The 144,179-nt window shown below is 44.4% G+C and overlaps 2 protein-coding genes across 4 annotated transcripts; one reads left to right on the top strand and one right to left on the bottom strand.

Moving 5' to 3' along the window:
* Positions 1 to 63,133: 63,133 nt before the first annotated feature.
* On the bottom strand, positions 63,134 to 107,258 carry ARMC6 (armadillo repeat containing 6). The gene is made up of 8 exons (XM_073651569.1): positions 107,150 to 107,258; positions 85,735 to 85,894; positions 85,197 to 85,279; positions 81,377 to 81,947; positions 77,277 to 77,422; positions 74,654 to 74,785; positions 72,203 to 72,340; positions 63,134 to 63,605 (listed from the first exon to the last, which is right to left on the bottom strand). The coding sequence occupies exons 1-8, from the start codon at positions 107,252 to 107,254 to the stop codon at positions 63,393 to 63,395; spliced, it is 1,548 nt and encodes a 515-aa protein (XP_073507670.1). The 5' UTR covers positions 107,255 to 107,258; the 3' UTR covers positions 63,134 to 63,392.
* A 166-nt stretch (positions 107,259 to 107,424) lies between these two features.
* SUGP2 (SURP and G-patch domain containing 2) lies at positions 107,425 to 138,494 on the top strand. Of its 3 annotated transcripts, XM_073661025.1 has the most exons (12): positions 107,425 to 107,511; positions 114,021 to 114,145; positions 116,727 to 117,920; positions 118,435 to 118,531; positions 123,866 to 124,326; positions 124,552 to 124,581; positions 132,053 to 132,164; positions 132,757 to 133,106; positions 133,388 to 133,449; positions 135,292 to 135,428; positions 135,968 to 136,092; positions 137,604 to 138,494. In XM_073661025.1, the coding sequence occupies exons 2-11, from the start codon at positions 114,031 to 114,033 to the stop codon at positions 136,086 to 136,088; spliced, it is 2,679 nt and encodes an 892-aa protein (XP_073517126.1). In that variant the 5' UTR covers positions 107,425 to 107,511; positions 114,021 to 114,030; the 3' UTR covers positions 136,089 to 136,092; positions 137,604 to 138,494. The 3 variants fall into 3 exon arrangements, with proteins under 3 accessions (XP_073517126.1, XP_073517131.1, XP_073517132.1); XM_073661030.1 differs by lacking the exon at positions 124,552 to 124,581; XM_073661031.1 differs by lacking the exons at positions 135,292 to 135,428; positions 135,968 to 136,092.
* The last annotated feature ends 5,685 nt before the right edge of the window (positions 138,495 to 144,179 follow it).

Below are 144,179 nucleotides of genomic sequence, written 5' to 3'. Positions count from 1 at the left end.
CCCATGCAGGATGTCACTTCTCCCCCCCATATAATGCCCCATGCAGGATGTCCCTCCCCCGCCCATATAATGCCCCATGCAGGATGTTACTCCCCACCCATATAATGCCCCATGCAGGATATCACTTCTCCCCCCCATATAATGCCCCATGCAGGATGTCACCTCCATATAATGCCCCATGCAGGATGTCACTTCTCCCCCCATATAATGCCCTATGCAGGATGCCCCTTTCCCCTCCATATAATGCCCCATGCAGGATGTCACCCCTCATATAATGCCCCATGCAGGATGTCACTTCTCCCCCCCATATAATGCCCCATGCAGGATGTCCCTTCCCCCCCCCATATAATGCCCCATGCAGGATGTCACTTGTTCCCCCCCATATAATGCCCCATGCAGGATGTCCCTTTCCCCCCCAAATAATGCCCCATGCAGGATGTCACTTGTTCCCCCCCATATAATGCCCCATGCAGGATGTCACCCCCCCTCTTTATAATGCCCCATGCAGGATGTCACCCCCCTCTTTATAATGCCCCATGCAGGATGTCACCCCCCCTCTTTATAATGCCCCATACAGGATGTCATCCCCCCATATAATGTCCCATGCAGGATGTCACCCCCCCCCTCTTTATAATGCCCCATACAGGGAAGTGGAGTGTGTCAACCAGGTTCTGGGCAACTACCTGTAACACTTCGTCAATGCCCACCACAATGATTGGGTGAAGTTACTTCCCTGGGCTGAGTTCTCGTATAACAATCACGTTGGTGAAGCCTCGGGAGAGTCTCCTTTCTACAATGTTTTCAGTCGGCAACCCAAGGTTCCTCTGCCGGTGATGGTTCCTTCTGATGTTCCTGCAGCAGATGTTCTCTCCAAGGATTTTGTAAAGTTGTGGGAGGACACCAAAGCCGCTCTAGAAGCGTCCTCCACCCGTATGAAGAGACATGCGGACAAAAAGCACCAGGATTCTCTTTGCTTCCACCCTGGCGACAAGGTAAGGCTCTCGACCAGGTACATGTTGCTGAAGGTTCCCTCTTACAAGTTGGGTCCTCGTTTTACCGGTCTTCTTGAAGTGTTGAAGCAGATCAACGAGGTCTCCTATAAACTGAAGTTGCGGATTCCGAATACCTTCTACGTATCTCTGCTGAAGCCGGTCATCCTGAGTAGTGTTGAGCCACCCCAGTAGTGTTCGAGTTGGGTTCGAACACCCGTATGTTCGCCGAACTGTTCGTCGAACACCTTCGAACACCGTTAAAACCAATGACAGGCAAACAAAAACACATAGAAACACATAGAAAACACATAGAAAACACTTCAAAGGAGTCCAAAAGCTGACAAATTGCTCAGAAGACACAACTAACACATGGAAAAGTGACAAGTACATATAGTCATGCGAAAAGAAAAGAGGTGGAGGAGTAAAAGGAGGGGGAGACACAGATATAGGCATGTCATGCCCTTCTAAAATCAAGAAAGGCTGGAGTAAAAATCTAAAATCAGCCTACCAACACCCAGACGTCGTGACAAGAAAATGAAAAAAATAAATATCTTTAGGTAGAATGGCGGTTCCATTCAGAACACTTTCCTTACAAGACGTAGTGGTATCCCCGTTGTGAGTTGTGCCAAAAACAGAACCCAATACATTCGGACTAATTCACCATTTGTCATATCCAAGGGGCAGGTCCGTAAACGACAACATCGAAGCGGAACCAAGTACAGTAGTATATACTGTACATCCTTTGACAAGGCAATCAGGCGGATCAAGAAGATGGGAAGGGTCACCCTAATGGCCAAAACAGACATTGATGCGGCGTTCCGGTTACTTACTACCTGTGCCTCCGAATAGTGTCCACCTATTGGGCTGCTTCTGGGAAGGAGCATACTATATAGATCGCTGTTTGCCCATGGGGTGCTCCAGATCCTGCTCACTATTTGAGGCGTTTACTTGCTTCCTCGAATGGGTTGTAATGGACGTTTCTAAGGGGGCACATATTATCCATTACCTCGACAACTTCTTATGCCTGGGCCCAAAAGATTCGCCACAGTGTGAATACACGCGGTAGTCCACCTGTGAGAAGGAGAGAGCTGGAGGGAGAGCGGACACTACAGAGCCGAGGGGTTAGAAGGAGAACGGAAGAAGGAAAGAGGGCGAGGAAGGTAAGGGAGTACAGTGGAAGGCCGACCTGAGCTCCCCCACGTTCCTGCTGGGTGGGGAACAGCCCTGGGAAGAAAAGCCGCTTGCGCATCCCTTTGAGGTTACGGGCGCGAGCAGGCAGAGGGACTACGCTGGAGTGCAAAGCCGACACGGCCAGTCCGTTCCTGCCCGTGCGACCTCCGTGTCTCCGGGTTTGTGCCAGAGCCGCGGTGGATCCTGACGGCCAGCCCCCCTCTCCCAATACTGGTGCCTGTCCGCTGGTGGGTCGAGCCCCCCCGCGGTGTGGGGGATTAACATCTGCAGAAGAAAGACCATCTTCCAGCCAAACTAAGATGTCTACTTCTTTTCGTGGACAATGTGATACAATCCCTTTCTTACGGACACGCCCATCGCTACAAATTCCAGATGAGGCACAAAAACAGCAGGTGCTTCAACGGATATCAAGTGCTCCTTCAAGTGGGCTCTCCTCCACCTCAACTTCAACATCACAAATACTCCAGTCCTCAGAGGTGTCACCCCAATCGCACTTGCTTCCTCACATCTCCCAAGTCTCCAGCTGCCCGTCTGAGTATGGGGTAACACAGATGGTTGAGTCTGCACAGCTGTTTACTCATACTATAGCCTGGGAAACGGAGGTCTGCTCCAGAGCTTCTGTTAATCCAGACGAGGAAATGATCTGCACTGATGCCCAGAATCTTTATGAGTCTGATCCAGGACCAGATGAAGAAGGTTCTGAGCATAATGTAGACCCTCGTTCCCAAACTGCAACTCCTGTTGGTGGAGACAATGATGAAGACGATGATGAGACTCAAATACCTGATTGGAGCGACAACTTGACTTTTCGGTCAGGGCAGGAAGAGGTTGGCTCTGAGGACGACGGGTGTGAGAACACACAGGGTGATGATGATGAGGTTGGAGATCTCACTTACTGTCAACCCACAGTCAGCCAGTCGATGAGGTCAGCAGAGGTGGTGGAGGAGGATGTGACTAGCCCAGGGGATGGGGATGACTCGGTACCCGGACCTTTGCCTGGCCTTTGGGATGTCGCGGTGGTCGGCTCCCGGGCCCGTACCCTGGGGTCACTTTTTAAAAGGGTGGATAATTGTTAATTTTATAAGAGTTCGTGACGCCACCTGTGGTATCTGGTGAGAAGCACCAGCGCTGCAGCAGTCCACTGAGGCCGGTGATAAGGCAGCTCGATGGTATAGCTCCCCACAGGTGGAGCTAGGCCTCAGAAAAGAGTATGCAGGGGGAATGCAGGACAGGCGAGACCCAGCTGGGTCAGAGCAAGAACGGGAAGGGACACGGTAGTCACTTCAGTACCTTTTACTGGTGGAAATTCAGGCACATCCCGGAGCACTGTAGGGTGAAGGGTGCATATCAGGATCCTCCCCAATGAGCGGGTGTAGGGCCTCCTGTTTCTTGCCTCTGCGTAGTAAGTTTCTGACCTGCCTGGAGCTAGGCCTAACTTTGTCTCTGTCCTGCGCTGACTGACCTTGTGGTAGGGCCTTGTCTTGGAGTTCACGCTCCCAGTATGCGGGGCCTAAGCGTCTCCTGGCTCTGTTACGTATCAGCACCTTAGCGATCCTGGGACTTGTAGTTCTCCAGGGATTCCGGTTATGCCTTACTGGGTCATAGAGATCCCGGTAAGCTCGGATCCGGTGTCCGGTAAATGCTTTGGGGTGAGCTGGTTAAGCTCCTCTGCCCCCTATGTACTAACTCTCCACTCGCCTTCGGCCTACTCGGGCCCTCACTAGGCTATACACACTAACGGCAGCTTGCCGCGCTTCACCGATCTTATGGCGCCGGCACACCTTAAACTCTAACTGGGCTCCCTGAATCTAGCTAACAGGAGCCTCGTGCTCCACTGCTGAACTATTAACTGAGTTCTCTAGACTAGACTGAGCTCCACTGCAGACTGACCTCTCTTAGGCTTCTCTACTGCAGGAACTCTTCAGAGGAACTGAACTGCCTAGCTCCACCTTCCCTATTTATATCCCTAACGGGCTCCCTCTGCTGGTCTGAGGTGGAAGGTGGAGATGTGTGAATGTTTATGGGGGCCTCTTGTGGAGGATATCATCAATGCACTCTTCTAGGATCTGTGATACCAACTGCAGCTGGGCGTCACAGATGCTATTGACGATGAGGTTAGGTTGCGCCTTCCTGGACAGAGACGGAGTATTGAAAGCACGTCAACAACTGCATCCTCAACCACAACTCTGCCTCTGACCACAAGTCGTAGTGGCTCTTCAGGTCGCATGGGCTCTAAGCCTTGCATAGCCTGGGCATTTTTTCAGATCGATAAGGATGATCCAACTCGTGTTATCTGGAATATTTGTCACCAAAAGCTAACTAGAGGCCATAAAATCCATAGTTTGAGTACTTCATGCATGAACCGTCACATGGATATGAAGCATAAGTTGCAGTGGGAAGCTCACTGTGCTACAATGCGGCCTAGCGGGCCGGGCCAACCACCGTCTACCCCATCTTGTGCATCCGCGGCCTCTTCATCCTCTGTGACTGGGGGGACAGCAGTCACACATGTTTTTGGACGCAGACCTGCCACTTCTTTACCCGCAACAGCCAGTGTGATTGGCAGGTCATCATTTCATTTGGAAGTGGAAACACCAGCTGGTGTTGAGCGCTATCCGACATCGAGAGCACCACCTTTGGATCAAGGCAACCTAACTTTTCCGCCTGCATCTTCCTCACAGACCGGCAAGTTTGCCGGGGACACCCTACTCAACCCCGTCTAAGCACAACAGCCAGCCCTCGGTCCCTCAGATGTGGACAAGTAAAAGACCATTTCCTCCTAGTCATGACAAAGCTAAGAGGTTGAATTTCACCATCTGCAAGCTGTTGGCTACAGAAATGCTGCCTTTCCGCCTGGTGGACACAGAGGATTTTCGAGACCTTATGTCCGTCGCAGTGCCCCAGTACCAGATGCCCAGTCGGCACTACTTCTCAAAGAAAGGTGTGCCTGCGCTCCACCAGCATGTTGCACACAACATCACCGCTTCTTTGAGAAACTCTGTGTGTGACAGGGTGCATTTCACCACAGACACTTGAGCGAGTAGGCATGGACAGGGGCGTTACATGTCGCTGACTGGGCACTGGCTAACTATGGTGACAGCAGGACAAGGGGCTGCTGTCCAAGTCTTGCCGTCCCCACGAGTTGTACGTCAATCCTCTTTATCTAGAAGTTCCTCCACTGCTTCTGCCTCCTCAACCTCCTCTCGGTCCTCCACCTGCACCCAAAGCCTGTCTGGTAATGCCACCCGCTTTCTAACTGCGCAGAAGGAATCCTGCACACCTCCTTACTATGCTGGCAGCAGGGCTCAACGGCATCAGGCGGTGTTTACTTTGAAATATCTGGGAAATGTGAGTCACACAGCTGAGAAGTTGTGGTCAGCTCTGGAGACCCAGTTTCATGAATGGTTGTCTCCACTGGACCTGCAACCAGGGAAGGCCGTGTGCGACAATGCTGCAAACCTGGGTGCGGCCCTTAGCCGGGGCAATGTCACACACGTGCCTTGTATGGCTCACGTGATGAACCTGGTTGTCCAGCAATTTTTAGCCCACTATCCCGGACTAGATGGCCTTCTGCAGAGGGCACGGTCGCTGTGTGCTCACCTCCGCCGTTCGCATCCCGCAGCTCAACGACTTACATCTCTACAGAAGTCGTTGGGCCTGCCAGTTCACCGACTGAAATGCGATGTGCCGACACGGTGGAATTCAACTCTGTACATGTTGCAGCGACTGTGGCAGCACCGACAAGCCCTGGTGCAATACGTTCTGACGTATAGCCTGGGCCAACGAGATCCAGAGGTGGGGCAAATCACGCTGCAGGAGTGGTCTAAGATCAGGGACCTATGAAGTTGACGCGCCCCCTGGGCCGTGGGGTACCCGGAGCCGTGCCGGTAGACGCTGGGGGTTGTAGGCACTGTGGCGGTGACCCGGTCCGTGACCCAGGGCGGTCAATCCAAGGGTAATTTGTATATATGGGTTTTATAATGTCCGACTTCGCCACCTGTGGAGTGCGGCCAAAGGGACCGCCGCTGCGGAACAGTCCTCTGAAGCTGGTGGTTTTGCAGTAATGGTATTATTACTCCCCACAGGAAGAGTGTAGTTTCAGGGCAGCGTGGGTGGATGATGGTGGTTGTAGTGCAGGGAGTCAGTAATGAACACAGAGTCCGTGTGATGCAGTCCCAAGATCTTTACTCACAGTTGTTGCAGTCCAGATTACAGGTACCAGAGCAATCTCCCCCATCGTGCTGTGCGTACTCAGTGAGGGGCTCAGTCCACCCCCAGATAGCTCCGGAGTACTTAGCAGGACCCCCTTCTGTATGTCCTTTCTCTGGCCTTCTCCCTGCACCTCACACCCAGTGACACTTCTATCCGGTATCCTCGGGCCTTGGCGGGTGACGTGTGTTCCGTCCCCTGGGTCCTATGTTGCTGCCTTCTTAGTGAGACTGGTGTGGACTTTGGCCTGCAGTACATGAAATGCTGCAGCCTCCGGTTTCTAGTTGAGCCTTGCTGTTTCTCCGCTAGTTGAGGGACCGGTTCCCCTTATCTGGCCTGACCCCTATACCTCCTGGTAGCAGCGGGCGTACAGGTGGCCTTCTGCACGGCCCGTACCCCTAAGGTCCCTTCGGTTCCTGGAGCCTTCCTGCTCCCACTCCTCTCTTCTCTCCTTCAGTCCTGGGCCTCCCAGGCTAGGCCCGCCTCCGGAGCAGAGCTCATGCAGAGCCTCTGCTCCTGTCACTTCTCCTCCTCTGACTGGCTTGCTCTTTCTAAGATGGCTTCCTATTTATACTCTCCCTGTCATGTGCTCCCCTAAGCTGCTTTCTCCACCCACACCCACTGCATAGGACCCTCCCGCCAGCTAGGGACCTGGGACTGTGCTCTCCCTTAGGAGCAATCTCGCCCTACCCCCACTGCGGGTATGTGTTGGATGCAGGTCTTAGGGTCCCGAGCCATACTCCTTCCTTACCTGAGGGTGAGATACCACACCTCTGGGTGAGATGCAGTACCTCTGTGGTGACTGAACCCTCAGGGGCGCCACACACCCTTCTGCACAGTTTTGAAATGGCGACGAAGATGTTTAGTGCTGACGCCGATGCCATTATCAGCATGACTATTCCGGTGATTCACATGCTGGACCACACGTTAAACAGAATTCAGAGTCAGGTGGTGGGACAAGAGGAGGTGTAGGAAGTAGAGGAGGAGTTGTATGCGGAAGGGATAACATCTCCAAGGTCCAGACGGTCGGCAGCACCAAGGCGGCAGGCATGGGAGGGTGGGGGAGAGGGATTAACCAGGGCGCATGGTAGCAGACAAACTGTTGAGGAAGGTGCAGGAGCCGAGGAAGAAGTGGAGGACGAACTGACGATGGGCATGTAAGACTCATCAGATGAGGGAGACCTTGATCACATTTCTGTTGTGTGAGGTTGGGGGGAGAGGGCAGAGGAAGGAAGCATGATTCTTACCTCGCTACCAACACAACTAGGACTTGGTCCTCCTGGATGCGCAAGACACATGAGTGCCTTCTTGCTGCACTACCTGCAACATGACCCTTGGATTGTCAGAATTCAAAGTAATCCCGACTACTGGGTTGCCACACTCTTAGATCCCCGGTACAAAAGTAAATTTGCCGAAATAATTCCTGCCATAGAAAGGGATTCACGCATGCAGGAGTATCAGCAGAGGCTGTTGCAGAATCTTACATGTGCTTTTCCACAAAACACCAGTGGTGCACGTAGTGAATCTCACAGTTCTAACTTGCAAACCGTGGGACTGTGAAGTCTTCATCACTCAAACCGTAACAGTAACACAGTATCTGCTGGTAACAGCAATTTTGTGGAATCGTTTCACCACTTTTTTAGACCATCCTTTGTAAGGCCACAGGAGACAAGAAGTCTGACACATAGTCAACGCCTAGAGAGGATGGTGCAGGAGTATCTCCAAGTGAACATCGAAGCCATGACTGTGTCACTGGACCCTTGCTCATTTTGGGATTCCAATCTGGAAAAATGTCCGGAGCTCGCCACTCACGCCTTGGAGATCTTGTCATGCCCTGCAGCCAGCGTTCTCTCTGAATGTGTGTTCAGCGCTGCTGGTGGTGTGCTGACAGATAAGCGCACGCGGCTGTCCACTGAGAATGTAGACAGACTCACGTTCATAAAGATGAACAAATCATGGATCCGCAAGGACTTTTCTACCCCTGTGTCATCCTGGGGAGACTAAAAGCTTGAGGATTTGGTAAAATCACCTCACCAACCTTTTTAAGCAACTCTGGGGCAATTGATGCCACTTAAGTGGTGTCTGTGCCACAATTTTTGGAAAAAATGGAGACTCTTTTTGGAGTCCCCTTGCTGTGTTTTACGTGACGTTGGCATCGTCAATTCCAGGTGTAGTTTCTTTAACTGTAAGAAACTACATACACTATGGCTTTGGTTAACACAGATGGTTGAGTCTGAAGAGCTGTTTACTCAGAGGTCTGCTCCAAAGCTTCAGTATCTGCTAGTCAGCGTAGAATTTTTAACTGCATCTAGCTTAGGCAATACTTTGGGCGCAGTAGCCCAGCTGCGAAGCAAGCTGCACCGCCTGTGTATCTAATAAGAATTTTTAAATGCATCTAGCCTAGGCAGACTGTGGGGACCCCCAACCAAACCCAGACGCTCAGCCCCCCTACCGCCCCCCTTTCCTTGACAATACAATAATGTAACTCTTACAACTGGATGGGTGAGGATCGGTCACAGCTTTATTAACTCTTTATACTCATTCCATTAGAAAGGCATTTTATTTCTAAAATAATTCAGCTTGTTGCAGCATACCCTGGGTCTCCACACCGGCAAGTTGGCCAACAAGTGTAACTCTCCGACATGTCCTTTCTATTTCCAGGCCACGGAGGATCCTGTGTACTCGTATGCAGGACTCTGACCCCCATCCATCACTCTTAACACTTCTTCCACTCCGTCCTGGAGTCCTGACAGGAATATGTCCAGTCCAATATCCATTAAGTGAACACCGTCGGGCCGTATGAGGCCTGCTTTATCTCCTTCCAGTTGTCGGTGTTGTATCACTACACTGCCTCTGTCTCTTCTAAATTTTGCCATCCGAATATTTATTACCCGCCTTGTCCGTTCGATGGCCGTGATGTCTCACGCACCTTGCCATACCGCTATCGGCACAATCTCTGACCATACTATAGTTAGTTTTGTGAAAAATTCTCTGAAGCGCTCAGTGTCTAGTTTCATTATTGCCATTTGTTATGCGCTCTTGTGATGACCTAGATCGTTTCCCCCGGCATGTATAACTAAGATGACTGGACCTCTTGCCTCTCTCCCTACCTTTATTACCTCCATTAGTACCTGTGGCCATAGCAGGCCTCTAATACCTCTCCAGTTGAAATATGTGTTATGAAACTCTAATTTCCTCCCGCCTGAGCGGACTTTCGCCCTTTTTTCTGCCCAATATATATACGAGTGGCCTATCACCCACACTGTTGGCTTAGCGTCACCTGTAAAAGAAACAAACCACGTTAGGATAACAAGTCCGGTCTTATGTATCTCGCCAAACACGTGGATCGCCATCTCCCTATCCTCTGAACTTCCGTTTCTGACAGTCCTGCTCTTGCTGCTTCCGTGGCCGCGCCTATGCGGAATGAGTGTGTCCCGTAATCTTTGGGGTGGTTCCCTGCCGATGTTAGGCATTTATTAAATATAGCTTGGAACTGGTATCTTGATAATGGCGGTCCATCAATGTGTGATAGGAAGAAATTACTTTGTGATCTGATGGTTATATATGTTTTTACTATTGTTACCCGACTCAGTGTACCGTTTGTGGGTTGAAGAAGTACCCAAGTGCCCCTGCCCGCTGGAACCGTTTTCGATTTGCGTATGCGTAGACGTATTGCATTATTGGCTATGACTACGTCCTGGTGTAATAAGCCTCCACTGGTGGTAATTTTGGATTGAGGGACTAATTCGCTTATGCATAGTGCCCTGAAGAAGGCGATCGCAAATGCGGTAGACAGTAGTGTTGCTTCAAATTGTGAGTGTCATGTTAATGGTGTTAGGGATATGATGTGAGAAATCAGTTTTAGTGACACAGGACGGGACGTCTACACTCCTGACTTGGCTGACCCCTTTTCCACCCTTTTATGGATTGTCTGATGATGAATCTCTTTGTCACATCTCCCCAATTCAGTAGTTGGAAGTGAAATGCTACTCCGGTCAGACACCGCTGCGCTGACGCCCCTGATATGCCCTTCATCATTAGCTGGTGGAGAAATTCTATGGTGACTAGTAATCTGGCTTGGTCAACCCGTCTGCCTGCTACTAGTCGTGTCCACTCTTCCCATGCCATACCGTATGCTTGCCATGTCGACGGGGCAACTGACGCTCTGATTAATGGCATCAACTATTCGCCACTAGATCCCATAGGGAGGGTGGACAACTGTTGCCCGATGGGTGGGCGTTGGGGAGGAGCTCTGTGAAAATCTGCCAATTGAATTGTGATAAAGCGTTAGCAGCAGAGTTAGACCCCTCAGCATCGTGGCTAGCGCGGACCCATACATTGTGTTTTAGGCACAGGAATGCTAGCCAGCGTAGTAGGCCTAGAACTGGGAGAGACGATGATGCCATCTTATTAATGCAGTGCGCTAGGCTGATGTTTTTTGTTATGAAGCGTATATTTTTGTTAGCCAGGCGCGTGCCCCATATTTCTATTGCTACCACTATTGGGAAGAAAAATTATTTTCCGGGCTAGATGCAGCTAAAAATTATTATTAATTTCAAAGCTGGTGGAGCTTGGTATAGATGGCCTAATACAATGAGTACCACACACTGCTACAAGCCCAAATATTTTTTCAGAGCTAGATGCAGATAAAAATTATTTTGAATTTGCAACCTGGTGGAGGTTAGTATAGATGGACTAATAGAACAAGTCCCACACACTGCTACAAGCCCAAATATTTTTTCAGAGCTAGATGCAGATAAAAATTATTTTGAATTTGTAACCTGGTGGAGGTTAGTATAGATGGACTAAAAGAACAAGTCCCACACACTGCTACAAGCCCAAATATTTTTTCAGAGCTAGATGCAGATAAAAATGATTTTGAATTTGCAACCTGGTGGAGGTTAGTATAGATGGACTAATAGAACAAGTCCCACACACTGCTACAAGCCCAAATATTTTTTCAGAGCTAGATGCAGATAAAAATTATTTTGAATTTGCAACCTGGTGGAGGTTAGTATAGATGGACTAATAGAACAAGTCCCACACACTGCTACAAGCCCAAATATTTTTTCAGAGCTAGATGCAGATAAAAATTACTTTGAATTTGCAACCTGGTGGAGGTTAGTATAGATGGACTAATAGAACAAGTCCCACACACTGCTACAAGCCCAAATATTTTTTCATAGCTAGATGCAAATAAAAATTATTTTGAATTTGCAACCTGGTGGAGGTTAGTATAGATGGACTAATAGAACAAATCCCACACACTGCTACAAGCCCAAATATTTTTTCAGAGCTAGATGCAGATAAAAATTATTTTGAAATTGCAACCTGGTGGAGGTTAGTATAGATGGACTAATAGAACAAGTCCCACACACTGCTACAAGCCCAAATATTTTTTCAGAGCTAGATGCAGATAAAAATTATTTTGAATTTGCAACCTGGTGGAGGTTAGTATAGATGGACTAATAGAACAAGTCCCACACACTGCTACAAGCCCAAATATTTTTTCAGAGCTAGATGCAGATAAAAATTATTTTGAATTTGCAACCTGGTGGAGGTTAGTATAGATGGACTAATAGAACAAGTCCCACACACTGCTACAAGCCCAAATATTTTTTCAGAGCTAGATGCAGATAAAAATTATTTTGAATTTGCAACCTGGTGGAGGTTAGTATAGATGGACTAATAGAACAAGTCCCACACACTGCTACAAGCCCAAATATTTTTTCAGAGCTAGATGCAGATAAAAATGATTTTGAATTTGCAACCTGGTGGAGGTTAGTATAGATGGACTAATAGAACAAGTCCCACACACTGCTACAAGCCCAAATATTTTTTCAGAGCTAGATGCAGATAAAAATTATTTTGAATTTGCAACCTGGTGGAGGTTAGTATAGATGGACTAATAGAACAAGTCCCACACACTGCTACAAGCCCAAATATTTTTTCAGAGCTAGATGCAGATAAAAATTATTTTGAATTTGCAACCTGGTGGAGGTTAGTATAGATGGACTAATAGAACAAGTCCCACACACTGCTACAAGCCCAAATATTTTTTCAGAGCTAGATGCAGATAAAAATTATTTTGAATTTGCAACCTGGTGGAGGTTAGTGTAACATACCTGGCGGCGTCCTTGCATAGTGGTCCATCTCCCACTGTGCTAGAGCGCGCACTTGATCTCCAGTCCAGACTGCCACTCTGGCTTCTTTCCATGTTGTCTGCTTTGCTTTGCTCTTGCTGTTTAGGGCGACGCCCGCTGAACTTCCTGTTTCTTGTAGCTGCTGCTGACACTCCCCTGATGCGTCCTCAGCCTATTGCTGTCTGTCACCTGGTATTTAACCCAGCTCCTCCTTGGAATCCTTGCCTGAGCATCTTGTTCTGTCAGTTGGCTTCTTGTCACTGATGTGCCAGGTCCTGTCTATGTTTCCTGCCTTGCGGTATCAGTTCCCGTGTCTGAACTGTGTCCTGTCTGTGTACTCTAGCCAGCTGTCTGTCTCCCTTCCTGAGGCTGTATTTCCAGGCCTGTCTGAACACGCTCCTAGCCTGTTCGTCTCGCCCTCTGGGGGCCGCATACCCAGACTCGCTCCTGTATTTGTTGCAGTGCAGTTCCTGTCTGAACTGTCTCCTAGCTTCCTACCTGTTTTGTCTTTATGTCCGTTTGTTCCCTTTTTCTGCAGTGTCTGAACCAGCACTTGGCTTTACCTAGGCTCGTTCCTGCATTTTGTTGCAGTAACTGTTCTTGTCTGAACTGTCTCCTAGCTTCTTACCTGTTTTGTCTTTATGTCTGTTTGTTCCCTTTTTCTGCAGTGTCTGAACTAGCACTTGGCTTTACCTAGGCTCGTTCCTGCATTTTGTTGCAGTAACTGTTCTTGTCTGAACTGTCTCCTAGCTTCTTACCTGTTTTGTCTTTATGTCCGTTTGCTCCCTTTTTCTGTAGAGTCTGAACCTGCACCTAACTTCTACTCGTTGTCATTGTACTTCCGTTTGTGAGTTGGAGTCCTTTTGCTACTTCTTTGCAAGTACCTTGTGTGTATCTGGTTTTGCCTTTCTTTTCCAGTCTGTTCCGTGTGAACAGAGCTCTGTCCCCTTTGCTTTGTCTTTGTTTACCTCTTCGGCGATTTATCTCAGCCCTGTCCACCGCGTCTGCGGTTTCGCTCTGCTCAGCCTTGTCCACCACGTCTGCGGTTTCCCTCTGCTCAGCCCTGTCCACCGCGTCTGCGGTTTCGCTCTGCTCAGCCTTGTCCACCACGTCTGTGGTTTCGCTCTGCTCAGCCTTGTCCACCGCGTCTGCGGTTTCGCTCTGCTCAGCCCTGTCACCGCGTCTGCGGTTTCGCTCTGCTCAGCTTTGTCTACCGCGTCTGCGGTTTCGCTCTGCTCAGCCTTGTCTACCGCGTCTGCGGTTTCGCTCTGCTCAGCCTTGTCTACCGCGTCTGCGGTTTCGCTCTGCTCAGCCTTGTCTACCGCGTCTGCGGTTTCGCTCTGCTCAGCCTTGTCTACTGCGTCTGCGGTTCTGCTCTGCTCTGCTCAGCCTTGTCTACCGCGTCTGTGGTTTCGCTCTGCTCAGCTTTGTCCACCGCGTCTGCGGTTTCGCTCTGCTCAGCCCTGTCTACCGCGGCTGCGGTTTCGCTCTGCTCAGCCCTGTCTACCTCGGCTGCGGTTTCGCTCTGCTCAGCCCTGTCTACCGCGGCTGCGGTTTCGCTCTGCTCAGCTTTGTCCACCGCGTCTGCGGTTTCGCTCTGCTCAGCCCGGTCTACCGCGTCTGCGGTTTCGCTCTGCTCAGCCTTGTCTACCGCACCTGCGGTTTCGCTTTACTCTGATTACCGCATCTGCGGCTCTGAACTCGTCTCCCAGTCTGTACTGGACCCTACTCAGCCTGCGCTCTAGCCTGCCTGTTCCTGTATTCCCCGGTGTGGGTCAACAGCCGTGTCCGGAGTCTGACCTGGAGTAGACCCTGGTCCCTCTGCTCGGTTCCTCCCTGGTGCACTGACGTCGTATGCCGTCGTGCGACCTTGGTCGGATCGAGCAGATACTTAGTTACGCCCCTCCAGGCACTCTCCGGTTCATGGCACAGTGGAACCTCTAAACACGCACACGCCAGTCAGTCCGGGCGTGTGCATTACAGTTAGTATAGATGGACTAATAGAACAAGTCCCACACACTGCTACAAGCCCAAAAATTTTTCAGAGCTAGATGCAGATAAAAATTATTTTGAATTTGAAACCTGGTGGAGGTTAGTATAGATGGACTAATAGAATGATGCTATGCCCAAAAGGTTTTACTTGGCTAGGTGCAGTAAAAAAATTTGTATTCTATACACAGGTGGTGTAGCTTGCAACACAGATAGGCTACTCCACTGACTAAGACACACTGCAAGAGGCCAAAAAGGATTTGCTTAGCTAGATTTAGTCAAATGCTGTGAAAAAAACTTGCACAGCACTGGCACAGACCTGCCTGGCAAACAGTGATAGGAACTGATGTAACCTAGCCCTCAAAAGGACTGCAATTACAATTAGTCTTTACTCCCAACCTATCCATTTAAGAGCACAGACCTGCCTGATAAAAGTCGTAGGAAATGATGTAACCTAGTCCTCAAAAGGACGGCAATCACAACTATTCCCTACTCCCAAGCTATCTGTAGATTTGTGCGAAAATTGGCTTGAAATTAACACTCAAAGTATAGCGCACATAGCAACAGCGGTGCGGTCTAACACGCAGCTGCAGCAGTGAGAAAATGGTGGCTATGTGGAAAATGGCTGGGTCTTATAGGGCAAGGACATGTGACATACACTGCCAATGACACGTGCCCTTGCTTGTGTGAAAAAAAGCAGTTCGCTCCGTGTGTGCGCTGCTGATTGGCTGACAGATTGCACCTCCCCACTGTAAATGCGGGAAAGAGAAAAAAAAATGGAGATCTTCATTATTTATGCAGAGATCCATCCCCTGCCCCTCCCCCCGCCCCGCTGTACACTCAAACTGCGTATTAACATTAATTTTCAGCATTACTGAGAAAAAATCCAGCTATGATTTTGGTGCAAGAACAGTTATCGAACATAACCTCGAACAGACGCATTTTTTACAAATTGTTCGTGTTCGCCGAACGGCTCGAACACAGCCCAAAACAGCTCGAATTTGAGATTGGCGAACAGTTCGAGTCGAACACCGCTCATCTCTAATCCTGAGTTACTTCTTCAAGGATTCTGGCACCACGCCCGTGCCAGTCAACTCAGATGAAGTTTTTGAAGTGGAGAACATCTTGGCCTTGAAGAGGGTGAGAGACAAGATTTTCTTCCTTATTGACTGGAAGGGTTTCGTTCCGGAAGGGAGGTCCTGGGAGCCTAATGAGAACATTCACACTCCGATTCTCCTCCAGAACTTCCTCGATGGCCTGAAGAGGGGGGGGGGGGGCACTGTTAGTGCCATGCTGGATTCCCGCTCTGACAGGCAGGGACTCCGGCGTGTCGGTACACTTACTCGTGCGGCCAGCGCTTTCCCCTCCAGTGCTCTGCCTGCTTTCAACAGGACTTGCGGCCTTGTCCTTAAGGCACGTGCACTCTCCCACCTTCTTAAAGGGCCAGCGTGTGCACTTGCTATTACGTTTCCAGCCAATGGCTGTGGGACATTTCATATACAGTACAGACCAAAAGTTTGGACACATCTTCTCATTTAAAGATTTTTCTGTATTTTCATGACTATGAAAATTGTACATTCACACTGAAGGCATCAAAACTATGAATTAACACATGTGGAATTATATACTTAACAAAAAAGTGTGAAACAATTTAAAATATGTCTTATATTCTAGGTTCTTCAAAGTAGCCACCTTTTGCTTTGATGACTACTTTGCACACTCATGGCATTCTCTTGATGAGCTTCAAAAGGTAGTCACCGGAAATGGATTTCACCTCACAGGTGTGCCCTGTCAGGTTTAATAAGTGGTATTTCTTGCCTTATAAATGGGGTTGGGAGCATCAGTTTTGCTGTGCAGAAGTCTGGTGGATAGACAGCTGATAGTCCTACTGAATAGACTGTTAGAATTTGTATTATGGCAAGAAAAAAGCAGCTAAGTAAATAAAAACGAGTGGTCATCATTACTTTAAGAAATGAAGGTCAGTCAGTGTGAAAAATTGGGCAAACTTTGAAAGTGTCCCCAGTGCAGTTGCAAAAAACATCAAGCGCTACAAAGAAACTGGCTCACATGAGGACCGCCCCAGGAAAGGAAGACCAAGAGTCACCTCTGCTTCTGAGGATAAGTTTATCCGAGTCAGCAGCCTAATAATTCACTGGTTAACAGCAGCTCAGATTAGAGACCAGGTCAATGCCACACGGAGTTCTAGCAGCAGACACATCTCTTCAACAACTGTTAAGAGGAGACTTTGTGCAGCAGGCCTTCAAGGTAAAATAGCTGCTAGGAAACCACTGCTAAGGACAGGCAACAAGCAGACGAGACTTGTTTGGGCTAAAGAACACAAGGAATGGACATTAGACCAGTGGAAATCTGTGCTTTGGTCTGATGAGTCCAAATTTGAGATCTTTGGTTCCAACCACCGTGTCTTTGTGCGACGCAGAAAAGGTGAACGGATGGACTCTACATGCCTGGTTCCCACCGTGAAGCATGGAGGAGGAGGTGTGATGGTGTGGGGGTGCTTTGCTGGTGACACTGTTGGGGATTTATTCAAAATTAAAGGCATACTGAACCAGCATGGCTACCACAGCATCTTGTCGCGGCATGCTATTCCATCCGGTTTGCGTTTAGTTGGACCATCATTTATTTTTCAACAGGACAATGACCCCAAACACACCTCCAGGCTGTGTAAGGGCTATTTGATCAAGAAGGAGAGAGATGGGGTGCTACGCCAGATGACCTGGCCTCCACAGTCACCAGACCTGAACCCAATCGAGATGGTTTGGGGTGAGCTGGACCGCAGAGTGAAGGCAAAAGGGCCAACAAGTGCTAAGCACCTCTGGGAACTCCTTCAAGATTGTTGGAAGACCATTTCCGGTGACTACCTCTTGAAGCTCATCAAGAGAATGCCAAGAGTGTACAAAGCAGTCATCAAGGCAAAACGTGGCTACTTTGAAGAACATAGAATATAAGACATATTTTCAGTTGTTTCACACTTTTTTGTTAAGTATATAATTCCACATGTGTTAATTCATAGTTTTGATGCCTTCAGTGCGAATGTACAATTTTCATAGTCATGAAAATACAGAAAAATCTTTAAATGAGAAGGTGTGTCCAAACTTTTGGTCTGTACTGTATGTTGCTTCCTCCCTGATGGGGAGGTGCCTGACTAACCTTCCTGTTCTACAGTCTATGGGTACTAGTCCACGCTACTACGTCTGACTATCTACCTGCAATCCAGCCTGTCGCACTCCGGTGCAATCCAGCCTGTCGCACTCCGGTGCAACCCAGTCTGCCGCACTCCAGTGCAACCCAACCTGTCGCACTCCGGTGCAACCCAGCTTGCCGCATTCCGGTGCAACCCAGCCTGCCGCACTCCGGTGCTATTTTGCTTGCCGCCCTTGGGAGTCATCCTGTCTGTCCTACTGGGTCAGGCTGCTGGGCGTCCGTTGGTCTGTTCTGGAGCGGCACCTGGCACCTGGCGTTCATCGGGAGCCAAGCCTAACCTCACCAACAGAGGCTCTAGCGAACAGTCAGGTGCTCACTTAGTCTCGCCCCTCCAGGCTCTCCGTGGTCCGTGGCACAGTGGTTCCACAAACCACATTGGCACGTTGCCCCTCGGGAGGGGGCCAGTTGGCTTTGTGTTATAAAAAGTGTGCTGCTTATCTGATGGTTAGTGCTGTGCTCACTTATTACATGTACAGTCATGGCCAAAAGTATTGAGAATGAGACAAATAGTAATTTTTCCAAAGTTTACTGCTTCATTTTTTGTAATGGCAATTTGCATATACTCCTGAATGTCAAAGAGTGATCAGCTTAACAGCAATTACTGTACTTGCAAAGTCAATATTTGCCCAGAAAATGAACTTTAACCCCGAAAACACATTTCAACATCATTGCAGTCCTGCCTTAAAAGGAGCAGCTAACATCGTTTTAGTGATTGATCCATTAACACAGGTGTGGATGTTGATGAGGACAGGGCTGGCGATCAATCAGTCATGATTAAGTAAGAATGACATCACTGGACACTTTAAAAGGAGGCTGGTTCTTGGTATCATTGTTTCTCTTCAGTTAACCATGGTTATCGCTAAAGAAACACCTGCAGCCATCATTGCACTGCACAAAAATGGCCTAACAGGGAAGAGTATCGCAGCTACAAAGATTGCACCTCAGTCAACAATCTATCGCATCATCAAGAACTTCAAGGAGAGAGCTTCCATTGTTGTCAAAAAGGCTCCAGGGCGCCCAAGAAAGACCAGCAAGCGCCAGGACCGTATCTTAAAACTGTTTCAGCTGCGGGATCGGACTACCAGCAGTGCCGAGCTTGCTCAGGAATGGCAGCAGGCTGGTGTAAGTACTTCTGCACGCACTGTGAGGCGGAGACTCTTTGAGCAAGGGCTGGTTTCAAGGAGGGCAGCAAAGAAGCCACTTCTCTCCAGAAAAAACATCAGGGACCGACTGATATTCTGCAAAAGGTACAGGGAGTGGATTGCTGAGGACTGGGGCAAAGTAATTTTCTCTGATGAGTCCCCTTTTCGATTGTTTGGGACATCTGGAAAACAGCTTATTCGGAGAAGAAGAGGTGAGCGCTACCACCAGTCTTGTCTCATGCCAACTGTAAAGCATCCTGAAACCATTCATGTGTGGGGTTGCTTCTCAGCCAAGGGAATCGGCTCACTCACAGTCTTGCCTAAAAATACAGCCATGAATAAAGAATGGTACCAGAATGTCCTCCAAGAGCAACTTCTCCCAACCGTCCAAGAGCAGTTTGGCGCCCAACAATGCCTTTTCCAGCATGATGGAGCAACTTGCCATAAAGCAAAGGTGTTAACTAAATGGCTCATGGAACAAAACATAGAGATTTTGGGTCCATGGCCTGGAAACTCCCCAGATCTTAATCCCATTGAGAACTTGTGGTCAATCATCAAGAGACGGGTGGACAAACAAAAACCAACAAATTCTGGCAAAATGCAAGCATTGATTATGCAAGAATGGACTGCTATCAGTCAGGATTTGGTCCAAAAGTTGATTGAGAGCATGCCAGGGAGAATTACAGAGGTCTTGAAGAAGAAGGGGCAACACTGCAAATATTGACTTGCTGCATTAACTCATTCTAACTGTCAATATAACCTATTGGTACTCATAATATGATTGCAATTATATTTCTGTATGTGATATAAACATCAGACAAACACTAATAAAAACCAGAGGGCAGCAGATCATGTGAAAATATAATTTTGGTGTCATTCTCAAAACTTTTGGCCATGACTGTACAGGTGCTTTTCACAAAATTAGAATATCATCAAAAATGTAATTTATTTCAGCTCTTCAATACAAAAAGTGAAACTCATTATATAAAGTCATTACAAACAGAGTGATCTATTTCAAGTGTTTAATTGTGTTAATGTTGATGATTATGGCTTACAGCCAATGAAAACACAAAAGTCATTATCTCAGTAAATTAGAATAATTAACGAAAAACACCTGCAAAGGCTTCCTAAGCATTTAAAAAGGTCCCTTAGTCTGTTTCAGTCGGCTCCACAATCATGGGGAAGACTTCTGACTTGACAGATGTCCAGAAGGGAGTCATTGACACACTCCACAAGGAAGGTAAGCCACAAAAGGTCATTGCTAAAGAAGCTGACTGTTCACAGAGTGCTGTATCCAAGCATATTAATGGAAAATTGAGTGGAAGGAAAAAGTATGGTAGAAAAAGGTGCACAATAGGGTTGAGCGAGTATGTTCTGTCTGAGTATGCTCGGGCCGAGCTCCGAGTATTTACAGCTGCTCAGTGATATGGTTGAATCGCTCCCGTGTGCATGATTTGCAACTGTTTGACGGCTTTATTACATGTGAGGAATGTGTAAGAAATAGAGCTCGGCCCGAGCATACTCGGCGAAAGGGTTAATAGAACATACTCGCTCAACACTAGTGCACAAGCGACCGGGATAACTGCAGGATTGTTAAGAAAAGGCCATTCAAAAATTTGGGGGAGATTCACAAGGAGTGGACTGCTGCTGGAGTCATTGCTTCAAGAGCCACCACAGACAGACGTATCCAGGACATGGGCTACAAGTGTCACATTCCTTGTGTCAAGCCACTCATGACCAATAGACAATGCCAGAAGCGTCTTACCAGGGCCAAGGAGAGAAAGACCTGGACTGTTGCTCAGTGGTCAAAGGTGTTGTTTTCAGATGAAAGGAAATTTAGCATTTCTTTTGGAAATCAAGGTCCCAGAGTCTGGAGGAAGAGTGGAGAGGCACACAATCCAAGCTGCTTGAGCAGCCTAGTGTGAAGTTTACACAATCAGTGATGGTTTGGGGAGCCATGTCATCTGCTGGTGTATGTCCACTGTGTTTTATCAAGGCCAAAGTCAGCGCAGCCATCTACCAGGAAATTTTAGAGCACTTTATGCTTCCCTCTGCTGACAAGCTTTTTGGAGATGGAAATTTCATTCTCCAGCAGAACTTGGCACCTGTCCACACTGCAAAAAGTACCAATACCTGGTTTAAAAACAACAGTATCACTGTGCTTGATTGGCCAGCAAACTCACCTGACCTTAATCCCCATATCTATGAGGATATGAGAATCTATGGGGTATTGTCAAGAGGAAGATGAGAGACATCAGACCCAACAATGCAGACGAGCTGAAGGGTGCTATCAAAGCAACCTGGGCTTCCATAACACCTCAGCAGTTCCACAGGTTGATCGCCTCCATGCCACGCCGTATTGATGCAGTAATTGCTGCAAAAGGAGCTCCGACCAAATATTGAGTGCATTTACTGAACATACTGTCACAGTTGTGTCAGAAGTAACAGACAGTCACCCTGCAGTTGGTTGCAGGAGATCTCTTTGTTTGGCATTACAGACAACTTCTTAGAAGCTGTATCTCTAGGACCCAGTGGCTACCTTCCTTTGGCTAATTAGTACACTGGCCTGGGTGTATAAATACCTGCTGTGTGCCAGAGAGAGGTGCCAGCCATATACATTACCCCTTGTGAAGGCTTGAGCAAGAGCAATACTTCTTCCTCTCTGGTGATAGAGGATGTGTGCGCATTTGTCTGGAGTCGACTAAAGCTAAGCAATTTTCCCTTGTTTGTCTCTCCTTGTTGTCTTTAGTGTTCAGTGGGGATCGACTAGTGCTTATCCCCTCCCTTCCCTTGCCTGAGTCTTACGCCAGGAAAAGACAAGGCGAGGTACACGTGCGTCGATTGGTTAAGAACCAACATAGGGATGTTAGTGGAGAAAGGTTGACACTAGATAAGCCTAGGAGGTCTCCACTCCCCCCTTTCCCTAGAGTCTGGGCTCCCTTTCCCTCTTCCCTTTGTGTTGCACTTAGTCTTTCCCACACCTTGCGTGACATTATCGCCGGCCAAGCACATTTTGAAAAGGAAAAAAAAAAACTTTTTTTGACACTTTGTTTGTTTTTTTTCTTTGTGTGTTTTTGGGCGTGGACCTTTTTTTTCCTTTTCTCCTTGGTTGGGTTTAGTTGCAGAGCTCGCAGAGCAGTTCCGCTGTCTGTCCCTGTAGGTGAATGACCTCCGCTGTGAGGTTCAGCAGCAGCATCAGCGGCTACATGTCGCCAATGTGGGGTCTCTGCAGGTAGGCCTGTCCAGCCTGAACCCAAGGTTGCCCTCCCGGACAAGTTTTCAGGAGGTAGGGACAAGTTTTTTGTTTCCAAGGAAGCCTGCAAATCGTATTTTAAACTTCATCCTTACTCCTCTGGAAATGAGGAGCAACAGGTTGGATTTGTGATCTCTCTACTGCAGAGATATCCTCAGTCATGGGCGTTTTCTTTACCGCAGGACTCGGTTTGTCTCCAGTCTGTGGAGGGGTTTTTCGGGGCTCTGGCCCTCATCTATGATGACCCTGACCAAGTCACCTTGGCTGAGTCTAGGCTACTCCGCCTTCAGCAAGGGAATCTGTCAGTGGAGACTTACAGTTCGGAATTCCTTAGATGGACAACGGATTCCAAATGGAATGACTCAGCCCTTAGAAGTCCTTGGAGGCTGCAATGTCGTTGGCCATGTGTCTTGATAGACGCCTTCGGGATAGACGAGTGACACAACCTTCTCCAGGGCCTTCTTGTTGGGGCTGTGAACCTCTGCCGGGGGAGCGGTCTGGTCGTGAACCAGTACTTGGGGAGGTGGAGGAACCCGTGCAGTTAGGGGGTGTCTCTGCATCATACATCTCCCCAGAGATTCGCAAGAAAAAAGGCGTATGTTTTTTTTGTGGGGAAAAAGGGACATTTTGTTGAGACCTGTCCTTCAATTCCTAAACAAAAGGAGACTCTATTAACTCTTGGTAGTCTGGAGTTGGATAAACAAGGGGTGCATTTGTTGCCAACCTGCAGTTCCTGCTTTGTCCTGACAGCATAGGCGGTGCTAGAGAGCAAAACGGAGAAAATTTCTGTGTTTGTTGACAGTGGAGCCGGAGTCAGCATGGTTGATGCTGAGTATGTGAAAACTCATGGTCTTGCTTGCTATACTTTAGCTAACCCTATTTCCATCTTTGCCATCGACTCGGCGCCACTTGCACAGAAAGCATTTACTCAGATTATACATAATGTAAAATTCAGGGTGGAGTCAATTCTTTGTGGAATAATCCCTTGCTATGTCCTGGACAATCTTCCCACACCTATTGTTTTGGGTATTCCTTGGCTTGTTAAACATAATCCGTTGGTAGATTGGCAAACCGGGGAGATTATTGAATGGGGAGATTACTGCCATGAGAACTGTTTAGATATTTCCCTTGCTACTGTCTCTATGGAACTATTACCTGCTTTTCTGTCTGGTTTTGAGGACTTTTTTCTGAGAGGGGGTGTCAGGATTTGCCTTTTCATCATGCATATGACTGTCCTATTAACCTGACCCCCGGAGCTAAACTACCGAAGTCCAGACTGTAGTATAATCTCTCTGGCCCTGAGAGACAAGCCATAAAGGATTTCATTGCGGAAAGTCTGGAGAAGGGACATATTAGACCCTCATCTTCTTTGTGAAGAAAAAAGATGGTGGTCTACCCTCCCTGTTTAGATTTCTGGGAAATAAATCAAATTACCATCCGTGATCCACACCCTCTTCCTCTGATTCCTGATTTGTTCAGCCAGGTTATAGGGGCTAAGGTATTCTCCAAGTTGGATTTAAGAGGAGCCTACAATCTGGTTAGAATCAGAGAAGGGGACGAATGGAAAACAGCATTCTATACCCCGGTGTTATGCACACGCCCGGACTGACTGGCGTGTGCGGGTGTTGTGGTTCCACTGGACCATGGACCGGAGAGTGCCTGGAGGGGCGTGACTAAGTATCTGGCCGATCCGACCAAGGTGGCACGACGGCATACGACGCCAGTGCACCAGGGAGAAACCGGGCAGAGGGACCAGGTGCTACTCCAGGTCAAACTCCGGACACGGGGGTTGACCCACACTGGAATTACTGGAACAGGCAGGTTAGGCTGGCACAGACTGGTGGATGTAAGCAAACACGGCAGGTATGCAGAGGGGTGGATACAGGCAAGTATGCAGGCAGGGAGGTACTGGCCGAAAGGACGGGCTGGAGCACAGAAAGGTTAAGACCCAGTACAGACTGGGTCACAGAACCGCAGATGCGGTAGACAACCACAGCAGAGAGGGAACGCCCAAAGCGGTGGGCAAGAACAGAGCAGGACGGGGCTGCAGGAGCAGCGAACACAAGCAGGGCAGGACAGGACTGCCGGAGCAGCGGGCAGAAGCAGGGCAGGACAGGACTGCCGGAGCAGCGGGCAGAAGCAGGGCAGGACAGGACTGCCGGAGCAGCGGGCAGAAGCAGGGCAGGACAGGACTGCCGGAGCAGCAGGCAGAAGCAGGGCAGGACAGGACTGCCGGAGCAGCGGGCAGAAGCAGGGCAGGACAGGACTGCCGGAGCAGCGGGCAGAAGCAGGGCAGGACAGGACTGCCGGAGCAGCGAGCAGAAGCAGGGCAGGACAGGACTGCCGGAGCAGCGGGCAGAAGCAGGGCAGGACAGGACTGCCGGAGCAGCGGGCAGAAGCAGGGCAGGACAGGACTGCCGGAGCAGCGGGCAGAAGCAGGGCAGGACAGGACTGCCGGAGCAGCGGGCAGAAGCAGGGCAGGACAGGACTGCCGGAGCAGCGGGCAGAAGCAGGGCAGGACAGGACTGCCGGAGCAGCGAGCAAGGAGTCAGAGCAGGACGGACAGGGCTCTGTTCACACGGAACAGACAGGAAGGGAAAGGCAGAGCCAGATACCCACAGGGTACTTGCAGTGAAGTAGCGAGGGGACCACAAACTCACAAACGGGAGTACAGAGACAACAAGCAGGAGTTAGGTACGAGTTCAGACTCTGCAGAAAAAGGAAAGGAACGGACATAGAGGCAAAACAGGTAAAGGATAGGAGAGAGTTCAGACTGGAACTGAGTGTACGGAAGAGACCGACACTGCAGCGGGATACAGGAGCGGGTCTGGGAATACGGCCCCCAGAGAGGCGGGACGAACAGGCAAGGAGCGTGTTCAGACAGGACAGACAAGATACAGGAACGGATCTAGGTAATCGGCCCCTAGAAGGCAGGAGGAACAGGCTAGGAGCGTGTTCAGACAGGCCTGGAAATACAGCCTCCAGGAAAGGCAGCAGGCAAGAGTACACAGACAGGACTCAGTTCAGACACGGGAACAGATACTGCAAGACAGGAGAAATAGACAGGACTCAGTTCAGACAGGAACAGATACCGCAAGGCAGGGACACAAACAGGACACTGTTCAGACGGGAACAGATACCGCAAGGCACAGACAGGCAGATCTAGGAATACGGCCCCTAGAAGGCGAAAGAACAGGCAAGAAGCGTGTTCACAAGAACAGACCACAGTTCAGACACAGAACTGGAAAACAGGCAGGAAAACAGGATAGGACCTGGCATGTCAGAGACAAAAAGCCAACTGACAGGGCACAATGCTCAGGCGCCATCTTGAGGAAGAAGGTGGTATAAATACCCAAAGATGGACAGCAATAGGCTGAAGGTGCAACAGGGGTGTGTCCGCAGCAGGTACAAGAAACAGGAAGTTCAGCGGGCGTCGCCCTATGCAGCCAAAACAGACAAACAGACAGCAAGGAGGGAAGCCAGAGAGACATTCTGGACTGGAGATCAAGTGCGCGCTCTTGCACAGTGGGAGATGGACCACCATGCAAGGACGCCGCCAGGTATGTTACAGTACCCCCCCCCCTTACGCCCCCTCTTTTTCAGGCCTGCCAGAATCTTCCGCAGGGAATTCGAGGACCAGTCGTTCACTTCAAGGTGATCACTTCCACTGTCCACAGGAAAAATTGATCTCATCTGGTTAGCTAGGATGCTACCTCCTATCCAGCCATCCCTAGCAACAGACGAAACGGGTGGAGTACCAGGAACAGCACACAAGGAAGTCTCTCTCCACATATTTTCAGGTGGCACCCCAGAGGGTACAGGAGACGACTGGAAGTCCTTCACCGGGTTGGAGGGGGACAGAGACTTGGGGGTAATCTGTGCTTCGAGGTACATCTTGTCAAGCTCACAGGAAGAAATAGACGGGTTATCAGGTACATAATGAGGAAAAGTCACTGTCTCTTTGTTATCTGGTGGTACCCCGGAGAATTCAGGAAACAACTGGAGGTCCTCCGCCGGGTCAGAAGAGTGCAGAGGCTCAGAGAAAACATCTGCTTCAGAGTACACTAGGTCGGACTCACTGGAGGAAGCAGGCGAGGTATCGGGTACCGAGTATAGGAAAGTCTCTGTCCATTCACCACCAGGTGGCACCCCGAAGGGTTCTGGAGACAACTGGAGGTCCTCCGCCTGGTCAGAGGGGTGTAGAGACTCAAGGGTAACCTCTGCTTCAGAGTACACAAGGTCGGACTCACTGGACGAAGCAAGCGAGGTATCAGATCCAGGATATAGGAAAGTCTCTGTCCATTCACCACCAGGTGGCACCCCGAAGGGTTCTGGAGACAACTGGAGGTCCTCCGCCTGGTCGGAGGGGTGTAGAGACTCGGGATTAACCTCTGCTTCGGAGTACACTAGGTTGGACTCACTGGACGAAGCGAGCAAGGTATCAGGTACAGAGTAAAGGAGAGTCTCTGTCCTTTCGCTACCAGGTAGCACCCCGAAGGGTTCTGGAGACAACTGGAGGTCCTGCGCCTGGTCGGAGGGGTGTAGAGACTCGGGAGTAACCTCTGCTTCGGAGTACACTAGGTTGGACTCACTGGACGAAGCGAGCGAGGTATCAGGTACAGAGTAAAGGAGAGTCTCTGTCCTTTCGCTACCAGGTAGCACCCCGAAGGGTTCTGGAGACAACTGGAGGTCCTGCGCCTGGTCGGAGGGGTGTAGAGACTCGGGATTAACCTCTGCTTCGGAGTACACTAGGTTGGACTCACTGGACGAAGCGAGCGAGGTATCAGGTACAGAGTAAAGGAGAGTCTCTGTCCTTTCGCTACCAGGTAGCACCCCGAAGGGTTCTGGAGACAACTGGAGGTCCTCCGCCTGGTCGGAGGGGTGTAGAGACCCGGGGGTAACTACCACTTTGGGGTACCCATTGTCAGGCTCACAGGACGAAGCGGACAAAGTATCGAGTACCGAGTGTAGAGAAGTCTCTCTCCATTTGTCATCGAGTGGTATCCCAGAGGATTCAGGAGGCAACAGGGGGTCCTCCGCCAGGTAGTAGAGGTGCACAGACTCAGAGGTAACCACAGCTTTGGAGCATCCTTGGACATGCACACCGGTTAAAGTGGGTGAAGCATCTGATGCTGGGTGCAGGAAGTTCTCCTGTGTGGAGTCTGGATGGGCAGAAGTCTCTTCGGGCAGGAGAACCGGAGCACTACCCACGCACATTACCCGTTGGGGCTTCTCCGGGATACAGGGAGATGAAGCTTCAGTAGGGACTTCAAGGTTGGGGTCAGGAGGTCTCAGGGAGGACAGACCCTGGCGTGACGGCTTGCCTCTACGTCTAGCACGTCTGGACTGCCTCTTGAGGTTGGGAGAAGTATTCCGGAAAGCGTAGTCACCCTGTGAGGATTCTGGGTGGGCAGTAGTCTCATTGGGCTGGAGGACTATTGCGCTACCCACACACATTACCCATCGGGGCTGCTCCGGGATATTGGGAGGTGAAGCTTCAGCAGGAGCCTCCGGGTTAGGATCATCGAAGACCATTAGAAAGGCCACCAGGAAGGCCATTAGGTCCAGGAGGATCGGATCCCGTGTTTCATATAGGGGGTTGATCCATTCCAAGGCATCACCCGCCAGGTAAGACATAATGAATGCCACCTTAACCCGATCGGTGGGAAAACATAGAGGGTAGAACTTGAAGTGTAGCATGCATTGCTCCACAAATGCACGACTTTGTCTTGGATCCCCATAGTAACGTGGCGGATCCGCAGGAACGAGAGCAGATAGATCCATCTGGACGGGTGCGTAATTCGCCTGGAACTCAGCTGAGAAAAAAAAAAAAGTAAATTTTATTTATTTATTTTTAATGCATGTATTCGCTGGAAAACTTCTCAGAGAGCGAAGGCCGTGGGGCTCAACGGGAACCATGGCCTGAGCATGCTGTTATGCACACGCCCGGACTGACTGGCGTGTGCGGGTGTTGTGGTTCCACTGGACCATGGACCGGAGAGTGCCTGGAGGGGCGTGACTAAGTATCTGGCCGATCCGACCAAGGTGGCACGACGGCATACGACGCCAGTGCACCAGGGAGAAACCGGGCAGAGGGACCAGGTGCTACTCCAGGTCAAACTCCGGACACGGGGGTTGACCCACACTGGAATTACTGGAACAGGCAGGTTAGGCTGGCACAGACTGGTGGATGTAAGCAAACACGGCAGGTATGCAGAGGGGTGGATACAGGCAAGTATGCAGGCAGGGAGGTACTGGCCGAAAGGACGGGCTGGAGCACAGAAAGGTTAAGACCCAGTACAGACTGGGTCACAGAACCGCAGATGCGGTAGACAACCACAGCAGAGAGGGAACGCCCAAAGCGGTGGGCAAGAACAGAGCAGGACGGGGCTGCAGGAGCAGCGAACACAAGCAGGGCAGGACAGGACTGCCGGAGCAGCGGGCAGAAGCAGGGCAGGACAGGACTGCCGGAGCAGCGGGCAGAAGCAGGGCAGGACAGGACTGCCGGAGCAGCGGGCAGAAGCAGGGCAGGACAGGACTGCCGGAGCAGCGGGCAGAAGCAGGGCAGGACAGGACTGCCGGAGCAGCGGGCAGAAGCAGGGCAGGACAGGACTGCCGGAGCAGCGGGCAGAAGCAGGGCAGGACAGGACTGCCGGAGCAGCGAGCAGAAGCAGGGCAGGACAGGACTGCCGGAGCAGCGGGCAGAAGCAGGGCAGGACAGGACTGCCGGAGCAGCGGGCAGAAGCAGGGCAGGACAGGACTGCCGGAGCAGCGGGCAGAAGCAGGGCAGGACAGGACTGCCGGAGCAGCGGGCAGAAGCAGGGCAGGACAGGACTGCCGGAGCAGCGGGCAGAAGCAGGGCAGGACAGGACTGCCGGAGCAGCGGGCAGAAGCAGGGCAGGACAGGACTGCCGGAGCAGCGAGCAGAAGCAGGGCAGGACAGGACTGCCGGAGCAGCGAGCAAGGAGTCAGAGCAGGACGGACAGGGCTCTGTTCACACGGAACAGACAGGAAGGGAAAGGCAGAGCCAGATACCCACAGGGTACTTGCAGTGAAGTAGCGAGGGGACCACAAACTCACAAACGGGAGTACAGAGACAACAAGCAGGAGTTAGGTACGAGTTCAGACTCTGCAGAAAAAGGAAAGGAACGGACATAGAGGCAAAACAGGTAAAGGATAGGAGAGAGTTCAGACTGGAACTGAGTGTACGGAAGAGACCGACACTGCAGCGGGATACAGGAGCGGGTCTGGGAATACGGCCCCCAGAGAGGCGGGACGAACAGGCAAGGAGCGTGTTCAGACAGGACAGACAAGATACAGGAACGGATCTAGGTAATCGGCCCCTAGAAGGCAGGAGGAACAGGCTAGGAGCGTGTTCAGACAGGCCTGGAAATACAGCCTCCAGGAAAGGCAGCAGGCAAGAGTACACAGACAGGACTCAGTTCAGACACGGGAACAGATACTGCAAGACAGGAGAAATAGACAGGACTCAGTTCAGACAGGAACAGATACCGCAAGGCAGGGACACAAACAGGACACTGTTCAGACGGGAACAGATACCGCAAGGCACAGACAGGCAGATCTAGGAATACGGCCCCTAGAAGGCGAAAGAACAGGCAAGAAGCGTGTTCACAAGAACAGACCACAGTTCAGACACAGAACTGGAAAACAGGCAGGAAAACAGGATAGGACCTGGCATGTCAGAGACAAAAAGCCAACTGACAGGGCACAATGCTCAGGCGCCATCTTGAGGAAGAAGGTGGTATAAATACCCAAAGATGGACAGCAATAGGCTGAAGGTGCAACAGGGGCGTGTCCGCAGCAGGTACAAGAAACAGGAAGTTCAGCGGGCGTCGCCCTATGCAGCCAAAACAGACAAACAGACAGCAAGGAGGGAAGCCAGAGAGACATTCTGGACTGGAGATCAAGTGCGCGCTCTTGCACAGTGGGAGATGGACCACCATGCAAGGACGCCGCCAGGTATGTTACACCCGGAAGGACATTTTGAGAGTCTGGTTATGCCTTTTGGTTTGACCAATGCACCTGCGGTATTCCAACATTTCATAAATGTCTATCTGGATGATATTTTGGTTTACGCACCTGATTTGAAGAAACATCGGGGGCATGTTAAGCAGGTGCTCCTGATATTAAAGGATAACAAACTTTATGCCAAACTGGAAAAATGTGTTTTCGCTGTTCAGGAAGTGCAGTTTTTGGGGTACTTGTTGTCATCTTCGGGTTTTCGGAAGGATCCGGAGAAGATCCATGCAGTCCTTGATTGGGAAGGTCCCGAGAACCCGAAGGCTCTACAACGATTTCTGGGCTTTACTAATTTTTACTGGAAATTCATCCAAAATTACTCTGTAATTGTGAAACCCCTTACTGACATGACTAAGAAGGGGGTCTGATTTTTCCAAATTGTCGGATGCCTCCCTCCAGGCTTTCTCTTCCTTAAAGAATAATTTTGTCACTGCACCTATAGTCAGTCAATCCGATGTTTCCCAACCCTTTATTGTGGAGGTTGATGCGTCGGATGTCGGGGTTGGGGCTGTGTTGTCTCAGGGTCCATCCCCTGGTAAATGGAGTCCATGCGCCTTCTTTTCTAAAAAATTGTCATTGGCTGAGAGAAATTATGATGTGGGTAATAGGGAACTTTTGGCGATCAAATTGGCGTTCGAAGAATGGCGACATTGGTTGGAGGGGGCTGTTCATCCTATTACTGTTATTACAGACCATAAGAACCTGTCATATCTCCAGTCAGCTAAACGCCTCAACCCTAGGCAAGCTAGATGTTCCCTGTTTTTTACTAGGTTCAATTTTGTTGTCACTTTCCGTCCAGGGGTCAAAAATGTCAAGGTTGATGCTTTGTCCTGGAGTTTCCCTGGTGGTGGTGACCATGAGAACCCTGCCCCGATATTACAGAAAGTGGTAGTCATTTCGGCACTGTATCCTGAACTGTTGGGTGAGGTGTTGGAAGCTCAGGGGGACGCCCCTGCCTCCTGACCTTCAGGAAGGTTATTTGTACCATCTAATCTGCGCCACAAAGTAATTAAGGAACATCATAACTCTGTGCTTGCTGGGCATCCAGGTGGTAAGGCAACCGCTGACCTCCTCTCTCATCGTTTTTGGTGGCTGGGGTTGCATCGAGATGTGATTGAACACGTAGCTGCTTGTAGTATTTGCACGCATTCTAAGATTTTGCATACCTGTCCATCTGGTACTCTTCTTCCGCTACCTATCCCTAGTAGGCCATGGACACACTTGTCCATGGATTTTAATACTGACCTGGCAAAACAGTGGTGTGACAGAGTCACTGGTATTATACACTACCGTCCAAAAGTTTGGGGTTTCCCAGATAATTTTGTTTTCCATGAAAACTCATACTTTTATTTATCAAATGAGTTGTAAAATGAATAGAAAATATAGTCCAGACAATGACAAGGTTAGAAATAATGATTTTTATTTGAAAGAATAATTTTCTCCTTCAAACTGCTTTCGTCAAAGAATGCTCCCTTTGCAGCAATTACAGCATTGCAGACCTTTGGCATTCTAGCTGTTAATTTGCTGAGGTAATCTTGAGAAATTTCACCCCATGGTTCCTGAAGTCCCTCCCACAAGTTGGATTGGCTTGATGGGCACTTTTTGCATACCATACGGTCAAGCTGCTCCCACAACAGCTCAATGGGGTTGAGATCTGGTGACTGCGCTGGCCACTCCATTACAGATAGAATGCCAGCTGCCTGGTTCTTCCCTAAGTAGTTCATGAATAATTTGGAGGTGTGATTTGGGTCATTGTCCTGTTGTAGGATGAAATTGGCTCCAATCAAGCGCTGTCCACAGGGTATGGCATGGCGTTGCAAAATGGAGTAATAGCCTTCCTTATTCAAAATCCCATTTACCTTGTACAAATCTCCCACTTTACCAGCACAAAAGCAACCCCAGACCATCACATTACCTCCACCATGCTTGACAGATGGCGTCAGGCACTCTTCCAGCATCTTTCCAGTTGTTCTGCGTCTCACAAATCTTCTTCTGTGTGATCCAAACACCTCAAACTTTGATTCGTCTGTCCATAAAACTTTTTTCCAATCTTCCTCTGTCCAATGTCTGTGTTGTTTTGCCCATATTAATCTTTTCCCTTTATTAGCTTTTTCTTTGCCACTTTGCCCTGAAGGCCTGCATCCCAGAGTCACCTCTTCACTGTAGACGTTGACACTGGCGTTTTGCGTGTACTATTTAATGAAGCTGCCAGTTGAGGAGCTGCGAGGCGTCGATTTCTCAAACTGGAGAATCTAATGTACTTGCCTTGTTGCTCAGTTGTGCAGCGGGGCCTCCCACTTCTCTTTCTACTCTGTTTGTGCTCTCCTCTGAAGGGAGCAATACACACCGTTGTAGGAAATCTTCAGTTTCTTGGCAATTTCTCGCATGGAATAGCCTTCATTTCTAAGAACAAGAATAGACTGTCGAGTTTCACATGAAAGTTCTCTTTTTCTGGCCATTTTGAAAGTTTCATACAACAAACAAATGTAATGCTCCAGATTCTCAACTAGCTCAAAGGAAGGTCAATTTTATAGCTTCTCAAATCAGCCAAACCGTTTTCAGCTGGGCTAACATACTTGTGCAAGGGTTTTCTAGGGTTTTCTAAACATCCATTAGCCTTCTTACACAGTTAGCAAACACAATGTACCATTAAAACACTGGAGTGGTGGTTGTTGGAATGTGCCTCTATACACCTATGTAGATATTGCAATAAAAACAAGACGTTTGCAGCTAGAATAGTCATTTACCACATTAACAATGTAGAGAGTGTATTTCTGATTCATTTAATGTTAGCTTCATTGAAAAAAAAATGTGCTTTTCTTTAAAAAATAATGAAATTTCTAAATGACTCCAAACTTTTGAAGGGTAGTGTATACGAGGGGGGGTATGTGTCACTCAGGATGCTCTCCTGTGTGAACTAAGACCTACTGAATTTTTGCCAGCATGTTATATGCTGGAGGTTAACTCTTTTAAAGGGTGTGGTTTTATGGGAATGACATTGGGAGGGAAGTCATTCCCCATACCTCCACCTCAGGGTGTGACTAAACAGGGTTTAAATGTTCAGTCAGTTTGTTTTCCTGGGTAGAGTGTGTGGTCTGGAGATTGAAGTCTCCAGTCTGTGTGTGGCTGACGCCAGAGAGCAACACTGGAGGACTGGTGTTGCTGAAACTTCACAGGACTATCTGCAGCCGGCAAAGGCCTTGCTGACTAGAGGACTCTGTTATATTTCATCTTTTGTTTTTCCGTTAACCCTGAAAGGGACTGTTTATTTTTATGCGACGCTGCTGGAGTTTATGCCGCACAATAAACCCGTAGGAAGTTTACCCAACTCGTGTGTTCTGTGTCTGCCTCCAGAGAGCCGAGCAAGTCGCTTTACCACAGTTGGTGTGAGAGTGCGTGCAAGATTCCAGGAACACGTGTACCTGCCACAGAGACCGGTGGATGTCCTGGGTGAAGGCCGCCAGCCAACCAGAGAAGTCCAGCAGCATGGAGGAGCTCATTAACCCCTTTACAACCCAAGGTGGTTTGCACGTTAATGACCAGGCCAATTTTTACAATTCTGACCACTGTCACTTTATGATGTAATTACTCTGGAACGCTTCAACGGATCCCCCTGATTCTGAAAATATTTTTTCGAGACATATTGTACTTCATGATTGTGGTAAAATTTCTTCAATATCACTTGCGTTTATTTGTGAAAAAAATGGAAATTTGGCGAAAATTTGGAAAATTTTGCAATTTTCAAAATTTAAATTTTTATGTCCTTAAATCAGAGAGATATGTCACACAAGAGAGTTAATAAATAACATTTCCCATATGTCTACTTACATCAGCACAGTTTTGGAACCACATTTTTTTGGAGCTATAAGGGTTAAAATTTGACCAGCGATTTCTCATTTTTCCAAAAAAATTTACAAAACCATTTTTTTAGGGACCACATTACATTTGAAGTCACTTTGAGGGGTCTATATGACAGAAAATACCCAAAAGTGATACCATTCTAAAAACTGCACCCCTTAAGGTGCTCAAAACCACATTCAAGAACTTTATTAACCCTTCAGGTGCTTCACAGGAATTTTTGGAATGTCGAAGAAAAAAATTAACATTTAACTTTTTTTCACAAAAATGTTACTTTAGACCCATTTTTTTTTTTTCAGAGGTAACAGGAAAAAATGGACCCCAAAATTTGTTGTGCAATTTCCCCTGAGCATGCAGATACCCCATACGTGGGGAAAAAACACTGTTTGGGCACACGGCAGGGTTCAGAAGGGAAGGAGCGCCATTTGACATTTTGGTTGTAAAATTAGCTTCAATAATTAGCAGACGCCATGTTGCGTTTGGAGAGCCCCTGATGTGCCTAAACAGTGGAAACCCCCCACAAGTGACACCATTTTGGAAACTAGACCCCTCAGGGAACTTATCTAGATGTGTGGTGAGCACCTTGAACCCCCATTTATATAGTTTTTCTATGTCTTGGCGCTTTTACACAATAGAAAAAAATATTTTTTTGCATCGTTTTATTCTGAGAGCTTTAACTTTTTTATTTTTCGGCTGATGGAGCTGTATGGCGGCTTGATGATTCCCACGTCAGGAAGGCAGTAAGACGGGCCATTCAGAAGATGACCCCTGGGGATGATATAGAAGCATTTCTGACTGTCTTTGAGAGGGTGGCTGATTGGGAGAGACTTCCACCAGAACAGTGGGCAGAGGTTCTGGCGCCTTATTTGTCTGGTGAACCCCAAAAGGCATATTATGACTTGGCACTGCAGGTTGCCAAAGAACACGCCAAGCTAAAGACAGAGATCTTAGCACTGCTGGGAGTGAATATGGCAGTGAGAGCCCAACGAGTCCACCACTGGCCATATCCCAGCGACAAATCCCCTCGCTCACAGATGTTTGACCTACTGCATCTCGTTCAGAAGTGGTTGCAGCCAGAGTTCTCCACTCAAGCCCAAATGGTCGAGCGGGTGGTGATTGTGCACTCCCTTCCCAAGCCAGTACAGACTTGGGTTGCCCAGGGCGATCCCCAGAACGTAGATGAATTCATCGGCCTGGTAGAGAGGTACCAGGTGGTTGAGAAATCCCTCTGGAAACCGGATATAGTCACTTCTCCATACTGGGATACCCAAAAGGGGACGGGTTCACCACGGAAGGGGTCTAGAGCCACCACTGGGGCGAGTCCCACTCCCACTGAAGGTGCCACAAGGACTGTTGCTAAAGATATAGTCTGTTGGCGGTGCCACAACCCTGGACATGTAGCCGCCAGGTATCATATGTCCCCCAAGCCCATGGACTGCAGCCTAGGCAGATGTGTTTTCTATTATGCTTATCCAGCCTGCAGTGTGGACTGTCGACCCGGCGAGGGGCCGCAAGCGTGTGCCGTGTCCATTAATGGGGTAGAGGTGCTTGGACTGTTGGACTCTGTGGGAGTCTGGTGACTTTAATCAGAGCTACCCTTCCCCACCAGTTGATCCCTTCCAAAACTGTGGGCATTCGGTTCATCCATGTGGGCATTCGGTTCATCCTAGTTTGTTTCCAAGTTCTGGAAGGCATTCTGTTCTCGACTGGGGGTGCAGCTGTCCTTTTCCTCTTCCTTCCACCCTCAGTCGAATGGACAGACCGAGCGTGTCAATCATAATTTGGAGACCTACCTCAGGTGTTTCGTCTCCGAAAATCAGGAGCATTGGGCTTACCGCTGGCAGAATTTGCCATTAATAATCATCGTCAAGAATCCACTGCCAGGTCACCGTTCTTCTGTGCATATGGTTATCACCCACAGTTTGGTTCCTTTAGTGGGGGAGGAGCTTCAGGAGTTCCTGAGGAGGAACGGTTTGCTTTGTCGCTCTCCTCTAATTTAAAGATCATGGGAGACAGGTATAAACGTATGGCTGACAGAAAACGCTTGCCAGGTCCGGACCTGAATGTGAATGACTTTGTGTGGTTGGAATATAAGATTGAAAGTTCCGTCTTGGAAGCTGGGACCTAGGTTTATTGGTCCCTATAAAATAACCACCGTCATTAACCCAGCAGCTTTTAGTCTTGAACTTCCTCAGGCCCTTAAGGTCCACAATGTGTTCCACAGGTCCTTTCTCAAGAAGTATGTGGAACCTCTTAAGTAGTGTTGAGCGAGCACTAAAATGCTCGGGAGCCCGAAGCTCGGGCCGAGCTCACTGTGATACTCGGGTGCTCGACCCGAGCAACGAGCCCAATGTTAGTCTATGGGAGACCCGAACATTTTTGCGGCGGCTCCCCCGGCAGTCTGTAGAAAGCCTAAAAAGTGCCCAAAACGATAGTGACAGTGCTCAAATGACACGGGGACAGCATGGGGATCGCCCCTGGAAGCATTTCGGACCCCCAGGTCACTGCTGTCAACAATGTGGTCAGAGGTATTAAGCCACTTTTACAGGCTCACAATAAAACGTTCAAAAACGAAAGTGAAAGTGCTTTCCTGTGAAATATGTTAACCCCTTAACGACCATGGGTCTTTCTGTTTTTGTGTTTTCCTTTTTTGCTCCCCTTCTTCCCAGAGCCAGAACTTTTTTAATTTTCGTTCAGTATGGCCATGTGAGGGCTTATTTTTTGCGGGACGAGTTGTACTTTTAAACACCATCACTGGTTTTACCATATCGTGTGCTGGAAAATGGGAAAAAAATTCCAAGTGCAGTGAAACTGCAAAAAAAATGCAATTCCACAGTTGTTTTTTGTGTCCTTTTTTTACCACGTTCACAGATTGCTAAAACTGACCTGCCATCATTATTTTCCAGGTCGTTACGAGTTCATAGACACCAAACATGTATAGGTTCTTTTTTATTTAAGTGGTGAAAAAAAAATCCAAAGCTTGCTAAAAAAAAAACCCCCAAAAAATGACGCCATTTTCCGAGACCCTTAGCTTCTCCATTTTTCGGGATCTGGGGCCAGGTGAGGGCTTATTTTTTGCGTGCCGGGCTGACGTTTTTATTGATACCATTTTGGGGTAGATCCGATGTTTTGATCGCCCGTTATTGCATTTTATTGCAAAGTTGTAGCGACCTAAAAAACTTAATTCTGGCGTTTAAAATTTTTTTCTCGTTACGCCGTTTACTGATTGTATTAATTCTTCTTTTATATTGATAGATCGGGCGATTCTGAACGCGGCGATACCAAATATGTGTATGTGTTGTTTTTTTTATATGTATATATATTTTATTTTGAATGGGGCGAAAGGGGGGTGACTTAAACTTTTATATATTTTTTAAAAACTTTTTTTTTTACACTTTCTGCTTGCTTCTATAGTCTCCAGAGGAGACTAGAAGCAGCAGTTGTGTGATTGCTTCTACTGCATACAAGCGATGAGCAGATCGCTTGTATGCAGGAGAAATGCTCACTTGCTATGAGCGCTGACCACTAGGTGGCGCTCATAGCAATTGAGACATGACAACCACAGGCGTCTGCTGCAGACCCTGAGTTGTCATGCCCACCCATTGGTGACCCGCGATCACGTGACGGGGTCACTGATGGGCAGGGCTTAGGACTCCCGGAAGCGCGAGTTAAATGCCACTGTCAGAGATTTAACATGTTAACAGCCGCAGGTGGATTGCGATTCCAATAATCAGCTGACATGTGCTCACTTCAGTGCGGGCTCACCGCCGGAGCCCCCGCTGAACCGGCCTTCCCGACCTGGTGCGTACTATTACTGACCAGGTCGGAAAGGGGTTAACGAACATCCTTTCCAGGGTAAAGACTTGTGTATAAGGTAAAATAAATAACCAAAACCAAAAATACTCCTCCACACCTTGGGCTATGTTCACAAGTAGCATTTTTTATGCGTTTTTGCACGTTTGTATTGCTTTCAACCGTGACAAATGCATTCACCGGGAAATGTCATTTAAACATTTTACAACCTTATCTGGCCATGTGCTATGTGACACATGCATACAGTGCTAAAAAGACATGGCAACAGCATGGGGAAGACCCCTGGAAGCATCTCTGACACCCAGGTCACTGCCTAAAAGTGTGCCCATCAGAAGTGATCCTTGCCGCATAAGAAGATGCAGACTTGCAACTATCCCCGTGCAAGTCCTTGTCCCAGGGCAGTGTTCAATTGTACCTCCCCCATAACTTGCAATACAAGCGCAAGTATGCAGCCTGTCACCCACCCACCCCCAGGCTGCAATACCATACTGCTAGCTTGCTTGCACTTGAAATTGGGCCTTTTAGGCCTGTGGAAGTGGAATCTGGCCACCACGTCATGGCTGAGTCGGTAGCCTGGTATTCATACTCAGTCCCCAGCCGCCCGGCGGCCGGGTGTCCACGCTTGGTCCCCAGCCGCCAGGGGGCGGCCGGGTGTCCATACTCAGTCCCCAGCCGCCCCGCGGCCCGGTGCCCACACACAGTCCCCAGCCGCGTGGGGGTGGCCGGGAGTCCATAAACGGTCCCCAGCCGCCCCTATTTGTCCCGGTGCGCCTTATACACAAGCGAGCATACCAAAACATTACCTGTGCCCTCCCCAGTGCATTTAGTGGGAAGGACAGCCTAACCACAAACACGTGGACAAGTGAATGTGGCCAGGAATGGTCCATCTCACTGACGCCTTCACACTGGGTTAATATTGTGGAAGCCGGGACACAGTTGGACACTGGGATGCAACACGTCCTCCAGACATAGAGGATTGCGGGTCCTGGGTCAATCAGGCTTCAACACAAAGTTCAGAAGGTAGACAGCAGCAGTGGTCGGCCTCCTACACAACGAGTAAATTATTCATGATCATGAGGCCATCCACCTCCTTAGCTTTCTGTTCCTTGGAATGCAAGCGCATGTATGTAGTAGCAGCTAGGCCTGAGGTGGTCAGCGTTTTGGCGCATATTCTACCTCCTTCGAGGATTTCTGGATGTTTTCCTGCTACTATCCCAGTTCTATGACTCCAGTTAAAACAAAGCTTCAGGTGATGAATGATGGATGAGGTGGTGGCAAAGGAGAAAGAGCAGGAGGAACAGTGACTATTCACATCAATATCAGGCCAGCCAACCACACATGTCTTGTAGGATATGTTTCTGTACCAAAAGGAGCGGTTTAGCTACACAGTTATAAGGCATACAGTGAATGCAATGCCTACCAAAAATTTCGAGGCACTCCAATGCCCCTTGGAAGTGACATGGAGGTCAGATAGCCTTAACTAAACCGTTTTTTTCAGTTATAGCAACTGGGTCTCCTGTACACTGTTGGCCTAAGCAGGGAATGGAAGGCTTTCCAAAAATTATTAGGCACTGCAATGCCCCTTGAAACAGACGTGGATTACAGCGTATTAAAAACCTTCTACCCATTATTGGGGAGTGGGTCTCCCTTAGTGTTCGCGTATGCATTGAAAAGCAAAAGCTGACAAAAATTAGGAGGAAATGCAATGCCCGTTGCAAGAGTCGTGGAGGTTAGAGGTAATTAAAAACAACATGTCAATGCCCCTTGGAAGAGCTGTGGAGTTCAGAGTGGTTTAACAAGACGGTTTTAATGCTCCTTAGAAGAGACGTGGAGTTCAGAGTGGTTTAACAAGACAGTTTTAATGCCCCTTGGAAGAGATGTGGAGGTCACAGTAGCTTAACAAGATGGTTTTAATGCCCCTTGGAAGAGACGTGGAGTTCAGAGTGGTTTAACAAGACAGTTTTAATGCCCCTTGGAAGAGTAGTGGAGGTTACAGTGGAATAAAAAGACAATATCAATGCCCCGTGGAAGAGACGTGGAGGTCACAGTAGCTTAACAAGACGCTTTTAATGCCCCTTGGAAGAGTGGTGGAGGTCGCAGTGGAATAAAAAGACAATATCAATGCCCCTTGGAAGAGACGTGGAGGTCACAGTAGCTTAACAAGACGCTTTTAATGCCCCTTGGAAGAGTGGTGGAGGTCGCAGTGGAATAAAAAGACAATATTAACGACCCTTGGAAGAGACGTGGAGGTCACAGTAGCTTAACAAGACGATTTTAATGCCCCTTACAAGAGCCATGCAGTACAGCATATTAAAAACATTATTCCCATTATTGGGGAGTGGGTCTCCCATAGTATTTGCCTATGCCTTCCAAGCAAAAGCTTCCAAAAATTAGGACAGAGGAACTTGCAATGCTGGTAACATGAACCACGGTCACCCTGGTGGTATAGTGGTCGTGGAGGCTGAGGATAAGGAGAAGAGCAAAAAACAGCCGAAATGAGGAAGCGTATACCCATGTGTGGGTGTGAAGCGATGCATGGGAATACACCTCCCGAAATAACACAGTGGATTTGACTTTATGTTACTCTGCTGTCATTTGGTGGTGATGAGAAGTCTGGCCCAATCCAGCCCTTGTTCATTTTGATAAGGGTCAGCTTGTCAGCATTGTCAGTTGACAGGCGAGTGCGCTTATCAGTTATAATTCCCCCAGCGGCACTAAAAACACGCTCCGATAACACGCTAGCGGCAGGGCAGGCCAGGACCTCCAAGGCATACAGAGTGAGTTCATTCCAAGTGTCCAGCTTGGATACCCAATAATTAAAAGGCACAGAGGAATCACGGAGGACGCTGGTACTCCCTCACCATCTTTTGAAACTTTCCACTCCTTGTGAGAGTACCCTGCGCCTCAGGGCCTGTAAGCTGGGCTGGTCTCAGAAAACTGTCCTAGAACATTGACAGTGTTCCCCTGCCTCTGCTGGATTGGAGTTGCGTCTCTCTCGCCTGTATGCCTTAGTTGGGCAGCGAACTGTGACCTCTGACGCTACCGTGTTCAGATGGGAATTTTTTTAATAGTTCTGCAGCAAGTGCCTTCTGGTACTGCCCCATTTTTGTAGACCTCTCCAACTCAAGAATAAGAGAGTGAAAGTTCTCCTTGTAGAGGGGGTCTAAAAGTGTCATCAACCAGTAATGACTGTCACCCAACATTTTGACAATGCGAGGGTCACGGTTAAGGCAGCGTAACATAAAGTCAGCCATGGGTGCCAGACTGGTAACGGGCAAGATTTCCGTGTCCTCACCAAGATGACGACTGATAGTGTTGAGCGATCACTAAAATGCTCGGGTGCTCAAAGCTCGGGCCGAGCTTACCGTGATACTCGGGTGCTCGACCCGAGCAACGAGCCCAATGTTAGTCTATGAGAGACCCGAGCATTTTTGCGGCAGCACCCCCGGCAGTCTGTAGAAAGCCTAAATAGTGCCCAAAACGATAGTGACAGTGCTCAAAAGACATGGGGGCAGCACGGGGATCTCCCCTGGAAGCATTTCTGACCCCCAGGTCACTGCTGTCAACAACGTGGTCAGAGGTATTAAGCCACTTTTGCGGGCTCACAATAAAACGTTCAAAAACGAAACTGAAACGGTTTTCCTGTGAAATATGTTAAGGAATTTCCTTTCCAGGGTAAAAACTTGTGTATAAGGTAAAATAAATAACCAAAAACAAAAATACTCCTCCACACCTTGGGCTATGTTCACAAGTAGCATTTTCATGCGTTTTTGCACTTTTGTATTGCTTTCAACCGTGACAAATGCGTTCACCGGGAAATGTCATTTTAACATTTTACAACCTTATCTGGCCATGTGCTGTGTGACACATGCATACAGTGCTGAAAAGACAAGGGATCAGCATGGGGAAGACCCCTGGAAGCATCTCTGACCCCCAGGTCACTGTCTAAAAGTGTGCCCATCAGAAGTAATCCTTGCCGCATCAGAAGATGCAGACTTGCAACTATCCCCGTGCAAGTCCTTGTCCCAGGGCAGTGTTCAATTGTACCTCCCCCATTCCTTGCAATGCAAGCGAAAATATGCAGCCAACCACCCACCAGCAGGCTGCAATACCATACTGCTAGCTTTCACTTGAAATGGGGCCTTTTAGTTTGGAGGAGGCAGAAGCTGGCCACTACCTCATGGCCGCTTCGGCAGCGAGGTATCCATACTCTGTCCCCAGCCGCCCGGCGGCCGGGTGTCCACGCTCGGTCCCCAGCCGCCAGGTGGCGGCCAGGTGTCCATACTCGGTCCCCAGCCGCCCTGATTTCTCCTGTCACCTTCCCCCACACTTTTCTTAGCCTGGCCTGCTTTAGGGCAGCATTGGACGAGCCCACCAGAGAACCAGACTCCTCCGGTGGGCCCTGGCTTCTCCATCAGGGGAGTTGAGAGTGCCTAGGTGAGGAGCATGATGATGATGATAGAAGTTAGCATCTGCTTTGTTTTCTTGGAATGTAAGCGCATGTATGTAGTAGTGGCTAGGCCTGAGGTGGTCCGCGTTTTGGCGCATATCCTACCTCCTCCGAGGATTGCTGGATGTTTTCCTGCTACTATCCCAGTTCTATGACTCCCGTTAAAACAAAGCTTCAGGTGATAAATGATGGATGAGGTGGTTTTAAATACTCGAGGTGACGCTGTGCGGCCAGCCAATCACTGTAATGCCCACAAACAACATGGCTGCGGCATTACAGTGACTGGCTGGCAATCCCTGCATGTTCATTGGCTCTGTAAAGAGCGCCAAACATGCAGGGCGGAGACCCGAGCTCCCGCCCGAGTAACCCGGAAATGCTCGGTGCTCACCGAACATCCCGAGTAGCGTGATGCTCGGGCGAGTACCAAGCAGTGTCGAGCATGTTCGCTCAACACTAGTCCTGATGGATGTGGTTGATTTTTTCAAAGAAATAAGTGGCCAGATCCTCCCCGCTGAGGTTGGTGGTGGGGGCCTGTGCTTTAGGTTTCAGGAGGGAGTTTAAGGTTTCGAAAAGTGGTTTTGGATTGTTGGACATTGAAGTGATGAGGGTGGTGAAGTAGGATTGTTTGGCCAGATGAAGGGCAGAGTTATAGGTTTTGAGCATGAATTTATAGTGGATGAAGTCCTCTGCTAAAAGAGATTTTCTCCACTGACGCACAGCACACCTTGAGCAACGTTGAAGAAAACGTGTTTGCATCGTGTGCCAGGGCTGCCGTTGTCTGTGTCGGATCTTTCTGCGAGTAGAAGGAGCTGCTTCATCTAGGGCACTCTTCAGTGTATTATTGTAGTGTGACAATGCTAAGTCTGGACAGGAGAAGGAGGAGATGGGGGCTAAAGATGTGTGGAGATTGTCCATAAGCTGCTGGGTATTAATGGCACGTGTATTCCTATAAGTGTGGTAAGTGGGGGTGTCCCGGGTGAGGAGACAATTCTTAACAGAGAAGGAAAGAAGGTTGTGGTCCAAGAGTGGGAGAGGGGAGTTGGTAAAGTCATCCAGCAAGCAGAGACTGGAAAAAAACAGGTCCAGAGTATTCCCGTCTTCATAGGTAGGAGAATTAGTAAACTGTGAGAGACAGAATGAAGAGGTTAGAGAAAGTAGATGAGAGGCAGATTGGGAGAGGGGATCATCAATGGGGATGTTAAAGTCGCCCATGATGAGGGTGGGGATGTCACAGGATAGAATGTGAGGAAGCCAGGTGGCAAAGTGATCCAAGAACTGGCAGGAGGAGCCTGGAGGGCGATACACAACTGCCACTCGCAGGGAGAAGGGTTTAAAGAGTCTGATGGTGTGGACTTCAAAGGAAGGAAACATAAGTGAGGGAACCGGGGGGATGATCTGGAAAGCACATTGTGAGGAAAGGAGCAGACCAACACCTCCACCCTGTCTGTTGCCAGGTCTGGCGGTAGGTGAAAATTTCAGCCCACCAAATGAGAGAGCAGCAGCAGCGGTGGTGTCTGGCTGCTGAATCCAGGTTTCTGTGATAGCCAGAAGGTTAAGGGAATTAGAGAGGAAAAAATCATGGATGTAAGTTAGTTTGTTACACACAGATCGTGCGTTCCAGAGAGGACAATGGAAATCGATAGGAGAGGGCATGCACTGAACGTTAATAAGATTAGCAGGGTTTCTATATGCAGCTGGAGGAGAGTGGTGTATGCTAATGGAGGGGGGCCCAGGGTTGGGGGAGATGTCGCCTGCGACTAGTAAAAGGAGAAAGAAGAGAAGGAGCAGGTGGTGCAATGATTTGTATGAACGTTTTGAGTGCTGTATGGAGGTAGAGGATGGTTTGCAGTGCGTGAGGAATGTCAGTAGAGCCTCAGAGTTATACATGGGAGAGGGGAGTGGCTGATATAGCTGTATATAACCAGCTATGGGGGGCTCATACTGTATATAACCAGCTATGGGGGGCTCCTACTGTATATAACCAGCTAAGGGGGACTCATACTGTATATAACCAGCTATGGGAGGCTCACACTGTATGTAACCAGCTATGGGGGGCTCACACTGTATGTAACAAGCTTTTTTTCCATCTACAGATCTGCACCAAAGCACCTGTGTGTTGCTCACATGACCGATCACATGATTTATCAAAGGGGATCATGTGACCTCTCACGTGACACATCAGGTACCCGGGGGGGGGGCCCGCCTTCTGAACTGCCCGGGGCCTTGGCTACTCTTAATCCACTCCTGATTGGAACCATAGGAAGGATGACACTACAGGTAGAGAGGTGACAGTCTTATAGCCCAGCTCGACTACCCACCTCTCCTGAAGACCCTTTCAGCCTTTTGAGACTTGGGTGGAGGACATCAACTCTGAAAACAGGGTCCCACAGCTGCACCCCAACAGTTTGAGCAGCAGTCTTAGAGGAGTCAATGCCCTGAGATCAAAGAGAGAAATAGTACCTCCATTGATTGCTGAGGGTGAATTTATTCTCCAGGGATTAATCCATAGTGGTTCTTGTGGGGGGATGCAGGTCTGGACAGCTGTCATCATCCTATTAGATAAGATAAGAATGGATATACAGTACAGACCAAAAGTTTGGACACACCTTTTCATTTAAAGATTTTTCTGTATTTTCATGACTATAAAAATTGTACATTCACACTGAAGGTATCAAAACTATGAATTAACACATGTGGAATTATATACTTAACAAAAAAGTGTGAAACAACTGAAAATATGTCTTATATTCTAGGTTCTTCAAAGTAGCCACCTTTTGCTTTGATGACTGCTTTGCACACTCTTGGCATCCTCTTGATGAGCTTCAAGAGGTAGTCACCGGAAATGGTTTTCACTTCACAGGTGTGCCCTGTCAGGTTTAATAAGTGGGATTTCTTGCCTTATAAATGGGGTTGGGACCATCAGTTGTGTTGTGCAGAAGTCAGGTGGATACACAGCTGTTAGTCCTACTGAATAGACTGTTAGAATTTGTATTATGGCAAGAAAAAAGCAGCTATGCAAAGAAAAACGAGTGGCCATCATTACTTTAAGAAATGAAGGTCAGTCAGTGCGAAAAATTGGGCAAACTTTGAAAGTGTCCCCAAGTGCAGTTGCAAAAACCATCAAGCGCTACAAAGAAACTGGCTCACACGAGGACTACCCCAGGAAAGGAAGACCAAGAGTCACCTCTGCTTCTGAGGATGTTTATCCGAGTCACCAGCCTCAGAAATCGCAGGTTAACAGCAGCTCAGATTAGAGACCAGGTCAATGCCACACAGAGTTCTAGCAGCAGACACATCTCTACAACAACTGTTAAGAGGAGACTTTGTGCAGCAGGCCTTCATGGTAAAATAGCTGCTAGGAAACCACTGCTAAGGACAGGCAACAAGCAGAAGAGACTTGTTTGGGCTAAAGAACACAAGGAATGGACATTAGACCAGTGGAAATCTGTGCTTTGGTCTGATGAGTCCAAATTTGAGATCTTTGGTTCCAACCACCGTGTCTTTGTGCGATGCAGAAAAGGTGAACGGATGGACTCTACATGCCTGGTTCCCACCGTGAAGCATGGAGGAGGAGGTGTGATGGTGTGGGGGTGCTTTGCTGGTGACACTGTTGGGGATTTATTCAAAATTGAAGGCATACTGAACCAGCATGGCTTCCACAGCATCTAGCAGCGGCATGCTATTCCATCCGGTTTGCGTTTAGTTGGACCATCATTTATTTTTCAACAGGACAATGACCCCAAACACACCTCCAGGCTGTGTCAGGGCTATTTGACCAAGAGGGAAAGTGATGGGGTACTACGCCAGATGACCTGGCCTCCACAGTCACCAGTAAAAATAGTGCACTTTTTTTGCCCTCTTAGTAAAAAAAAGTCTGATTTTGTTTCAGCTGAAGAAACTTATACAGCTTATTTTGACTGGATCCTACAAATAGGGCATAGAGTAAAAAATCCACCAATAATAATAATAATAATAAAAAATGTATACTTTATTAGTAGATGCAAAATAGTCATAGATAAATATAAAATTAGAGATGAAGACTCAGGTATAGTAAAAAATGGGACAAGGTCTGCATACATAGAGTAAGGGAAGGGTCAGTACGGATAAGAATGATAATTGCATATATTAATGTCAGTAAATAAGTACAAGGGAAACTCAAATTAAACCCATAATAATTAGGTAATAAAACATTGTTAAGATCATAAAGTCCATAGTGGATTTAAACAACATCATCCTGCTTACCCACTGTTTCCTGTATTTGGACCTATGAATAAGTGCGCCCAAGTACTTCAGAAATGCGTCAGGTGTTTCCTTTGGTTTTTATGATGATCTTTTAACTAATAAAGGAAGCCATTTATATTACCTGGATGGTTGTGCTGCAATCACCACTTCTTCTACTCTGTATTTGGACCGCATAATCAAGACCCCGACACGAGTTTTACGTGGGCTTCCTTGGGGGGGGGGGGGCATGTTACATTGTGTATTGACTGGTTTAAATGATGTATTCCACAGGTGGAATCAATCTGGCCGCCGGAAGCGGCACATTCGTGTAACTGCTCTCACCCTAAAATGCATCACTTAAGGCAATCAAAGTGACACGGCGGGTCAGGGGGAACTCCTATGACGTCAATAGACCCAAACATGTCATCATTTGATGACATTAGCAATGCGCAGTGCAATGAGCCACGACGCGCATAGGCAGGCGCCATGTTAGTAGAGGGCAAATCGTTCAATGTTGTGGGAAACGAAAATATATATTTATAAAGTGCAACTGCATATAAATGCCATATCAATGAAGAACATGCATACAGTACAGACGACTAAAAGTTTGGACACACCTTCTCATTTAAAGATTTTTCTGCATTTTCATGACTATGAAAATTGTACATTCACACTGAAGGCATCAAAACTATGAATTAACACATGTGGAATTATATACTTAACAAAAAAGTGTGAAACAGCTGAAAATATGTCTTATATTCTAGGTTCTTCAAAGTAGCCACCTTTTGCTTTGATAGGTACCAATAGTACCAATAGGTGCTTCATATCGCTGTCCCTTGACCCACCACGCAATCGGTCTATGCCACGAACACTCAAATCATTAGGCTTGCAGTTGTGGTAGGCCTTAAAATGTCTTGGAATGGTTTTGAGTAAGGTGACGTCATCCACTCCACGTGCCGCCTGGATATTTCTGACGTGTTCACGGGTACGTATGTGTATCTCGCGAGAACGTAAATTAATTTACATGTGCAGGTCATATAGTAAATAATATAAGTAGTGGTACATAAGATGTAATCTGATTTTAAACATCAAAACTGCGTTTTTAAATGGTGACATTAACCCTTTCACCCCAAAGCCTGTTTTCACCTTCCTGACCAATCCAATTTTTACAATTCTGACCACTGTCACTTTATGAGGTAATTACTCTGGAACGCTTCAACGGATCCCCCTGATTCTGAGACTGTTTTTTTCGTGACATATTGTACTTCATGATGGTGGTAAATTTTATTTGATATGACTTGCGTTTATTTGTGAAAAAAATTGGAAATTTGGTAAAAATTGTGACAATTTTGCAATTTTCAAACTTTGAATTTTCATGCCCTTTAATCAGAGAGATATGTCACACAATAGTTAATAAATAACATTTCCCACATGTCTACTTTACATCAGCACAATTTTTACAACAAAATTTACAAAACCATATTTTAGGGACCACATCACATTTGAAGTGACTTTGAGGGGTCTATATGACAAAAAATACCCAAAAGTGACACCATTCTAAAAACTGCATCCTTCAAGGTGCTCAAAACCACATTCAAGAAGTTTATTACCCCTTCAGGTGCTTCACAGTAATTAATGAAATGTGGAAGGAAAAAAAAAAATTTCACAAAAATTTTACTTTAGATCCAATTTTTTTTTTTATTTTCACAAGGGTAACATGAAAAAAATGGAACCCAAAATTTGTTGTGCAATTTCTCTAGAGAACGCAGATACCCCATATGTGGGGGAAAATCACTGTTTGGGTACACAGCAGGGCTCGGAAGGGAAGGAGCGCCATTTGACTATTTGAATGTAAAATTTGCTACCATAATTAGCGGAGGCCATGTCGCGTTTGGAGAGCCACTGATGTGCCTAAATAATGGAAACCCCCCACAAGTGACACCATTCTGGCAACTAGACCCCTCAGGGAACTTGTATATATGTGTAGTGAACACCTTGAACTCCCAGGTGCTTCACAGAAGTTTATAATGTTGAGCCATGAAAAAAAAAAAAAAAAATTAAATTTTTCCCACACAAATGTTTTTTTAGCCCCATATTTTGCATTTTCACAAGGGTAACAGGAAAAAATGCACCATACAATGTGTTGTGCAATTTCTCATGAGTACGCAGATACCCAATATGTGGTGAGCACCTTGAAACCCCAGGTGCTTCACAGAAGTTTATAACGTTGAGCCGTGAAAATGAAAAAAAAAAAAAACATTTTTCCCGCAAGAATATTTTTTTAGCTCCAAAATGTTGCATTTTCACAAGGTTAATAGGAGAAAATGGACCCCAAAATTTGTTGTCCAATAGTTCCTGATTAACCAGATACCCCATATATGTTAGAAAACTAATTTTGAGGCATAGAAAAAAATGAAAGGGAAGAAGCGCCATATTGTATTTCATATATTTGCTAGACTGGTTTGAGCCCCTGAGTTGCCAAATCAGTCGAACACCCAATAAGTGACCCCATTTTACAAACTACACCTCTCATTGAATTCATCTAGGGGATCATATTGACATCACAGGTGTGTCACAGCATTTTACTGTATACCATTGCGCAGTGAATAAAAAATAATAAAATTTTTACTACCAAAATTTTTTTTTTACCCCAGGTTTTACATTTTCACACTGGGAAATGGGTAAAAATGGTACCAAAATTGGTCCCACAATTTCTGCTGAATGTAGAAATACCCTATATGTGGCTGTGCAGTATTGCTTAGCCATACGGAGAGACTCTGTAGGGACGGAGCACTTTTTGCCTCCTGGAGCGCAGATATTCCTAAAATAGTTTGCGGACTCCATATACAGAGCCCTTACTTGCTAGAATAGCAAAATCACCCTCAAGTGACCCCATTTGGGAAATGATACCCCTTTGTGAGTTTATCTACAGGCGTAGTGACGATTTTGACTTAGTGGGTGTTTTCCAGAAACAAGCAGCAGTGAATGTTACTAAGTAAAGAGTACATTGTAGTGACCAGTACGTTGTACCCAGCTCATGCTTCCGGAGACATGCGCACGTAAATTAGGCAGGCTCTCATCACTACAGGAATGCCAAACATGTGGACGCTAACTGTGGTTTAGGCACACTGTAGAGCTCAGAAGGGAGAGGGACATTTGGATTTGGAAGCGCAGAATTTGCTGGATTTCTTTTGGAGGGCGAGGAGTCGTTTCGTTTTTCTAGAGCTTTTGTGCTACCAGTAACGTGGAAGCCCCCTATATTTCCGTTAACAGATGACGGACCTGAGTGGGGACTTGCTTTTTTTGTGAAAGGAGTTGAAGCTTTTATTGGTAACATTTTACATAACATTTGGGTTCACATTTATCCTGCGCTCTACGTTGAGCACTTATATCAAGGTTTCCATCTAAATCTCCAAGTGACGTGATTCAGATGAAACCCCCGAGGGATCCATTCACTATAATGAGGCAGCAGAGTTACTCTGGACTCAGTCTGGCCTCTGATTCAGTGTTATCTTTCTTTTCAGAAGTGCACAAAACTGTGGCTGACGGCACTTTTATGCACGCCTAATAAAAAGACAGACACCGCCGGATCATAGGCCAGATGGCGTCCGCAGTGCCTCCATCTGCCTCATTACAGGGAATCTTCCGCCGGGGTTTCTGTAGGAATCACGTATTTCAGAGATTTACACGGAAACCCCGGTATAAGTGCTCAGTGCAGATAGCAGGATAAATGTGAGCTAAGCCTTACTGCAATCTTTAGGAGGAAGAAAGAACAAATCAAAAGAACGTGAAGAATTAGTTTCATTTATTTTTTACGCCATTCTTCGTGCGGTATAAGTGATTAGGTGACTTTATTATTCGTCGGTGCGATTATAACGATAATGATACGATATTTATATCTGTTTTTTCTGATTGGTAGCAGTCACACACTAAAAGACGCTTTTTATTGTAAAAAGAAGTTTTTGCATATGTTTTTACACAATAAAAACTTTTATAAAAAAAAAAAATATTTTTGCATTGCTTTAAAGTTGTAACTTTATTTTCCGCTGACGGAGCTCTATGGCAGCTTGTTTTTTTGCGGGACAAGATGACGTTTTAGCAATACCATTTTTATTTACATTTGTCTTTTTGATTGCGTTTTATTATACATTTTGTTTGGCAGTATGATAATAAAGCATAGAAAAACAAGGCAAAAAAACGTTCTTTTTTACGGTGTTCACTGAAAGGGTTAACTAGTTGACAGTGTTATAGGTTGTGTCATTCCGAACGCTGCGATACCAAATAGGTGTATATTTATTGGATTAATATCTTCTTTTTTTTTGTTCTTTATTCTGTGATTTTTATTCATATTTTTGTAATTTGTATTTATTTATTTTTTTCTGTTTCACATTGTCCCAGTATGGGACTTCAACTTTCCCTGCTCTGATCGCTGATCTAATACTCTTCAATGGGGAGGAGGCGTCTCAGCTTCAGCTCTCTGAGACGCATCGCGCTGTGCTGATAGGAGCAGACAGGGAGCTCACTCCCTCTGCGATGTCACTGTCACTATTGACAGCAGCATCACAGGGGTTAAATACCCGCGATTGGTGCTAGCACTGATCATGGGCGTTGCTGCGGGGTGTCAGTTGTCACAATGAGCTGACACCCACACTCGATACCGACGGCGCTCAGCGTGAGCATGCGCGATCGCGGCGCCGTAAACATAAGGTGCATGTTGGGAAGGAGTTAAAGAAGACCTGTACATGACTCAACCTGAGCGTTATATCAAAGAGAGTGAAGAGAATCTCTATGGTCTTAAGCAATTGGCAAGGGCATGGAGCATCAAAATGTACAGTCTTTATTGGAAGAAGGATTTAAAAGAGGTCAAGGAGATCCGTCTTTATACACAAAATGTACTGACGGAAAGTGGATGTATATTCTTTTATATGTGGATGATTTGATTATGGTTCATCAAGAGGAAACAAATTGCAAAGATGGCAAATTCTGAATCATCATTTTTAAACTAAAGACCTTGGAAATGTGATATATCTAGGAATCCAGGTCCAAAGAGAAGAAGATGGAAGCTTTGTACTAAACCAATATGCAAAAATCAACTCAATTCTGAATCAGTTTGGAATGTCAGAAGCCAAAAGGTATACAGTGGGGGAAATAAGTATTTGATCTCTTGCTGTTTTTGTAAGTTTGCCCACTGACAAAGACAAGAACAGTCTATAATTTTAACATTGAGAGATAGCATATCCCCAAAAAGAAAAAAAAAAAAAATCAAGAAAATCACATTGTATGAATTAGATACTTATTTCTCACTGCAAAATGCAAATAAATGTATTTGATCCCCTACAAACCATTATGAGTTCTGGCTCCTGCAGACCAGTTAGACGCTCCTAATCAACTCGTTACCTGCATTAAATACAGCTGTCTTACACAGTCACCTGTATAAAAGACTCCTGTCCACGGACTCAATTAATCAGTCAGACTCTAACCTCTACAACATGGGCAAGACCAAAGAGCTTTCTAAGGATGCCAGGGACAAGATCATAGACGTGCACAAAGCTGGAATGGGCTACAAAACCATAAGTAAGACACTGGATGAGAAGGAGACAACTGTTGGTGCAATAGTAAGAAAATGGAAGAAATACAAAATGACTGTCAATCGACATCGATCTGGGGCACCATGCAAAATCTCACCTCATGATCCTTGATCATGAGGAAGGTGAGAGATCAGCCTAAAACTACACGGGGGAAACTTGTTAATGATCTCAAGGCAGCTGGGACCACAGTCACCAAGAAAACCATTGGTAACACATTACGCCTTAAAGGTTTAAAATCCTGCAGTGCCCGCAATGTCCCCCTGCTCAAGAAGGCACATGTGCAGGCCCGTCTGAAGCTTGCCAATGAACACCTGGATGATTCTGTGAGTTATTGGGAGAAGGTGCTGTGGTCAGATGAGACAAAAATTGAGCTCTTTGGCATTAACTCAACTCGCCGTGTTTGGAGGAAGAAGGATGAGCACAACCCTAAGAACATCATCCCAACCGTGAATCATGGTGTGGGAAACATTATACTTTGGGGGTGCTTTTCTGCAAAGGGGTGTGAGGCAGTGACCGGGATCGTATACGAAGGACATTATATATCCCCCAGAATGTGTACAGAGACCTATTAAATCCATTGGGGTGCATTACAGTCACAAACTCACCTGTGGCTGCAATGCAGGAATGAAGGTGAGCAATGACCTGGTCAGACTACCTGGCTAAGGCAGATTAAGTAAAACCGGGCAGGGCCTTCATTTCTTGGAGGAGGTCACAGGAGGCAGTGGGGCGGCCTCCTCCCTCCAACCCGGGTTTTCCAGTGGCTCTTGCCACAGGTCCTTTAAAATCCTGCACTAAGGATTAGTGTTGTTCTATGTTGGAACCTGCTGGGAGCACAGCAGGAAAGCTCAGCAGGATTGAGGGTGGCTGAACCCACGCCTGGGAAGCCTCTGCACCTGTCAGGCTCTGAGCGGCCCGGCGTGGCCGTTGCCCACGGCAACCGTTGTTTAAAGACTTGTGTTAACCCGGCTGCGAACCGAAGGACTGTCCTGTTTACCCATGAGTTGCCGAATAAAGCGGTTTATGTTGGACTTGCTTGGGTCACTGCCTCAGTTACTGCACGGTGTGAACACCGCCGCCTTACAGGGGACATGACGACTGCACGGTACTTAAGGGAAGATGGATGGGGTCATGTATCGCAAGCTTTTGGCCAACAACCTCCTTCCCTCAGTAAGAGCATTTAAGATGGGTCGTGGCTGGGTCTTCCAGCAAGACAATGACCCAAAACATACAGCCAAGGCAACAAAGAAGTGGCTGAAAAAGAAGCACAGTAAGGTAAGAGAGTGGCCTAGCCAGTCTCCAGACCTTAATCCCATAGAAAACTTATGGAGGGAGGTGAAGCTCCGAGTTGCCAAGCGACAGCCTCAAAATCTGAATGATTTAGAGATGATCTGCAAAGAGGAGTGGACCAAATTTCCTCCTGACATGTGCGCAATCCTCATCATCAACTACAAACAACGTCTGACTGCTGTGCTTGCCAACAAGGGTTTTACCACCAAGTATTAAGTGTTGCTTGCCAGAGGGATCAAATACTTATATCTCACTGCAAAATGCAAAAAAAAAAATATTTAAATTTATACAATGTGATTTTCTTGATTTTTTTTTGGATATTCTATCTCTCAATGTTAAAATTAACCTACTCTTAAAATTATAGACTGTTCATGTCTTTGTCAGTGGGCAAACTTACAAAAACAGCAAGGGATCAAATACTTATTGCCCCCACTGTATCAACCCCAATGGAACCATCCTACACAAAGTTGGAAGGAGAAGATGATCTGTTACCTGACAATCAGAAATACATACAGACAGTGGGGGCACTACTATACAGAGCAACTATGACTCGACATGATATCACAGCAACAATTGGCATTCTCTGCAGATATGTGGAAACACAGTGTCAAAAAAGTGTATTGCTGTTAGAGTTCTTCGATATTTGAAAGAGACTCAATACATAAATTTAAAGATATCTACAACAGGAGATCTAAAACTAACAGGGTATGTGGGTGCAGCTTGGGATGGTGACTTTAGTGAACATATATCGACAAGCAGCTATTTGTTCAAGCTTGGACAAAGTTCAATTTCTTGGGTCTAGCAGAATACAGTTGTCTGTAGCCTTGTCATCTACAGAAGCAGAGTATGTGTCTGCAGCCCACGCAAGTCAAGAGGTCATTTGGTTAAATCAATTGTTAGGCGGTCTTGGTAAGCCATCAACTCAACTAACGGTGATTTATGAAGACAACCAAGGATGTATTAAATTTACATGCAGTGAGATCAATGCGAGAACCAAAACACATTGATGTTAAACATGCGTGTGTCACGGGTGTGTCGCCACGAAGATCGTCACGAGTACACAGCCTGACTTCTCGCAGCTGACTTGTTGGTGCTTTGTGTGTTTCGGCAGTGAGGGAGTTAATTCTCTCTCTCTCTGTGCTAGACGAGGTCCAGCCTCGCCCAGCTGCAATCAATACTGCTGTAGTGAGACTCCTTCAAATGCCTGCTGGTCTGTTTGGGAAGTGTCGGTGAAAGCATTTCATTCAGACTAACAGAGCGGATCGTGGTGTTTGGAGTTTCTGAGATAAGTGTATTTGGAGTGTTTTTTCCCTTCCTCGCTTTATCATTTATCTCCTTTCCCGTTGGTGTTCCCTCTGTTGTAGCTGTGTAGTTGTTGTATGCAAGGTGGTTTTGGTTTTTCCCTTGTACTGTCTCGTTCGTCTAAGTACTGTGTGTGGGCATATTATTACTTGTCCCCTTTTGTTGTGATCGGGGTCCTTCTCAGGACTAGATTACTTAGGTGCAGGGATCCTCAGGAGGTAGGGGTTACGCTGGCGGCCTGGACCTCTGTACCTTTAACAGTACCTCCAGGTTGAGGGACTAGTCAGGGCCCCAGCTTAGGGTCAGCTTAGGCCCCCTACCTCCAGTATACAGAGACAGCGTGACATTTTCACCGACCCACTTAGTTTTTCTCCAGCTACCATGGATCCAGTAGCCGGTCTAGCTCGGCAGTTGCAGAGTTTGTCCATGGAGCTGGCGGACGTTAGGTCCAAGGTTTTGCATCCTCCGGAGCAAGCCGGACCAGAACCTAAAGTAGCTCTCCCTGACAGGTTCACTGGGGGGCGGGACAAGTTTTTTGTTTTCCGGGAGGCATGCAAGTTGTACTTTCGGCTGCGGCCTCGGTCATCGGGGAGTGAAGAACAAAGGGTGGGAATTGTCATCTCGCTCCTACAAGGGGACCCACAATCTTGGGCGTTCTCTCTTCCCCCGGGCTCCCCGGCTCTCCAGTCAGTGGATAGGTTTTTCGCTGCTCTGGGACTCGTATATGATGACCCAGATCGGATCTCCCTTGCTGAGTCTAAGTTACGTAGGATCCAGCAGGGAGATCGTCCGGCGGAGGAATTCTGTTCGGAGTTCCGTAGGTGGGCCACGGACACCCAGTGGAATGACCCGGCTCTTAGGAGCCAGTTTTGTCATGGTTTATCCGACAAATTACAGGATGTGTTGGCACAGTATGACTCTCCCGCGTCACTGGAAGCCGCTATGGCCCTTGCTATTCGCGTTGACAGACGGCTTCGGGAGAGGTGCGGGATAACTCTACCCCCTGTGATGACTCCACCTCCTACAAGGTCCCCTCATATGGTGGTTCCCCTGGTCAGTCCAGAGGAGCCTATGCAATTAGGAGGGACATCATTTCGGGGGAGGGGACCGGTGGTGCGCCATAAGACAGGAAGGTGTTTCTTCTGCGGGAGAAAGGGACATTTTATTGGGGGGTGTCCATCCCGTCCCTTGCAGAGTGAAGAGTCGTCGGAAAACTGTTGATCCCAGGTTGTGTGGTGGACGGCAATCTGGGAGTAGGTATTTCGTCCCTAGGTTCGTCTCAGTTTCTCGTACCGGCGGAGGTGGTGGTGGGTACGAGAACTGAGAGGATATCTGTTCTTCTGGATAGTGGGGCCGGGGCTAATCTGGTTGATGCTCGGTTTGCCCGGGTTCAAGGTATGCGATTGAGTGAGTTGGCTAAACCCATCCCCATATTCTCGATCGATGCCAGGCCTCTCGGTCAGGGAAGTTTTTTGCAAGCTGTGCATGACTTAAAACTTCAAGTGGGGGCGATACATAAAGAACTGTTGTCTTGCTACGTGTTGGAGGGTCTTCCCACCCCTATAGTGTTGGGCCTTCCTTGGTTAGCTAAGCATAACCCGGTTATTAATTGGCAAACCAGAGAGATAAGCCAATGGAGTAAATTCTGTAATAAAAACTGCATGAACACGGTCATCGGTGCGGTTACTCCTTGGGTCTTACCTCCATTTCTGGCGGACTTTGAGGATGTATTCTCGGAGAAAGGGTGTCAGGAACTACCTCCTCATCGCGAGTATGACTGTTCTGTAAAACTGCTCCCTGAGGCCAAGTTACCTAAAGCTAGGTTGTATAACCTTTCTGGTCCTGAGAGGCAGGCCATGAAGGATTATATTTCAGAAAGTCTGGCTAAGGGGCATATTAGACCTTCATCTTCACCGGTGGCTGCGGGGTTCTTCTTTGTTAAGAAGAAAGATGGAGGCCTACGCCCTTGCCTGGATTTCCGTGAACTTAATCGGATTACGGTCCGAGATCCGTATCCGCTCCCACTTATTCCCGATCTCTTTAATCAGATCGTGGGCGCCAAATGGTTCTCTAAGTTGGATCTCAGGGGGGCGTACAATCTGATTAGGATGAAGGAGGGGGATGAGTGGAAGACGGCGTTTAACACTCCGGAGGGGCATTATGAGAACCTTGTCATGCCATTCGGTCTGACTAATGCCCCGGCGGTGTTCCAACACTTTGTTAATGACATTTTTCGCCGCCTGGTGGGACAGTTTGTTGTCATATATCTGGATGATATCTTAATTTACTCGCCGGATCTGGTGTCTCATCAGGAGCACGTTAGGCAGGTGTTACAGATCTTGCGGGATAATAAACTGTATGCCAAATGGGAAAAGTGTGTGTTCGCCGTACAGGAACTCCAGTTTTTAGGCTTCCTGGTTTCAGCGTCCGGTTTTCGTATGGACCCTGGGAAAGTGCGGGCAGTTCTTGAGTGGGATCGGCCAGAGAATCTTAAGGCACTACAACGTTTCCTGGGGTTTGCTAATTATTACCGGAAGTTCATTCGTAATTTCTCGTCCATGGTTAAGCCTCTCACAGACATGACTAAAAAGGGGACGGATTTTTCTAGGTGGTCTGACAAGGCTTGTCAAGCATTCTCCTCCTTGAAAAAATGTTTTGCCTCGGCACCCATACTCATTCAACCTGATGCGTCACAGCCATTCATTGTAGAGGTAGACGCTTCCGAGGTAGGGGTGGGAGCAGTATTGTCACAAGGTTCGTCCCCTGGTAAGTGGCATCCGTGCGCCTTTTTCTCTAAAAAATTGTCGTCCGCTGAGAGGAATTACGATGTCGGCAATAGGGAACTCTTGGCCATTAAGTTAGCTTTTGAGGAGTGGCGCCATTTTTTGGAGGGGGCAGTCCATCCGGTCACCGTCATCACCGATCACAAGAACCTGCTATATCTGGAGTCCGCGAAACGTCTGAATCCCAGACAAGCTAGGTGGTCATTGTTTTTTACCAGGTTTAATTTTGTCGTTACATATCGTCCTGGGACAAAAAATGTAAAGGCGGATGCCTTATCTCGTAGTTTCCCTGGGGCCGGGAATACGGACGACCCGATTCCTATCCTTCAGGAGGGGGTGGTGGTTTCGGCAGTATGCTCTGAGCTGGAGGAGGAGGTATTGGAGGCTCAGGGGGACGCCCCTGTTGGACCTCCGGGGAGACTGTTTGTTCCAGATCAGTTGCGACAAAAGGTGATCGAGGCACACCATAACTCAGTTTTTGCAGGACACCCGGGGAGTAGAGCAACTGTGGATCTCCTCTCGCGTCGGTTTTGGTGGCCTAACTTACATAAGGAGGTGGTAACTTTTGTCGCGTCCTGTGGGGTTTGTGCGCGCTCTAAGACCTCACATACCCGTCCGTCTGGGGCCCTCTTACCTTTGAAGATCCCGGAGCGTCCTTGGACTCATCTGTCTATGGACTTTATTACGGACCTCCCTCCGTCTTCGGGTAAAACGGTCATACTCGTTGTAGTGGACAGGTTCAGCAAGATGGCACATTTTATCGCTCTTCCGGCTCTCCCTAATGCTAAAACTCTTGCGCAGGTGTTCATTGGGGAGATTGTGAGGCTTCACGGGGTACCCTCCGAGGTGGTGTCTGATCGGGGGTCTCAGTTTGTGTCCAAGTTCTGGAAGGTGTTTTGTGCACGGCGGGGGATGCATTTGTCATTCTCATCGGCTTTTCATCCTCAGACCAATGGTCAGACGGAACGTATGAACCAGAGCTTGGAGACATATCTCCGGTGTTTTGTGTCAGAGAACCAGGAGGACTGGGCTTCTTTCTTACCTCTGGCAGAGTTTGCTCTTAATAATAGGCGGAGCGAGTCCACTGGTAAGTCCCCGTTTTTTGGGGCATATGGTTTTCACCCCCAGTTTTGTACTTTCAGTAGGGGGGGCTCTTCGGGGATTCCTGAGGAGGAACGATTTTCCTCATCACTCGCTTCAGTATGGAGAGGGGTGCTGAAGAATCTGAATACTATGGGGAACAGATACAAACGTATGGCTGATAGGAGGAGAGTGTCTGGTCCGGACCTAAGTGTGAACGATCGGGTATGGTTGTCTACCAGGAATATTAAACTTAAGGTTCCCTCCTGGAAACTGGGTCCCAGGTTCATCGGGCCGTACAGAATCAGTTCTATTATTAATCCGGTGGCATTCCGTCTTGACCTCCCCCCTACGTTTAAAATTCACAACGTGTTCCACAGATCGTTGCTTAAGAGGTATGTGGCGCCGGTGGTACCGTCACCTTTACCTCCCCCTCCAGTGGTGGTCAATGGTAACTTGGAGTTCCAGGTATCGAGGGTCATCGATTCACGCTTTAATCGCCGGTCCCTTCAGTACCTGGTTCATTGGAAAGGGTATGGTCCTGAGGAGAGGATGTGGGTTCCCGCGTCGGATATTAACGCAGACCGATTAGTTCGGGCCTTCCACACGACGCACCCGGATAAACCTGGCCCTGAGGGTCCGGAGGCCCCTCGTAGAAGGGGGGGTACTGTCACGGGTGTGTCGCCACGAAGATCGTCACGAGTACACAGCCTGACTTCTCGCAGCTGACTTGTTGGTGCTTTGTGTTTTTCGGCAGTGAGGGAGTTAATTCTCTCTCTCTCTGTGCTAGACGAGGTCCAGCCTCGCCCAGCTGCAATCAATACTGCTGTAGTGAGACTCCTTCAAATGCCTGCTGGTCTGTTTGGGAAGTGTCGGTGAAAGCATTTCATTCAGACTAACAGAGCGGATCGTGGTGTTTGGAGTTTCTGAGATAAGTGTATTTGGAGTGTTTTTTCCCTTCCTCGCTTTATCATTTATCTCCTTTCCCGTTGGTGTTCCCTCTGTTGTAGTTGTGTAGTTGTTGTGTGCAAGGTGGTTTTGGTTTTTCCCTTGTACTGTCTCGTTCGTCTAAGTACTGTGTGTGGGCATATTATTACTTGTCCCCTTTTGTTGTGATCGGGGTCCTTCTCAGGACTAGATTACTTAGGTGCAGGGATCCTCAGGAGGTAGGGGTTACGCTGGCGGCCTGGACCTCTGTACCTTTAACAGTACCTCCAGGTTGAGGGACTAGTCAGGGCCCCAGCTTAGGGTCAGCTTAGGCCCCCTACCTCCAGTATACAGAGACAGCGTGATTTGATAGAACGTGGCATAATTGAGTTTGTTTATTGCGAGACTGACCAGATGATAGCCGATGTTATGACAAAGCCACTTCCAAGAGCCAATTCTGAAGAATTCAGAACCACTATGGGACTAACAGAGTAAGTAGTTGTTGAGTGGGGGTGTGGAAATAATTCTTATTATTGTATATATTGCATCGACTACTATTTACTACTGTTAAATACTGCATGGGTTTCTGTCTGTAGCAATAGTGTTATATTCCCAGTGAATCACTGTTAAAACCCCCCCCCAAAAAAACAGTAAGTTCCTGTTCACTGTGTGTGTAGCTGAACCACGTTTTTCACTTTGCAAGCTGACAGACAAGATGCTAAGAGCCTAAGCTATAAGAAATACCAGTTGTAAGCTGTGTTATCTTTGTTCCTGAACAAACATATATTCACTGTTGAACGGCTGGACAGTACAGAGATTAATCCGCTGCCAACAATTTCTATGCGCGAAAAGACTAACACCTCAAGCATAGTTAGAATACACAGAATGAACACTATATCCCATCCAAGGCTTATGTAGCAAATTAATGATTTCCCTGGTCATATGTGTTTCCTGCAGCCCTATAATTGCAGGATAAAGTTTCCGAAGATAAATCAAATATCGCTTGTGTTTTAGAACCTTTAGGCTCCGAATATTCCACGACAGGAATGTTACTGTTAAACCCATTTTCTCACCTTAGAAATTTTTATCAGGATATTAACCAGTACATCAGATAACAGAATGAATTAATAAACCCAGAATTGGAACGTGAGAACACCAAAAGAACCCCTTCCACATCCTACCCCTTCCCCCGCAAAGAAACCCCTCCCCAACTGATGTAACCCTGCTCTTACTCATAAGGGATTGGGCATAAGAACATATAGAACCATCTGATATGCTCTCTTACTGTAATGGAGTGCGACTTTCCCAATTACCGATGCCTCCGGAATAGAGCTCACACACTACTGCAAAGGAAAAATCTAAATCTGCACACAAAATTAACTCATATTTTTAGCACAGAAATTTCTAAATGGATACTGTTCCAATGTGGCAGTAACTTCCCCACTAATGTCCCTCTACATCTTCCCATTTGATGCACATGCGCCATCTTGAGATTCCGTTTGCATCGCACCTTCCTCCTTGCCATTCTTCTTACTGCTGGTCATTTCGCCCCCCTGTCCAGGAGTCTGCTATCTCAACTCACAGTCCTTTTAGCACTGGGGAAGCCTCCCCACCCCGTGGATAGATATTTCCTAGGACCGCTGTAATACAGGAGGTATGTGGCCGTGTAAAAACGGCCCCAAAACTTCCTCTCAGGGGCAAGGTAGAGAGTGACCACCACACACTTACCACAGCCTTCTGCAGACCAGGTAAATGGAAATTGTTCCGTCAATAGCAGTCTACAGTCTTCCGCTCTCTCAAGCAGACGGCTTTTTTCAGACTGGGAACTCTCTGGCTGCAATAACTGGAGACTAGAGGCACCAGGACCTAGCGGTGTCACCTCCGCTTGACAGACCTTCCGGGTGTATAGCAAATTTACAGTCACCGCAGGTGAGCCACAGAACCTGGAACCTCTAGAGTAGCTGTAATCTCGGTGATTTAGGTAGGTCACCTCCTAAAATGGCCACCGTCCTCTCAACAGCGCGTGGCAGGGAGAAAATTTTCAAGAGATGGCAAATTTATTTGCTCCAGCAAATCTCCTCAGTCAATTAAAGTCTCCTCACTCTCAGGTGATCTCCCACAGAGTCCAATTTATGCAGGATTTCTGGCTATTTATAAACAGGATACTAGGAGCGCTGCTCTGATGCAACCTCTCAGCTCCAGAGCATAACCTCGCCCACCCAATAAAGATTATTTTTAATCTTCATGCTGTTTCCAATGGAGTGAAGTGTTGCAGTCCTATTGGTTTCCCACTTTTAGGCTGCGTTCACACATTGCGTATTTTCAAAAAGCGCGTGAAAATACGCAATGTGCTTTGTGTCTGCCAGCAAAGTGAATGGGAAATTCACTTTGCCGTTCAGACACTGTGTGATTTTACGCAGCGGGAAAGCGCAGCTGCGTAAAGAATTGGCATGTCAATTCTTTACGCACCGCGGCCTGCGCTTTCTCTCTATTGTGCCCATTATAAGCGATGGAATTACGCAGCGGTGTTCACACACTGCGTAATTCCATCGCTTTTTTACGGAGGCGCAGGATGGATACTCACCTACCCGATGTCAGCGGAGAGGCGTCCAGTCCGGTCCGCTCCAATCCCGCGCTTCCAGCATCTGCCGGTGAGCCGATCAGCTGTTAGCTAACCGGCTTGTAACCGGACGGTCAGCTGATTACAAGCCGGTCACGTGACAGTCAGCTGATCGCTTCACGGCAGATGCTGCAAGCGCGGGACGGAGCAGACGCGTCTCTCATCCATCGGGCAGGTGAGTATCCATAGTCTGTACATACACTGCTAGGGACACACACACAGGACACAGACACAGACAGTACACACAGGACACACAGACAGACAGTACACATGTCACACTGAAATGAAGTGTGACATTACACATGTCACCCTTCATTTTCACACTGCGTTTTTTGCTGCGCTTTTTTACGCAGTGTGTGAATGGAGGTGCTTTTTTTACCTGCTTAAAAAAAACGCAGGTAAAAAAAGCAGGAAAATACGCAGCGTAAAAAAATGCAGGGAAATACGCAATGTGTGAACGCAGCCTTACACAGGGAAATATGTCCAGTGACACCCTAATGACACTACGTCGGAAAATTGCCCTTTTACCTTTTATGTCCCAGTGCATTTCAGGAGGGATTAGCTTGCTTCTTCAAAAATTTGGAATATCCGCTTAGTTTCCACTCCAAAAACGCAACAAAAAGACTCAGTGCACATACCCTAAGGCAACAATTTCATAGAAAGTATTTGATGCTGAAGATATCATTGAGAAGAAGTTGCTGGCTAGCCGCACATCTGCACTAACATCCGTAGCATAAATTAAAATGCGGTGGGTTTCAAACCCGCCGTTCTTGTCAATTTCCACTGTGGATAGTTTTTTGAAGCACGTGCATGAGATTTGTTAAAAGCTTATGCTCTTTGCTGGCACCGTAAGATGAAAAAAAACAAATAGGATGTGGAAATCTGCTATTGAAACCTGGTATCCTCACAATCGTGTAAGATGCCCGGCAAGGAAAACCTTTAGTTCAGCCTGGTAAATAAAACAATTACGGATCACAAAAGACAAGGCAAACGTAATTGGAATATTTTAATTAGCGTTCTTAGAGCACTAACAGTAATTTCGGGAATAAGCTTGTTTTCTTCCAATCGACAGAAGACTTGATATGACTGGGCTCCTGCATTATCAATGCAGCAATGATAAAATGCAGAAAGGCAATATAAGACAATTGTGTGAACATATTCAATGGGCTAAAAGGAGAATAAAGCAAGATAAATAAATAAGAATTGGTGATCTATTCATAAGGGACACAGAGAACGTATCACAATTGCAGTTTTTTTCATATGGCTAGAAGGTATATCGAGGTTAGTGCACTAAGCTGCCTTTCTGGCCAGTCCATAGTTCTCGTAGGTCTACCTTACAGCCAAGGTCTCGTAGAGCCGCCTTGGCGACATCATCACAGTCCTTGTGGGTGCTGCGGGCTTGAAGAATTAAAGACTCCGCTCCCATTTCCAGAATGGGCTGTGAGAAATCACGAGTACGTGACACCAGGTTCCTGATCACCATGCAGGCTTGTTTCTGAAGTAGACATGAATAGCAGACATTATTAGGACAACTTTACACATTATTATGAATATCGAAATATAACATCATATCGACTTTAGGTACAATATTTGGCACAGATTAAAAATTTAATATTTCTCTAGAAGGGTCTGAGACTTGTATTTATGGTACAGAACACAAAATCCTGTTTATACATAAAGTTAATTATGCGAATTGCCTCTTCAGAGAGGAAGAGGACTAGAACTCTAGCACCACCTATATGAACTAGCAATCCTAAAAGTCAATATCGACCCTTTAACGAGCCTTATCATATGACTTAGGATAAAAACCAAACCAGATATTTGCAGACACTGTGTTTCGGGGAACTGCCCCTCTTCAGAGCAAAGTGTGAGATCTGGTTTGGCTGGGCGAGAGGCGCCTGACCGGGATCCAAGGGGTAACGTTTCTCTTTGCGGAGAGTGACATGTGAAGCCTGACATGCCAAGGTGAAGAGACTTTAAAACAGTTAAATGACACAATTATGGCCACCTGTTACCACTACTAGGGGATATTCCTGCACACTGTTTTATTATTAGGGTCAATGTAATAAACGTATGCAGTAAGTCCCAAGCTTCCCCTGGTGGTCAAACAGACAGAGTTTTAGTATTTCTAGTGAATTTTGGCGTTACCAGAAGAAAATTTTAATTTAGATCAAAAGGGTATTTCCACAATTGAAAGTTTTCCACTATTCATACATTGGGGCAGCACAGCACGATTTTACCAAACCTCATCCGCATACAGGGGGAGAATAATCAAGATAAATGTGCCAGAATTGTGTCACAATTTGTGCCAAGTAACTGTCTTCCATGACTTGCACCATATTGTGTGGCTCAGGCTGCGTGCCCACGTTGCGTATTACAAGCGTATATGCTGCGGAATTTCCGCAGCGTAAACGCTTGTAAAACGCATGTATATCCGCACCCCATGGTCCCCAATGGCATTCCGCAATGTCAATGCCCATGCTGCGGATTTTTCCGCAGCGTATATGCTGCGGTCAAAAATCCGCAGCATGTTCATTAATTTTGCGTTTCCGCATGCGGATGGTACCCAAGTCTGGAGGAGAGGAGACTCTCATCCAGACCTGGGTACCAAAGAACCTGCAAAAAAAAGAATAAAATAAAGTTTATACTTATCTTCTGATGTTTTCCCTCCGTCGCGCTGTTGTGTGAAGGACCTTCGGTGACGTCATTGAGTCATGTGACCCATCACATGACTCAATGACGTCATCGAAGGTCCTGCACACAACAGCGTGAGCCGCTCAAGACTCCGGAAGGGGCAGAGAATGCATCGGTAGGTGAGTATAAACTTTATTTTTTACCATTCTGATTCTTTTTTTTAAACTATTACTTGGTCACACTATATAAATCCATGCCGGTTGCATGGATTTATATAGTGTGAACAAGTTGTCAAGCACTTTTCCAAGTGATGCTTAAATCACTTGGAGAAGTGCTTGATAACCCGCATGCGGAAATGCAAGTGAAGACGCTGCAAAGATGCCTCACAAACGCTTCTACCTGGCGGGAAAACCGCATGTAAAATCCGCATGCGATTTTCCAGCCAGGGAGAAGCGTAAAAAATATGCTTCATTTCCGCAACGTGGGCACATAGCCTAAGGGTATGTGCCCACGATGCAGAAATGAAGCAGAAAATTTCTGCAGCGTTTCTGCATGCTCTTGGCAGTCAAAACCGCTTGCGGATTTTACACGCGTTTTTACATGCGGATTTGACTTGCGTTTTTCAAATGCATTGGGACCTCAAATCCGCATGCAGAAACGCACAAATAATGGACATGCTGCAGATTTTCCGCTGTGTAAAATTCCGCAGCATGGGCACAGAACATGCAGATTATCATTGGGGATCATGGGGCACGGATTACCAAGCGTTTTGCAAGTGTTTACGCTGTGGAAAATCCGCATCAAAAAGGCATAGTGGGCACACAGCCTTAAAGAAACGGTATGGCCTAACTATCGACACTGTGAGACAACATTTCTGGCACAAAGTAATCCAAATTATAGCTGATATAAATGTAAGACTAGACAGTCTAAAGATGCCCCAGATTTATCTAACAGCATGAACCAGTATGCAGAGAAAATACGAAAAGGATTAGTATCGCTACACGTGTGGACGTACCCTAAAAATGGTTTATTTCTACCAGCACTGAATACATTAGATGGCATTCTGAAAGGACAATAAAATAACACCAGGGGACCATCACTTTGTAAGAGAATTTTTTTTTGCTTGTGTCGCCATTTTCCCGAGACCCGTAACACTTTACATTTTCAGGATATAAGGGCTGTATGAGAGCTTATTTTTTGCGCCGAGCTGATGTCTTTTTATGATACCATTTTGATGTACAGTACAGACCAAAAGTTTGGACACACCTTCTCATTTAAAGATTTTTCTGTATTTTCATAACTTTGAAATTTGTACATTCACACTGAAGGCATCAAAACTATGAATCAACACATGTGGAATTATATACTTAACCAAAAAGTGTGAAACAACTGAAAATATGTCTTATATTCTAGGTTATTCAAAGTAGCCACCTTTTGCTTTGATGACTGCTCTGTACACTCTTGCCATTCTCTTGATGAGCTTCAAGAGGTAGTCACCGGAAATGGTTTTCACTTCACAGGTGTGCCCTGTCAGTTTTAATAAGCGGGATTTCTTGCCTTATAAATGGGGTTGGGACCATCAGTTGTGTTGTGCAGAAATCAGGTGGATACAAAGCTGATAGTCCTACTGAATAGACTGTTAGAATTTGTATTATGGCAAGAAAAAAGCAGCTAAGTAAAGAAAAATGAGTGGCCATCATTACTTTAAGAAATGAAGGTCAGTTAGTCTGAAAAATTGGGCAAACCTTGAAAGAGTCTCCAAGTGCAGTTGCAAAAACCATCAAGCGCTACAAAGAAACTGGCTCACATGAGGACCGCCCCAGGAAAGGAAGACCAAGAGTCACCTCTGCTTCTGAGGATAAGTTTATCCGAGTCACCAGACTCGGAAATCGCAGGTTAACAGCAACTCAGATTAGAGAACAGGTCAATGCCACACAGAGTTCTAGCAGCAGACACATCTCTACAACAACTGTTAAGAGGAGACTTTGTGCAGCAGGCCTTCATGGTAAAATAGCTGCTAGGAAACCACTGCTAAGGGCAGGCAACAAGCAGAAGAGACTTGTTTGGGATAAAGAACACAAGGAATGGATATTAGACCAGTGGAAATCTGTGCTTTGGTCTGATGAGTCCAAATTTGAGATCTTTGGTTCCAACTACCGTGTCTTTGTGCGACGCAGAAAAGGTGAACGGATGGACTCTACATGCCTGGTTCCCACCGTGAAGCATGGAGGAAGAGGTCTGATGGTGTGGGGGTGATTTGCTGGTGACACTGTTGGGGATTTATTCAAAATTAAAGGTTTACTGAACCAGCATGGCTACCGCAGCATCTAGCAGCGGCATGCTATTCCATCCGGTTTGTGTTTAGTTGGACCATCATTTATTTTTCAACAGAACAATGACCTCAAACACATCTCCAGGCTGTGTAAGGGCTATTTGACCAAGATGGAGAGTGATGGGGTGCTACGCCAGATGACCTGGCCTTCACAGTCACCAGACCTGAACCCAATCGAGATGGTTTGGGGTGAGCTGGACCGCAGAGTGAAGGCAAAAGGGCCAACAAGTGCTAAGCATCTCTGGGACCTCCTTCAAGATTGTTGGAAGACAATTTCCAGTGATTACCTCTTGAAGCTCATCAAGAGAATGCCAAGAGTGTGCAAAGCAGTCATCAAAGCAAAAGGTGGCTACTTTGAAGAATCTAGAATATAAGACATATTTTCAGTTGTTTGACACTTTTTTGTTAAGTATATGATTCCACATGTGTTAATTCATAGTTTTGATGCCTTCAGTGAGAATGTACAATTTTCATAGTCATGAAAATAGAGAAAAATCTTTAAATGAGAAGGTGAGTCCAAACTTTTGGTCTGTACTGTAGATACGATGCTGCATTTCATTGCAAAGTTGGGCAGCCAAAAAACATAATTGTGTTTTTTTTTTTTATTTTCTCCGTTTTGCCGTTTACCAATCGGATTTACTTTATATCTTGATAGATCAGACGTTTCTGAACGCAGCGATATCAAACATGTATTTTTTATAATTGTTTTATTTTTAATGGTGCAAAGGGGGGTGATTTGAACTTGTGTTTTTCTATTTTTTTCATATTTTTAAAAGGTTTTTCACTTTATACTGTATTTAATAGTCTCCTTAAGGTACTTGAAGCTGCAGTCGTCTGATTGCTTGTGCTATACATAGCAGTGCATGTATAGAGAAAATCACTCTCTCTAAATGCTGGTTTTCAAAGGAGGATCGTAATGACAGGAACAGGGGTCATCAGCAGACCCCCAACACTCATGACAATCCATCGGTTCCTCACAATCACGTCATGGTGGGAGCGTGGAATGGTGCTCTCAATGCGACATGTGTTAAATGCCACTGTCAGAGATTGACCCGCAGCTGTTAAAGGCACATGATGTCAGATTAAATCAGCTATCATCTGCCGAGAAAGATGTGGACTAGGCATGCAAGCTCACATCAAAGGCAGGGACATGACTATGTACATGTATGTCAAAAGTTGTGAAGGGTTTAAAGTCTAAAAGTGTATTATTTCAATGTGTAAAGCATCCTTAGCTACTACACCTAGAGGTTTTAATTAATGCAAAACAATTTAGGTGATGCCTTCCCTTTTAATGGGAGTAACTAAAAAAAATATATCGTATTTTTCGGACTATAAGACGCACTTTTTTCCTCCAAAATTTTGGAGGAAAGTGGGGGGTGCGTCTTATAGTTCGATATACATAAATACTGTGGCTGGTGGGGGAAGCGACAGTGGCGGAGGAGCAGTGCACAGGAGGCAGCAGCCACCTGCTGCAGCCTACACTGTGCCCGCTACTAAAGAAAATGAATATTCACTGCTCCCCACGCCTATGGGCCTGGGGAGCAGTGAATATTAATTTTCCTTAATAACCGGCACACTGTGCCCTCAGCGCGGCTCCTGGTATGTATGGCACCCTTCATCCCTGTATGAATGGCCCCCCTCATCCAGGTATGCATGGCACCCCCTGATCCCAGTCACGCTGCACAGAAAAAAAAAAAAAAAAAAGCTTTCATATTCACCTCCTCTCTCCTCCAGCGCTGTGCCGGAATAGTCACTGCTCCCCACACCGCGGCTCCTGCTGCGCTCGGCTGTCAGCGTGCCCGCTATTAAAGGTCATGAATATTCACCACTCCCATATACACACACACACATTATAATAAATATATATATATACACACATACAGTACAGACCAAAAGTTTGGACACACCTTCTCATTTAAAGATTTTTCTGTATTTTCAGGACTATGAAAATTGTACATTCACACTGAAGGCATCAAAACTATGAATTAACACATGTGGAATTATATACTTAACAAAAAAGTGTGAAACAACTGAAAATAAGGCTTATATTCTAGGTTCTTCAAAGTAGCCACCTTTTGCTTTGATGACTGCTTTGCACACTCTTGGCATTCTCTTGATGAGCTTCAAGAGGTAGTCACCGGAAATGGTTTTCACTTCACAGGTGTGCCCTGTCAGGTTTAATAAGTGGGATTTCTTGCCTTATAAATGGGGTTTGGACCATCAGTTGTGTTGTGCAGAAGTCAGGTGGATACACAGATAGTCCTACTGAACAGACTGTTATTTGTATTATGGCAAGAAAAAAGCAGCTAAGTAAAGAAAAACGAGTGGCCATCATTACTTTAAGAAATGAAGGTCAGTCAGTGCGAAAAATTGGGAAAACTTTGAAAGTGTCCCCAAGTGCAGTTGCAAAAACCATCAAGCGCTACAAAGAAACTGGCTCACATGAGGACCGCCCCAGGAAAGGAAGACCAAGAGTCACCTCTGCTTCTGAGGATAAGTTTATCCGAGTCACCAGCCTCAGAAATCGCAGGTTAACAGCAGCTTAGATTAGAGACCAGGTCAATGCCACACAGAGTTCTAGCAGCAGACACATCTGTTCAACAACTGTTAAGAGGAGACTTTGTGCAGCAGGCCTTCACAGTAAAAATAGCTGCTAGGAAACCACTGCTAAGGACAGGCAACAAGCAGAAGAGACTTGTTTGGGCTAAAGAACACAAGGAATGGACATTAGACCAGTGGAAATCTGTGCTTTTGTCTGATGAGTCCAAATTTGAGATCTTTGGTTCCAACCACCGTGTCTTTGTGCGACGCAGAAAAGGTGAACGGATGGACTCTACATGCCTGGCTCCCACCGTGAAGCATGGAGGAGGAGGTGTGATGGTGTGGGGGTGCTTTGCTGGTGACACTGTTGGGGATTTATTCAAAATTGAAGGCATACTGAACCAGCATGGCTACCACAGCATCTTGCAGCGGCATGCTATTCCATCTGGTTTGCGTTTAGTTGGACTATCATTTATTTTTCAACAGGACAATGACCCCAAACACACCTCCAGGCTGTGTAAGGGCTATTTGACGAAGAAGGAGAGTAATAGGGTGTTACGCCAGATGACCTGGCCTCCACAGTCGCCAGACCTGAACCCAGTCGAGATGGTTTGTGGTGAGCTGGACTGCAGAGTGAAGGCAAAAGGGCCAAAGCATCTCTGGGAACTCCTTCAAGATTGTTGGAAGACCATTTCCGGTGACTACCTCTTGAAGCTCATCAAGAGAATGCCAAAAGTGTGCAAAGCAGTCATCAAAGCAAAAGGTGGCTACTTTGAAGAACCTAGAATATAAGACATATTATCAGTTGTTTCACACTTTTTTGTTAAGTATATAATTCCACATGTCTTAATTCATAGCTTCGATGCCTTCAGTGTGAATGTACAATTTTCATAGTCATGAAAATACAGAAAAAGCTTTAAATGAGGTGTGTCCAAACTTTTGGTCTGTACTGTACATACATACATGTATGTATATTACACACAGTGAAGGAAATAATTATATGATCCCTGGCTGTTTTTGTAAGTTTGCCCACTGACAAAGACATGAACAGTCTATAATTTTAAGGGTAGGTTAATTTTAACATTGAGAGATAGAATATCCCCCCCAAAAAATCAAGAAAATCACATTGTATTAATTACATAAATTTATTTGCATTTTGCAGTGAGATATAAGTATTTGATCCCTCTGGCAAGCAACACTTAATACTTGGTGGTAAAACCCTTGTTGGCAAGCACAGGAGTCAGACGTTTTTTGTAGTTGATAATGAGGTTTGCGCACATGTCAGGAGGAATTTTGGTCCACTCCTCTTTGCAGATCATCTCTAAATCATTCAGATTTTGAGGCTGTCGCTTGGCAACTCGGAGCTTCACTCCCTCCATAAGTTTTCTATGGGATTAAGGTCTGGAGACTGGCTAGGCCACTCCATGACCTTACTGTGCTTCTTTTTGAGCCACTCCTTTGTTGCCTTGGCTGTATGTTTTGGGTCATTGTCTTGCTGGAAGACCCAGCCACGACCCATTTTTAATGTCCTGGCGGAGGGAAGGAGGTTGTCACTCAGGATTTCACAGTACATGGCTCCATCCATTCTCCCATTGATGCGGTGAAGTAGTCCTGTGCCCTTAGAAGAGAAACACCCCCAAAACATAATGTTTCCACCTCCATGCTTGACAGTGGGGACGGTGTTCTTTGGGTCATAGGCAGCATTTCTCTTCCTCCAAACACGATGAGTTGAGTTAATGCCAAAGAGCTCAATTTTGTCTCATCTGATCACAGCATCTTCTCCCAATAACTCACAGAATCATCCAGGTGTTCATTGGCAAACTTCAGACGGGCGTGCACATGTGCCTTCTTGAGCAGGGGGACCTTGCGGGCACTGCAGGATTTTAAACCTTTAAGGCGTAATGTGTTACCAATGGTTTTCTTGGTGACTGTGGTCCCAGCTGCCTTGAGAACATTAACAAGTTCCCAACGTGTAGTTTTAGGCTGATCTCTCACCTTCCTCATGATCAAGGATTCCCCACGAGGTGAGATTTTGCATGGTGCCCCAGATCGATGTCGATTGACAGTCATTTTGTATTTCTTCCATTTTCTTACTATTGCACCAACAGTTGTCTCCTTCTATGATCTTGTCCCTGACATCCTTAGAAAGCTCTTTGGTCTTGTCCATGTTGTAGAGGTTAGAGTCTGACTGATTAATTGAGTCTGTGGACAGGAGTCTTTTATACACGTGAGTATGTAAGACAGCTCTTTAATGCAGGTAACGAGTTGATTAGGAGCGTCTAACTGTTCTGTAGGAGCCAGAACTCATAATGGTTTGTAGGGGATCAAATACTTATTTCTCACTGCAAAATGCAAATAAATTTACCTAATTTATACAATGTGATTTTTTTTTGGATATTCTATTTCTCAATGTTAAAATTAACCTACTCTTAAAATTATAGATTGTTCATGTCTTTATCAGTGGGCAAACTTACAAAAACAGCAAGGGATCAAATACTTATTTCCTTCACTGTATAATATATATATCTCCATCACATATACATATATATATATATTTCTCATGTATGAGTTCAGTTCATTGTTACCTGTACACTTGAGTCCTTAGGATGAGCTTTCATTGCTTGTAGGGCAGCCAATGCGCCACCTCCTTCCATAATGACTTTACAGTTTTCTGGCTTACGCAGAGCTAACATAGCAAGTGCAGCACAGCCCTGATCACAGATCTAAGGACACAGAACAGTTTAGATTTTCAGTTTAATGGAAGCTATTTATTGGATGCAGTGCATTTATATGCACTAACGGGGCACACTGAGTGAATAGTTATGTCTATAGCTATAGCACAGTTTCTTAAAAAAAGAACAAATGCGCTTTGCTCACCATACGCGGAGTCTCTGGCACTGTTCCCAGTGTCCAGTATTGGCTGCGGCACTGACAAAACTTTAATAGCAGGGTAGCCAATCAGTGAGCTCGGCGGTTTTGAGGGAGGCATTTCTTCTACACAGGCAAAGCTGCTAAGCTCACTGATTGGCACCGACAGCAGTGCCGCAGCCAATACCAGCCAAAACATGTGAAAATTGTATTTTTATTTTACATTCCATGTTACAAGGCATACGGGGTAAATAGATTTTTTTTTCTCATAAGAATTAGTATACTTTCAATTTAAGCAACAGCTAAATTCACCAGATATCAGATGACAGATGATAATACATTTCTATACAAGCTAAATGCACCTGAATACTTCTGCAATTTACACACACACAACAAAGCAGCACACACGCTCACATTTATTAACCCCTTCCCCCAGCGGACAATTTTCGTTTTTTTGTGCTTTCGCTTGTTCCTTTTTCAAGAGCCATAAAACTTTTTCATTTTTCCTGTCCATAGGTATTGAGGCTTGTTTTTTTGTGGGATAAGTTGTAGTTTTGAATAACACCGCTCATTATATTACATAATGTACTAAAAAAACTGGGGGAAACAAAATAGTTTTTACAGTGTTGATTGTCCAGTATAAATGATCTGACAACATTATTCTCCAGGCCGTATGACTGAAGGGTTGTCAAACTTGCATAGTGGTAAAGAAAATTAGAAAATGTGGACAAAAAAAAATAAATAAATAAAAATTGGTGTTTTTGACATTTTTGGAGATTGGAAACCTTTTTTATTTTTACAATAGAGCTGTGTGCGGGCTTGTTTTTAGCATGGCAAGCTGATATGTTTATTGGTATCATTTTTAGGTACATATGACTTTTGATTGCTTTTTATTATGGAGGTGTTGTGACTAGAAAAACACAATTCTGGCGTTTTGATTTTTTTCTCTTTATGGTGTTGACAGTACCAGTCATTCTCTATGACTAAGGGCACACAGAGCCAGAAAAGCGTCAGAGTGTTTTTCTATCACCAGCATGTGGATTTTAATTTCTTGATACTTATAATAAAATTTGAAGATTTTATCTACATTTTGGATGTGCCGTTCAACGTTACTTTTACTTGGACCATACCAGTTAATAAACTTTATATTTTAGTAGACCAAACTATTATGGATACAGCAATATCAAATATGGCCATTTTTTTTTATTTATTTTTTATTATTTTCGAAAGGGTAAAAAGAAGTGATTTGAAAATTATATTTTTTTATTCGGTAAAGAGGTTTAATGTTTCAAGCATTTTTTTGCTTTGTTCAACAGGGGGGCATGTTGGAGCAGAGCACGCCAATCAAAAGGTGTTGTAAGCTTAGACTAGACAGGCTAAACATGCACCAAATTTATCATCCATCATGAGCCATTGTTATAAATTAGGTGCATTTTTGGACTGTCAAGTCTAAGGGTGCTTTCAGGTTGCGTTTTAAAACACATTCAGTGGCCCCGTCGGGGCTTATGTCCAAAATCTCCTGCAAAACAGGATTCAGGTGTATGCGCCGACGGGGCCATAGACTATAATGGTGCAGACGGAGTCAAAGTGTGCTCTGTCATGCATCATTTTCGACACAGGCTTCTCTCCGCCTGCTGACAGTGACTGGCAAACCCCTGCCTATACGTGCGTTTAGACAGAGACCACCGCAGCGTTTCAGAGTTAAAAATACATAGCTATAATCATACAGCCAGTGGCTGATACATGATGACCACGGTTTGGGCAGCATGTATCACCTGTCAAGTTCCCTTTAAATAAATAAGGAGGTGCAAGTGCGCTGTAGGGCTGCAGTACAAACACATGCGGTACATGCAAACACTAAAACAGCTCTCTACAAGCACAGAATATATCTAGTGCTACACAAATAAAAACAGGAGATTCTTAGTTTACATTTTAATCAAATTGTGTGAGCCCAACTGCCAGGAACAAGGTGACCTTTTTAGGTGGGACTCTAAATTGAGCAGATCCACCTCTCTTTGTATCTAGGCCTCAAATGTACTGGAATAGGATCCAGCTATACTTTGTGATGATCAAAAACACAGTCTTGGAAAGATAGATGGATAGACAGGACTGTACATAAGATTAATAAAACATACAGACTGGATTTAATTAAGTAAAAAAAAAAATACCTGAGCATTGCAGATGTGTCGGGTCATTGCAAGAACAATCAAGTCTGTCCCACCGGAGTTCACAATGGCATCTTTGACATCATCATTCCCTGCAACGGCTCGGACAGCACTCAGGACCTGTTTCACAAGCTCCTTACAAAATCATAGATGAAATTCATGACTATAGGTTACAAAAAAACCTGCAAGATTAGTGATACTACAAGATCAGCTCACATACACAGAATACTTTCAACTTCTGAACCCCATTGATGACTTGTTCGCACATTAGGGCTTAATTGTTTTGTCGCAAAACAATTCAGTGTGTATTTATTATTATAGAGAAAATATGATTACAACAGATCTGTTATCGTAGTCAATATCATTACACCTATTAGTCACCCACATTAGCGGACTAAAACAACAGTTTTCTGGCTCTGCGTACAGCAGATATCACATGTAGGGATGGACAAACCGGTGGAAGTTCGGGTTCTGGTACCAGAATAGTACCCGAACTTCCACCAGAACTCGAACCCCATTGAAAATAATGGAGACCCGAACTTGTAAGAAAAGAAAAAAAATCTCTCTCTCTTCTCCGCGCCACCACAGACTTACCCCAAACACTGCACCCGAGAACTTCAGGAGAAAGTCCATGCTCGGCGTTCAGACCCCAACAGTGACAGTCCCATACAAACGCTGAACATTTCTGTTTCGGGTTCGACCATCTCTAATCATATGTCTCCGACTACACCAAAAATCAGCAGCACTGATCAAGATCATATAGGTCTCCGAAGAACCAGAAAGTGGTTGACTCTCGGTTCTGCTAGGCATTTATTGGTGAATTTTAGTTGGGACAATTGTATCCACCATTTTAGGTCTCAGGGTATCACTGATGTCCATATCGGAATAGGCTTGTTATAATGAAAAGTTATCATTTGGTGCAAGATCCGCACAAAGATCAGTGTGGAGAGTTTAGGCAGCAAGTCCACTACTGGTGAAAATACCCTAGGTCTGAGGGAACTGCGGTTATGCAGCAGCTTATGTCCCTGCGCAACAAAGGACTGAGCAGTTTGAAATTCAACATGCCCAATCCTTCTTCCACCTGAAGGACAGTCAGTGCCTACCATACACATTTGGTTGTAGGCAGATTGTGATATGTATATGAACAACTTAAGAAGATTTACATGTGAAACAATTAGAAAATAGCAAAAGGCAATGGTACTCACCAGCCAAGGTTTCAAGAAAAATGCACACCAGGACACGGCCGGCCCCCTTTTGTTAGAAGGAGGTAACACAGGGGCAGAATGCTGATGAACAATCACTCTCACCCACTCTCACTGGAGGAGCAATTGCCTAGCACTAAAGCTGCACACAGATGAAACTTGCAGTAGGGTGCAATTCACACACTCGCGGCACCGTGCCTAGTCAGCATCCTGTTACACGCCCCTACTATTCGATTAGGCGGGATGCCCGGCACCCTATCCGTGCATCGCAGAGGTGCGAAGCCCCAACTCACAAGGTCACCATTACTGGAGCTGGCCGTGCCCTGGCAGATAAAAAGTGCAAAAAATATCATATGAGGTATTAGTTAATATTTTGGCCAAAATACGTAAGCTCGCAACCCATTGTCAAGGGTCCTCACGGGTTTGCGAGTCCCTACTCTAACATTAAAAACAGACAGCATAGCCAGAACAATAAACAGAATTTTTTTAAAAATTCCAAAGTCAAATTAGAAAATAGCAAAAGGCAATGGTATTCACCAGCCAAGGTTTCAAGAAAAATGCACACCAGGACACGGCCGGCCCCCTTTTGTTAGAAGGAGGTAACAGGTGCAGAATGCTGATGAACAATCACCCTCACCCACTCTCACTGGACGGGCGACTGCCTAGTACTAAAGCTGCACACAGATGAAACTTGCAGTAGGGTGCAATTCACACACTCGCGGCACCGTGCCTAGCCAGCATCCTATTACACACCCCTACTATTCGATTAGGCGGGATGCCCGGCACCCTATCCGTGCATCGCAGAGGTTTTTAATGTTAGAGTAGGGACTCGCAAAACCGTGAGGACCCTTGACGATGGGTTGCGAGCTTACGTATTTTGGCCAAAATATTAACCAATACCTCATATGATCTTTTTTGCACTTTTTTATCTGCCAGGGCACGGCCAGGCCCAGTAATGGTGACCTTGTGAGTTGGGGCTTCGCACCTCTGCGATGCACGGATAGGGTGCCGGGCATCCCGCCTAATCGAATAGTAGGAGCGTGTAACAGGATGCTGGCTAGGCACGGTTCCGCGAGTGTGTGAATTGCACCCTACTGCAAGTTTCATCTGTGTGCAGCTTTAGTGCTAAGCAATCGCCCCTCCAGTGAGAGTGGGTGAGGGTGATTGTTCATCAGCATTCTGCCCCTGTGTTACGTCCTTCTAACAAAAGGGGGCCGGCCGTGTCCTGGTGTGCATTTTTCTTGAAACCTTGGCTGGTGAGTACCATTGCCTTTTGCTATTTTCTAATTTGACTATGGAATTTTTTTAAAAATTCTGTTTATTGTTCTGGCTATGCTGTCTGTTTTTAAACAATGTGTAACATGACTATGAATTTAAATAACTTTCTCTATGTAAGCAACTTACATACCAGAAGTGGTTATTACCTGATGGTCGATGCAATCAGCTAACAAGGCAAGCATGAAGTTCAGCCCACCCAGGTCGACCACATCTTGGCAGAACTCATTACGAACACAAAGTCGGGCAACAGTAGAACACAGTTCACTTAAGACTATGCTGTTATCTGTGAAGCCTGGAAGACAAAATCACAATATACGGAGACCACAACTAACACGTATTCAGCTAAAGCTAAACCATACACATTAGATATAAGCAAAATAGGAGGAACCAGCCTTGGGTCTAAAGCCGGCCATAAACATTATACATGAACAAGGAATATCAGATCCTCAAAGAACAAGCAATTAGAGGAAATATGTTTTGACTTGATCATTTAGCTATCTCACAGACATCAGAATTTGGGCTTCACCTGCTACACCATAATATATGTATATACCTGATATCTTATTCATTATTATTCTGTATTATAATAATGACATAGGCATAACAGTTGTCCAGAGAATCCATCTATGCACATGAAGAAACACTTCCTTTGATTGTACCACAGCAGGTCTGGGGTCTTGCCTTCCATTATTCTCCTCTGTTCTGATTTTCTAATGTTCTCCTTCTCTAACCTGTCACCTTTACAATCTCACACCTCAATAGGTAGACCACATCATCCACCTGTACAACCCCTGGCAAAAATTATGGAATCACCGGGCTCGGAGGATGTTCATTCAGTTGTTTAAAAAAAGCAGATCACAGACATGGCACAAAACTAAAGTCATTTCAAATGGCAACTTTAGGGCTTTAAGAAACACTAAAAGAAATCAAGATAAAAAATGTGGTACTCAGTAAGGGTAATTTTTTTCAGACCAAGCAGAGGGAAAAATTATGGAATCACTCAATTCTGAGGAAAAAATTATGGAATCACCTTGTAAATTTTCATTTCCAAAACTAACACCTGCATCAAATTAGATCTGCTCTTTAGTCTGCATCTAAAAAGGAGTGATCACACCTTGGAAAGCTGTTGCACCAAGTGGACTGACATGAATCATGACTCCAACAGGAGAGATGTCAATTGAAACAAAGGAGAGGATTATCAAACTCTTAAAAGAAGGTAAATCATCACGCAATGTTGCAAAAGATGTTGGTTGCTCACAGTTAGCCGAGTCTAAAATCTGGACCAAATACAAACAACATGGGAAGGTTGTTAAAGGCAAACATACTGGTAGACCAAAGAAGACATCAAAGCGTCAAGACTGGAAACTTAAAGCAATATATCTCCAAAACAGGAAATGCACAACAAAACAAATGAGGAACAAATGGGAGGAAACTGGAGTCAATGTCTGTGACCAAACTGTAAGAAACCGCCTAAAGGAAATGGGATTTACATACAGAAAAGCTAAACATAACCCATCATTAACACCTAAACAGAAAAAAACAAGGTTACAATGGGCTAAGGAAAAGCAATAGTGGACTGTGAATGACTGGATGAAAGTCATATTCAGAGATGAATCAAGAATCTGCATTGGGCAAGGTGATGATGCTGGAACTTTTGTTTCGTGCCGTTCCAATGAGATTTATAAATATGACTGCATGAAGAGAACATGCAAATTTCCACAGTCATTGATGATATGGGGCTGCATGTCAGGTAAAGGCACTGGGGAGATGGCTGTCATTACATCTTCAATAAATGTCCAAGTTTACATTGATATTTTGGACTGTTTTCTTATCCCATCAATTGAAAGGATGTTTGGGGATGATGACATCATTTATCAAGATGATAATGCATCCTGCCATAGAGCAAAAACTATGAAAACATTCCTTGAAAGAAGACACATAAGGTCAATGTCATGGCCTGCAAATAGTCTGGATCTCAATCCAATTGAAAATCTTTGGTGGAAGTTGAAGAAAATGGTCCATGACAAGGCTCCAACCTGCAAAGCTGATCTGGCAACAGCAATCAGAGAAAGTTGGAGCCAGACTGATGAAGAGTACTGTTTGTCACTCATTAAGTCCCAGCCTCAGAGACTGCAAGCTGTTATTAAAGCCAGAGGTGGTGCAACAAAATACTAGTGATGTATTGGAGTGTTCTTTTGTGTGTTTGCTTTTCATGATTCCATAATTTCTTACTCAGAATTGAGTGATTCCATAATTTTTCCCTCGGCTTGGTCTGAAAAAAAATTACCCTTACTGAGTACCACATTTTTAATCTTGATTTCTTAGTGTTTCTTCAAGCATTAAAATGTTGCAATTTGAAATGACTTTAGTTTTGTGCCATGTCTGTGATCTGCTTTTTTTAAACAACATTAAACAACTGAATGAACATCCTCCGAGCCCGGTGATTCCATAATTTTTGCCAGGGGTTGTATATACTCTAGGATTTCCAGAAGTCTTGCATTGTACAGGTCTGGTAAAAGTCATTAATTACAATGCTAAAGGTGGTTTTCTTTTACATAAAAGTATTAGCATACAGCTAGAAAAAGCCATCATTTATGATCACTGGGAGGGTGGAAGTCTGACCTCAGCTTTAGTGCTGTGTCTCCTTCTAAACTATCGCTGCAGGAATAAAAAGTAAAGTGAGTAACACTTTATTCTTAGAATCAGTGAGGTCAAAGAGGTCAGACCCCCACCGATAATAAAGTAATGGTGTATACTAGTGAAATTTCTTATAATAGGATTGAGAAAGACCATTAACCATTTTAATGAACGCAGTAATATCAGACCAAGAAGATTTACACCAGCAAGGATCCAGAACACTACAAAGCCTCCTCACCAGAACTACAGAAAAAACGAAAAAAAATTGTAGCAATTAAAGATTTTCTTTTGTGGGGGAGAAAAAAAAATGTTGTTTTCAACAAAAATGTGAAGATTACTAGGCCCTGTTCACAGTTTCTGCAGGGTTTTCGTGGAATTTTGGCCTGAATTATCACTCCAGCAGTTTTTTTATTGTTCCTCTGGAGTGGTGTCACTAAAGTTCCCTTCCCCTAGTATTATACTCACCAGCTGCCATCTTCATCTGCTATCGGCACTAGTCCAGTTGTCTTCTGCATGTTGTGACCTGCTGGATTGCTCCAGTGTTTGCTGGGCGAGACAGAGGTCACTTCTCAATGTAAGTCTATGAGAGTCAGAAAGAGGCCAGAACGAGCTTCTCAGAATTACATCGAGAGCTTCAAAAAAAGAAAAAAATAGGGCCTGCACACCTTTAGTGTTAAATTAATGTTCAGGTGCACAAATATGCTATGTGGCCAATATACAAAAATATACGTACCTGATGAGTACATGCACAAATTGCTGTAAATGTTAAAAACGTAGAGGTACTTGGTTAGCGGTTTTTGATCGAAGAGTGCATAAGTCATCCAACCACGTCAAAGTGTACCTAAATATGGATGGTCCCTAAACACTAATGTCTTAAAGCTTCTGACTGTTATCTCTGACCTTCGGTCAGTCAGAAGATGGCGGCTGGTAAATATTATACTTGGGTTACGGAACTTAGATTAGTGGCACCACTCCAGTGCTAAAATAACAAAAACGCTGGAGTGGTGGTTTAAGAGCGGCATTCAGATGAAACCCCGAGGGGCCGTACACTGCAATAAAACAAGCTAACTCAGTTTGTGGTTTTTATTTCTGAAAGTGTTTGTCCAGATGAGCAAAGGAATGTGGTCTGCTATTTTCTGAAAGTGTTCATCTGTTCAGACAGGGACAGAAAAGTAAACATAAAACTAAGTTCATCTGAACTCCATTCATGCCATTGTACCCTATGGCCTCATTAGAGGGGTTTGCTTAAATTCCATTTTCAGGGTGATTCAGGTGGAACCCCCAAACGCATCGCAAAAACGCACTGTGAACAGGGCCTAATGTGGCTACCATCGCAGATTTAATGCTTTTGGTCACCTAGTTTTACCAGGATTTGAATCTGCATCACAAATCTACAGTGACTCTATTCACGTAACACATCTAAGCACTAATATACAAATTAATAAAAACTTTCCATAAAAAAAAAAGTAACAGATCTTCGCCTTTTGGCTTCAGAAACTTAGCTTTTACTCAAATAAAAAGGGTTCGGCTCGTATTATTTATATATATGAGAAATTACCGCCAAAATCTATCAAAAATGTAATAAAATAAATGTATTTGATGCCAATACCTTTCGCCGCCTCTATCAATAGTTTCAAGCCAGCATTTTCCAAAACAATCATCTTGGCATGGTCATGAGCATGTCCAAATGGAACTCTGATGTCATCATCAAAGGTCATGATCCTCAAGGCAGAGCAAGCTTCACGCACTACATCTGGATCCGTACCATGATGTGATATGGCTTGTGTAAGATGGCGCAAGACTCCTGCCTTTACAAGGTCTTGGCGATTCTGTTCATGCTTTAGGCATACATGGCGAAGAAGTCGAATGGCAAGCAACGTCACTTCAGCATCTTTTGAGTAATTCTGCAGTGCGGAAATTAACAGTTCTTGCCCCACCTTCTCCAGCAAATCAGGCTGCCCATCAGTAAGTGAAGACATGGTATAAAGGGCATTTAAGAGAGTCTCTCTGTCACCTTCACACAGTTTCCATGCTTCCAGCACCACCGGGTAGGCAGACTTCTGTGCTGCAAGATACCGATGGGCCATGCCCAGCTTGCACTGATCACCAAACTGTATAAGAAGCTCAGAGACACTACTAACAGAAGACGTCTCTACAGCTTTTCTCAAGGACTCCAGAGTCTATAAGGAGAAAAGAGCAAAGTGAAAGCACATACTACATGCCTACTTGTACTCAAAACCTAAAAAAAAAACCCATGCAGTTATGTAAAAGATAGTTTTCTGTAGCCACCATTTGGCATTTACAGCATACACTTATTAATGAGGTTGTCCACTACTCTTTCATTGATGACCTTTCTTTAGGATAGATCGGTCGGGGTCCGACACCCGGCGCGCCTGCAGATCAGTTGTTCTCGGCAGTGGCTGGAACTGTTCGATAGCAGAGCTGCCGTGTCTTCTGATAGTGGCCGTGGCTGGGTACTACATATCAGATTCCTATTGATTTATACACAATAATTCCTCGGGGGAGGGACTATTGACACATGCAGGCATATGGCATTTTATGGGTAAGCACATGTCACATTATATTTGATATCTTTATTGTTTCATTCTTAGTCCATTTACATCATTGTACGTCATGGATATCTTAATCAGTTGACCTCCCTTAGTGCTGTTTTTTTTGGCCCCCATTTACTAACATGAATCTTACATTGAGGTCCTCTTTTCTGTGTTTATCTATGGAGTATGACCAATATTCGAATTTATAAATTTACATATGTACAACTATTTTGCTAACCAATTTCTAATGATTTTTTTTTTTTGGTGCCTGTTATGATGTTGCATAATTTGTCTTCATCATTTGACCTACTACATTATTTTCATTGCACTGTTGCCTATTAATTATTTAGATTTTTTTTAAATAAAACGCAATTTAACTAAATAGGTTTTGTTATTACTCTCCATTTGCCTTGGGGTCAATGTACTCCATTTCTTGTTTTTGTATATCACCAATCTTGGGCTGCCGTTTTTATTTACTGTATATACTCCAATATAAGCCGACTTTTTATGCTGAAAAAGCCCCCCCTCGGCGCATATTATATATATATATATATATATATATTATATATATATATATATATATATATATATGTGTATATATGTATATGTATATATATATATATATATATATATATATATATATATATATATATATATATATACACACACATATACATACACACTGTTGGAGTGACGCGGCGGAGGAGCGGGAGCAGGCAGTAGCCGGCTGCTGCAGCTACCACATGTGCCCGCTGCTAAAGAAAATGAATATTCACTCTTCTCCATGCCCATGGTAGTGGAGAGGGGTGAATGTTCTTTTTCTTTAATAGCGCAGTGAGAGTCGCAGCCGCCGGACCCTGCAGCGGCTCAGCGATTCTCTGTGCCCGCTATTAGAGAGAATGATTATTCATTCCTCTCCACTCCCATGGGCGTGGAGAAGAGTGAATATTCATTCTCTTTAGTAGCGGGAACAGAGGATCGCTGCGGCTGAGACTCACACTGCGCTACTAAGGATAATGGCTATTTACTCCTCTCCACTCCCATAGTCTCGGCGTGGAGAGGAGTGAATATCCCCACAGCTCACCTCAGCGTCTGGGGGTGCATGGCAGTGACATCATGTGCTGCTCAGATGCGGAGGTGAGCTGCTGCTGGCAGAACAGGATGCAGCGCTGGAGCTGAGGGGAGGAAGGCGAGTAGCAGTGTTTTTTTTTTCACGTATGCAGTGATGGGGGGGGGGGGGGGTCCATGTATACCAGGATAGGGGGGCCATGCATACCAGGATTGGGGAGGAGGGGTGCCATGCATACCAAGATGGGAAAATTTAACAGTAGCTGCTGCATTCCTCCCCCTAGGCTTATACTCGAGTCAATAAGTTTTCCCAGTTTTTCGTGGTAAAATTCGGTGCCTCAGCTTATATCCGGGTCGGCTTATACTCGAGTATATACAGTAAGTGCAGACAGCTGATTTTTCTAAATATTATCTATTAACGAAAGCACTCAGAAGGGTCCCTAATGTCCCCTAAAAGGGCCAAACTCCACTTCCTAACAAAAGTCGGTCCCACACTTCCAGGATGTGGGATCCCGGCATGTAGAGAAGGATCCCATACCCATCCGTGGCTTATTGCTCTGGGAAAGAGCGCAATCTTGCTTTTTACATTAAACAAGCACTGCCATGTACTTTACCAAATGGTGACCACTGTAATGATGTTACCATTCGGTAACAACTTAAGGCGCTAGGCAGCATTAGTGCAAAGAGCAAGATCTTGCTCTTTCGTTGACAGATGGTTGTGTGATCCTGCTATGCATGCCTGGATCACACAACTCAACCTGGCCCTTTTTTGGGGAACATTAGGAATCCTTCTGTTTTGTTTCCAGATTACATTTAGGAAAATCACCAACTTACTAAATAAAAGGGCAGCCGCAGATTGGCGATGGGAATACCCTTTTAAAGAGTACCTATCTCCAAGATCCTATCCCAATATGTGGTAGGTGTAGTAATAATAATAATAATAATAATATTAGCAAATACCTTCAATTAGAAATGTAGTATAATATTTTTGATTCGCTATGTCTCTTACCTCATGTGCAGGCATTACAGGACCTTAGGTATCCATAGTTACATCCACTGATAAAATGATAGTTCCTTAGCTAGCTGCTAGTGGTCGTAACCATGGATACCTAAGGTCCTGCAATACCTGCACATGAGGTAAGTAGCATAGCGAATTATAAAAACTATACTACATTTCTAATTGGAGGTATTTGCTAATATTATTATTACTCCTACTACATATTGGGATAGGATCTTGGAGATGGGAATACCTCTTTAATGTTATGTTTGAGCAGAAGATTTATGTTATGTTATGTTTGAGCAGAAGATTTTGCAGCATTGTACTGTAGACCTGTTCAGATTATGAAAAAAATGGAGCTGTAACCAAGTAGGGTGATGGTAAATATTGGGGCAGATTTATTAATCCAGTGTAATAAGACAGTATAAAAATGAACCGCATTCATTACACTGGCTCACACTGGATGATAAACTTGGTGCCTCTGTAGAAACGCTTGTCTAACCTTACACCATCTATTGGCTACCTTAGTTTATGAGAATAATTTCCGCCAACACTTTGGTACAATTTTGGAGCACTGTGTTGAAACTTTCTTACCGCTAAGCCACAAACAGTGGTGGGTGAGGAGCAAAAATGATCTAAAACACATTACAAATATGGTGCAAGGCATGTGTGTCAATTTCATATTCTTCTGGATTAATCAGAGCAGAGCAGTGCAATTTGTAGGCTAGGACATTGGCAAGTTTAAGCCCTTAGGCAGAAAATAAATGATAGTAGTATGTTCATATCCATGTTTAAACAGCAATACATACCAACAAGACATCATGGTTTGGAGCAGCCTCACTCTCTTCACTTTGTAGCCGCACAGCCTTGATTATGTTTGTCAAGTCAACTCCTAAATAACCAAAAAGAAGTGGTAGTACCCACAAAAAATATTCAAGAATTGAGTCAGCATCCTTCTTTAGGACCTAGTTCTATTCCTCTGTTATCACTCCTAGAAATATTTGAAGTAATAGTTAACTTGATGCTACAAGTCTCTTGACAAAGAGGTGTGTCGCTCACTGGGTGATCACTGCTGTATAAATGCACCTTAATTAAATGTCTCCAAGTAGCCAAAGCCTCAGAAATAAAGACAAGGGCAGCACATGGACTTACACGCTAGCCCCGTCGTATTTTAGCCTAGTATTACAGTATATTTTACAATCATGGCCCTAGATTTCTCTTTAAGATTGGGCCGTATACCCAACATTGGGTGACACTGTCACTTTAATGGAAAGCTTCAAGCTGAAGCTTAACCGTTTGCCTCCTGGTACCAAATCCCATGTGATCAGCTGTGTGTCAGATCAGTACCTTGTGACTCAAACTGTTGAACTGCTTCATTTAGAGCTTCTTCAGGGTCCATATCAAACTCGGCAATATTTTCTTGTACGACAGCGTCAAAGGTCTCCTGTGATATCCACTTGCAGGCCATTTTGGGAATGCTTTTTGAACGTTCACGTTTTTTGAATCTCTGAAAAAAATGAAAGTGTATTTCACATTCTTAAAGTGAGAAGAAAAAAAGAGGTATGTATACACAAGTGATCACCTTAGTAACGTTTATTATTTCTTAATAAGATAGCAAGTCACTAACAAAGATTAAAAACATTTAAAAAGGTCCAAAAATGGCCAGAATACTAAGCACAAAACACAGACCCAGTCTATCATAGGACTAAAGTCTACCCTAACTGTCTGAATAAATGGCACCAATCTAGTATTCAAAATATATAGAAGTACACAAATATTGAAAATGTGTGGCTGGGAATATTACTCAATACTATTCAATTGAAAAGACCCAGTATGTTAATTACCACTGGGCGCAAAGACAATCTATACACTTATAATGAAAAAAACCTAATATATATATATCAGCCACAAGGATCCCTGATAACAATATGACTAATAGTCTACAATGCAGAAAAAAAGAACAAGACCTGCAAATGCTGTATGCACATGCATGGTTAATAAGTATATCACCAGCACTATCAATATATAAAGGTGTCAGTTACTGAAAGGTCCCAAACAAATGTATAGATGGCAGGAGGGGTATTCCCCAAGCGTATCCCCACCACCGGTGTGGCTTCATCAGGGGCAGATGTAGCAGTATACACTGTGTTCAGAATTATTAGGCAAGTTGTATTTTAGAGGATTATTTTTATTATTGATCAACAACTATGTTCTCAATCAACCCAAAAGACTCATAAATATCCAAGCTTAATATTTTTGGAAGTTGGGGTGGTTTTTTTTTAGATTTGGCTATCTTAGGAGGATATCTGTTTGTGCAGGTAACTATTACTGTGCAGAATTATTAGGCAACATAATAAAAACAAATATAATCCCATCTCACTTGTTTATTTTCACCAGGTAAACCAATATCAGTGCACAAAATTTAGAAATAAACATTTCTGACATGCAAAAACAAAAACCAAAATAATTAGTGATGAATATAGCCACCTTTCTTTATGATGACACTCAACAGCCTTCCATCCAGATTCTGTCAGTTGCTTGATCTGTTTTCAATCAACATTGCGTGCAGCAGCCACCACAGCCTCCCAGACACTGTTCCGAGAGGTGTACTGTTTTCCCTCCCTGTAGATCTCACATTTTATGATGGACCACAGGTTCTCTATGGGGTTCAGATCAGGTGAACAAGGGGGCCATGTCATTATTTTTTCTTCTTTTAGACCTTTACTGGCCAGCCATGCTGTGGAGTAGTTGGATGCATGTGATGGAGCATTGTCCTGCATGAAAATCATGTTTCTCTTGAACGATACAGACTTCTTACAGTACCACTGCTTGAAGAAGTTGTCTTCCAGAAACTGGCAGTAGGTCTGGGAGTTGAGCTTCACTCCATCCTCAACCCGAAAAGGTCCCACAAGTTCATCTTTGATGATACCATCCCATACCAGTACCCCACCTCCACCTTGCTGGCGTCTGAGTCGGAGTGGAGCTCTCTGCCCTTTACTGATCCAGCCTCTGGCCCATCCATCTGGCCCATCCAAGAGTCACTCTCATTTCATCAGTCCATAAAACCTTTGAAAAATCAGTCTTAAGATACTTCTTGGCCCATTCTTGACGTTTTATCTTTTGTTTCTTGTTCAAAGGTGGTCGTTTTTCAGCCTTCCTTACCTTGGCCATGTCCCTGAGTATCGCACACCTTGTGCTTTTTGATACTCCAGTAACGCTGCAGCTCTGAAATATGGCAAAACTGGTGGCGAATGGCATCTTGGCATCTTCACGCTTGATTTTCCTCAATTCATGGGCAGTTATTTTGCGCCTTTCTTGGCCAACACGCTTCTTGCGACCCTGTTGGCTATTTGCCATGAAACGCTTGATTGTTCGGTGATCACGCTTCAAAAGTTTGGAAATTTCAAGACTGCTGAATCCCTCTGCAAGACATCTCACAATTTTGGACTTTTCAGAGCCCGTCAAATCTCTCTTCTGACCCATTTTGCCAAAGGAAAGGAAGTTGCCTAATAATTATGCACACCTTATATAGGGTGTTGATGTCATTAGTCAACACCCCTCCTCATTACAGAGATGCACATCACCAGATTTACTTAATTGGTAGTTGGCTCTCAAGCCTATGCAGCTTGGAGTAGGACAACATGTATAAAAAGTATCATGTGATCAAAATACTCATTTGCCTAATAATTCGGCACACAGTGTAGTTTGAGACTTGTCCACATTATATATATATGCAGTCATTATCTGAAAAATGAAACAGCTGAGAGGACACACAAACACGGAGCTCAATCAAGTCACGCGTCCAAGATCAGGAAGAGAGGTATCAAGAAATTTAAATATGGCGCACGCGTAACACCAGAGTTGCAAGCATACAACAGAGCAAGCGTCCGGACTTCAATAAAAAGGTGACCAACGAAGGACCATGACGCATGCGCAACAGGAATGAGTACAGAGAAAGAACTTTTATTTAAAACAGGATCAGCGAGAGACACTACAAATTCATGCCAATCACATAGATATAGCAAGGGGCTGCGAATGCTTGCAATGCCAAAATGAGCCACCAGAAGTCTTAAATAAACCAGAGAAAGAGAGAGGTATTGTATCCCATGATGGTATATTAATATAGTGGAATAAGTACATCAGAGGTAAGTCCAGCAAACTTAGGAATAGTTTTGATTAAACAAAGCAATTGCCAAAAACCAAATGACAAAAAAAAATAAATAAAAAATGTATATAAGAAAATTAATACAAAAATAAGAATACCCCCCCAAAAAATGTTATAAACACAAACTGTCAAAATTGTTGGTAGCCCTCGTTTAATGAAAGAAAAACTCACAGTAGTCACAGAAATAACTTGAATCTGACAAAAGTAATAATAAATTGAAAATCTATGAAAATGAACAAATGAAAGTTAGACATTGATTTTCAACCCTGCTTCCACAGACTTTAAAAAAAATTTAAACTCATGAAATAAACCTGGACAGAAATGAAGGGGACATGTTAAATCATGTTCTGTCCAGTAATTAGCATCACAGGTGTCTACAATCTTGTAATCAGTTAGTGGGCCTGTATATAGGGCTACAGATACTCACTGTGCCGTTTGGTGACATGGTGTGTACCATACTCAACATGGACCAGAGGAAGAAAAGGAAAGAGTTGTCTCAGGAGATTAGAAAGAAAATTATAGACAAGCATGTTAATGGTAAAAGTTATAAGACCATCTCCGAGCAGCTTGATGTTCCTGTGACTACAGTTGCACATATTAGTCAGAAATTTATGATCCATGGGACTGTAGCCAACCTCCCTGGACATGGCCGCAGGAGGAAAATTGAGGACAAATCAAAGAGACGGATAATACAAATGGTAACAACAGAGCCCAGGATAACTTCTAAAGAGATTAAAAGGTGAACTTCAAGCTCAAGGAACATCAGTGTCAGATCGCACCATCCGTCGTTGTTTGATCCAAAGTGGACTTCATGGGAGACGACCAAGGAGAACACCATTGTTGAAAAAAAAAAACATAAAAAAGCCTGACTGGAATTTGCCAAACTACATGTTGACAAGCCACAAAGCTTCTGGGAGAATGTCCTATGGACAGATGAGACAAAAATGGAAGTTTTTGGCAAGGCACATCAGCTCTATGTTCATAGACGGAAAAATGAAGAATATCAAGAAAAGAACACTGTCCCTACTGTGAAACATGGAGGAGGCTGTTATGTTCTGGGGCTGCTTTGCTGCATCTGGCACAGGGTGTCTAGAATCTGTGCAGGGTACAAAGAAATCTAAAGACTATCAAGGGATTCTAGAGAGAAATGTGCTGCCCAGTGTCAAAAAGCTTGGTCTCAGTCACAGGTCATGGGTCTTGCAACATGATAATGACCCAAAACACACAGCTAAAACACCCAAGAATGGCTAAGAAGTAAAAATTGGACTATTCTGAAGTGGCCTTCTATGAGCCCTGACCTAAATCCTATTGAGCATCTTTGGAAAGAGCTGAAACATACCGTCTGGAAAAGGCAACCTTCACACACGAGACACCTGGAGCAGTTTGCTCATGAGGAGTGGGCCAAAATAGCTGTCGAGAGGTGCAGAAGTCTCATTGACAGTTACAGGAATCGTTTGATTGCAGTGATTGCCTCAAAAGGTTGTTCAACAAAATATTAAGTTAAGAGTACCATAATTTCTGTCCAGGCCTATTTCATGAGTTTAATTTTTTGAAAAATTCTGTGGAAGCAGGGTTGAAAAGCAATGTCTGACTTACATTTGTTCATTTTCATAGATTTTTAATTTATTATTACCTTTGTCAGATTCAAGTTATTTCTGTGACCATTATGGGTTTTGTCTTTCATTAAACGAGGGGTACCAACAATTTTGACCACACACACACACACACACACACATATATACACACACACTGCTCCAAAAAATAAAGGGAACACTTAAACAGAATATAACTCCAAGTAAATCAAACTTCTGTGAAATCAAACTGTCCACTTAGGAAGCAACACTGATTGACAATCAATTTCACATGCTGTTGTGCAATTGGAATAGACAATAGATGGAAATTATTGGCAATTATCAAGACACACTCAATAAAGGAGTGGTTCTGCAGGTGGGGAAGACAGACCACATCTCAGTACCAATGCTTTTTGGCTGATGTTTTGGTCACTTTTGAATGTTGGTTGTGCTTTTACACTCGTGGTAGCATGAGACAGACTCTACAACCCACAGAAGTTTCTCAGGTAGTGCAGCTCATCCAGGATGGCACATCAATGCGAGCTGTGGCAAGGAGGTTTGCTGTGTCTGTCAGCGTAGTGTCCAGAGGCTGGAGGCGCTACCAGGAGACAGGCCAGTACACCAGGAGACGTGGAGAGGGCCATAGGAGGGCAACAACCCAGAAGCAGGACCGCTACCTCCACCTTTGTGCAAGGAGGAACAGGAGGAGCACTGCCAGAGTCCTGCAAAATGACCTCCAGCAGGCCACATATGTGCATGTGTCTGCACAAACGGTTAGAAGCCGACTCCATGAGGGTGGTATGAGGGCCTGACGTCCACAGATGGGGGTTGTGCTCACAGCCCAACACCATGCAGGACGCTTGGCATTTGCCACAGAACACCAGGATTGGCAAAGTCTCCACTGGCGCCCTGTGCTCTTCACAATGAAAGCAGGTTCACACTGAGCACATGTGACAGATGTGACAGAGTCTGCAGACGCCGTGGAGAGCGATCTGCTGCCTGCAACATCCTTCAGCATGACCGGTTTGGCAGTGGGTCAGTAATGATGTGGGATGGCATTTCTTTGAAGGGCCGCACAGCCCTCCATGTGCTCGCCAGAGGTAGCCTGACTGTCATTAGGTACAGAGATGAGATCCTCAGACCTCTTGTGAGACCATATGCTGGTGCAGTTGGCCCTGGGTTCCTCTTAATGCAGGACAATGCCAGACCACATGTGGCTGGAGTGTGTCAGCAGTTCCTGCAAAATGAAGGCATTGAAGCTATGGGCTGGGCCACCCGTTCCCCAGACCTGAATCCGATTGAGCACATCTGGGACATCATGTCTCGCTCCATCCACCAACGTCACGTTGCACCACAGACTGTCCAGGAGTTGGCGGATGCTTTAGTCCAGGTCCAGGTCTGGGAGGAGATCCCACAGGAGATCATCCGCAACCTCATCAGGAGCATGCCCAGGCGTTGTAGGGAGGTCATACAGGCACGTGGAGGCCACACACAATACTGAGCCTCATTTTGACTTGTTTTAAGGACATTACATCAAAGTTGGATCAGCCTGTAGTGTGTTTTTCCACTTTAATTTTGGGGGTGACTCCAAATCCAGGCATCCATTGGTTAATAAATTTGATTTCCATTGATGATTTTTGTGTGATTTTGTTGTCAGCACATTCAACTTTGTACAGAACAAAGGTCCTCCCAGACCTGGACTAAAGCATCCGCCAACCCCTGGACAGTCTGTTGTGCAACGTGACGTTGGTGGATGGAGCGAGACATGATGTCCCAGATGTGCTCAATCGGATTCAGGTCTGGGGAACGGGCGGGCAGGTCCATAGCTTCAATGCCTTCATCTTGCAGGAACTGCTGACACACTCCAGCCACATGAGCTCTGGCATTGTCCTGTATTAGGAGGAACCCAGGGTCAACCGAACCAGCATATGGTCTCACACGCACACGTCACTCAGAGCATAGGGTAGGGAGAAGTAGCAGTCCAACTAGTCTCCTGTGCAGCTTGGACCCCGGCGACTTCTTTCTCTGAAACCTCTCAGCATTTCAGAGTGAAAATCATACAGCCAGTGCCTGATTCATGCAGCAGCATGTATCAGCTGTCAGGTTCTCTTTAACCACTTCGCACCAGAGCCTGTTTTTGCCTTCGTGACCGGGCCAATTTTTTCAATTCTGACCACTGTCACTTTATGAAGTAATTACTCTGGAATGCTTCAACGTATTCCCCTGATTTTGAGATTGTTTTTTCATGACATATTGTACTTCATGATAGTGGTAAAATTTCTTCGATATAACTTGCGTTTATTTGTGAAAATATTGGAAATTTGGCGAAAATTTTGAGCATTTTGCAATTTTCAAACTTTGAATTTTCATGCCCTTAAATCAGAGAGATATGTCACACAAAATAGTTAATAAATAACATTTCCCACATGTCTACTTTACATCAGCACAATTTTGGAACCAAAATTTTTTTTTGTTAGGGAGCTATAAGGGTTAAAAGTTGACCAGTGATTTCTCATTTTTCCAACAAAATTTACAAAAACATTTTTTTAGGGACCACATCATATTTGAAGTCACTTTGAGGGGTCTTTATGACAGAAAATACCCAAAAGTGACACCATTCTAAAAACTGCACCCCTCAAGGTGCTCAAAACCACATTCAAGAACTTTATTAACCCTTCAGGTGCTTCACAGGAATTTTTGGAATGTGGAAGAAAAAAAATGAACATTTAACTTTTTTCACAAAAATGTTACTTTAGACCCAATTTTTTTTATTTTCACAGGGGTAACAGGAAAAAATGGACCCCAAAATAATTTGTGCAATTTCTCTTGAGCGTGCTGATACCCCATATGTGAGGGAAAACCACTGTTTGGGCGCACTGCAGGGTTCGGAAGGGAAGGAGCGCCACTAGACTTTTTGAATGTAAAATTTGTCTGAATAATTAGCAGACGCCATGTTGCGTTTGGAGAGCTCCTGATGTGCCTAAACAGTGGAAACCCCCCACAAGTGACACCATTTTGGAAACTAGACCCCTCAGGGAACTTATCTAGATGTGTGGTGAGCACCTTGAACCCCCAAGGTGCTTCAAAGTAGTTTATAATATTGAGCTGTAAAAATAAAATTTTCACATTTTTCCCACAAAAACGTTTTTCATCCCTTAATTTTGCTTTATCATAAGGGTAATAGGAAAAATTGCACCATGAAATTTGTTGTGCAATGTCTCCTGAACACGCTGATACCCCATATGTGGAGGCAAATTACTGTTTGGGCGCACGACAGCGTTTGAAAGGGAAGGAGCGCCATTTGACTTTTTGAATGTAAAATTTGTTTGAATAATTAGCAGACGCCATGTCGCATTTGGGGAGCCCCTAATGTGCCTAAACAGTGGAAACCCCCCACAAGTGCCACCATTTTGGAAACTAGACCCCTTAGGGAACTTATCTAGATGTGTGGTGAGCACCTTGCACCCCCAGCTGCTTCACAGAAGTTTATAATATTGAGCCGTAAAAATAAAATTTTCACATTTTTTCCCACAAAAAATGTTTTTCATTCCCTAATTTTGTATTATCATAAGGGTAACAGGATAAATTGCACCATGAAATTTGTTGTACAATTTCTCCTGAGTACGCCGATACCCCATATGTGGGGGAAAACCACTGCTTTGGTGTACGGCAGGGTTCGGAAGAGAAAGGAGCGCTATGTTGGCTGGGATAGGCAGCAGACACCATGTCACATTTGAAGAGTCTCTGACATGCCGAAACAGCAGAAACCCCCACAAGTGACCCCATTTTGTAAACTACACCTCTCAAGGAATTCATCTAGGGAAGTAGGGAGCATTTTTTATTTTTTAAATTTATACCATTGGGCAGTGAAAAAAGCATAATTATATTTTTACCACAAAAAAATGTTTTACCCTCAGATTTTACATTTTCACATAGGGCAATGGGTAAAAATGGTGCAGAAATGTGTCACGCAATTTCTTCTAAAAGTGGCAATACCCCATATGTGGCTGTATCGTACCGCTCAGCCATACGGCGAGATCTGGGGGGGACGGAGTGCTATTTGACAATTGGAGAACAAATTATTGTAGAATAGGCATTTGGATTTGGGAGCACAAAATTTTCTGAATTTCTTTTGGGGGGGCAAGGGCCATTTCGCTTTTCCAGAGCCTTTCTGCTACCAGTAACTTGGAAGTCCCTTATATTTTTAACAGATGACGGACCTGAGTGGTGACTAGCTTTTTTTGAGGACTGAGTTGAAGCTTTTATTGGGAACATTTTACGTAACATTTATCCGGCGCTCTAGGCTGAGCACTTACATCGGGGTTTCCATCTAAATTTCCAAGTGATGTAATTCAGATGAAAACCCTGCGGGATCCATTCACTGTAATGAGCAGAGTTACTCTGGACTCCGTCTGGCCTCTGTTTAGCGGTGTCCTTTTTTTCAGAAGTGCACAAAACTGTGGCCAACCGCACTTTTATGCACGCCTAAAACAAATGACACCGTGGGATCACAGGCCAGACGGCATCCACAGTGGCCTATATCTGCCTCATTACAGGGAATCTTCCGTCATGGGTTCCGGTTGAATCACATATTTCAGAGATTTACACGGAAACTCTGGTGTAAGTGCTCAGCGCAGGATAAATGTGAGCAGAGTCTTACTGCGATCTTTGGGAGACATAATAAACAAAATCAGTAGCAGGTGAAGAATTGGTTTTATTTATTTTTTACGCCGTTCCTAGTGTGATATAACTGATTAGATTACTTTATTCTTCGGGTCGGTGCGATTACAGAGATACCAGATTTATATCGGGTTTTTATGACTGACAGCTGTCAGACACTAAAAGACGCTTTTTTTTTGCAAAATCTAGTTTTTGCATCACCATATTTTGAGAGCTATAATTTTTCCATATTTCAGCCGACAGAGTCATGTGTGGCTTGTTTTTTGCGGGACGAGGTGACATTTTTATTGGTACCATTTTTGGGTACGTGACATTTTTTGATCGCTTTCTATTCCGTTTTTTGGGAGGTAAAATTAACAAACACAAACAATTCAGGAATTGTTTTTTTTATGCCGTTCCGCGTGTGGTAAAAGTGATCAGGCAGCGTTATTCTTCGGGTCAGTACGTTTACAGCGATACTACACTTAATGTATTTTTTTTTATGTTTTGCCGCTTTTACACAATAAAACAATTTTATAGAAAAAAATATTTTTTTTGCATTGCTTTATTCTGAGCGCTATAACTTTTTTATTTTTCGGCTGATGGAGCTGTATGGCGGCTTTTTTTTTGCGGAACAAGATGACGTTTTCAGCGGTACCATTTTTATTTCTATTTTGTTTTTTGATCGCATTTTTTTCCACTTTTTGTTTGGCGATATGATGAAAAAGCATATTTTTTTGCTCCGTTTATTTTTATTACGGTGTGCACAGAAGGAGTTAATTAGTGTGACAGTTTTATAGCTCGGGTTGTTTCGGACACGGCGATACCAAATATGTGTACTTTTTTTGGTTTTATAAAAATATACCGATTTATTGGTTTAATATTTTATTTATTTATTTTTATTTCGTGATTTTTTTTTAACAGTTTAAAAACTTTTTATTTTACTTTTTTTTTACATTTTTACTTAGTCCCTGTATGGGACATTAATTTTTATTTTTCTGATCACTGATCTCATGTAATATAATAGACATGTATTACATTACATGAGATCTTCGCTGACTGTTTCACAGTCAGTCTCCTGCCTGGCTTCAGCTGCAGGCTGAGCCAGGCAGGACACCATATATGGCAGATCTGGAGGCGGTCATGTGACCTCCAGCTGCCATAGCAACCCCAGGTCCTGGAAGCTATCAGGGGTCGTCGGAGAGGTAAGTAAGACAACCCCCTCTCCTCCTTCTATCTTCTATATGCCGCGATCACTATAGATCGCGGCATATAGAACATAGCAAAGGGTTAACATCACTGGGACCTCATCCAATCAGGTCCCGATGATGTCCCCTGTCAGAGCTAACGCTCTGCACCGGAATCGCAGCGTTTGCAGGACCCTGGGGGTCCTGAGCGCTGCGAGACCACCCACCGTTTTTAAACGTCGGCGCTGCACAGAGCCCAGCAAGCGCCGACGTTTATCTACAGTGGGCGGTCGGGAACCAGTTAAATTGAAATTTTTTTCATCATTTTTCATATAGCTATATAAAAGAAGCCCTCCTCCCATCAAAGTTTTTATCCTCTTAATAGATTGCATTATTCATATTATATAGCACTGTGTACTTACAATTGCTCATTTTGCCTTTCTACCTGGCTAATTCTTCTGTTTTCCATTAGGTCTATGACATTATGTGATTAAAAACTGACTAGCTGAATCCTTCTAAGCTCTATGTAGAAACAGGAGGTCAATTTTCACTGCATTAGTCATGAGTCACTGCAAAAGTCCCTGGTAGGGGAGGAGGGAGCAGCTGGTTCAGAGGTTGAAGGGGGAATGATAAATGCAGGGACAAGAGACTTCCTGTTTCTACATAGAGTACATAGAGCAAAGAGAAGAATTAGTTGGGTAGAAGGACAAAATGAGCAAATGTAAGTACACAGTGCTATAGAATATGATGACTACAATAAATAAAGAGGAGAAAAACTGTGATGGGCAAAGTGCTTCTTTAACCCCTTAAGCCCCGCGGGTGGTTTGCACGTTAATGACCGGGCCAATTTTTACAATTCTGACCACTGTCACTTTATGAGGTAATTACTCTCGAACGCTTCAACGGATCCCCCTGATTCTGAGATTGTTTTTTCGTGACATATTGTACTTCATGATTGTGGAAAAATTTCTTCGATATCACTTGCGTTTATTTGTGAAAAAAACGGAAATTTGGCGAAAATTTTGAAAATTTTGCAATTTTCAAAATTTGAATTTTTAAGCCCTGAAATCAGAGCGATATGTCACACAAAAGAGTTAATAAATAACATTTCCCACATGTCTACTTTACATCAGCACAATTTTGGAACCAAAATTTTTTTTTGTTAGGGAGCTATAAGGGTTAAAAGTTGACCAGCGATTTCTCATTTTTCCAACAAAATTTACAAAACCATTTTTTTAGGGACCACATCACATTTGAAGTCACTTTGAGAGGTCTTTATGACAGAAAATACCCAAAAGTGACACCATTCTAAAAACTGCACCCCTCAAGGTGCTCAAAACCACATTCAAGAACTTTATTAACCCTTCAGGTGCTTCACAGGAATTTTTTGAATGTGGAAGAAAAAAATGAACATTTAACTTTTTTCACAAAAATGTTAATTTAGACCCAATTTTTTTTATTTTCACAGGGGTAACAAGAAAAAATGGACCCCAAAATTTGATGTGCAATTTCCCCTGGGCACGCAGATACCCAATATTTGGGGAAAAAATACTGTTTGGGCGCACGGCAGGGCTCGGAAGGGAAGGAGCGCTATTTGACTTTTTGATTGTAAAATTTGCTTGAATAATTAGCGGACGCCATGTTGTGTTTGGAGAGCCCATGTGTGCCCAAACTTTGGAGCTCCCCCACAAGTGACCCCATTTTGGAAACTAGACCCCCCAAGGCACCTTTCTAGATGCATAGTGAGCACTTGGAACCCCCAGGTGCTTCACAAATTGATTCGTAACAATGAAAAAGTGAAAAAAAAAACACTTTTTCATTTTTATGAATCAATTTGTGAAGCACCTGAGTGTTCCAAGTGCTCACAATGCATCTAGATAGGTGCCTTGGGGGGTCTAGTTTCCAAAATGGGGTCACTTGTGGGGGAGCTCCAATGTTTGGGCACACAGCGGCTCTCCAAACGCAACATGGTGTCGCTAACAATTTGAGCCGATTTTCCGTTAAATTTGTTAGAGGACACCATGTTGCATTTAGAGAGTCCCTGTGTGCCCAAACATTGGAGCTCCCCCACAAGTGACCCCATTTTGGAAACTAGACCCCCCAAGGCACCTATCTAGATGCATAGTGAGCACTTGGAACCCCCAGGTGCTTCACAAATTGATTCGTAACAATGAAAAAGTGAAAAAAAAAACACTTTTTCATTTGTATGAATCAATTTGTGAAGCACCTGAGGGTTCCAAGTGCTCACTATGCATCTAGATAGGTGCCTTGGGGGGTCTAGTTTCCAAAATGAGGTCACTTGTGGGGGAGCTCCAATATTTGGGCACACAGCGGCTCTCTAAATGCAACATGGTGTCCGCTAACAAATTTAACGCAAAATTGGCTCAAATTGTTAGCGACACCATGTTGCGTTTGGAGAGCTGCTGTGTGCCCAAACATTGGAGCTCCCCCACAAGTGACCCCATTTTGGAAACTAGACCCCCCAAGGCACCTATCTAGATGCATAGTGAGCACTTGGAACCCCCAGGTGCTTCACAAATTGATTCGTAACAATGAAAAAGTGAAAAAAAAAACACTTTTTCATTTTTATGAATCAATTTGTGAAGCACCTGGGGGTTCCAACTGCTCACTATGCATCTAGATAGGTGCCTTGGGGGGTCTAGTTTCCAAAATGGGGTCACTTGTGGGAGAGCTCCAATGTTTGGGCACACAGGGACTCTCTAAATGCAACATGGTATCCGCTAACAAATTGAATGGAAAATCGGCTCAAATTGTTAGCGGACACCACATTGCGTTTGGAGAGCTTCTCTGTGCCCAAACTTTGGAGCTCCCCCACAAGTGACCCCATTTTGGAAACTAGACCCCCCAAGGCACCTTTCTAGATGCATAGTGAGCACTTGGAACCCCCAGGTGCTTCACAAATTGATTCGTAATAATGAAAAAGTGAAAAAAAAAAACACTTTTTCATTTTTACGAATTAATTTGTGAAGCACCTAGGGGTTCCAAGTGCTCACTATGCATCTAGATAGGTGCCTTGGGGGGTCTAGTTTCCAAAATGGGGTCACTTGTGGAGGAGCTCCAATGTTTGGGCACACAGGGACTCTCCAAATGCAACATGATATCCGCTAACAATTTGAGCCGACAATTTGTTAGCGGATATCATGTTGCATTTGGAGAGTCCCTGTGTGCCCAAACATTGGAGCTCCCCCACAAGTGACCCCATTTTGGAAACTAGACCCCCCAAGGCACCTATCTAGATTCATAGTGAGCACTTGGAACCCCAGGTTCTTCACAAATTGATTCATAAAAATGAAAAAGTGTTTTTTTTTTCACTTTTTCATTTTTACGAATCAATTTGTGAAGCACCTGGGGGTTCCAAGTGCTCACTATGCATCTAGAAAGGTGCCTTGGGGGGTCTAGTTTCCAAAATGGGGTCACTTGTGGGGGAGCTCCAAAGTTTGGGCACAGAGGGGCTCTCCAAACGCAATGTGGTGTCCGCTAACAATTTGAGCCGATTTTCCATTCAATTTGTTAGCGGATACCATGTTGCATTTAGAGAGTCCCTGTGTGCCCAAACATTGGAGCTCCCCCACAAGTGACCCCATTTTGGAAACTAGACCCCCCAAGGCACCTATCTAGATTCATAGTGAGCACTTGGAACCCCAGGTGCTTCACAAATTGATTCATAAAAATGAAAAAGTGCTTTATTTTCACTTTTTCATTTTTACGAATCAATTTGTGAAGCACCTGGGGGTTCTAAGTGCTCACTATGCATCTAGATAGGTGCCTTGGGGGGTCTAGTTTCCAAAATGGGGTCACTTGTGGGGGAGCTCCAATGTTTGGACACACAGGGGCTCTCCAAACGCAACATGGCGTCCGCTAACAATTTGAGCCGATTTTCCATTCAATTTGTTAGCGGACACCATGTCGCGTTTGGAGAGCCCGTGATGTGCCTAAACAGTGGAGCTCCCCCACAAGTGTCCCCATTTTGGAAACTATACCCCTCAAAGATTTTATTAAGGTGTATAGTGAACATTTTGAACCCAGAGGTACGGCACATTATTTGTTTACATTAGGTCATCATATTGAATAAGTTTTCATTATTCTTGAGCGCAAGTGCTCGCTACTTGAGTTTGCATCGGGTACTCAGGTATGCACCATGTACAGCGTGTGCTCGAGTGACATGCTCGAGTCCCTGCTCCGCATGTTTCACGGTTATTAGACACCCAAAAAAAAACATGCGGGGATCGCTCGTGCATGGCAGGCAATCCCTATAAAGTTTTTTGGCCGCGAAGCATATGGGGCAGAGACTCGAGCATGTCACTCAAATACCCACGATACTAAATGCATACCAGAGCACCCGATGCAAACTCAAGTAGCGAGCACTTGCTCTCAACACTAGTCGCCATATCGTCATCTTTTTTTCTTACTTTTGAAAAAAATCCCAACCCCAGCCCTAACCCTAGCACAACCCTAGCCCCAGCACAACCCTAGCCCCAGCACAACCCTAGCCCCAGCACAGCCCTAGCCCCAAACCCAGCCCTAACCCTAGCCCAATCCTAACTCAAGAGTTTATTTTTGACGCCGTTCCTTGTGCGGTATAAGTGATTAGACGACTTTATTCTTCGGGTCGGTGTGATTACAGCAATGCCAGAATCATATGGGGTTTTTATGACTGACAGCTGTCACACACTAAAAGACGCATTTTTTGTAAAATCTAGTTTTTGCATCGCCATATTTTGAGAGCTATAATTTTTCCAGATTTTGGCAGACAGTCATGTGACGGCTCGTTTTTTGCGGGATGACTTGACGTTGTTATTGGTGCCATTTTCAGGCACGTGACATTTTTTGATCGCTTTCTATTCCGATTTTTGGGAGGCAGAATAAACAAAAACCAACAATTCAGGAATTGTTTTTTTTTTTTTTTTTTTTATTCTGTTCCGCGTGTGGTAAAATTGATGAGGCAGCTTTACTCTTCGGGTCAGTACGTTTACAGCGGTACCACATTTGTATTATTTTTCTATGTTTTGGCGCTTATACACAATAAAAGCTATTTTATAGAAAAAAATATTTTTTAGTATCGCTTTATTCTGAGAGCTATAACTTTTTTATTTTTCAGCTGATGGAGCTCTATGGCGGCTTGTTTTTTGCGGGACGAGATGACGTTTTCAGCGGTATCATTTTTATTTATATTTGTCTTTTTGATCGCGTGTTATTCCACTTTTTGTTTGGCGGTATGGTGATAAAGCATTGTTTTTTGCTTGTTTTTTTTTTTTTTTTTTTTTACCGTGTTCACTGAAGGGGTTAACTAGTGGGACAGTTTTATAGGTCAGGTTGTTCCGGACGCGGCGATACCAAATATGTGTACTTTTATTGTTTTTTTTAAATTTTTTTTATAATAATATTTATTGATGGGTACATTATATTTTTATTTTTGGTGTATTATTTTTTTTATTTTTTTATAATATTTTTGCACATTTTTTTTTTTTTTTTTTCCCACTTTCACACAGTTTATACACTTTATTACTTTGTCCCACTCTGGGACTTTCACTTTTTTTTTCTGATCGCCTGCATGGCACAGGAATGGAGCACCATCCCTATGCCATGCAAGCTGTCAGAAATGCACAGTGTGAAGATTGCTTGGAGATGCACTGCGCATGTCCAAGCAATCTTCCTGCTCTCTGGTGACCCGGATGTTGTCATGACGACATCGGGTCGTCATGGCAACACCCGGGAAGCCTTTGCAGACTGCGCTGGAAGCCGGAAGAGGAGGTGAGTATCGCCGATCACCTCCCCTTGCCCCCGCAATGCCGCGATCGACTTCGATCGACTTCGATCGCAGCATCGCGGGGGTTAATGTGCTGGGAGCGGTGCGTGACCGCTCCCTGCACATAGTACCGGGTGTCAGCTGTGACAATCAGCTGACACCCGGCGGCGATCGCGCCCGCACAGCCTGTGTGCGGGCGCGATCGCGATGACGTACTAATACGGGTCTGGCTCTTAAGTCCCAGGGCACAGACGCGTATTAGTACGTCAGATGTTATTAAGGGGTTAAAAAAATATATATTTTTTTTAATTTCTTATCAGCATTATCTGAGCATGTCTAATCTAGGCAAAGTTTATTGTGATGGGAGGGGGAGCAGGAGGTCTGTAACGCCAAGTTAGGGTGGGTTTACACTAGCCAACCCAGCCATTAGAAGACCGCTGATCGGCTACATGTCAGATGGTTATTTGACAGCCCTTTACACTTCCATGTGCACAGAACGGTCTGCAGCCTTTAACAATGATGACACTCTGCTCTCCCCTACATCTGCTGGCAGTACTCTCTTGGTATGTCACCCAGATTTCCCTGTGCTGTGGTCTTCCCTAGCTCTGCCTCTCACATTCACTTGGTGTATTCTTCAACTACCCAGTGCTCTAACCCCACTTTTATTTATGACCTCCTTGTTTATTCTGCCATGAACATCCAGCATCTGGCTCAGCCTCAATCAGCTGATCAAGATGAGCACAGACCACTCCCCTCTGCTTCACACCTGAATGCATTCTGTACCAAATGTATTGTGAGTTACTTGTCTGCATAGACTTTAGTCTGCGTCCATCGCCTTAAGTGTAGAAATATGAATTATACCAGAATTGAACCAGAAGGGAACTGAAGGTAACTGGATACTTGGACACTGTAAACAATGTTTCAGTTTGATTTCACTCTCACCCCCTTAATTCTTCACTTTTTACAACTACCCCCTTAATACACTTAGTAAGGAACTGGTCATCTCTCCCTCCATTCTCCCCATCCATCTCACCTCCTTCTCAAAACTATACCTCAACATACAATCCTGTGTCTCCAAACACAGACAGCCATCTCATACCCTCTCTTGCTCCCACCTGTTAACACTTTCCTTGCTCCTCCTCACAGCTGGCAATATCTCTCCAAATCCTGGCCTTTCTCACCACATCCCCACGATCTATCACAAACTCTCGCAACCCTTCTAACCTTATACACATCTGGCCAGCCCCCGCTTCTCCAGTCCCACTTACAGGAGCTCTATGGAACGCTTGCTCCATCTGCAACAAACTTTCCTACATCCATGATCTCTTTATTACTAATAAACTTTCCTTCCTCTGCATCAATGAACCTGGCTCACCCCCTCTGACACAACCTCTCCAGCTGCACTTTCGTATGGTGGATTCCATCTTTCTTACACACCCCACCACATTGGAAAGCATGGTGGAGTTGGCTTTCTCCTGTCAGATAACTGCTCCTTCACCCCAATTCCACTGCCACCCTCCGTTGCCCTCCCTTCTTTGGAGGTGCACTGTGCGCGCATCTACTCCCCCTCCAACTGGCTGTTATTTACCGCCAGGACCAGCCACCACCTTCTTTGACCACTTCACTAGCCTTTCTGCTGACATCCCCACTATCATCATGGGTGACTTCAACATCCCCATTGACACTTCCCTCTCAGCTGTCTCTAAGCTTCTATTCCTCACTTCCTCCTTCGGCCTCACTCAATGGTCTTCCGTAGCCATTCACAAAGATCGCCACACTCTGGGCCTCATCTTCACCCGCCTCTGTTGCCTATCAAACCTCTCTAACTCACCTCTCCCTCTTTCTGACCACAACCTACTTACATTCTCTTCCCTCTCCTCTCCAAGGCCACAATCCGCACTCCAGAAACTTGCACACCCTCGCAGAAATCTTAAACACCTTGATCTACACTCACTCTCTGAATCCCTCCTCCCTCTTACAGACATTAGTAGCTTACACAATGCAGATGCTGCTGGAGCTTTATACAACACCACAACAGCCGCAGCTCTCAATTCGGTCGACCCTCTCACACATACCAAAGCTCGCACAATCACTCCAATGAGCACTTCATTGCATTCAAACAGTCCCTCACGACCTTCAAGTCCACACTCACTGCAGCAAAACAAACATACTTCTCATCTCTCATATCCTCCCTGTCCCACCACCGTAAACAGCTATTCAACACTTTGAATTCTTTCCTCCGTCCCCCAGTGCCTCCTCCCTCTCCTCTCATCTCAGCCGAAGACTTTGCCTCATTCTTCAAACAGAAGATTGACAACATCAGACAAAGCTTTTGCCCAAAGTCCCCACAGCCCCTCCTCATATCTACTCAATCCTCCTCCTCCAAAACCAGCTTCTCCACCATTACGGAAGATCAACTTTCCGCTTTACTCTCCAAATCACACCTCACCACCTCTGAACTTGACCTAATTCCGTCCCACCTCATCCCCAACCTTACCACAGTCTTCATCCCAACCTTAACCCACCTTTTCAACCTGTCACTAACAGCTGGGGTCTTCCCCTCATGCTTCAAACATGCCTCGATCACACCCATCCTCAAAAAGCCCTCCCTTGACCCATCCTCTGTGGACATCTATCACTCCATATCACTTCTCCCCTATGCCTCAAAACTAATGGAACAACATGTCCATTTTTAACTGTCCTCCCAACTCTCCTCCTGCTCCCTCTTTGACTGCTTACAATCTGGCTTCCGACCACACCATTCCACTGAAACCGCCCTGACTAAAATCAACTACTACCTACTAACCGCCAAATCGAAGCGGCACTGCTCTGTCCTCCTCCTCCTGGACCTGTCATCTGCCTTCAAAAGTGGACCATTCCCTCTTACTACAGGTTCTCTTATCTCTCGGCATCACAGATTTGGCTCTATCTTGGATCTCCTCATACCTAACAGACAGGATATTCAGTGTCTCCCACTCACACACCACCTCCTCACCTCAGCCCCTATCTGTCGGTGTCCCCCAAGGTTCAGTCCTAGGGCCCCTGCTCTTCTCCATCTGCACCTTCGGCCTGGGACAGCTCATAGAGTCTCGCGGTTTTCAGTATCACCTCTATGCTGATGACACACAGATCTACCTCTCTGGACCCGACATCACCTCCCTGCTAACCAGAATCCCACAATGTCTGTCCGCTATTTCATCCTGCTAGATTCCTAAAACTTAACATGGATAAAACAGAATTCATCATCTTTTCACCACCTCACTCAACCCCCCCCATCTGACCTATCTATCAAAGTCAATGGCTGCCCACTCTCCCCAGTCCCTCAAGCTCGCAGCCTTGGGGTAACCATGGACTCTGATCTCTCCTTCACCACATATCCAAGCCCTTTCCACTTCCTCCTGACTCCAACTCAAAAATATCTCCCGGATCCGAACATTTCTCAACCACGAATCTGCAAAAACACTAGTGCATGCCCTCACCATCTCCCGCCTCGACTACTGCAACCTCCTGCTCTGTAGTCTCCGTTCTAACACTCTTGCACCCCTCCAATCTATCCTAAACTCTGCTGCCCGACTAATTCACCTGTCCCTCTGCTATTCCCTGGCCTCTCCTTTCTGTCAATCGCTTTACTGGCTCCCCATTACCAAGAGACTCCAGTTAAAAAACCCTAACCTTGGCATACAAAGCCATCCACAACCTGTCTCCTCCATACATCTGTGACCTAGTCTCCCGGTACTTACCTGCACGCAACCTCCGATCCTCACAAGATCTCCTTCTCTACTCCCCTCTTATCTCCTCTTCGCACAATCGCATACAAGATTTCTCCCATGCATCCCCCCCTTCTCTGGAACTCTCTACCCCAACATATCAGACTCTCTCGCCTACCATGGAAACCTTCAAAAGGAACCTGAAGACCTACCTCTTCCGACAAGCCTACAACCTGCAGTAACCCTCGCTCCACCATACCGCTGCATGACCAGCTCTAACCTCACCTACTGTAACCTCACCCATCCCATGTAGATTGTGAGCCCTCGCGAGGAGGGTCCTCTCTCCTCCTGTACCAGTCGCTGACTCGTATTGTTCAAGATTATTGTAATTGTTTTTGCTATGTATACCCCTTTTTCACATGTAAAGCGCAATGTAATAAATGGCGCTATAATAATAATACCTTCCCTTTAAATGTCTCACTTTTAGGATATGCACCATTTCCACACTTTTTGTGCTATTGAAGATGCTCCTCCATATGCTTTGCATACAGCTAATCTTGTGCCGATAGGTGAGAGAAGCTGAGACAAAGCTAAGTGCGGGGAGTGTGGAAACAGCAGGGTCCTACGGGCACGAGCACATGGGAACATTAACTGTCGTCTTAGGCCACGCCCCACTATCAGTATTTAGTCAGTATTTTTTCTCAGGAGTGGGTGATAAATGCAGAATTGGTGACTTGTTTCTATTATACCTTTTCTCTGTTCCTCAACTGGTTTTGGCTCCCACTCCTGAGAAAAAATACTGACCGAATACTGATAGTGGGGCCGTGGCCTTAGCCACATTGTTTTTGAAGCAGAAGATACTTCAGGAAAACACCAGAAGTGTCTTCCTTGGCAGCCCCTGTGACTGCTTAGCCGCCGGCTTCTTTTTTCCATCTTATAAATAACATAGTGGTGGCTTCCAAGTCGTAAGAATAGTCAGGTCACTTCTTTTAGTCACGTCTCAGCTTTCAAAGCCTCAACCAGATAAAAGAAGTTACAAAAGGCGAAACATATGCACAGCAAGTCGTTCTGACATTGTGGTGTATAAGTTCATTCTTTTTGGCGTTTTTTCAGCACTTTTTCAGGCAGGTTCTAGGCAGATTCCACCTGAAAAAGACAGTGTGCACATCCCCCAACAGTGAATACCGTACATTGTACACTGTTAGGGTTCCACATCAGACCCTGACAAATCCTACGTGTCCCGGATAACCCCTTTAAGGTCCATACTGTCGATTTTGCTATGGATCAGACGGCAACCCATGCATCAATAAGGGGAAATCCACAACAATTCGGTCATCAATGTGCAACAGAACTGATGTGCTGGGGACTTACCAGTCTGTGAAATCTCACCCACTTCAATAATCCACTGTGGAATCTCAGGTGAAGACCACATGGAATTGGCCACCATTTCACAGGATGTTCCCATCTGCAGCACAGCTGGCTACACTCTATTGTTCCCTGTTATCTGCCATATCAGACTGACTGTAAATCACTAACAACCTGCCCGCAGGATCCTCATCAGGAACAGCGGCAGAGCCCCCCTCACTGATGCCTCAGCAGGGCACATTGTGTATTGACGCCATTGCCCATTCATTCAGTCACTGATTGCAAGGGATGCAGCCTGCCTGAGCCGTACAGTACCGGATACAGCAAGCCCATGCATGTACCTGTACAATGCCCACCGCTATGAGCACTCTGTATGGCACAGGAGCTCCGTGTGCAGTCTCCAGGGTCCAGGCATAACAGCAACCATGGGCCGGAAGTGACGTCATTGCCAGGCGTTAAACAAGTAACACGTTTTACTGCTTAAACTGTAACTAACTGATGTGTTAAACGTTACGGAGGGAATTTCTTACTCAGAGTCTCATTATTTGGTTTCTTATAAGCACTTTGTAGTGTTTTTACAATCTTGCCCTTAATAAAAATGTCTCTCACTGGACTACGTTCTACGTCATCACGTCAGCGCCAGTTCTACGCGCCAGTGTGCACGAGGAAGTGGTCGTTACGGCAAGGAGTGCGGCGCAGCCAGGTAAGGCTTTGTTGCTAGGCCTCGCATTGTATTGCTGTGTGTTAGGGGGGTTCTCCATAACCCCCTCATGGTCTGACATGCCTTACTTCATGGGTCCTATCACTAGTGTGACCGGCAGAACCCTATGGGTGAAAGCTGCGGCCCACCCTCACCAATTCGCGTTACCTATGCTGATGATGACCACACGGCTTTAACCCTTTACAGGGTGTCCGTCCACATCGCCATCTGTGGTGTTGGCTATTTCTGCCAATAAAAGATCCAGCTGTCAGTGTGTAAATTGATAAAGCAGTGTAGAGTTTAATTCTAAGAAGGCATCGCAGTGCATACCAAGTGTGGGTCTGACTGGGGCATGGGGAACAGAAAAGGGCGTATAGAGAGCCCAAACGGTTGGCGCATTCTAACACTTGGGCATGTTACAGTGTCCCATCCCTTCATTGTGCGCTAAACACCACCCGATATCCTGATTCTTCAGGTCATTATGATTATGACCATAGCAATCTTGCAGAGTTTGGGCTTTTATTTGGCAGTCTCCTATGAAGGATAGCCAGTAGGTAATGGAGTACCAAGATGGAGGCCCCCAGCTGCCATGGCAACCCATCAGCACACCACTGTGGGCAATGGGCATCCAACTGGAAGATTGCCCCTAAAGGCTGCTGTCAGGGACTGGGCATTTTAGTGGTTAAACATTTGCAGTCTTAGTGGAAGTGACTCAGCCCTCTGACCTAATAGTACATCATGGAGCACAGAGGGGTTTTCTTTAATTTTACAAAACTTGGCAGCACTGTAACATAACCATTACTTCTCAGTTGGATATCTCTAAGGCTTTTTGTGCGTTTTGACACTGTTTTTGCTGTGTCAAAAATGCAGCCTCTTACTGCTCCAGCAAAGTGGAGGGGATTTATAGAGATCTCTTGCTCTCTGTGCTTCTTGTTTACTCACCGTAAACTGGACCTGCGGAGCATTTTTCCAATCCGCAGCATGTAAATTTCTCTTGCGGTACGCAGAGTTTACCCATAGACTTGAATTAGATGCGGACATTCCGAAGGTAAAGACGCACGTGTCTTTCTTGCGTTTCCATAGTGAAAACGCATAAAAATGCATGTAATCCGTGTTAATGTATGTCAATAAAGTTTTGTCAAAGCAAAAAAAACCAGGAAGTATCAAACTAGCAGCTGTAGTTACAGCATAACACGCCAAACAGACAAAAACAGCGATAAAAAGAAAAGCTCTCGAAAGCAAAGAAAAAACACAAGTAACCTAATTTAAATAGGTGCAGAAATTCTGCAAGATCAAAAGCTCACCATGGGAGCTTAGTCTCAGGGTATGTCAGAGATTTTGGAGCACAAACTGAGTGGAAACTCTTGAAATCCTCCTCAAAAACTAACAGGACTTGATGTGCATAGACCTTAAAGTATGTGCACACTGCGTCTTTCAGCTGGATTCTGTCAGGAATGAACCTTAAAAAGCTGTCTGTAAGCTCTAAAAGTCATGACCATATGATCTGTAATACGCTGTGTTCAACCTTCTGTAATTACCATTTCAGGCTTCAAAAGTCCGTGACATGGCTAAAACAACTGATCTGACCATTCTTCAGATGGCTTCCTATGGAACCATTAACTTATTTGTAGAATTGAAGAAAAAAAAAAAATATGGCGGCAAACTCACTGTAAAAATAAAAATTGCTTCTGGAAAAACAAAGCTGGCATTTTCCTGTAGCTTAAAAAATGGTGCAGGTATGCTATCTTCTAAAAGACAAGCCTGTGTGCCTGTGCCCCAACACTTCGTTTTGGGTCATTGCTCACTGATTTTGCAGGAGTTACATGATGGCTGCAGCTAGTTATTGTATGGCGCAGTGCTAGTGATCGGCTGCTGCGATCGTGTGAATAAAAGGCAGGATGATATCACTGCAAAATACACTACTCAACAAAGTAAAGGGAACACTCAAATAACACATCCTAGATCTGAATGAATTAAATATTCTCATTGAATACTTTGTTCTTTACAAAGTTGAATGTGCTGACAACAAAATCACCCAAAAATCATCAATGGAAATCAAATTTATTAACCAATGGAGGCCTGGATTTGGAGTCACCCCCAAAATTAAAGTGGAAAAACACACTACAGGTTGATCCAACTTTGGTGTAATGTCCTTAAAACAAGTAAAAATGCGGCTCAGTATTGTGTGTGGCCTCCACGTGCCTGTATGACCTCCCTACAACGCCAGGGCATGCTCCTGATGAGGTTGAGAATGGTCTCCTGTGGGATCTCCTCCCAGACCTGGACTAAAGCATCCTCCAACTCCTGGACAGTCTGTGGTGCAACGTGACGTTGGTGGATGGAGCGAGACATGATGTCCCAGATGTGCTCAATCGGATTCAGGTCTGGGGAACGGGCGGGCCAGCCCATAGCTTCAATGCCTTCATCTTGCAGGAACTGCTGACATACTCCAGCCACATGAGGTCTGGCATTGTCCTGCATTAGGAGGAACCCAGGGCCAACCGAGCCAGCATAAGGTCTCACAAGGGGTCTGAGGATCTCATCTCGGTACCTAATGGCAGTCAGGCAACTTCTGGTGAGCACATGGAGAGCTGTGCGGCCCTCCAAAGAAATGCCACCCCACACCATTACTGACCCACTGCCAAACCTGTCATGCTGAAGGATGTTGCAGGCAGCAGATCGCTCTCCACGGCGTCTCCAGACTCTGTCACGTCTGTCATGTGCTCAGTGTGAACCTGCTTTCATCTGTGAAGAGCACAGGGCGCCAGTGGCAACTTTGCCAATCCTGGTGTTCAGTGGCAAATGCCAAGTGTCCTGCACAGTGTTGGGCTGTGAGTACAATCCCCATCTGTGGACGTCGGGCCCTCATACCACCCTCATGGAGTCGGTTTCTCACCGTTTGTGTAGACACATACACATTTGTGGCCTGCTGGAGGTCATTTTGCAGTGCTCCTCCTGTTCCTCTTTGCACAAAGGCGGAGTTAGCGGTCCTGCTGCTGGGTTGTTGCCCTCCTACGGCCCCCTCTACTTCTCCTGGTGTACTGGCCTGTCTCCTGGTAGCGCCTCCAGCCTCTGGACACTACGCTGACAGACACAGCAAACCTTCTTGCCATAGCTCGCATTGATGTGCCATCCTGGATGAGCTGCACTACCTGAGCAACTTCTGTGGGTTGTAGAGTCCGTCTCATGCTACCACGAGTGTAAGAGCACAACCAACATTCAAAAGTGACCAAAACATCAGCCAAAAAGCATTGGTACTGAGATGTGGTCTGTGGTCCCCACCTGCAGAACCACTCCTTTATTGAGTGTGTCTTGATAATTGCCAATAATTTCCATCTATTGTCTATTCCATTTGCACAACAGCATGTGAAATTGATTGTCAATCAGTGTTGCTTCCTAGGTGGACAGTTTGATTTCACAGAAGTTTGATTTACTTGGAGTTATATTCTGTTTAAGTGTTCCCTTTATTTTTTTGAGCAGTGTAGTTGAGGGTCAAGTTAAGGCTATGTGCCAACAATGCCGAATTGATGCAGATTTTTCCTGAGCGTTTCTGCATCTCTCTGGCAGAAAAAATGATTTTTTTTTTCCTGCCAGGGAGCAGCGTTTTTGCATGCTTTTCCACATGCGTTTTGTCAAGCACTTTTTCCAAGTGAATTTTGAGCATCAGTTGGAAAAGTTGATCACACAATATAAACTGGTATGGATTTATATTGTGTGACCAAGCTATGATGCTGTAAATGCAGCATCAATATTAAAAAAATAAAAATACATTATACTTACCTTCCCGGCGGCCCCCGGTCTCTTTCTCCGGTGTCGTGCTCTGTTCTCGGCATCCTGCGGTGGTGTCATTTAGTCATGTGACAGGTCATGCGACCATCACATGACTAAATGACATCACCGCAGGTCCTTTCAGAACACCACAGGACGCAGAGGACCGAGCACGCCACCGGAGAGCTAAGTATAATGTGTTTGTTTTTTTTATACTAATGGTACCCGGGTCAGATGAGTCTCCTCTTCTCCAGACCCGGGTACCATCCGCGCATTGAACTGCATAACATCCGCATGTATACATGCGGATGTTATGCGGTTCAATGCAAGTCAATTTCGGCGATTTCAGCCCGATTATGCACAAGAAATGGTAATGCTGCGGATTTTTCCGCAATGATAATCCGCAGCAGAAATTTCCGCAGATTATCATTGGGAAACATGGCAGACAACTTAACAAGCGTTTTTATTGCTTTTTCGTGGCGGAGATGGCGCCCCGGAAATGCATTAAATCCGCATCGTGGGCACACAGCCCATGTCTTCTTTCTTGTGCTCCTGAAGTTTAACAGCTCACACCTAAAGCATCGATGTCCAAACTGTAGCCTCTCCGATGCTGCTTTGCCCCGGCAGTATCAGTGCAGTGCAGGGCACAGTAGCTACTCGTATCCAGCGATCTGGCCATTGTCAGAGTAGCACTTGCAGACTGTATAGCTAACAGCTTGCAAGCATGCTCTCATTGTCTACGAAACTGGCCCCACTAACCTAAACAATGATCAGTCGACAATAGAATGAATTCCTCTATTCTTGAAAGTGGAGAGGATTTTTAATAAGAGGTAAATTGCAAAGTTTATAAGTAAGGTACTTCCTGATTTTAACCATTTAAGTTGACATAACAAGACCTCATTGTAATCATATGCTGAGTATGTTAATGCTGTTGAGAGATAGAGATTTTATAAATATATATATATGAGAGAATATATCTATCTTCTTCATACATACAGTTGTGCTCAAAAGTTTACATACCTCGGCAGAATTTTTCCTTTCTTGGCCTTGTTTCAGAGAATATGAATGATAGCTTAAAAAACTTTTTCTCCACTCATGGTTATTGGTTGGGTGAAGCCATTTATTGTCAAACTACTGTGTTTTCTCTTAATGACAACCAAAAACATCCAAATGACCCTGATCACAAGTTCATATACCCTGGTGATTTTGGCCTGATAACATGCACAGAATTTGACGCAAATGGGTTTGAATGGCTACTAAAGGTAACATCCTCACCTATGACTTGTTTGCTTGTAATCAGTGTGTGTGCATAAAAGCTGAGTGAGTTTCTGGGATCCAGACAGACTCTTGCATCTTTCATCCAGCCACTGACGTTTCTGTATTGTGAGTCATGGGGAAAGCAAAAGAATTGTCAACGAATCTGCGGGAAAAGATAGTTGACCTGTATAACACAGGAAAGGGATACAAAAAAAATATCCAAGGAATTAACAATGCCAGTCCACAGCATTCAAACTGTGATTCACAAATGGAAAATCAGGGGCTCTGTAACCAAACCACGGTCAGGCAGACCAACAAAAATTTCGGCTTCAACTGCCAGGATAATTGTTCGGGATGCAAAGAAGAACCCACAAATAAAATCATCTGAAATTCAGGACTCTCTGAAAACTGGCGGTGTGGCTGTTTCAAGATGCACAATAAGGAAGCACTTGAAGAAAAATGGGCTGCATGGTCGAGTCGTCAGAAGAAAGCCATTACTGAACAAATGCGAAGTATCTCGCCTACAATAAGCCAAACAGCACAGAGACAAGCCTCCAAACTTCTGGAACAAGGTAATTTGGAGTGATGAGACCAAAATTTAACTTTTTGGCCACAACCATAAACGTTACATTTTGGAGAGAGGTCAACAAGGCCTATGATGAAAGGAACACCATTCCTACAGTAAAGCACGGAGGTGGATCGCTGATGTTCTGGGGATGTGTGAGCTACAAAGGCACAGAAAACTTGGTAAAAGTTGAAGGAAAGATGAATGCAGCATGTTATTAGCAAATACTGGAGGCAAATTTGCACTCATCAGCCCAGAAGATGCGCATGGGACGTACTTGGACGTTCCAACATGACAACGATCTAAAACACAAGGCCAGGTCGACCTGTCATTGGCTACAGCAGAACAAAGTGAAGGTTCTGGAGTGGCCATCTCAGTCTCCTGTCCTCAATATCATTGAGCTACTCTGGGGAGATCTCAAGCGCGCAGTTCATGCTACACAGCCCAGGAATTTACAGGAACTGGAGGCTTTTTGCCAAGAAGAATGGGCAGCTTTACCTTCTGAGAAAATAAAGAACCTCATCCACAACTACCACAAAAGACTTCAAGCTGTCATTGATGTTAGAGGCGGCAATACCCGGTATTAAGAACTGGGGTATGTGAACTTCTGATCAGGGTTATTTGGATGTTTTTTGGTTGTCATTAAGATTTAAAAAGAGAAAAGACAGTAGTTTGACAATAAATGGCTTCACACAACCAATAACCATGAGTGGAGAAAGTGTTTTTATCATTCATATTCTCTGAAACAAAGCCAAGAAATGAAAAATTCTGCCGGGGTATGTCAACTTTTGAGCACAACTGTATAAGGTTGAAACATGCAAATAAGTATTGTGCTTTCTTTCTTTTCGGTAGTACTATTTTGCTGAACAATGCATGAGTAGAATAAATATTCCAATTTCAATATATTTTTTTTGCCTTGCAGATTTAAAATCATGGCAGGCCAAAGGATGACCCGTGACACTTTTGATGCAGTAGTACAAGACAAAATGAAAAGATACCATGTTACCATGGACCAAGCCATGACAGATACTCTACGGGAGTTGGAGGGTGAGTAATTTTAACGATAATGGTGCTTACTAAATATTTCTTTATTTGACGTTTTGACACTACTTTGTGATAATTAATAGGTGAAAAAAACACTTCGATCAGCATGTCAAATTGACTGCATCCAAAAACTCTCTTGGTTAATAGCCATGCTGTCATAAAGTGAAACATTTTACGGTGTTGTGCAGCCCTTGGCAATGAAAATGCTTTTGGCTGCAGTCAGTTTAAAAGCTATGCTGATGTTGGTGAGGTTTTCAGGTAACCATGCATATCCTTCTCAGAGCCCACAGCTTCAGTCACAATTTTTCCTTTTTCTGTTGTTTGAAAAGGTGCCTCTTCCCTTTGTTAAAGACTAAGATGCTGGGGTTACCATATGTCGTGTCCCTGACTTTGATGTGGCGCCAGAAAGTTGGAGCCAGATTGATGAAGAGTACTGTTTGTCACTCATTAAGTCCATGCCTCAGAGACTGCAAGCTGTTATTAAAGCCAGAGGTGGTGCAACAAAATACTAGTGATGTACTGGGAGTGGTGTTTTGTGTTTGTTTTTCCATGATTCCATAATTTTTTCCCTCTGCTTGGTCTGAAAAAAAATTACCTTTACGGAGTACCACATTTTTAATTTTGATTTCTTTTAGTGTTTCTTAAAGCCATAAAGTTGCCATTTGAGATGACTTTAGTTTTGTGCCATGTCTCTGATCTGCTTTTTTTCAACAACGTTAAACAACTGAATGAACATCCTTTGAGCCCGGTGATTCCATAATTTTTTCCAGGGGGTTGTATACATATCAGTGCCTCAGCACTGCGATGTATAGCACAGGCGATCGGACGATCGCAACTTCAATTCTCCTAAGGGGAATATTAAATAAAGTAAAAAAAGTTTTTAAAAATATGAAAAACATAAAAAGAAACACTAGTTTAAATCAACCCCCCCCTTTTGCCCCATTGAGGATAAAACAATTAAAGGGAACCTGTCACCAGAAAAAAACTATTAACTTGCAAATATGGTATTCTTAACCTTGCCCGGCGCCTGCACTTAGCCTAATGATGCAGGGAGAAAATGAGTTTGTCACCATGCCCCCGGCCTGCCTTAATTTGGGCATGCTGGCTGTAATGGAAACCGGAACGCTGCATGGGGAATAAAGTTCATTTTCAAAAAAACTGAAACTCCATAATTACTTTTTTTTATTTTATTGCAGTTAAATTCTAAAAGGTGATCAAAACATTGTATCTACCCCAAAATGGTATCCTGTAAAACGTCAGCTCAGGGCGCAATGAATGAGCTCTCTTATAGCCCCATATTCTGAAAAATGGAGATGTTGCATCTCTTAGAAAATGGTGACAAAAGCAAAAAAAAAAACAAAAAACGTTCATGCAATTTTTTTTTCCTACCACTTAAATAAAAAAAAAAAAAAAAAAATAAAAAAAAAAAATATATTATTTATTATTAGAACGCCATTTATTCCATGGCGCTTTACATGTGAAAAAGGGGTATAATACAAGAACAATTACAATAATCTTGAACACAATGTGACAGCGACTGGTACAGGAGGAGCGAGGACCCTGCCCACGAGGGCTCACAATCTACGAGGGATGGATGAGGATACAGTAGGTGTTTATCTGCGTACTCATACTCACTTGTAGAATCATATTATCCAGTCAGTTTTACCATAGAGTGAACATGGTAAATAAAAAGAAAAGAAAAAAAACATTGTGGAATTGCACTTTTTTTTTGCAATTTCACCGCACTTGGACTTTTTTTTCCCCGTTTTCCAGTACACTGTATGGTAAAATCAATGGTGTCATTTAAAATTACAACTTGTCCCGCAAAAAAAATACAGCCCTCATACGGCTATATTGACAGAAAAAAAAAAAAAAAAATGATGGCTCATGGAAGGAGGGGAGGAGAAAATGGGAACTGAGCTGCGCAGTAGACTAGTTGGACAGTTGGGTCCCTGGCAGCTTTCTACCTGTTCACTGCCTTAGATTGACCTGTCTCTGCCTAAGTGTGCATATAGGCAGAGACCTGTCACTCCATGTCAGCAGGTGAGGAGCTGCCAGGGACCCATCTATTCGACTAGTCTACAGCGCAGCTCAGTCCCCAGCGGGTATTAAAGTGTTTTTCTCTGAAACACCGTAGTCAAACATACCTGGCTGAGATCATACAGCCAGTGTCTGATACAGACTGCCTGTGGATCGGGCACCGTGTATCAGCTGTTGGGTTCACTTTAACCATCTATGTTACCAGCTGAGAAATTGAGTGTATTAAACGGATGATTTTTCCGTAAAGTTCAATGTTTCGCAAAAAAAATAAAATCTTAGAATCCCTTTGGTAATTAGAAGCGTTAAAAAGTTATACCCATATAAAGTGTCTACAGAGCTGCTATTTAGCCTGTTTTAAATAGAATGATGGGCACTGAACAATTACTAATGATACTGTCCCTATTTTCACAGTAAATACTCATTGTTTATTAGCTGCTTTCTTTATACTCTGCTTTTTATTCATTCCGACGTTCACGTCCTGACTCGCACATGTTGGCCATGGATTTTGGTATTATTGTAAATTCATATTATTTGCTTTAATTAGGCCCATCTGCAGCAAGAAGATCAATGAATGACATGGACTCTGGTTACAGAGATGATCGACGGTATCCCATGCGTGACCTTCCTCACAGTTCAATAGACAGAAGCTGGGATATGGAGATGAGAAGAGACAGTCTTTCAGACCTGCCTCATCATGATTTAGATAGGGACCCTTCTGGTGGAAGAAACTTAAATTTTTTGGACAGATGTGTAGAACCAAATCGCCGTATTGGTGAATTCGAAAACTTAAGCTCATTGAACAGAGGAGAATTCTTATCTAGAGATTTGAGACTTGAGCCTAGAAGTTGGGATGTTGACCGCCCTCTTCATGGGCCAGAAATCCTTAGGAATGTACATTCTTCTCAGAGTGGAGGTGGTTTCCAGCCAATGAGAGAGAAGCGAGGCCCTGTAAAACAGCAAGCCCAGAGGTTAGATAATAAAGCTAGTGATTTTCGCAGCAAAAATGAAGAATTTAACTTGCGCATTGTGAAATGGGCCAAATTTTCTTCTCAGGATGTTGATTTGGAGGCTCTGAATCAGCGCAAGCCTCTGTTCAGAGCGCCGACTGAATCGTGTAAGATTATGCTGGATTGTTTTAAAGGCCAAATGTCGTCATATTACAGAGAGATGTGCTTTTCTAATGTAAAATCTGTATATCCTACTGCATTGAAGAGTCCCAAAATTGACAATGAACTGTTGGATTTGTTGATGGCAACAAGAACTGTGACAACCAAGAATGATTTTTTTAAAGTGATCAAACCATTTGACAAGGACATGATGATGATCCAGCAGCGTTTGCTAAAATGTGCAGCACCCTTGCTGCTTGCCTCGAACATGTTTGAGCTGAAGTATTTCTGTATGGACCCAAGAGAGCTACAAAGCGCCCTGAAGAGCACTGTATCAATGTGCCAGAAGTCTATGGTTCTGATAGGTCAGACATTTGCGTTGATTTCCGCTGCCAGACAGAATAATATCCTTCAAGTACTGGGTGTCCATGATTCAAGTCTGTATCCTCAAGATTATCCAAATTTCAAGAACTTTTTTCTTTTTGGAAGTGATTTCATTTTCCAATTGAAAAAATGGCTAAGAAACAAAGCCAATAAACTAACCTTAAAATCCACAACTAAGCCAGCGGTTAACACTGTAAAGGTTGTAAAGACAGAAAAAGTAAAGACATCAAGTGCTACATCAAGTGAAGGTTAGTTCCTCAATAATTCTGCAATAGTAAATATAGGCTATTGTCTGAAATTGCCATTGACTTTCTATCAGGCTTTTCCCCAACTGTTTTAAAAAAAAAATAAAAAATCTTGCACATCTTTCACCACATTTATTTTTTTTTTATTTTTCACAAATTCCTTAACTTTTTATAAATTATTTTTATTTATTATAATAAATGCACAGTTCTCCATTCCTACTGTCATGTCCCCCCCCCCCCCTATTGTTCCAAAGCAGTCATAAGAGAAAAACAAAAAAAAAGCTATAGTTTGTATGCCGCTCCTATTCAGGGCTATGTACCTCAATGGTTGGACTACAAAGAAGTCTAGTATAAAGTCTGATGCTGTATGGCAGTAGTTGAGCAATAAGTAGCAGTAGAAATTGCTTTGTAATATTTGGAAAAAATATTTAACATTTGTGTGTCCGAGTGGTGTGATGAAAGCTGTCCTATTGTCAGTTTGAGTTAGAAGCTCCTAAAATTCTCTCTTACATTAAAGGCAAAGCTGCTGATCCGAAAGTTGTTGCTTCTATTGATAAACTTCTCGAAAATGCAAAGAAAGGAAACCAGGCTGATAAAGAAAAGTCTCCATTTTGGTAAGGACTTATAGTATCACATGCAGATCTTTGCATACAAAGCAAAACTATATGGAGTCAGTGGGTTGATGGCATATTACTAGGAAATACCGTTTCTTGATGGCTACTAGGGGTTTGACATAATTCAATGGTGCAAAGCACGGGTGAAATGCTGGGCAGAAGAACTGAAGCACACCTTCATTTAAAGGGTTTTTGCTGTCCCATCTGCAAATAGCATGATGTAGGGGCGAAGAGTCCAGCATTGTATCAAATATATAGTTTTAATAAACTCACGGTCCACCTGCGGCTTATTAACAGTTCTCTGAATATTGTACTCTGTATATCCACACCACTGATTGACCGCTTTTTGCTTGTACACAGAAAGCTGCCAATCGGGTGGGGATATACTGAGCTCATGAATATGGAGGTCAAAATGGCAGCAGGGCAAGTAGTTCTCTAATCATAATGTCCTGATAAATCGCTGGAGTCAGGATCTCGTTCTGCTGCTCTCAGATTAGATGGCAAACACCGGGTGACAGATTCCCTTTAAGGGAATGGGGGATGGCAGCAATTCTGATCTACGCCTCTGTCTACAGTTATGGTTTAATAGTAATATTAACCCCATAGCAACTGCCGATACACATAAAAACAGTGGCAGCTAAGGGGCCGTATTCCCTCATATCGCCTTTTTAAAACTGTGATTAAGAATGAGGTAATAGCCACCCTCCCACCCTGTCTGAAAATCTCTGGGATTTCAGCTACCAGGGGTAGCTGAGACTCTAGAGAACACGATCATGGCTGTTTTTTCCAGTTCCCGATCACTTGATCGCTGTTAAATAATTTCTCTCTCCTCTGACATGATATAACATGTTATAGCAGAGAGAAATGGTTTCCTCAAGCCCTTCACAGTACTTTAGTGCCAGATCCACCCTTCCCCGGCCCCCTTCCTCCTTCTGAAGCAAAATGGCGGGAGCATGCAGAGATCTGCCTGTCGGCAACCGCAGGGATTTTTTTTATTTATTGTACCTGACTTTTCATTACTGTGATAAACCCCATCACAGTGATAAAAAAACCCTGTTTTCAGACAGTGACGACTCCTCTTCCTCCACAGGATCCCACAGTCAAATGGTAGTGGAGTCAGTCGTCACTGATGCATCAGATTCAGGGGGAAATCCGTGGTATCACGACAATTCCCTTTCCCCCTTTTTTATCAGCCCCTGGTATAGAAGTTGATGTAACTAATTTTACCCCCTTTTTGATTTTTTTCCAAATTGTTGTTACCTCAGAAGTCCTACAATTGATTGCCTACCAAACAAATTTATATGCCAAACAATAGATTTTCCAAAAACCCACTATCTTTCATTGCTGTTCATGGATCCCCACAAATGTGAAATAAAACAAGGGTCGCCTGTCATTCCGCCAATTTATCACCTTCAAGCAAACCAAACACAGTATCAAGTTATATAAAATGTGTGAGCGCACATTTCCTCTTCGTGTTCCATTTGTCCAAAGGCGGGGACAGTGATGCCGGTGCTGATTGGTGCTCCGGGGTCACGTGTCACAACAACAGCACAAGTGCTGACACCACTGGAATGGCGCTAGTGCCGGAGATGAGTATTGGCTTTTTTATTTTATCTGGGCCAGACCTTTAGATCAAAAAGGGGTTGTCCAAGTAGTAGCCAACTCCTTTAAATCCACCTCCATGCTATCTTATATGTTTCCAAAGTATAGAAGAAAACTAAGGCATAGATAGGCTTTACTGGTTAACCCCTTTACAACCCAAGGTGGTTTGCACGTTAATGACCAGGCCAATTTTTACAATTCTGACCACTGTCACTTTATGAGGTAATTGCTCTGGAACGCTTCAACGGATCCCCCTGATTCTGAGACTGTTTTTTCGTGACATATTGTACTTCATGATTGTGGTAAAATTTCTTCGATATCACTTGCGTTTATTTGTGAAAAAAAACGAAAATTTGGCAATTTTCAAAATTTGAATTTTTATGCCCTTAAATCGGAGAGATATGTCACACAAAAGAGTTAATAAATAACATTTCCCACATGTCTACTTTACATCAGCACAATTTTGGAACCAAAATTATTTTTTTGGTTAGGGAGCTATAAGGGTTAAAAGTTGACCAGCGATTTCTCATTTTTCCAACAAAATTTACAAAACCATTTTTTTTAGGGACCACATCACATTTGAAGTCACTTTGAGAGGTCTTTATGACAGAAAATACCCAAAAGTGACACCATTCTAAAAACTGCACCCCTCAAGGTGCTCAAAACCACATTCAAGAACTTTAACCCTTCAGGTGCTTCACAGGAATTTTTGGAATGTGGAAGAAAAAAATGAACATTTAACTTTTTTCACAAAAATGTTACTTTAGACCCAATATATTTTATTTTCGCAGGGGTAACAGGAAAAAATGGACCCCAAAATTTGTTGTACAATTTCCCCTGGGCACGCAGATACCCCATATGTGAGGAAAAACCACTGTTTGGGCGCACGGCAGGGCTCGGAAGGGAAGGAGCGCCATTTGACTTTTTGATTGTAAAATTTGCTTGAATAATTTGCGGATGCCATGTTGCGTTTGGAGAGCCCCTGATGTGCCTAAACAGTGGAAACCCCCCCCCCCCCCCACAAGTGACCCCATTTTGGAAACTAGACCCCCCAAGGCACCTATCTAGATGCATAGTGAGAACTTGGAACCCCTAGGTGCTTCACAAATTGATTCGAAAAAATGAAAAAGTATTTTTTTTTCCACTTTTTCATTTTTACGAATCAATTTGTGAAGCACCTAGGGGTTCCAAGTTCTCACTATGCATCTAGATAGGTGCCTTGGGGGGTCTAGTTTCCAAAATGGGGTCACTTGTGGGGGAGCTCCACTGTTTAGGCACATCAGGGGCTCTCCAAGCGCAACATGGTGTCCACTAACAATTTTAGCCGATTTTCCATTCAATTTGTTAGCGGACACCATGTCGCGTTTGGAGAGCCCCTGATGTGCCTAAACAGTGGAGCTCCCCCACAAGTGACCCCATTTTGGAAACTAGACCCCTCAAGGATTTTATTAAGGGGTATAGCGAACATTTTGAACCCAGAGGTACGACACAGAATTTGATAACATTAGGTCATCATATTGAATAAGTTGTCATTACTCTTGAGCGCAAGTGCTCTCTACTTGAGTTTGCATCGGGTACTCAGGTATGCACCATGTATCACGGGTGCTCAAGTGAAATGCTCGAGTCCCCGCCCGCATGTTTCACGGTTATTAGACACCCCCAAAAAAACATGCGGGGATCGCTCGTGCATGGCAGGCAATCCCCGCGAGGTTTTTTTGGCCGCGAAGCATATGGGGCGGAGACTCGAGCACCCGATGCAAACTCAAGTAGCGAGCACTTGCGCTCAACACTAGTCGCCATATCGTCATTTTTTTTTTTTTTTTTACATTGGAAAAAAAAACCAACCCCAGCCCTAGCGTTTATTTTTTATGCCGTTCCTCATGCGGTATAAGTGATGAGATTACTTTATTCTTCGGGTCGGTGCGATTACAGCGATACCAGAATCATATCGGGTTTTTATGATTGACAGCTGTCACACACTAAAAGACACACATTTTGTAAAATCTAGTTTTTGCATCGCCATATTTTGGCCGACAGTCATGTGACGGCTTGTTTTTTGCGGGATCAGTTGACGACGTTATTGGTGCCATTTTCAGGCACGTGACATTTTTTGATCGCTTTCTATTCCAGCTTTTGGGAGGCAGAATAAACAAAAACCAACAATTCAGGAATTGTGTTTTTACATTTTTTTATTCTGTTCCGCGTGTGGTAAAATTGATAAGGCAGCTTTATTTTTCAGGTCAGTACGTTTACAGCGGTACCACATTTATATAGTTTTTCTTTGTTTTGGCGCTTGTACACAGTAAAAGCTATTTTATAGAAAAAATTATTTTTTTGCATTGCTTTATTGAGAGCTATAACTTTTTGACTTTTCGGATGATGGAGCTGTATGGTGGCTTGTTTTTTTGCGGGATGAGATGACGTTTTCAGCGGTACCATTTTTATTTATATTCGTCTTTTTGATCGCGTGTTATTCCATTTTTTGTTTGGCGGTATGATGATAAAGCATTGTTTTTTGCTTTGTTTTTGTGTTGTTTTTTTACAGTGTTCACTGAAGGGGTTAACTAGTGGGACAGTTTTCTAGGTCAGGTCGTTACGGACGCGGCGATACCAAATATGTGTACTTTCTGTTTTTTTTTTTTTTTTTTTTTTTTTTCATAATATTTCTTGATGGGTACATTATATTTTTATTTTTAGTGGATTATTTTTTTTTAGGTTTTTTCACTTTCAGACAGTTTTTTTTACTTTTTTACTTTGTCCCACTATGGGACTTTAACTTTTTTTATTCTGATCGCCTGCATGGCACAGGAATGCAGCACCATCCCTGTGCCATGCAGGCTGTCAGCGCAGGACAGGGAGAAGATAGTTTGGAGATGCACTGCGCATGTCCAAACAATCTTCCTGCTGTCTGGTGACCCGGATGTTGTCATGACTACATCGGGTCGTCATGGCAACACCAGGGAAGCCGCGGCAGACATCGCCGGAAGAGGAGGTGAGTATCGGCGATCACCTCCCCTTGCCTCCGCAATGCTGCGATCGACTTCGATCGCAGCATTGCGGGGGTTAATGTGCTGGGAGTGGTGCAGGACCGCTCCCTGCACATAGTATCGGGTGTCAGCTGTGACAATCAGCTGACACCCGGCGGCAATCGCACCCGCACAGCCTGTGTGCGCGCGATCGCCATGACGTACTAATACGGGTCAGGCTCTTAAAGCCCAGGGCACAGACGCGTATTAGTACGTCATGGGCTTTAAAGGGGTTAAAGGAGTAATTAGATTCTCAAGACTCTGCTTTTTCATCTATACTTCCTGTGAATTGTTTTGGGTAGATGCTTCTGGGCGACTGCTAAACTGGTCTGTCCTGCACACTGATATTTAATATATACTGATCCCGTGTTCGCCTGCTTATAGCACATCCTCCCCACCCCCGTACCGTCCAAGGTGAGCGGCTCTGTCTTGGATTGGTACCAATGTATCTTGAAGGCTGAGTTCCCCCCCCCCTCAGCCACGCTATTTTTTTTTTTTTTTGTCTGATTCATGACGGCTATGAGATCACACTGTTTCTGAAGCTAACTACACGAAGCATGATACAGTAGAATGTAGGAATTGTTAAAGGTCATAGTTTGTGCCAACCCGATCTGAAGTTTCTGTGGATCTTGTTTTTATGAATGGATTTACTATTAAAAAAAAGTCAGCAGCTTCCTTCATTAGCTGTTTTTTTTTTTTCTTTCAGGTTCTTGTTTGATGAGGGAAGCAATGAGTATAAATATTATCGTCAAAAGTTCGTAGAGTTTCAGAAATCCAAAGATCAAATACACACACAGAGCACCCAGACAAAAAAATGTAAGCGAACTCCTGAAGAGTTGGCTTGTGAGTCAGTGAGGGCAATGCTGTATGCAAAGAAGGCACAAGCTGTGAAGAGGAGGCTCTCCAAGACCTTGGCCTTCTCAAGAAAGCGAAAGCAGGCCAAACTTAAGAGCCGTAAGGCAAAGGCATCTCCTACTGTTAAAGCGGAAAAGATTATCAAAACGCAGAAACCGCTTGAAATCATACCATCAACTGAGGCAACGACCGAAAAATCTTCCTGTGAATTAGATGTAAAATCACAGGAAACACCAGCACAATGCTCGGAGATTACAGAAGTTCAAAAAGATGACGAATTACAAGAGGATAAAGAATCATTACTAGAAGAAGGTTTGAAGCGATTTCTTCTTAAATTTGTGTTTTGATTTTTAAATTGTAGCTGACTTATTTTACTCCTGGGTGATCGGGTGATTTTCTGTCTTTTCCATTCATTTTATTATATGATGTACTGGCAAACACAGAAAAAAAATAAGTGTGATCAAATGGCCGGGGGGAGAGGAGAGGGTAACCTTGCAATGCTGCTATTTTGCTTTTATTATGGCCTTTATTTTGCAGTTAAATGTACCTGGCAACATAATTATTCAGGTGAGTACAATTATGGCAATACCAGGCTTGTATTGTTTTTCTACAGTACAGTGAGGTCTTAATGAGTTTTTGATTTTGCATATCTTGGCTGGGCAAAAAAATAAAATACAACATCTTACAATTTCAGCAAAGTGGATGGGGTTTATAAAAATCTCTATACCCATTTTGATTTTCCTTTTTTATTTTTTTGTGTGCATTTAAACCACATGTAGTTTACACGTGAATGTAACAATACATTTTTGTCAAAGCCAAATACCAGGAAGTAGCAAAAACAAAGCAGCTTAATTTAAAACATGACCAAAAAGATACAATCTGCAGCATCAAACGCACATTTAAAAAAGAAAAACACAAACTCCAGAACGCACTGGAAAAAAAACGCAACTAACTCAGTTTAGCTAATGTGTTTATATATACTGTTGACAATCTGCAATATCAAAAACTCACCACAAAGCCTTAAGTGTTGAAAAAACATTCAGAAACTTTAACTTTTTTTTTTCACCATTTTGAGACCTTTTAAAGGGGTATTCCCGTATCCAATATCCTATCCCAGTATGGAGTAGATGTAATAATATTAGCAAACTCCAGTTAGAAATATAGTGTAGTTCTTCTGATTTGCTATGTTCCTCACCCCATGTGCAGGGCATTGCAGCAGCTTAGATATCCATGGTTATGACCACTAACTAACTTTCACTATATGAGTGGTTGTAACCATGGATACCTAAACTACTGCAGTGCCCTCTACATGGGGTAAACGACATGGCTTATCAGAAGAACTATACTACGTTTGTAATTGGAGGTATTTGCTAATATTGTTATTACACCTAATACATATTGGGATAGGATTTTGGACATGGGAATACCCATTCATGTTAGTCTTCTGTCATTGGAGTACACGAGATGTTTATACACTTTTGGGATTAGTGCGACAACTGAAACTGCAATATATATCTGTATTGCACAGGTTAATCAATTTTTATATTTCAACTAGACTTTTATGGGCGAGGTGATACCAAATGTGTTTTTTTTTTTTTTTTACACCTTCCCGAATGGGCAATTTCAAATTTTTGCTGATGTGGTTGCTCAGCTAATGAGACTTCGCCAAAGCCAGGGAGATAATAGGTATAGGGATAGGTGGGGAAAAGGGGTGTGATTTGAACATTTAATTTCTTTATTTGTAATATCTTTTTAGGCTACGTGCCCACTATGCGTTTTTGCCGTGGAATTTCCGCAGCGAAAACGCTTGGTAATACGTGCCCCATGGTCCCCAATGATAATCCACATGTGCTGTGCACATGCTGCGGAAATTTCCGCTGCGGATTATCATTGCGGAAAAATCCGCAGCATGTCCATTAATTTTGCGGACACGCAGCGTAATTGCCACCATTGACTTGCATTGAAACGCATAATATCCGTGTCAGTACATTTGTACACACAAATATTATGCGTTTCTATGTGCGGATGGTACCCGGGTTTGGAGAAGAGGAGACTCCTCCAGACTCTGGTACCATAGAACCAGTAAAAAAATAAATAAAATAAAAAATATTATACTTGCCTTCCGATGGCCCCTGGTGTTTTCTCCGCTCCGTCTGGTCTGTTGTATGGGTCGCGGTGGTGTGAAGGACCTGCCATGACGTCATTGAGTCATGTGACCTGACACGTGATTTAATGACGTCACCGCAGGTCCTTCACACCACTGTGACCCATACAACAGACCAGATGGAGCGGAGAAAACACCAGGGGCCATCGGAAGGCAAGTATAATCTTTTATTTTTTTTTACCATTCTTATTCTTTTCTTTTTTTTTTTAAACTATTACTTCATCACACTATATAAATCCATGCCGGTTGCATGGATTTATATAGTGTGACCAAATTGTCAAGCACTTTGCCAAGTGATGTCAAGCGCTTTTCCAAGCCATTTTAGCAACCCACATGCAGAAATGCATGCAAAAACGCTTGACAAACTCTTCTACCTGGCAGGGAAAAACGCATGTAAAATCTGCATGCGTTTTTCCTGCCAGGGAAAAGCGGAAAAAATATGCAGCATTTCTGCATCGTGGGCACTTTACCTTATTAAAACATTAAAATAAGCTTTATAAGGCTAAGGTGGATGGGTTCTTTTACCTTTTTTTTTTTTTTTTTGATACCCTGCAGTTGGCTGATCGCTTGATCTGCTATATACAGGGCTGCCACTATAAAAATTTCAGGGCCCTATACTGGCAAAACTTTTGGGTCCCCCTGAGTCTCCGCCTCCACCCCTCGAATGTTCCACAATCCCACTGCCCACTCTTGGGAAACTCCACTTCTGCACCATTGCCTTACCAATCACACATTAACAGTTCCAATCGAACACCAGATCACATACAGCTTTTGTTTTGGCCAAAAGATATTTTAAGCTGCCACCACGACGAGGTAAACTCTTCTGGCTGGGCCCTACTCTACTCTAACCTATTAAACATTTCTTAAAATATCCAATACTATTTTAGGTATATTTTTATTTATTTTTCTTTTAAGGGAATGTGTCGCATACATTTTTTAAAATGACCAATAATATCATATACAAGGGACAAATACCATCACTCCATGGCCAGATCACATATTGCCCCCACATAGTGACCGAATAACACCACATAAAAGGCACAAATGCCTCCACACCGTGACCAAACCACATATTGTCATCACATAGTGACCAAATACTACAATACTGATCATTAATAAACAGTAATGTTACCTTAAGTGCCATTATACACAGGAACTCTACATAGTATACAGTGTATAGTGTCAGTGTACAGGTAATACAGCGATTACCAGTGACTACATACACAGGAGCTCTCTATATAGTGTCAGTGTACAGGTAATACCGGTATCATCTGTGATATTATACCCAACTCTGTATATAGTGTCAGTGTACAGGTAATGGTGATCACCAGTGACATTATATACAACTCTGTATATAGTGTCAGTGTACAGGTGAAAGTGATCAGTGACATTATACACAACTCTGTATATAGTGTCAGTGTACAGGTGAAAGTGATCAGTGACATTATACACAACTCTGTATATAGTGTCAGTGTACAGGGAATAGTGATCACCAGTGACATTATACACAACTCTGTATATAGTGTCAGTGTACAGGTAATAGTGATCACCAGTGACATTATACACAACTCTGTATATAGTGTCAGTGTACAGGTAAAAGTGATCACCAGTGACATTGTACATAGTATATAGTGTCAGTGTACAGAGAACACACTGACTCACCAGCAGGGCTATGGAGTCGTTAAGCCAGACCTCCAACTCCTCAATTTCCATGACCATGACTCCGACTCCCTCATACATGGCTCATGTGTAAGTGATAAATTTACTGTAGCACAGATTCATCTCCGCTAAAAGTCTAGACCCTTAGATCAGGAATAGGACAGACATTTATAGGACATCTCATAACTTTCCCAGACTCTTATGGAAAAATATTCCCCACAAACTGCATTGAACTACTGTACCTAATTTATTATACAGGGTGGTCCAAAAGTAGGTGGACAGAAAGTGTAATAAGGTTATGAAGGGGGAGATTTATCAAACATGGTGTAAAGTGAAACTGGCTCAGTTGCCCTTAGCAACCAATCAGATTCCACTTTTCTTTCCCCCAATTCATTACCAGTCACTCATGCATTCTCAATGCCCCCCACTCCCGATTCATTATATTTACATGCACCTCTTCGCCCCAATTCATTTTATGTCCTCTTTCTCCCACCCCCACTTCATCATGTTGTCCCCCACCCTCAAATCATTATCCTTTGCTCTCTCCCTAAACCCTCAAATTATTTGCTCTCCCCACTTCATTTCCTCTTTCCACCCCCCCACTCCCAGTTCATCATGAGCTGTCCCCCAAGACCATTTAATTCTGTTTAAAAATAAAGTTTTCATACTTGCCTCTTATAAAATCCTTGCAGCTCTACTTCTGGACTGGCAGCATCCTTGCGCTCGATGTCTATGCGTACGTGCCATCTCCAGCGCGTCACTGACTGGAGGGAGGGACTCCCTTGGAACTGCATGGCCGTGCAGCTCCAACGCTCCCTGTGCGGAGGAGATGTACACGGACTGCAGCGGCACGCAGGCACACGATAACCCGGAGCCCGATGAGAAGAAGCACAAGATGAAGGGAGCCTGGGTCCCCGCTCTTTACTGCTGTTTATCGGGCCCCATACAGCGGTAAGGGCAGTAATGCCCTGATGGCGGCCCTGACTATATATACTGCAATATAAGTGTATTGCAGTATTTAGATAAAAACATGGCCTCCAAAGAAGCTTGACTGAGCTTCACCAGAGAATACCAACATGGGGGTCCTACAGCTGGCCCCCAGTTGCCATAGCAGCCCATTGGCACTCTGCAATTGTGTTGCAGATGGTCGATGGGCATCTGGAATGATATGTCCCCAGGATCAATTGCTTTGAATTTTGTAATCAGATTTTTGGCAGTGATTGGAGGTTAGCTTTGATCGCTTATGTAATCTACTGGGTATGGTGTGGGCTCAGTTTCTAAGCCCGCTCTATATACCCAGTCCATATTCATGCACAACTTGTGATGTGAAGTTGCATCACACGTCAGGAAGGGGTTAAGAAAATATCCTAGTTTACTGCTAAAACCACTTCATATTCATCCTAGCTATGTTTTTGTTCACCCTATATCTTTTCTTTCATTCTTCTACAATATTGAATGCAATTTAAAAATTGTATCCTTTGGCTGCCGTAATCAGTTTGGTGGCACAGCGAGTTTTGGCCTTTCTTTATATAATATAAACTTGTCTTGTGCCAGGAGCCATAATTTTTTTTTTTTTTTTGTTTTTCAGGCTTGGATGTAATTGTCAGTTTGGGTTGCATATAACTTAAAGGGGTTGTCCGGTCCAAATCAATAAGTCTGGTGTCACTCTGTGTGACTGCAGGCTTATGAATCCCTCCAGCGCACGCAGTGTGTGCTGCTGGGATTCGCTGGTTTCTGAGCCAGGACCTGAGGTATGTATGCGTTATACATACTCCCGGCCAGAGCCTGACTAGTGGGCGCGGCCTCGCTCCATACACCTGCATTGAACGATGTCGCACCCTGATTAGTGACGTGGGTGTGGTCTACTAGAGAGCACAGTTTCGCTCCGTACAAGTGTATGGAGTGAGGCGGTGCCCACTGCATGGGCTCTGGCCGGGAGTATGTATAATGCATACATACCCTCAGCTCCCGGGTCAGAAGCCGGTTAATTGTCGCAGCGCAGTGTGCGCGCGCTGGAGGAATTCCTAGGTCTGCAGTCAGTGACTCTACTTGGAGTCATATTGAACAGCAGCATTGTTAGACTATAGAGCTGCTGTTGCCTCTCACCGTGCAGACTGTGTATTCCCATGTGGTGCAGCTTCATCTTGTCTTTTGTGCCTCCTGCTTGTGACTGATTGATTTCTCCCTGTCACCTCTTACAAATAGAAGATGCAGGAGAACATTTTGAAGACCAACCATCTGATACAATTGACCAACTGCTGACGCAGCCGTACACATGTTTGGTTTATATTGGCTATTACAGTCAGACAATCCTTTCGCACACAAAGCTTACACGCAATAAAGGTTTTTTATCGGACAAAAATTTTAAATACATCTAACTTTTCAGATATGTCGTTGGTTAACGCAATCAATTGTGAAACTTCACCGAACAGTCATTCTTGATGGTTGAAATAGTCAATTCTCATCAACTTCAGTCTGTGCATGGGCACTAGTGAGTTTGCTGTAGATAATCATTGTTAGTACTTGCCTACTAAATCACTGCACTCCTGTTCCCATAGTTGGGGCAGAAGTTACATATTTAGCAGCACTCTCTGCATGGGGACATACGATGAACAAGTAGAGAGGGGCTGAGAGTTGCCAGCAGCATTTGATAAGTAATGTCATCATGTAGATCACAAGAAGCCTGACCAGTCTGTGATTTCCAGAAATGTTATTTACCTGCAGGTACAGCATTAAACTCATTCTTTCCTACCTTACCGGAGAAAATGAAGTTTTAGGCAAAGTGCCCACGATGCAGAAATGCTCTGGATTTTTCCTGAGCGTTTCTGCATCTCCCTGGCAAAAAAAAAAACGCATGCGGATTGTACATGCGTTTTTTCTGCCAGGAACAAGCGCTTGTCAAGCTTTTTTAGCATGCGATTTCACATGCTTTTGTCAAGCTCTTTTTCCAAGCGATTTTTAGGAAAAGAGCTTGAAAATTGGTCACACTATATAAATCCGTGCTACCGGCATGGATTTATACTGTTTGACCAACATCATGTTAAAAGAAAAAAAAAAATTAGAACATAAAAAATAACCTTATACTCGCCTTCTGATGGCACCCGCTCTGCTTCCGGCGTCGCTGCTGGCTCCGTGGCGGGTACCGGTAATGTGAAAGGACCTTCCATGATGTCAGCGGTCATGTGACAGGTCAGAAGGCGAGTATAAGGTTCTTTTTTATTTTAATTCTTTTTTTACTTACAGGTACTATGGTTCCCCGGTCTGGAGGAGAGTCTCCTCTTCTCCAGACCCGGGTACCATCTACACATTGAATCGCTTAATATCCGCATGTGCACATGTAGTCATGCGGATCTTATGCGATCCAATGCAAGTAAGTGGCTGCAAAATCACACTAGAATTGGTCTTGCTGTGGGTTTTACCGCAATGCGAATTCGCAGCAAAAAATTTCCGCATGATGTGCACAGCACATGCGGATTTGCATTGCAGTAAATGGCAAACCTATTACAAGCGGTTTTAAGGCGTTTTCGCGCCGAAAATATGCCGCAAAAACGCATTAAAATCGCTTCGTGTGCACATAGCCTAATTCTGCTCGCAGCAGCTCGCTTCCAGTCTTATGTGATGTAGGGAGCGTTTACAGTCAATGTGCACTGTACAGTGAGCATGGTTGTAATCACTCCCTTGCACTGACATGTTGCTCCCTGCTGGACAGTGATTACAGCTGTGCTCACAGAATAGTGAGCGGTGACTGTTACATCTCCTCGATGACTGGAAACAAGTGGCTGCAGGGAGAATATAACTTTATTTTCTCCCTGTACCCGTTCTGGTAAGGCAAGCAGGCGTGATTTTAGTGCTATTCACCTGCATATTAACCACCTTCATGCAAGTAAATAGCATTTCTGGAAGTGAGAGGTTCACTTTAACATGTATGAATGGCAGTGAACTGGCAAGAGACAAATTACACTGCTGGCATACTGATAGTTTGTTATTATAGGTGCAAAAAAGTGGAAAAGAAATTCAAGTAGTGCAGTTTTAACTCGCCAAAGGCAAACCTGATGGTTTATATGTGATAGGTGTGCCTTCCTGCTTGTTAGAATTCACCACAGTAAAGTATGCTTCTAGTGTGCACATATACAGGAATGCCAGCAGTGCTGACTTTGCATTGCTTTTACCGTTAAATAACATCACCCAGTAATCACGAGCATTTGTTTTTCATAGTTGATGAAAAGACAAAAGACACTGCCATCAAGTTGGCTGAGTTTGTTGCTCAGATGGGACCCGAAATAGAGCAATTTAGCATGGAGAACAGTGTAAACAATCCAGAATTTTGGTAAGGGTGGATAAATTATACTGTGACCTGTCAAAATGTTGTATGTAATGTGCTGGTTTAACTTAGAATTATTCTCTAAAAATGTATAGCAATTTCTGTAGTGTACTATATGAACCTATTAAATAAGATAAAAATGAATTCTGCTGAAAAAAATGAAAACTACACCAACATTAAAGAAATGCTGTGCACATTGTTGAAGTTAATTCCATTCGGATACTTCTAAATACTGTAGTTCTATTCTATGCATATTTGAAGTATGCCTCCAGTGCTACTTGCCTGCTCCATCTTCAGATTGCATGTAGGAAGACACATCTCCACACTGGTACAGTTATAAATGACTTTTGTGCACAGGTCCTCATAATAAGAATCACACCAATGCACAATACTCTGGGTATTACACAATTGCCTCTGCACCCTTTATGCACTCATGTTTCACCACAACTAATTTAAAAGCCAAGTGGGATTCGCATTAGGTGGGGCATGTTCCTTGTGATACCAAGGTCTTAGACAGATTTTTTTTTTCCCTTTTTTGGAATTTTTCCTATGTATGAAATAAATTGCTTACTGTTTTTTCCCTCCCCCTCCTCTGAAGGTTTTTACATGAGAAAGACAGTCCTGCATACAAGTTCTATCAGAGTAAAGTGAAGGAGTACAAGCAAGCTCAAGTAGAAACCTCTGATGAGGAAATTGGGCTAGAAGACACTGATTTAGAGAACATAAGGACTGGCGATGAATTACAAAATGATTCTGACGAGGAAATGGCAGTAGAACCGGATGCAGAATGTGAGGCTGCTGAAGCGCCAAGCGCAGAGGCTATTCCAGTAGCTGCATTTAGCCAAATGCCCACTCCAGCCCGACCACTTGTAACTCGAAAGAGAGTAGCTAACCTCAAGGTTGGCATGCTACCGCCCAAAAGAGTGTGTCTTGTGGAAGAGCCCAAAAGTAAGAATATCTTTTTCTCTGTTTTTTAATTCCTCTAAGTTTCTTTTCAATTCTTGCTTTTCAATTGATTTGTATGGTGATAAATCAGATCATTAGTTCAACTGCATTCAGATTGTGCTTGTAGGCTGGGTTACTGTATGCTGGGTTACTGTTTGCCATATTTTAACAATTTCATTGAACTTACAAAGCGATGTGTTCTAACATTCCCATGTGCTCTGAATTGTATTAACTGAAACATTTTAAGTTTCTTTTAGTTATATATCCTATTTTTTTTATAATAGTTCATGAACCGGTCCGTATTGAATATGAACGCCCACGGGGACGTGGACGCAGCAGAAAAAGGGTAAGTCCCACATAGTAAGATGTATTCTCTATTTCTGGTTTAAAGGTATTTTTTTTTCACTTTACAAAAACATGGCCCAAAACTTTTTTTTTTTTTTTTGTACGTGTAAAATAGGGTACTCTCCTTCCACAGGTCCAGCACTGGCTCTCGCAGGCCAGATTTTTTTAGACAGTATGAGCATTTCAGCTCTGTGATATGTACTGTAAATGTCATGTTGCTTTGGCAGCCAGTACATGAGGACCGGAGCAGCGGAGAGCTGACTCTGGGAAGGTGAGTACCTACTGTGTTGTTTTGATATGTAGAAAAGCCTTTGGGGCCATGTGTTTGAAAAGTGAGAGCAACCTTTTTTTTTTTAAAAAAAAAAAATGTGTAGTTATATATTGAAAGAAATACATGCAACAATAAGTGTCTCATCACTTTATATGCACAGAATCTACAGTCACATACGTTATATTAACAAATATTGGGACTCCTACATATTACAGCTGCAGGAGCTCTAATTACCTTATTCCAACATGGGTATTAATATTGAGTTGGTCCCGATTTTTCAGTTATAACAGTTTCCACTCAGTTGGGATGGCTTTCTACAAGATTTTGGAGTGTCTGTGGGATTTTTTTTTTCCTATTTTCCAGAAGAGCATTTGAGAGGGCTTGGCTCGCATTCTGTTTTAGCTCATCCCAAAGGTGTTCGATGGGGCAGAGGTCAGGCAAGTTCTTCTGCACACACTTGCCCAACCATGCCTTTATGGATCTTGCAAAGTCATTCTGGAACAGAAAAGGACCTTCCACAAATCTGGAATTGTCGAAAATGTTGTGGTATGCTGAATCATTAAGATTTCCCTTCACTCTAGTTAAGGGAACTTGGCCAACTTTTGAAAAACAACCCCATACCATTATCCCCTCTCCACCAAACTTTACAATTTGCACAGTACAATCAAGCTGGTAAGGTTCTTCTGGCATTTGCCAAAACCCAGACTCATCCATCAGACTATTAAATACAAAAGTGTAATTCATCACGCCGCAGAACATACTTCTACTGCTTTGGCGTCCCGTGGCAGCGTGCTTTACACCACTTCCGCCAATACTTGGCATTGTGCTTGATCTAAGGCTTGTATGCAGCTTCTCAGCCATGGAAACCCATGCCTTGGGACTGCCAGCACAAGTTTTTGTGCTGAGTTTACTGCCAGAGGAGGTTTTGAGCTCTGTAGAGCATTGGTGACTTTTGGGAATACTGCACCTCAGCACTCAGTAACTCTCTGTAAAGTTACATGGTCTGCCGTTTTGAGTTGCTGTGGTTTCTAAACGCTTTTACATATTCCACAATCAACTGAGTGTGGTAATACTGAAAACTGGAAGGGAAGAAATTTCATGAACTTACTTGTTACAATGAAGGCATCCTAGTACAGTACCACGCCTGAATTCATTGAGCACTTTGGAACAAGCCATTCTATCACAAATATCTGTACAGGCAGACTACATGGCTAGGGGCTGGATTTTATGTACCTGTGGCAATAGGACTGGATAAAAGACCGGAATTCAAGGCTTAAAATCTGTCCCAATACATTCCCCATATAACGCTTATTTTATATAGGGTGTTTTGCTTTGTGGGCGAGCACATTACCGCCATTAATAGGTGACTTTGTTGAGAACTTATGATGGGTAGACAACTATAATGAAGACTCTCCTCCTGAATCAATCCCTCTACGTTCCAGGCAAAGTGTATTTTTCTTTTTCACTATGCTTGGCTAGTGGCAGCTGTACCAATTTGCTGAGTGGCCCAGAGTCCAAAAAACAAACGCCTTTTAACACTTTTTCTTCCTTTTTTTTCTTTTTTTCCTCAAGAAACCAGTGGATTTACAGTATGCTGATAAGAAGCTTACCCAACAGAATGTGGGTTTTCAGATGTTGTGTAAGATGGGCTGGCAAGAAGGTGACGGACTTGGTTTTCGTGGATCTGGCATCAAAAACCCCGTAAACGTGTATGTTGTGCAACAGGTTTATTTTACATATTGCTGTCAGCAAGTTTTTATTTTGCACTACCTTATACATAAGTAGCTTACCACAGCCTGGGCTTTACAAAGAACCCTTTATTATGGAGTTCCTTTTTGAACCATCATCCTTGGAAACTGTAGGCTGCTGACACACAGGCTCTATGGTCCATAGTATATTTTGTCCTCACCGATATGAGGTGCATATTAAACTGGGCCTCCAGCACAAATTGTACACCTCATTCTTTATAGTAGAGTTATTATCTGAGAACAGTTATATTTTCTGTGGTCGTTTTTTCCGTCAGCAGGTCTTGGATGACTGACGCCAAAGGCATTTACTGACATGACCAAAGATTATCACTTGGATTTCCTTTCGCTGTACATGAGCTGGTTTGCTCGCTGTACATGAGCTTGCTTTACCAGTGTTTCACCAAAAGATACACTTTTCTAAAGAATGTTTGATGTCATATCCTGTCCAAGTTAAAAAGCCATTCACTGGCTGTTTTTAAGTTGTATGCCACTTTTTTTAGGGGCACAGTCTCTGCTGGAGAGGGCTTTGGTACTGAAGGAAAGAAGGCTGGCACTTCTACAAACTTTGATGCTTTTCGTCACAGAATGATGCAAATGTACAAGAAAAAATTTGCCAAATAAGTAGGTAAGCTTGCAGAATACTCCATAAATACACACTTTTTTTTAATGTGTTAATGGTGCATTCCTTTGAAAGAAGTGGAAGATTATCTGGATTAATGAGGAAACACTTTTCAAAAGTGTGTGTACAGAATGGGGCTGATTTATCAAAGCTTTTACGGCAGAAAACTGGTGAAAAAGCTCTGAAAAGTTTTCAAAATTTTTGCACAGATGTTAGTTGCACAAACTTTTGTGATTTTTATTTTTTATTTTCTTTTTTGTCAATTTTCACGCCAGTTTCAATCCGCTCTGTCAAAATGGGAGGAACTCTAGGGAAGCATGGCAGTCAAATTTATCAAGTGTGCCAACATTTTGTACTCCAGAAATGCTGCTCCAGTCCCTGGTTGTAGTAGCATTCTTTCTGGTACGGAGTCATAGGCCACTCAGAAGTGATGCTGAATTAAGTGGAGAATGAATTCGCCGCCTTCTACTCCAGCAAGTCTGGCATAGTGCATGCGTGTTACGCCAGTCTTGATGAATCTGTCCCATTGACTAACCACCACATTTTAGGCGCTTTTCTTTTCCCAATGCAAGCAGCTTACACTCCTGCAATATGTTCAATACCTAGACAGGCAGAGACCTTATGATTTGTTGGCTATGTGATGGCGATCCTAGATAGTGTTAGAATAATTTTGTTGAGAATATTGGTGTTATGTCCTAAACGTACTTTCATTGCCCTTTGTACGTTTTACAGTCGTGAGCGGAGTTTGATTCTCTTCTTGTGTATTTACTCTTTTTCAATACAAGTGTGTACCTTCAAGCTCGGGCTTTTCTTTCCAAGTTGGACATCAAAATAAAATTTTCTATCAAACAGGAGTAGAAAATCTAACACACGAGAAATGTTGTGTATCTTGTAGGTTGAAAGGTGCAATCACTTGATCAATATTGTATGTAATTTGAAAGGGGATGATTGGGATCCGTGCTGTCTGCTTATATCGTAACGTTAAGTCTTCTCGCAGTGGTTGTTCTGTTTCAGAGGACAACCTTATATTTAATTTAGAGTCTTATACAGGAATACTGTATTGAATTTTCAGAATCTGTTTTATATTCCATTCTTTCACATATTTATACCTCTTATTATAAAGCATTTTCACGTTTAAAACAAAAACCATTAAAAATGTCCTCTTTCTGAAGGCAATTGAATTTGTTTCTTTGGTTTTTGTACCATCAAAAGAATTTAGAAACCAGCAGTTTGTGTGATTTATTTCACTTTGAGCGGTTTCTGGTTTCAAGATTTGGACATCTTTGCCATAATATTTGGCCCACATCACACAGTGCTTTTCCGTGTGGTTAATGTGGGGCAGGAATTTTACTTTATTCGCAGACCATTGTGCCTAGCATTTATGCTGCATGATCTTAGCCCTTCGTGGTAAGGCGGCTCTTGCTGGCCTGGTTGGACCTCTTATGTACTCGCTGATTTTCATGCCATTTAAGTTCAAATATTCATTTTTTTTTCATTTTTTTCCCCCCATGTCACAGGAAACTGGAGGACTGCTGAAATCTATGAAGTTACTTTTTCCTGTATATTTTGGGTCTCAAGTTAAACCCCTATAGTTTTCAGATTAAAAGGTGTGTTTGTTCCTGATCTTCCTACATACTGGTTTTGTTCTTGTCTTTGTTTTATTTCTTCTTTCATATACTGGGATAGAAGTGTTGCCATTATTAGAAAACCTTTTTCCTATCCTGTGGCACATTTCTAATGTATACATTTCACTAAAGCTTTTAAGAAACAAAATGTTAGTTCTTTAGTAGATATTTGTTTTGGTCATTACAATATTACCTGGTATAAAACTGTTTAACAATATTTTCAAGTATGTTTGTTTTAAGTGTTTTCACTTGTGGACAACCCTTTGTTAATGGGCCCAGGGAGGTAGTTTGGTTTGGGAATGCTCTCCTCCCAGAACGGTGCCGCTACTCCGTATTGAGCGATACATCCCTTGCCGAATTCCTGTTATCAGTAGGAAAAAAGCATTATTTCCACTGAGACAAAATGAATGTGGCAGACAGACTTTGGTGGCTGGGGACGTGACTCTGAGTATACGTAGGAGTGGTGCCAGTCTAGGAGGGGTGAGTATCTTTTTTTTTTTTTTCTTTTATGTGATTAAAAAGTCTTGTGTAAATAAAAATGGTATCCCTGAAACAGTCATCTTGTCTCGCAAAATACAAGCCTATATGCTGTCAGTAGAAAAATAAAGTTTTAGATCACATATGGCTTTCTATAAATGTTTTTCTTTTTTTTACAAAATTGATCTTATGTGTAAAACTAACAAAACCTAAAAAACATTTATTAATGTGGTATCGCTGAAATTGTACTGTCCCAAGGAATACCAACATCTTATACCACATGGTAATAAAAAGGATAAAAAGTTATTGAACTGCTGCTGTTTTGTTTATTCTGCTTTCCAAAAATCGCAAGAATGCTCGCTTCACATTTATCCTGCGCTCTGAGCTGAGCACGGACATCTGGATTTCCATCTAAATCTCTGGGAGGAAAAAAGAATAAGAGATTCAGACAATACAGACAGAACGGGTTTCTATATGAGTTAGACCAGGGGTAAATGGGCCACGCATAGAAAAATTTTTAATATGAAGGGCCGCATTTTTTTTTTATTTTTTAAATTCTTTATAATTGTGTTCATATGGGTTATGATCCAGGTCTTGTCTTTTACTTCAGTCTTTACAAAAACAGCATTTTAAGTGGCCAAATATCGTTTTTTTTTTTTTTTTTTATGGCCCCTTTTAACTGTAGGAAGGGTCCCCATCTTGTTATACTGTTCCCCATCCTGTAATCTCCATCCTGTAATAATGTCCCCTGTCTTGTAATGTCTCCATCCTGTAATAATGACCCTTGTCGTGTAATAATGGTCCCCATCTTGTAGCAACGTCTCCATCCTGGTCCCCATCTTGTAACACACAAAAAATTGTTCTCACCTGACCTCGCTTCTTCTGCAAACGGCGTCCTATTCCTCTTCCACAGCCGGGGCACTTGAAGTTATGTGCACCTGCGCCGTGACGCTGACCTCTGATTGGCCAGGGGCTGGTATAGGTATTGTGGTGCAGAGAGCTGGTCCCTGCGCCGCAATACATTTCAGTTAAATGTGCGTCCGAGAACACACATTCAGTTGAATAAAAGCACTGACGTCTGCGGCCCCTGACTCCCTGGGCCTTATGTTTTGAGAGCCCTGAGTTATAGACAGTCATTTTGAAATCCATCTGGCTTCTTTCCCAGCCCCTGCTGTAAAAATGTCCTCCACCATTTTTTTATTTTTAAAGGCATGCACAAAAGTGCCGTCGACTACGCTCTTCTAAAAAGTTGGGCAACACCAAAATAGATGCCATATGGATTACAAAGTGGCAATATGTACCACATTATAGTGAATAGTTCAGTCTCTGAATGCGGTATTTTGAATATTTGGACAGAATTCCATACGCATAGTGCTCTGCATAAATGAGTACACCCACTTTTTAAAAAGTATCTCATTCAATAGAAAAACAATTTCCAAAATTTTGATGACTGAGTTTCATAGAATATTTTTTTTTTTTAACAACTAACATGAACGTAAGGTTAATATAACTTTTAATTCCAAAATGTTCAATTTTTGCCCAAATTATTTAATGCAAAAATGTATACACCCCACATCAAAAGCGAATACATCCAGTATTCTGTATGACCTACATGATTTTTAAGTTGGCAACATGTTGCAAAATCTTTCCATTCTTCAAGAACAACCTCTTCTTTTTTTTTTTTTTTTTTTTTTTTTATAGCCTGCTAGATGGAGAGTGATGCTCAACTTGTCTATTCAGAATTCCCCATAGGTGTTCGATTGGGTTTAGATCAGAAGATATACTTGGCCACTGAGTCACTTTAACCCTGTTCTTCTTCTGAAATCCAACAGTGGCCCTGGATGTGTTATGGATCATGTAGTGTTGGAAAAGTTTGTGTGTACCAAGGTCACAGAGTGATGGTAGCATCTTCTTTCGATATAGAACGGTACATCTCTGAATTCATGCCGTAAATTAAATGTAGCAGTAGCAGCACTCGTGCAACCCCACATAAGACTCTGCCACCATCATTTTTCACTGTAGGCACCATGCAAATTTTTTTTTGTTCTTCTCACTTTTGTGATGCCATACAGTTTTCAAGGAAACTGTTCCAAAAACAATTATCTTGGTCTCATCAGTCCAAAGTATAGGGTTCCAGTAGTCTTCATGTTTTTCAGCCCTGGCAAATGTGGGCTGCTTTGTGCACGGGCTTTATTAGAGGCTTCCATCGTGGACAACACCCATGCATACCATTCTTCTGCAGTGTGTGCCGTTTTTTTGTCACTTACCCCAGTTTGACTTTCTACTTCTTTAGCTAACTGCCGTGAACTTACATGCCGATTTTCTTCAATTCTACTCATCTGAAGACACTCCTGTTTAGGTGTTAACTTCTGTGGTAAGCCTTGATGTCTGTGAGATGGTTGCAGTTACATCTTTTTAAAATATTTGGATCACTTTTGCTCCAGTATTCTGACTAATAATAAAGCTTTGCTGATCTTCTTGAAGCATTCACCTTTTTTGTGTAAATAAATTTACTTTCTCAGTTCTTGTGACATTTTTCTTCCATGTTGTGCCATTGCGGACAGCATGAAAGGGGAAGGAGGAGTTTTCTTTAACGTCCTTTTATAGTTAACTGTCTGCTGGACAACTGTTTAATGCATACCGTATATTCCGGCGTATAAGACGACCTGGTGTATAAGACGACCCCCCCTATTTTCCTGTTAAAATATAGAGTTTAGGCTATATTCACCGTATAAGACTACCCCTTTTCCAACGCATACCAAACACCGGTAAAAATTAAAAAAAACAGATTTGAATTTAACATGGCCCTTTTTTAATTTAAATTCTTATGACATGCAGGAAAACTGTCACTCATAAACATATTAAAATAGGGGGGACCCCACGTCATTTTTTGGGGGGGTCCCCCATTCTAATAGCTAGTAAAGGCTAGGTATTCAGCTGGGGGCTGATATTAGTAGCCTGGGAAGCTCCGTGGGTATTACCCCCTTCCCAGACTTCAAACATCTGCCCCAGCCGTCTGCTTAACCTCCGCTAGAGACTATAATGATGGGGGATCCCACGCCAATTTTCTTTTTAAAAAATCCTTTATTTTAACACTAAATGACAATTGAGGGGTTAATAAAGATACAGTCCCTAAATTATTATTAATTTTGTAATTTTTCCCAAAAATGTTGACGTGGGCTTCGCCATATTTTTGTGTCCAGCCAGGTACAGCAGGCAGGAACGGGCTGCCCCCAACCACCAGCTGCCTATTTGTACCTGGCCGGACACAACAATATAGGGAAGCCCTTTTTTTTTTTAATTATTTCATGAAATAATTAAAAAAAAAAAAAAAAAAGACGTGGGGCTTCGCCCTATTTTTGTGTCCATCCAGGTACAACTAGGCAGCTGGGGACTGTTGAAATCTGCAGCGCAGGGAGGCCCAAGCTTTCTGCCCCCCCCCCCCCCGCTGCAAATTGCAGTCCGCAGTCACCCCAGAAAATGGCGCGTTCATAGAAGCGCCATCTTCTGGCGCTGTACCCAACTCATCCAGGGCCCTGGTGCGGTGGCTCACTGGGTAATAAAGGGGTTAGGGCCAGCTTGGCATTATCAGCTGGCCCTAAGCCTGAAATTCATGAGGTCACGCCAATATTAGACATGACCGCCATGAATTTCTAGTAAAGTAATTAAAAAAAACACAACACCCAGAAAAAAGTCCTTTAATTGAAATAAACACACAATTCTTTATTGTTCTAAATTAAACCATACTTACCGTCACACCCATTCCAGCTGAAGCCAACGATCTCCTGCAATAAAAGTAAAATAATAAAGCAACCTCATCCTTACCTCTCCATGGTTCCCAGGACCGGTCCAGCTCTGCTACATCGAGATGACAGGCTGCACCGCAGCAGAACGCTGCCATCCAGCCTGTCATCCCGCAGGCATGCTTGTGCTCCTCAGTGTCTGACTGTGACGGCATCCAGATGAGCCGAGATCATGTCCAATGAACTCGGCTCACCTCATGCACGTCACTGACAGCGTGGGAAAATTCTCCTGCTCCCCGCATGCGCAGTAGAAGTTTCCCACGCTGTCAGTGACGGACGTCCAGGAGGTGAGCTGAGTTCATTGTCGGCTCATCTGGATGCCGTCACAGCGAGACACTGAGGAGCGCAAGCATGCCTGCGCTTCTCAGTGTCTGCGGGATGACATGCTGGATGGCAGCGTTCTGCTGCGGTCCCGCTTGTCATCTCGATGTAGCAGAGCTGGACCTGTCCTGGGAACCATGGAAAGGTAAGGATGAGGTTGCTTTATTATTTTACTTTTATTGCAGGAGATCGTTGGCTTCAGCTGGAATGGGCGTGATGGTAAGTATGGTTTAATTTAGAACAATAAAGAATTGTGTGTTTATTTCAATTAAAGGACTTTATTCTGGGTGTTTGTGTTTTTTTGTAACTTTGACTATGGGGTTAGTAATGGGGGTGTCTTATAGACGCCTCTCCATTACTAACCTGGGCTTGATGTCAGCTGGCATTATAAGCTGACATCAACCCCAACCCTATTACCCCACTGCCACCGCTACAGGGCAGTGGGAAGAGCGAGGCTAAGTGCCAGAATTGGCGCATCCTATGGATGCGCCATTTCTGGGGCGGCTGACGGCTGGTGTTTCTAGCCTGGGAGGGGGCCAATATTCATGGCACCCTTCCTGGGCTATTAATATCAGCCTCCAGCTGTCTGCCTAGCCTTTGCTAGCTATTAAAATAGGGGGGACCCCACGTCATTTTTTTGGGATCCCCCATTTTAATAGCTAGTAAAGGCTAGGTATTCAGCTGGGGGCTGATATTAGTAGCCTGGGGAGCTCCGTGGGTATTACCCCCTTCCCAGGCTTCAGGCTTCAAACATCTGCCCCAGCCGTCTGCTTAACCTCCGCTAGAGACTAAAATTAAGGGGAACCCCACGCCAATTTTTTTTTTAAATAAATCCGTTATTTTAACACTAGATGACAAGTACAGTAACCAGCACTGTCACTGTACTTCATATATATGTGACTGACATGTTTCTATCTATCTAATCTATGTGTGATTCTCTATTCTGTCTGTTATAAATTGTCGGGTACAGATGCTGAATTGCCGGCCGGCTTTTTTAAAGAGACGGTGCATGAAAACGCTAATATTTGTTTTAATAAATCCTTTAACACTAAATGACAAGTACAGTAACCAACACTGTCACTGTACTTCATATATATGTGACTGACATGTTTCTATCTATCTAATCTATGTGTGAAGCTCTATTCTTTCTATTCTAAATTGTCGGGTGCCGGCTTATGCCGCTGCTGAATTGCCGGCTTTTCATATATTGTCACAGAAGCGATGCGAACTTCCCTGCTCCGGACACAGCGCAGCGCTTCTGTGACAAGTGAAAGCTGTCGTCACAGAAGCCCTGCGCTGTGTCCGGAGCTGGGAATACGCAGCGATGTGTCAGTTTCAGCACAGAAGCGCTGACTGTCTGGACCTACCGCCGCCGTATTTTACCTCCCTCCACCTTATATTAACTCCGACATGGCAGGGATACGGCCACGGCAGCTTATTAACACCCCCAGAGTATCCCCGCATGTCAATTTCTGAAAGTTCAAAAGCATTACCGGCGTATAAGACGACCCCAGACTAGACAGAAGATTTTTCAGTCTTCAAAAGTCGTCTTATACGCCGGAATATACGGTAATTAGACTTGCCTGTGGTTGAAATCTTGTAAACTTTGAATTTTGTAGTATAAAGTTTAGCTTTGCTTCTAAGACTTTCATTGGGATGAACTCATTTTTTGCAACATGGTCTTGAATGAATTTAAGAAAATTGCATTTTTATGTTTGCAATCAATGGTCCACATTTGTTGGAATATTTTATAGTATGGCATACCATAGAAAATTTCTTTGACAAATCTTGTTGTGGTCATTTATGCAGAGCACTGTAAGTGCTCAGCGTAGAGCGTGAGATAAATGTGAACCAAGCCTAAAATCGC

The sequence above is a fragment of the Phyllobates terribilis genome, unplaced genomic scaffold (genome assembly GCF_046119375.1).
Source record: "Phyllobates terribilis strain yellow unplaced genomic scaffold, ASM4611937v1 Scaffold_1__5_contigs__length_1240528914, whole genome shotgun sequence".
Lineage (NCBI taxonomy): Eukaryota > Metazoa > Chordata > Amphibia > Anura > Dendrobatidae > Phyllobates > Phyllobates terribilis.
The sequence above is the reverse complement of the archived record's forward strand: the minus strand, read 5'-3'. Positions and strand labels throughout refer to the sequence as shown.

Bases quoted from the DNA above. Each gene is read 5' to 3' on its own strand.
- ARMC6 (XM_073651569.1), bottom strand. From the start codon at position 107,254: ATGACGTCACTTCCGGCCCATGGTTGCTGTTATGCCTGGACCCTGGAG. The intron at 74,786-77,276 runs GTAATAACCACT...TGATTTTGTAAG, and splicing joins CTGATTGCATCGACCATCAG to GAGCTTGTGAAACAGGTCCT. The intron at 72,341-74,653 runs GTATTTTTTTTT...CTGTGTCCTTAG, and splicing joins GACACATCTGCAATGCTCAG to ATCTGTGATCAGGGCTGTGC.
- SUGP2 (XM_073661025.1), top strand. From the start codon at position 114,031: ATGGCAGGCCAAAGGATGACCCGTGACACTTTTGATGCAGTAGTACAA. The intron at 117,921-118,434 runs GTTAGTTCCTCA...CTTACATTAAAG, and splicing joins AAGTGCTACATCAAGTGAAG to GCAAAGCTGCTGATCCGAAA. The intron at 124,327-124,551 runs GTTTGAAGCGAT...TTTATTTTGCAG, and splicing joins AGAATCATTACTAGAAGAAG to TTAAATGTACCTGGCAACAT.